Source organism: Symphodus melops (assembly GCF_947650265.1).
Source record: "Symphodus melops genome assembly, chromosome: 2".
NCBI classification, from domain to species: Eukaryota; Metazoa; Chordata; class Actinopteri; order Labriformes; family Labridae; genus Symphodus; species Symphodus melops.
The window spans coordinates 22,862,132-23,006,310 of record NC_136692.1 but is presented as its reverse complement, the minus strand read 5'-3'; the positions used below and the strand labels follow the sequence as shown (position 1 = coordinate 23,006,310).

At 40.0% G+C, this 144,179-nt stretch overlaps 3 protein-coding genes across 7 annotated transcripts; 1 reads left to right on the top strand and 2 right to left on the bottom strand.

The window, feature by feature from the left end:
- Positions 1-48,033: 48,033 nt before the first annotated feature.
- LOC306820129 (uncharacterized protein) lies at positions 48,034-54,931 on the top strand. 4 transcript variants are annotated; one of them, XR_013778641.1, is made up of 6 exons: positions 48,034-48,324; positions 49,382-49,464; positions 49,571-49,625; positions 52,550-52,700; positions 52,885-52,977; positions 53,630-54,931. XR_013778641.1 is itself a non-coding variant. In XM_079337839.1 (5 exons), the coding sequence occupies exons 2-5, from the start codon at positions 51,404-51,406 to the stop codon at positions 53,711-53,713; spliced, it is 1,389 nt and encodes a 462-aa protein (XP_079193965.1). In that variant the 5' UTR covers positions 50,805-51,269; positions 51,387-51,403; the 3' UTR covers positions 53,714-54,931. The 4 variants fall into 4 exon arrangements, 3 of the variants coding, with proteins under 3 accessions (XP_079193965.1, XP_079193966.1, XP_079193967.1); XM_079337839.1 differs by lacking the exons at positions 48,034-48,324; positions 49,382-49,464; positions 49,571-49,625 and adding exons at positions 50,805-51,269; positions 51,387-52,459 and having other exon boundaries at positions 52,545-52,700; XM_079337840.1 differs by lacking the exons at positions 48,034-48,324; positions 49,382-49,464; positions 49,571-49,625 and adding exons at positions 50,805-51,275; positions 51,394-52,459 and having other exon boundaries at positions 52,545-52,700.
- A 23,100-nt stretch (positions 54,932-78,031) lies between these two features.
- On the bottom strand, positions 78,032-88,499 carry LOC306820062 (uncharacterized protein). The gene is made up of 4 exons (XM_079337716.1): positions 88,297-88,499; positions 87,950-88,045; positions 86,833-86,935; positions 78,032-79,226 (listed from the first exon to the last, which is right to left on the bottom strand). The coding sequence occupies exons 1-4, from the start codon at positions 88,399-88,401 to the stop codon at positions 79,006-79,008; spliced, it is 525 nt and encodes a 174-aa protein (XP_079193842.1). The 5' UTR covers positions 88,402-88,499; the 3' UTR covers positions 78,032-79,005.
- Positions 88,500-100,806: 12,307 nt separating this feature from the next.
- LOC306820126 (uncharacterized protein) lies at positions 100,807-105,836 on the bottom strand. Of its 2 annotated transcripts, XM_079337835.1 has the most exons (6): positions 105,786-105,836; positions 102,947-103,983; positions 102,204-102,359; positions 101,699-101,791; positions 101,364-101,465; positions 100,807-101,262 (listed from the first exon to the last, which is right to left on the bottom strand). In XM_079337835.1, the coding sequence occupies exons 2-6, from the start codon at positions 103,970-103,972 to the stop codon at positions 101,251-101,253; spliced, it is 1,389 nt and encodes a 462-aa protein (XP_079193961.1). In that variant the 5' UTR covers positions 103,973-103,983; positions 105,786-105,836; the 3' UTR covers positions 100,807-101,250. The 2 variants fall into 2 exon arrangements, with proteins under 2 accessions (XP_079193961.1, XP_079193960.1); XM_079337834.1 differs by having other exon boundaries at positions 100,807-101,465.
- Positions 105,837-144,179: the final 38,343 nt, after the last annotated feature.

Genomic DNA, 144,179 nt, shown 5'->3' with positions numbered 1-144,179 from the left:
ATTAAGCAACCTTTTTAATTAGACAGTTTCTATACATCATCAAAATCATCATTGCTTTCATACATCAACTGCTTGGGCATCATCAGCTTGTCACTTTCTGCCCGATGTTTGCAGAAGAAGTGCCATAGCAGTTGAGGGATTGCCTTGATGTAGATCCGCTCGGGTGAATAAAGGCTAACAACATTCCTTCTGTCCCATCTGTATTATCCAAAAGCATCTACAGAGCATTGACAATATCTTCATCTGCTTTGAGGTAGACCTGCAGCCAGGTTGCCTTGCCTATGCAGGAGAACCTTCCTGTGTTGTCGACCCCAGTGAATGCATGGAAGGCTGGCAAAGCATTTGCTCTTTTTTACCTAGAGCTCACCACAGTGGTTCAATCTACACAACACCAGAAGCAACAGAAATGGATGTGTTCTTCAACATGTGATCATAATTTGCTGTGGCTAGCACTAAAACAGCTGTGAGAGTGCAACTAGAGATAAACAACGACAAGGAAAATGACACCAACATCTACTACATCCCAATGAGCAGGTTCGTCTCCCATGACAAGACTAAGTGATCTGACTGAATATTATTACATATCTTGCAGCCAAAATGGTCATTGCCGAGGAAATTATCAAGACTTGACTTCACACAACAAGACTCTTTAGACTAAGACAGCTCAAAGTTTATACATCAGATGAATACTGCAGAGATAGATAGATAGATAGATAGATAGATAGATAGATAGATAGATAGATAGATAGATAGATAGATAGATAGATAGATAGATAGATAGATAGATAGATAGATAGATAGATAGATAGATAGATAGATAGATACTTTATTGATCCCGAGGGAAATTCAGGAGACATGATTTAGCATCGTACTTGTGGTTCAGTGTCATGCTCCAACATAAATGCCAGACACTTCCAAAGGCTCTGCATATATTCAAAAGATTTTATCATTATCAGGGTCGTGCCGCATTGACCCACGTAGAATTATCTGTGACATCAAGCAGCCTGGAGTAAACAAAAAGTTCTCCCAAACATCCTGCAGATATCAGGAAGAGCTGCTGACTCTCTTCAAGCTGTTGTTGGTGTCTAGACAAAGCTGAACTGGATTAGGTCTGACTGACATTAGCAACAATTAACACTACACATTAACTAAGTGTAATGGCGTTGACCGTACACATTCTCTAATTCAGCAAAGTGGACAAGTAGGACTGCCATGTTGTAGAATATACCTATCTGCAGGTCCATCAGAGGGCCTATCTCTCTTTTTCTTTCCCCCTCCTTTGGATTCACACTCCCTTCGAACACATTCCAGAGTTAACGACTCTGACGCCAAACTGAACTCATTGGGGGGTTGCCAGACGCAGAGAGAACATCTTCAAAGAACTTGAATACGCATCTTCTGATCAGAAACCGGTGAATAACACCTCTGAGTTGACCTTACAGGACAAAGGTCGGTCATTTGCTCTTCAGGCATCCTCTGGAATGTGCCTAATGGATTTTATGACCACAGCTGCCGATTAAAGACAAGGACATTTCTAGGTTTTGTTTGTACACTAACGAATGTTCATTTGAATTTTCAGGTGGATAAACTTTCTCAAGACATTGAGACTAACATTTTCATCCAATCAGAATCCAAGTCCGACCACGTATCGCGAAGATATAATTAAATCAAATTGACCCATGTGATCTTGTTAAAAATTTCATGGAGTACTACTGCCCCCCAGAGGTTGAAACATAGAAGGTACCTTAAGTATGTCGCATGGCTTATTCTGCCAGAACAATTAACATTGCATTCTTTGATAATCATTAGAAATTATGTATCCAAATGTTATTCTTTGTTTTATATTCTAAAAATTCCATCTATGTATGTCATTTGTCGTTCCGTTTTAATATGTGTGTTAGAGAACAAACTGACGTTCCACGTAAAAGATGGGACTCAATAATAGTTCATTTTTAGTTTTTATTAAAAGGTCCTTACAATGCATTGTTATCTCAGTATAAGAGTTTGATTACATTTTGAGTATGGTGTAGTGCGATACGTTTTAAATAAGATTACTCTTTATTCATCAGAAAAAGTCAAGCCGGAACCACCCCGTTCAAACGCTACGTCATCAAAAGGGCCGTTAACAATCGGGTCTCCTTAAAACGTTGGCGCAACCAATTTTGCTCTCTCTTTTGTTCCCTGTTGATCTCTTATTCCTGTACTTCGTGTTATTCCACTCGTCAAAGACGGAACTTTAACTTTTTTTTGCGCGCTAATTTTTCAGCTTTCCTTTGTTTCAACTTTGTATTTTTATGAACCGACGTTTCTGCTTCAAGTCTTCAATATAATCAGCGGCACCATTTTGAGCCTTGAGAAACCCTGTCTAGGTTCGTGCATGCGCATTTTCATCATTTTTTGGAATTATCCCTTCTTCACTATTGACTTAACTGAATTGGCCATTCCAGTTAGCAGGAAGTTAACGATCGTTCAGCAACAGGAATACTTTGGGATAAAAGTCAGAGCTCTCCGGGAGGCCGTGGACATTCAGGACGCGACTTAATTGCACCGTGGACTCGAATCCGACCCGAATTGTCACAGCAGTTTAGGACCGCTGAAAGAGGACGAGTCTCCAGAACACGTCCATTAATCTTCGGAACCCCGGGTGGATTCTTGATTCTACGATCACAGTAAGACGCATTTTAACAGCTGGTGTCACACATGTGCAAGAAAGGGGTTTGTGTCATATAGTGTCCTTTTAAACTTCCCAGAGTTCAGTTTATCCTCTCTTTAAAATAAAGTTTTTCATCGTTCATCCATCCTTTTTGTTCCAAAATAAATTAACCCGTTTATCAGACAAACGTTAAACCACAATACCATACTCAAGTCGTCATACTATCATTTATCATTTCTGGTGTTCACCTTCATCGAGTATATTAGTCACTGTATTTTGGTTCCACGTCATAACGCATTTCCTTTCATGTCATTATCCTGTTATTGTTCATTTTTCTTCATTAAATTTTACACATAAATTCAGAAGCGTGTTTGTAATGATTACTGGTTGTCGATCGGTCCAGAATTCATAATTCAGATATGAGATTGATTTAATTCATAATTAATAACTTTATCAAAATGTCCTAATTAATAACTTTATTAATTCCCGTAATTAACATAGTTGTTCCTGGTTAGCCAGGTGGTGCCCGTTTCCCTTACGAGGTGTGTTAATAATCATTTAACATTAATTTTCTACATTTTCCGCAACAGCCAGGAGAATTCAAGTCCTGGATATACCAGTATGGCATCCTGCCACAGATCCTTTGGCCATTGCTGGTTTACGATGTACCCATAACATCAGTAGAGATGGTGCGGTGATGAGCGGTGCAGCTCTGTACGGGAGGAATAACATTCTGCAACTTCTTTTTAACAGTGTTTAAGGTCTCCCAAAGATCCCAATGTCTCAGCAGCTGGCATCGAAATCTGCACTGGCAGAAAATGGAGTGCCATTCAGGAGTTGGAGACTGCAGAGGCAAGGCTAAGGCACAAGGCAGTGGTGGGGGCTGTTGCAAGGGGAAGATCAGGGGAAGATCAGATGTGGGAACTTAGAGTGTAGAGTGAGTGCAGTAGAGTGAAGACTGCTTGTCCAGGAAGAAGTAAGGGCATCAGTGGATGAGACAAGATCTAGCAGGATGGCAAGCATGAGGCAACAGGGAGCGTAGATGAGATGGGAGGATACACTGCCTTGCCCGCTCTGCTCGGGGAGAGGGACAAACAACTAGCCCCACTGCCTTGTCCAAGCCATTTATGACATCCTCCTGAGCCCAGCAAACCTCCAGCTGTGGGGCAAGGCTGATACACTGTCTTGCCCGCTCTGCTCGGGGAGAGGGACAAACAACTAGCCCCACTGCCGCTGGGTTTGAGAGGGTCACAAAGGAGAACAGCCATCAGGACTGCAACGGAAGCAGCAGAGAAAGCCTCCAGGTGGCTATGGATAAAAAGGGGGGATTCCTGTCCTAATGCTGCTGGGACGCAAGTCAGGGCTTGGTCAACCTCAGTTGCCTGGGCGAGGGTATATGATGTTGCGAGACCCGAAACACCCAATGAACTCTGGAAACATCACTGATGATGCATCCCAGCACATCCATAGGATGTATCTTTTATCTCAGTCATTACAGAAATTGTATGACAATTATCACCCTTGTCTTTGAAGAAAACAACCAGGAAGAAGTAGACAGACTGCTGATTCACCAGTATGTAATGGCTTTACAGTGAAACAATGATGATGCACAGTTGGTGTTGTACTCACCAGATACAGATGTTGTGTATCTGGTGTGTTAGTCACAGCAAATTATGATCTCATGTTGAAGAACATGTCCATTTCTCTGGCTTCTGGTGTTGTGTAGATTGAACCCCTGGCGTAAGCTATAGGCAAAAAAAAAACAAAAGAAAAATTTGGATGGAAGGCTTTGCCAGCCTTCCATGCATTCACTAGGGTCGACAACACAGGAAGGTTCTCCTGCATAGGCAAGACAACCTGGCTGTAGGTCTACCTCAAAGCAGATGAAGATATTATCAATGCTCTGTAGATGCTTTTGGATGAAGCAGATGTGACAGAAGGAATGCTGTTAGCCCTAAAATCCTTTATATGTGCAGTTCTACATCAAGGCAATCCCTCAACTGCTATGGCACTTTTGCAAACTGCTCAAAAGTGTCAAGCTTCCTCCAAAACTTGGAGCTCTGAAGCAGCACATTTTGAGAGTCCATTTTCAAACAAGAGTATGGGCACAGAAAACCATTACTCTGCAGGATCCACAGCTGGATCCTATTCAAAACTGATATTTAAACACTCAGATGGCATGCTGAAACTAGTGACCACAGAGGTCCTCCAAGCCCCTGAAAATGTGGGTTTAGCTGTTAAAATCAACATTCCAGCTTATTCAGAAGCTGAGATATTACAAATTTTTACGGCGGCCATTTTTTAAAATCCAAGATGGCCACCACATAGACATCTGGGCAAATGCAAACATTGATTTTCTGACTCCTTCTATCGTAACCTTTCCAAAAATGTAGTAGTTTAACAAATCCCCCCAAAAATCCCACAAAATGATATAGTGAACCTGACTATTAATTCAAATACAATAATAAGTTAATTAATAATATTAAGTAAACACAATGTAAATATACTTTGAATAAGTTAAATGGAAGCAATTCAAGTAAACTTTATGTGAAAAAATAAGTTATACCCTAGCTTTCAATCAAAGGCGGCTATGCACATGTGCAGGAGTAAAGGTAACATCGCAATGTATCCAAACGTTGAACATGAGGTTGGTCTTTCGCAAAATTTCAAAAATGTGGTTACAGGTGAGTGAAATCGTTTTCCATCTGATATGCTATTTTAGATGGCAAATGAATAAAGAATAAACTGGATTAAAGAATCTGGGATTTAATTTGGACTCGGATTACTTAAGAAGACACAACCAATATTATTTCTCTCAACACCAGCTCAGAGCAAATCTTACTTTTGAAGACTTTCCCAATATCCTTCATGGATCTCGCACAGGTACTCGTTCTCTTTACTAGATCAATAAGCCCTTTTCAGCAAGTCCATTAGCCACCGTAGTAAACCAGATAGGAGATCGAGTCTGGAGTTTAAGGTGAGAATTCTGGATGATGACTGATTTTGCTCATGTCATCTTCAGCGTCCCGAGTGAATCAAAACAAAAATAAATTATTTTGAAAGTCTTTGAAAGTTCAATTTCCTTCTTAGATTAATCTCATGGCCATCTCGATTTTAATCCAGATATGGAAATTGTAGTTCAAACACGTGGTGAGCCAAATCAATCAATCAATCAATCAATCTTTATTTGTATAGCGTCAATTCATAACAGGCGTTATCTCGAGACACTTTACAAAAGCCGGTAAAGGACCTTACTGTTTGTCTGCTAATATTACAAGAGCCCAGCTTAATCCGTCATAGCGTGGCAAGAAAAAACTTCCTTTTAACAGGCAGAAATCTCTAGCAGACCCGGGCAAAGAAAAGTTTGAAAGGCCTGGCTTGTGCAAGAAAAGATTAAAATCCAAAGATGTATGCATAATAGTTGCAGATTAAAATCAATTCAGTAGGAATCGTTCCTACGGTTCAAAATCTTAAAAAATAAAGGAAACTTTTGCCTTGCAGGAAAAGTTAAAAATTAGACGAAGACAAGTGTCCGTCTTCAAGATAAAATTGCAGCAGGGGATCTAACTGCTGGGCTTGGCTAGACTCAATGGAAACGGAGTCAGGCCCTTTAAGAGCTAAACAGCTCAACAAGCAACAAGCACTCAAAAGCACACAAGCCAGCAAGCATGGCATCGCTTCCGTTCAGGGTTTTTATCAGGGCAAGAAAAGGGGGAGTTTCAGGCCCTCCTCCTGAACGTACAGGCATTGTATTAACTTAAAAAGTTTAGATTCCTCACTAAAGTTTAAGAATAAAGACTGAACATATATAAATGAACATACATTCATTTTGGTATTAGTTGTCTTCAGATTCACATCAATGTAGGTTACATCATGTATTTTAGGCCACATTTCTTATCAGGTTTAAAGGAGTGGTTACCGTTGGTAGATAAATTTCGTCCTAAAGTTTGGAAAAACAATCAGGATTGATATAAGAAAAACCTTTAACAAAGCAGAATAATCACATGTGAAGAAACTTAGTGTCTTTAAATAAGGTCTCCTGTAACTAAATAACACAACATATGATTATGAGGGTACAAAAGACATCATCACACAGCTTGCACACCCAACGATGTTTGTCCACTTGATGGCAATGTTGGTCCACGTCCAATTCCTATTAAAATTGACTTAACGCATAGTTTCTTTATTAAACATCGGATTTTCATCTGGAAAGAATCATGTCAATACCTTCAAGGTGACATTTTTGAATATCTATATGAAAAGATGCATCTGAGTTTCTTTAATAGAGATTTCAACATTGGAGTTTCTCAAATTCCTGGCAAGTAACTCTGAGTACTCTTAAATACTTCCAGATGGCAAGTTGACCCGATGAGAGGTCACTCTAGTTTTATGGCTTCATGGCATCAGTTGGAGGGGAAAAGTTTAGTCTTGGTTTCCTTTAAACAGTTAGACAAACAACAGCCATGGCTTAAATCTTAGACATGTACACTTACTCAAACATACACATTTATCATATAGACAGATAATGGTTTAACTATTCTGTTTTCCGGGAAGTCCTAAAGACATCAAAAGGTTTTAGGTGGAATTCTTGAACTTTTAAACTGTCATAAAGAGAGACAGAGTCAGTCTGTTCGGATCATAACGTATTTGGTTGCTTCTTTGAAGAGAGGTTGATGATGTCCAGAGTTCTGAAGGGAGAGCTTTCTGACATCTGTTTTTCAGCTTTAAAAGGTAGATTTAATGTTCTTCAACATTAACTGGAAGATCCGGTTAATCATGGAATTCCAGAGGATGCAGAATATCGCTACATGGATGACTTTGAGGTGTGTAATCCCATAGGCACATCCAGAAAGACCCATAAACTTTGTGGTGTGTACTGGATTTTAAATAATTTACCACCTGGATCTCACTCGGCTCTATCTTCAATTTATTTGGCAGTATTGTACAAGAGTACTGATGTAAAGTTGTGGTGTATATGAACACATTTTAGAGCCCGTTTTACAATATTTGATAATATTAAAGAAATATGGTGGGTTTTTTTCAGGTGTTGGAGAGTTTGTGAAAGGCACAGTCCAGTCGGTCATTGCAGATAATTTAGGAGCACACGGGATAGCAGGCTTCATTGAAAGCTTTTCTGGCACCTACTTCTGCAGGTTTTGTACAGGTGAGCGATCATACATTCAGGATAAGTCTGTTCAGTCAGGACATTTTACATTAAGAACTAAAGACGTACATGACGCACATATTAGATTGGCAGAGGACAGCTCAACAATCTGTTGTGGAGTAAAAGGAGAGTGCATGTTTTCCAAGAATTTGTCTTATTTTTACGTCACTCGGGGATACGCTCCTGACATTGCACATGATTTGTTTGAGGGAATTGTCCCAGTTGAGCTTTCTCTCTGCATTGGAACTTTAATTTCTAAAAACTATCTATCTCTTGACAATCTAAACAAATTAATCTTGAACTTTCCCTTTAAGTGGGGGGATAAAACTAACAGACTGCATGTTAGCTCGCAATTTTGCAACTACGAAGACTATTGGAATAATAGTCTTTTCAAATGATTGAATATTTTGGGCCTTTAGTGGGGCAATGGACTATGAGATTTGATGCAAAGCATAGCTTTTTTAAGCAGGTTGCTCGTCATACAAATTATTTCAAGAATATACCACTTTTATCTACATACTACATACATACATATTGTTAATATTTTTAATTTATCTACATACTTCACACTACTACCTCATGGTGAAATACTCACAAGTGCCTTTGTCTGTCGACTGTCTGTCGTTTGTTATTTGTTGTCCAAATGTCTTTAGTTAAGTTATCTGTTTTATAGTATAGTTTCTTTTTTATTGCTAGTTTTTAGTGCTCTTCTTTTGCACTGCAGGTTTGCACTGGGGTTGGGGGGATTGCAATTTCATCTGTGCTGGATGTTTAACATGGAGCATATTTGACAATAAACAACCTTGAACCTTGAACCTTGAACTAACATTAGCTGTAAAGCATCAACAAATGATTGCCTACTATTTGAATGCTTCAAACCTTAAATCAATATTGGAAGTTGGAAATGTCACAACCCTTCCTGTTGATGTACTAAAAAAGGAAGTAGTGAAAAGCCTAAAGCAGAAATACCCCAACATAAATGAGGTGCATCTGGCCAGAAATGTTACCATGAAAGGAATCTCCTACAGAGTTGGCATGCTAGTTCCTTACGGCACAACTGGTGGTCTGCTTGAGTTTGCATAAATTCTTCAAATTTGCATTGTTAAAAACACTTTGAGCTTTGTAAGAATTATGTGCCTGGTATCATGAGTACTTCAGAGCTTATGAGTTGACCATATCGCCTAATAGAGAGGTGGCCCTGGTTGATGTGGAGGACCTAAACGATGCATATCCACTCTGTGACTACATGGTTGGCCAGAGACGTTTGGTTACCTTGAAAAGGCACATCATTGTTTAAGGTGGGTTTATAAATTGACTATCTTACTTATCTTTCACTGATCTTGAAACAATGCATATTGTGGTTTGTCAATCAAAAAGTTAAAATTTACCTTTGGAATTATTAACAAACATTTCTTTTTTTAGGTTTTGATTATTTAAAGAGTTAAAGAGACTTATAATTCAATGATTGAGAACACAGTTTTGAGAGAGGGTACTTTTTGGTCATACAATTAAGGCTTATTCACAATCCAGTGAATGTTATTAGGCTGAAATGTTTTGTAAGAAGAAATATTTGCACTCCTGAACAAATGTTTTTTTTAGTTAAAGAAAACTGGAGAAAAAAGGGGGTCCACGCTATGAGAACCACGCAACAATTTCAGTCAGTATATTAAAGAAATATATCTATTTGGTCAGTAGAATTACTTTTTTTAAAGACAGCCAATAACTATTAGTTTTAGGCAAATGCTTATCAATAGAATGCCCATATGTTGTGATTGTCTAGTCACCGTGGCGCCACACACACGACTGGGTCACATTATCATGTGCTGTAGTGAAATTAACACTTGTGTGATCAGCCTGTGATTTAAAATGTATCAAAATGATTTAATGTTCTTCCTGAAAGATATTACACTCTTTTTAATCAAGAGCCGATGTGTACCTTGCGTTCAAAGCGTTCCCTTTATCAATTTTAACACTTATATTTAACTTTAATTATTTGATTGGGTTGGTAGATCTCACAGGTTCTTTGAATCTAAAATGTTAACTGTTTACTCATAAACCACAACCTTTGTAGTCTCCTAAAGCTAAAATGTGTCCCATAGGCTTGCAGAATAAACCATGTAACAATGTATTCTTTTGGAGTGATCTGCTGTAAGACATCATTTAACTTGTGAAAAAAAGGTTATCTTCCTAAATGTTGTTTGTTTGTTTCTTTTTTGTATTTGTTGTAGAAGATTGACTCTTCTACAACAAATGTCCATCCCTGCTCACTTGAGAGTTGTTTTTGGTGGATGTGGCGGGGTTCTCTTCTGAAACACCCACAAAGTTTGAAAAAACACACACAGGCGTAGTCACAAACTGTGATTGGTGGATATATTTTTCACCGGCCTCCACGAGTGCACAATATTTACAAAAATATGTGAAAAATCCAAACCAAAAAAAATAGAAAACAATTATTTACAAGAAATATTTACAAAACAAAACTCCAACATGAGTATTGAGCGAGCAAACTATTTTCTCCTCAAGCTGTTACCTCCTCTGTAACTTGACTTCCACCGACCCGAAGGTCTCAAGCAGCCTTCTTTTTAAACAAAAAGCCCCTCCCACCGGGCATTATGATTTACATAATTTCTCTTAACACAGGCATTTTCCTACAAATGAATGGGGTTTTAACATGTACCTCCCTGTGGATGCCTCACCACTGACTTACCCTTTTTAAATGAACATTTTATTCATAAGACACTAACATTTCTGTCGATATATTTTAAAAACAAACATTTCACCAATCACGTGATTGTCATTGTGTAGCCGGGCTGGCCTTCGCTGCTCCGACTTCTCTACGTTGTGTCATGGAACACAGGGACCCGAGACTTTGTTGCCAAACAAAGTAGATTTTATTTCTGCACAAAACAAAGACATACAGCACAGCACTTTATGTTGTGGCTTCAACATACAGTATATGCCTCTCAGCGGGTCACACTCCGTCTGAGGATTTTTTTAATATCTTATCAACATATATATTTACAACAAAAAGAGAGCCCACATACCTGCACAAAACAAAGAAATACAGCACAGCACTTTATGTTGTGGCTTCAACATACAGTATATGCCTTTAAAAAGAAACAGAAAAACCAGACCACACAAAAAAACGTTATAAGATTAGCGTCTGCCCAACTAGCATGCACAACAAAGCTGTATTTCAAACAAAACTCTCTTAAATACCGAATTTTCAACGCTTTACTAAAAGGTCCACGAGCCCCACAGAACACAACAACAACAATTCAACGTTTTTGTTCCATACTTCAACTATATATTACCTCGAGGCACAAACAAACTCACCTCTCAGCGGGTCTCACTCCGTCTGAGGAGAGTGGCGCGAGAAAACAGGAAATGACGCCACAGAACAGACTACAAAAATAAAACAAGCTCAAAAATAAAATACAAAAACAGAATATACAATAAACACGTCACATGTATTAAAAAAATTTAAATAAAAGGATGGCTATTTTGGTAAGTTATATATACACATATATCATGTATATATTATATCAACAAAACATCTTAACATACCTGTTACAATTGCGCGACACGTCCTCCTGTTTACCTGGCGGAAATGTACCGCCTCTGTTTGATTAAGAACGAGACACAGTGGAGTGCATATCCAATGCCCTGAATGGTGAGTGCGCTGAAAGTTGATATAAATGTATGCACCCTTGGTCGCGCTATGGAACAAGAAGGGGAAGGAGGAAGATGATGTGTTTAATTGCGTGATAAGGAGCATTGGCAGAGGGGAGAGTTTGGTGCGCATGTGTTGTCAGTGTACGTGTCAGTGTGCATGTTGGTGTGTGCTCCTGCACTCAGTGACGGAGCCGCTCCGTCACAGTGGAGACAACGCAACAAAACTTATTCTCATGTCAGGGATACTATCGACTGTGTGTAACCCTGGTCTACAAAGCCTCATTAAATAAAAGCTTGTTAATAAGTACAGCCAATAAGAAATACATAGCAAGTGATAAATAGACAATAAATAGATTAACATGGGTTAAAAATCATTAAAATTGTCAGCAATGCTATATTCATGATATAATATTTAATTTAGGTTAAAAGGGTTAAAAACTTGTGAATTCATGTTGCTATTTTAATTTTATTTAAAATGGTTTAAAAATGTGTTTAGACTCTTATTTTGAAGAGTCGGTTGTTATGGTAGGCCATTAAGGTTTGCACCGGGAATTCTGAGCGAATATCGGAGTTGGATTGCATGTGCGAGATACAAGGTTGGAGAGCCACCCAGGGACCGCTTGAACTGTGCAACACACAGAAGTGAACGCCCTCTACTGGATGTTGCAAGATTTCACCAAAAACTGGTAGGATTGATCCATATCTCTCTGCAAAACTGCAGACGACTCTCTGAGACACCGGATTAACCATTAAGGACAATTCAAGGAATAGAGACATTTGTGATTTACAAGTTTCTTAAGTCTTTTGCTGAATTATTTTGTTTTTGTTAACCATACATGTTAATGCTGTAATGGTATTATGTGAAGTGTAAAGGTTTTGTTTGGTACAAACAACAAAGATTGAGAAATGGTTGAAACTTAAAAGGGAACTTAACCAAACTAAAGAACTGAGTTAACTCAAATAGATTGAAGGATAAAGCTTGAATTTAATACAAAATAACCTAGGTTGAAAATAATATCCTTTTAAGCCAACAATAGGTTTAAATCTAAAAAAGGATTGATAAACTAAATCACTTGAACAAAAGGGAAGAATATTTCATTTTTTTGATATTGAGAATCTTATGTCAACTGTATGTCAACTGTCTTTTCTGTCTTCAACTAAATATAACAAGCCGGCAATTTAACTTGTTTTCTGGTCTGTGGTTATTAATGCATTGTACATCAATCACTGCTCTAGTCGAACCTAATATTGCTCATAGCATACTGTAACTACTCCAGAAGAGTTACATGTGGTTACTTGTTGAGGACATAAAGACTTATTTTGGACTTACACAGCTGTTCAGGCTCCAATACAAGGATGCAGACTTTGGCAATGAATATGTTATGTCAACCAGTGAGATAAGAGACAGGGACACTTTGAAAGTCATTTATTTTTCCTGTGACGAAACTAGCCGCATCACTCCTGGGACACCACCTTGCAGTGCAAGCACACTGCTTCTCCCACTGCATCCCAGAGCTCCATAACCACAGCATTGACTTCTGCAAACCCTCAGCTCTCCATCCCTTGACCAGGACTGTGTTTCTTCTGACCATTCATTTGGCAGTGCAGACACTATCCTTTTGGATCCAGCTCCAGATTCTAGAACCTCTTCCAGTCACAACTCGACAAACACACTTCAAACTTTATCAAAGTCTTTAGCAACAAAGGGGGAGCAGCTGGACGAAAGATTCGACTCCTCATGGCCCCCACAGCTAAGGCATGCAAATCATACTTTAGATAATTATCCCTTGTAGCCCTCTTGATTATATTTTGGTCATTGACTTGTATTTTTCTGATTTCATTTTGGCTGTCATCAATCTTTGTTTGTTTAGTGCTTATTCATAAGTGTTATCTCAACCCCGCAGGTAAAAGACATTACTTTATTTAATATTAAAATGTGATTAATCCTTAGGCTATATATCAGCGATTGGAGTTCTAAAGAGTTTCTAAGCTGTTTTTCCAATTGGTAAAAATATGTTCCACTAGCTCTATTATTGCTTTTCCCATTAACTCCCCAAGAGGGCACCCTCATACAAATGCCCACTCCATTATAATAAATAGCTCCTGAGAGATGTATACATATGTTCAACTTGATTTTTGTGTGCATTTACTGATATTAAAGTGCATGCATGTGAATGTGTTTTTGCGTTTAACCCTTAGATGCACCTTTAAAATACTTACGCTAAGTACCCTTCGCACTAAAAAGTGTAAATAAAAACTCAAGCTTTAAAATTTTTATAACTTATAGGTTTTTTTTTTTTTTTTAATAATGTTATGAACCTGCATCAGTCCTAATCATACATATCAAATGTTAATAAATTTGGTTATTTTTTAACCCTTAAATTGCCATGTTTTTGTCATGACGCAACCCTATTTTATAGTCTAAAATTCTCAATAAATGATTAATTTTCAATATACTTCATGAAAACTTGATTATTTATGGCTTGATTATTGCAGCCTGGTATATGTGAAAGATTAGCAGCAACATTTATTTATATGCATTATTATTTTTTGTTCAGTGTCAAATACTCACACTATGTAACCTTAACCCTTACCACAGCAATTTAAGTTTTCCGTCTACATGATGGAATTCCGTCAAATTAAAATTACGAGACGGAACATTAATTTGCATAGACTGGTGTGATAGGCTGCCGAAATTCGCAAGCATTGCTTATGCGTGGCGTGTCGGCTCTTTGAAGTGAACGATAGGAGCCGGCTCGTCATTGGGAGCCAGATGGGAGCCGATTTGTTTTTTTCTTGTCTTTTTTTTTGTTAAAGCCGGATATCATTGGTGAAGATGTGCAGTTTTTTTATTTATTTATTTATTTGAACAGGGGCAGCGTACAATATACATTAACCTTAGAAAGGAGAGATGCATTGTACCAGGTTGTAGCACTTGTGCTAATTTCCACCTGCAGTCCCTGGGCAGGCTGTTGTTAACCTACAGAGTATGTACACTACAAAGGATTACATTGCATTTAAAACTATCACATACACACTAAAAACATAATGGATAAAAAGAGGTACTAACTTTCACATACAAACTAATTACATTACATTGTGGGAGCAGGCTTGTTTTAAAAGAAGCCATTTTTTGGCCTGGTGTGAAAAGGTGTTAAAATGTACACATGTGGTCAGCTCTGTTGGCAACTTATTCCACTCTCTGATGGCCACACTGGAGAAAGCTGAGCTGCCGAATGCTGTTTTACACTGAGGAATCCTACACTGGCCTCGAACCGTCGACCGAGTGGTTCGAGATGTGATTTCTGAGCTGAGTGAGATAAACCTTTTTAACGGAGGAGCTACCATACCATTAACTATCTTGAACAGCAGGCAAATATTTGAGTATATGATTATATTTTCAAAACTTAACAAACTATATTTTTTAAGGATATGACAGTGGTGATATAGCCGCGATTTCTTGTCATGGACCTTAAGAGAGCTTTTGTATAATGATTCCAGGGGCCTTAGTGCTGTTTTACATGCCTGTGACCAACTCGTAATACAGTAGCGAAAGTGCGGCAAAATCATCGCATTTAAATATAAATTAGAGGCATCTAGAGTGAGAGAGTTCCTAATATATCTAAAATTTGCCATGTTAAATTTCAATGTATTGGCTAACTTTTTAACATGTTTTTTGAAATTTAAGTTTGGGTCAAGAATGACTCCTAAATATTTAATTTGATCTACGTTTAAAATTTCCTGACCTTCAATTCTGACTTTTGGTTCAGTTTCACATCGTGAACGACGGTTTGTGAAAAACATAGAAACTGTTTTGTCAACATTCAAAGTTAAGTTAGAGTTTTTCAACCAAATGGAAATGTTTTTCATTTCTTCGGTTAACTTTTGGGCAACATCCTTCACAGTTTTACCATGAATATACACCACTGTGTCATCAGCGTACATTATCATTTTAGCATTAATACACACAGTTGGAAAATCATTAATATAAAGAGAAAACAGCAACGGCCCTAATATAGAGCCCTGCGGTACACCCATAGAGCCTGCTTGTAGGGGTGAAAATACATTGTTTACTGATACACACTGCTGCCTTGCACTGAGAAAAGACTGAAACCAATGTATTGTACTTGTGCTAATAGAGAAATGTCTTAACTTATTTATCAGTAATTCATGGTTTACTGTATCAAAGGCCTTACGCAAGTCAAGAAAGACCGCCCCTACAACTCCTCCACCATCCAGACTGGATTTGATGTCCTCTATTAAATAGCAGCAAGCAGTCTCCGTTGAGTATTGTTTTCTGAAACCAAACTGGAGAGGGTGTAATGCAGCATTGTCATCAAGATGTTCCACAAGCTGCGCTGCAACTACTTTTTCAAAGACTTTGGAGATTGCGTCTGTGTCCTCACTGAGCAGGGGGAGGGGCTATAAACACAGCAGACGAACAGGAGAGAGAGACAGAGACAGAGAGGTTGACACCTCTGTTATTTCCTCCTCGTATTTTTCTTTAAGTTTCGTTTAATTAAAACCGAAAGTAAACAAGGTTGCGAGTCTCGCGACGTGACTGCAGGTCTATTTTTAGAACGGCATTTAAATGAATCGGAGCAACGATGTAACATAGTTATTAAGAGGCAGCGTGTTATGGTCCTATGTTGTGTGGTATTTGTTTCTCCTCCTGTCTGTATGAGAGTGGGCGTGTCTGGGATAGGATGTGTCAGGTGGGCGGAGAAGGCGGCTGCTGACTGAAGGAAAGGAGTGGACAGTGATTGGAGGAGCTGCATAAAAGGCCGGGGCTTCATCCTGCTTGCTCTCTGCTCTTGCCATTTCCAACTCGGCCAGCCGAGTTGGAAAGTTGTAAATTTGAATGTGTTATGTTTCCTCTTAACACCAGCGTGAGAGAAGCCCTACTTTTGTTTAAAGATTTTTCTCCTGTTTTGTTTTAGTAGAAGTTAGGGGAAGTATTGTTTTTGATTTTCCAATATATTTTGATAGGTAAGGTTGAGGGTACCTTATGTTTTTGTTTGTTGTTTTAAATGGTACATTTTCTCTCCTTAAAAGAAAAATAAACAAGCTGTGGGTTAATTAAAGTGGCCTGGAATGCTGGTTCTTGTTGGGAGTGGGAAGAGTGGGGCCGCTTTTATGTTGTGTCCAGGTTCCCCTAGACCAGGGACATAACACAGCGTCAATCAAGTTATCATTTGTTGCAGCAAGAAAGGCAGGGGATGATCAGGCAAAGAAGAGAGGAGAACTTTTTATTTTGAACTTGATTTTTTTAGAAAGAGGATTTGGTGTAGTGTTCCTTCATTTTGAGACATTGTCACCATTTAGTGTCTGTGTTTAGGTGTTTGGTGACCAAAACTGTAATAAGCTAAGAGAATGAGAAACATTGAATGAGCCTATAGATGCAACACATAGACAATAAAGATGTAAATGTAGCCTGGGCTGAAGAATGAAAGGACATGAATCAGAATATTTGAAGTTCATGTTCAAGGCTGAACAGCATTTTATAATATTATTTGGATGTTTGGATGGATAAGTAATACTGTGATTAAACATGGTATTGTAATAATCATGACTCAGTATACTGAGGCTTTTCATTTTAAACATTTAACAGAGGATGAGACAGGAGGAGAGGAGAGAGAAAGAGCAGGAGAGGAACCAGTGAGATGAATGTGGTTTCAGGTCCAGGAAGCCCATTATAAGCCCAGGACCCAGTTGCATACAAAGACCAGGACCCAGTTACATACAAAGACCAGGACAAGGTTACATACAAAGACCAGGACCCAGTTACATACAAAGACCAGAGTCTCTCTATATCACTCAGTCAATCACCATATCCTTTACCAAACACTTAATATACAGTTAGAGATCACCTTAGTTGTTATTTATTGTGAGGCAGCAACACCACACACACAAATACTTCAGTTATAGTTTTATATATTTTATGATTGCAGCAACACATTCATACAAAAACACACTAAACAGTTTTGCCTAAAATAAATGTTTTTCGAATGTTGACCTCGATATTTCAAAAATCCTGGCCAGGGCCACTTATTTATTTGGGTTTTTTCCTCTCTCTCTCTTGTTTTTCCTCTTCAAGCTGCAACTCTGCAGAGTGTATAAATAAAAGTGTGTTTATATCATAAACATTTGATATAATGCATATTTCTACATTAGTAATTCATATTGTTCCTCGTTTTATATTATTGTTGGTAATAGATTAACTTAAGCACCAAAAAATCTGAAGGCCACTTGGGAGCTGAAAGAGCCGGCTCTTTTTGGTGAGCCGAGCCAAAAGAGCTGGTTCTCTAAAAAGAGCCGAATTCCCATCACAATTCCAGAGCCCCTGGGCCTGCCACTGCCTCCACTTCCAATAGAAAGTCAAGCCAAATGAAAGGAGGGTCAGGTGTAGCCATGCTTGAGACATTTGGCATTGTGGCTAAAAAGAAAAAGTAAACTGTCACTATAGCCATGTTTGCAGCTGTTTACTTTTCAGGTTTTCAGGTTACTTTTTGAGGTTCAAAGTCTTTTTTTGTGAGGTTTAAATGAAATGTGGACAATTATTTCTTAAATAAGCTTAGTAAAACCCTTGACAGTGAATTGATCCGTTCTGACCAACCTGAATTTTTTTTTTGTTTCTGTCACTGATGCTGAAGTTTAGGCAATTGGTTCTGTGAGCTGAAAGATCTCTAATAATCGTTCTGATTTATCGCATGTGTGCAGGTGCCTATGTGGCAGCCGCTTGCCGAATTTTTTTTCAGTTAAAACATTTTTTTTAACTTTAATCCCTGCCTTACCATATATGGTAAAAATGACATCATCAGGAAGGGACTCCCTCAGAGCACACACTTAAAGCCCCATGCTTCAAATTAAGGGGAGAAATTAGAAGATGTATGTTTTATACTTTATTTTCAAGCAGGATCAAAAATAGTGATTTGAATGGGTTTCAATGCGCACTTTTTAGTGTGAAGGGTGCTTAACGTGAGTATTTCATGCTCTGTTGTTTACAAAATGCTAAACATAGAAAATGCATGACAAAATTATAGAACACTCAAAAATGCACAACCTTGAATAAATCATCAACAATATGCATGAAAAAAGGATAAAATATGCAAGAAACAAAAAGTCAAAAACACTAAAAAGTGCAAAGGTGCGATAAAGGATTAAGCATGGGTACACTCGTAGACTTATATTATGACAGCTTTTTATCTGGTGGTGTTTGATACAAATTGGTCAGTAAAGTAGTAATTTATTAATTTGTTCAAAGTAATGACAATTTATTCAGAACATTTTATTGATAAAAACTTGGAGAAATTGATAACAAATTATTTCACAATTTGGTCGTAGTGATTGTTGGGGGCCAGCCTGGATGGCAAAGTTCAGGCTGGGTACTTTGGAGAACAACGACAAAAGACTCTTTATCCCAGCATGCCTTGCAGGTACTCCCAGAATGCTTTGCCACACCTAACACATAGGTGTGAAGTCTGGGAGGTATAAAGCCGGCCATGCCTCATTGTTCTTTCTCTTTCAAACGTCGTCTGGTGACGTCCGAGGATACCCCATCTGCTTCCTGTTTCACAACACGCTTCTCTTTGTTTAAAAGTTTTGGCGCGCAGCTAATCCAAAGGCCTTGAAGCATACCGACGTCCTAATTTCCGAGCTTAGATCATCCACCTGAACGCATCTCTAAGAAGAGCGTCTTATTTCTCCCGTATTGAAACGGTATTGAGAGAGACTGTAAGGATTACGTCTCGTTCCGTCCTTTAAAGAAAGGACACCAACGGAGATCACCTCGCTCGACGGAGGACACTACGGCCCTTTGCTCAACACCTTGGACGCACCGCCATCTCCAAACAACTGCAGAAAGGCCGTTCCAGGACCTCTTTTCTTCCTTTCATCAACCGTGGACAACACGGTTACAAGTGAGGCTTAGCTAGGTCTGGGCAGTTAGATATAGAGAGTGTGTTTAATAACCGAGTTATTATTGTGAAACGGTGATAATATTTGCTTGGTGTTTGACCACTGTGTCTTAGGTTTTACCAGAGTAAAACCTCTTTTGTTTGTTTCCTTTATTTGTGCCACTACGTCCCGTGTGTTTCCCTGTGAGCTTTCGCGTCATAACCGGGTAATAGACTTATTATCAGAAAGACTAGTGTGAACGCTGTCTGATACAAATCCGGCCACTGGCTTCTGTTAGTGAAGTAAACTATGCTCTGAGTTGTGGTGAGCTCTAGGCCGAGATTGAGCTTCCGAGGTGCGCTCGTTCCTCTCTCGCTTTACACACACACACACCTTTCGGCAGACGCACACACAGAGATCTGTGGCTTTCCAGACGCTGCTGAAACATGGATCACGTTCTGTGTCCGCCATCACGTGACCACACGTGGTCGCCGCCATTTTTGATCTGTCGCTGTCTGTCTCTGTCTGTCCCTCTCCCTCTCTCTCTCTCTCACTCTCACAGAAACACGCACACCCACACACACACACACACACACACACACACACACACATGTGCCACGCTTGTTTGTTTTGTTTGTTACCTGTAGTTTGGTTTATAATAGTTGTTTGTTTGATTGAGTTTCATTGATTTACTTGATGTTGCTTTGTTAAATAAATTCTATTATACTTTAAAAGTCGTTGTTTGTGATCACTGTGAATTTGCTTTGTGACTTAGGCTGGGTGAAAGGGCTTTGTGTTCGGATTTCACACCTTCAATTAAATACCGATTATTAAATTAGTATTTAATTAACTAATTTTGAGACTGATATTTTGTAATATTTTGGTTGTTCCCTGTTTACAGGGTGGTGCCCCAGGTTTATTAAACACAGTTTAATAACAATTATTGATTTAGATTAATAATTAAATAAACTTAATTATTAAATTTATTTTGACAATCAAATTTTACGTCATAAAACCCAACATAACCGTTGGTCAGGTATTCGCTCCTGAAAATCCCCAACATGATAAATTGAATGCCTTTAATAAAAACCTGACATCGAACATTGTTTTGGGTTATCATTGAACCATGTCAGACTGGGATAATAATGATAGCTGAATGTCATTACTTGTTAGTATATTGAAAATATTTGAACTTGTAAAAATAATATTATTGGTATACGATACAAAGTTACATTTTGATTCAATTAAGAAAGAAACAACCTTGTCATTTTAATCATGAAAGCAAGGACAGCTACAAACTTTCACCAGAAACATCGTGAACAAAATCTTTTTTGAGGACATCAACCTCAAGAGGGACGCAATCATTAAATGTCTGTGTGTATTTAAATGAGGACAGCAGCGTTCTCATCAAAGAGTACTTTGTTAGTAATTCAGATTGTGGTTAACCTGGAATCTTTTCTACTTGAATTATTTTTATACTCTATTTTATATCCATCTATTTTTTCCCCACATTTAGAATGTGAACACAGACCACCATGGGGGTTTTTGTGATTTACAAAGAAGGTGCGGACAAGGAAGACGAACCAGAGGATGTCCAAGTGGTGATCGAGGGTGTGGAACTGCTGAGCAATTCTGGAAGCATTTCCTTTGGCTTCATCATGCTCTTCGGCCTCATTTTTCCAGACAGGACAATGGCACTCACCAGGGAACTTTCAGGTACACTCTCACGTAAGCGCAGCACGTAAGGAGAGGTAGGCTATGAGCTTACGGGCTCACTGGGCTAAACGAAGCAGGCTTGAAGTAGCCTGTAGCTGTGAGTGGTGAGCTCGCGTAACAGTTATCTTGAATCCAGCCCCCAATGGTTTTGGTTTTCATTGACTTTTGACTAAGTTCATTAAGAGCTTGTGTACTTAAAGTGCACTGAATTTAGTATATTCCATGTCACTTTATCTTTGTGCTTAATTGCATACATTTACAGTGCAAATGTCTTGAATGTCAGCCTTGTGCATTGTTGTTGATAGGTTCACAACTCTAAAAAAATTTAGTATGTTTAGGTTTTATAACGAGAGAATAAAAGGAGGGTAGAGAGAGATTTACTACTTCATTGAAAAGTAATTTCTTCCTGGAGGACACACTCCCTGGAGTCTTTAAGTTTACACATTTCAAACTAGAGCAATTTGCTCCCAAACGAGTCTGGTCACAATCAAATGATTGCAGTTGTAGCCTCTAAACTTAGAATCATGTAAAGCTTCCTCCTTTTTGGAATTACCTTTTGAAAACTAGTGGAAGTAAATCAATCTTTCCAAAGATATTCATCAATCAATCAAATTTTATTTGTATAGCACCTTCCAGTACCAAATGGTGCACAAGGAGCTTTCCACGGTAAAAACACGAACAAAAGCAATACTACTTAAAACATCATTAAAACACAATGGTGACATGAAAGAGCAGCAGACACTGTTTCACTCTGTTCCGTTTAATATCTTAAACCATACAGAATGGACTATACAGCTTCTTTGCTGAACTTTATTAAACTTTGCATAACAAATACATATTACTGCAGCCTGCTCTAGCCCCCGGTGTCACACTCAAATCGGTCCCCCTAGGAACATGTGTTACAACTTTCCACTTGACACATCCTTTCTCTCTTTTTTTTCTTTTCACACACATTTGTTTTCTTTATAACCAAAATCAACTTTTCCTTTCCAGTGCTTCTTCCTACAGCATCAGTATGTAAACAAGAACATTTTCAGTAAACACATCCAAGTATTCCTGGGCTCCAAAATAAACTCTCTTTGGTCATACCGTAAATCATTTTCTCTCTGTTCTTTCTAGTAACACATTATCTCTTTTTTTTTTTTTTTTTTCAATGCAACCGCAGTCCGTAAACAACCATTATGCAACATCATATATAACCAGATCATGTACAATAGTCTTTCAGATATGCAGGTGGTCTAATCTGACGACCACATCTGGTAGTGGCATTATCACCTCGCTCTGCAGCCACTACAGTCTGTGTTTTGTTCATAGTCTCTGTACGCGAGGAGGAAGAAGGTGGGCTGTGGTTGTGCCTGAGATGGCAACGGTTTCTTCTCAGAACTCCACCAGACTCCAGCTTTACCTCGTATGATCTCGGGCTTACTGCTCTGAGCAGTTTTCCAGGTTCTGCCAGGCTCAAATGGTTGGACTCGTACACTGTCCCCTTCCTTGAGACAGTCCAAGTCTCTTGCTGTGCGGTTGTAGTATTTCTCCTGTCTTTGTCTGTGTTGGTAAGTCCTTGTTTGCTGTTCATCACTTCAGGCTCTAACAGTGACTCTTTTATAGGAAGAAGGGTCCGGGTGCTCCTACTCAAAAGTCTCTGTGCCGGACTTGTGTTGACACCTTGGCTTGGAGTATTCCGATGATCCAGTATAGCCAAGTATGGATCCTTTCCTGCAGCTGCGGCTTTCTGCATGAGCCGTTTTGCCGTTTTGACTGCAGACTCTGCCTTTCCATTGCTTTGTGGATATCCTGGAGAGGATGATGAAACTCCCATTTTTGACTAAATGCCTTAAACTCTTGTGACGAATACTGTGGTCCATTGTCCGAAATCAGTACATCTGGTATCCCCTGACGAGCGAAATGTGCTTTCAGCTTGTGGATCACAGTGGTGAACGCACACCCAGCATGCTCCCCTGACCATCGACGGTGCTGCAGTGGAGAGGGTGAGCAGCACCAAGTTCCTGGGTGTGCACATCTCTGAAGACCTGTCCTGGAGCCTGAACTCTGCATCACTGGCCAAAAAAGCTCACCAGCGCCTTTACTTCCTCCGCAAACTGAGGAGAGCGAGAGCCCCATCCTCCATCCTGCACACATTCTACAGAGGCACCATTGAGAGCATCATGTCCAGCTGCATCACTGTGTGGTACGGCGCCTGCACCGTGTCCTGCTGTAAGACTCTGCAGTTCATCGTGAGAGTAGCTGAGAAGATCATTGGTGTCTCTCTTCCCCCCCTTCTGGACATTTATAACTCACGTCTCACCCGCAAAGCCACCAGGATTGCAGGTGACCCCACCCACCCGTCCTACAGCCTCTTCAGCCTGCTGCCGTCTGGGAAGAGACTGCGGAGTCTCCGTGCTCGAACCAGCAGGCTCAAGAACAGTTTATTCCACCAGGCTGTCAGGAGACTCAACTCCCTCCCTGCCCTCCCCCCCTTTCGTCCACTCATCCCCTTTCCTGCCCCTGCCCCCATCCCCCCTCCGCCTCCTCCACCCTCTGCCCTCAGTTCTCTACCCTCCTTCATCCCTCTGCCCCCTCTGCCCTCCATCCCCATCACTACCCTCCTTCACCCCTCTGGGCCTGCTGCTTTCCTGGGGCGGAGTTTCTTCAGCTCCTTGCTCACCTGGTCTCTGGTGATGGTGGGGGGGAGGGGGGATGGATTGTCACTGGAGGTTGTATCTGTTCTGGTGGAGGTGTTGGGGGGAGTGAGAGCGGGGAGGGGGTGTGTGGAGGGGTGCTGGGGGGACAGGCACTCGCTGCAGCGACGGGGCTGTCGAACCTGTTGAAAAACAAGTTGAGCTGGTTTGCTCTCTCAGGGTCCTCGTCTTCTGCGTTGTTGTTTTTCTTTTTGCAGCCTGTGATGGTCTTCATGCCCTCCCAGACCTCTCTCATGTTATTCTTCTGCAGCTTCTGTTCTACCTTCCTTCTGTACTCCTCCTTTGCCTCTCGGAGTCTGACCTTGAGTTCCCCCTGCACCCGCTTCAGCTCTGCCTGGTCTCCCTCCTTGAATGCCCTTTTCTTCCTGTTAAGGATCTCCTTGACATCGCTGGTGATCCAGGGCTTGTTATTCGGGAAGCAGCGCACAGTTTTAGTGGGAACCACAACGTCCATACAGAAGTTCATGTAGTCAGTTGTGCAGTGTGTGACCCCCTCAATGTCATCGCCATGAGTCTCTTGTAGGGCACTCCAGTCAGTGGTCTCAAAGCAGTCTCTGAGCGCCTCCTCTGCCTCAGGAGACCACTTTCTGAAGGTGCGTGTAGTTATCGGTTGTCTCTGTATCATAGTTTTGTACTGTGGCTTTAGTAGGACCAGGTTGTGGTCGGACTTACCCAGAGGTGGTAACGGGGTGGCAGTGTAGGCGTCCTTCACGTTTGCATACAGGAGGTCTATTGTCCTGTTCTTCCTGGTGGGACAGCTTACAAACTGGTGAAAGTCCGGTAGTGTGGAGTTCAGAGTAACATGGTTAAAGTCCCCTGAGATGGCGATGAAAGCATCCGGGTGCAGCGTTTGTAATCTTGAGGTGGTCGCGTGGATGACGTCACACGCAGTTTCGGCGTGTGCCCGGGGAGGAATGTAAACACAGAGCACGATCGCGTGAGAAAATTCCCTCGGCATGTAGTAAGGACGGAGACCCACCGCCAGCAGCTCGATGTCTTTGCTGCACGTTGCCTCCTTCACAGTAACATGTCCATGGTGGCACCATCTGTTGTAAATAAACAGCGCGAGTCCTCCTCCTTTCCGTTTGCCGCTGCGTTTCGTGTCTCTGTCCGCTCTCACTGTAGTAAAGCCCGGTAGATCCACGTTAGCGTCCGGGGTGTTTTGAGTCAGCCAGGTTTCTGTGAGGCACATTAAACTGCACTCTCTAAATGTCCGGTTGTTCCTCACAAGAGCAGCCAGCTCGTCTGTCTTGTTGGTTAGACAGTTTACGTTCCCCATAACTATCACCGGAACCGAGGGCTTGTACTTCCATCGCTTAGCCGCGAGCTTAGCCCTTACCAGGGCCCCGGCTCTACAGCCTCTATACCGCCGCCTCAGCTCCTCTGGTATCGGGTGAACGATGCCGGCTTGTCCCGCTGACCGGAGCGAGAGCAGCGTTTCCCTTGAATAAGAGAGTTTTCCGCTGCTATTTCCACGAAGGCACGAAAAAGTATCCATAGGATACATAAAGTTATACACTGAAGGTGTACTATAAAGACTATATAGTATAGTACTATAAAAACTATAAAAGTAGAAGTTGGCACAGAGCCACAATAAACGAATAACATATCAGACAAGTACGACAGGGACGGAGCTACTGAAAGTGCGGCCACTCACGTCGGCGCACAGGTGAGAAGTGTAACAGTCTCTAGATCTGACTCTGTGTCTCCCTGATTACAGTCAGGTAAGTACGCTCTGCTCAGTGTCTGCTAACAGCCTATCTCTACCTGGCATGTAAGTTACATCAATGTCATATTTCTGCAGTCTGAGTAACATTCTCTGTAGTCTCTTTGGTGCACTAAGACGTGGCTTTCTCACTATGTTCTCAAGTGGTTTATGGTCACTCTGCACTGTCACCTTTCTACCGTAAGTATACTGGTGGAACTTTTCCATACCAAAAACAATGGCTAAACATTCCTTTTCTATTTGGGCCTAACCTCTATCTGTGGGAGTCAGTGCTCTGCTCGCGAAGGCTACAGGTTTACCTTTCTGAGTCAGAGCTGCACCTAGACCTGTCTCTGAAGCATCATATTGTAGCGTCAACTCCTCAGTCTGCTCATAGTATTTCAGTAATGGTGCGTCGGCTATTTTCGCTTTCAGTCTCTTAAAGGCTGTCTCGTGCACCTCAGTCCACTCCCATATATTGTCCTTGTGCGTAAGTTGTCTCAAAACTTCACAGTCATCTGAAAGGTGAGCACAAAACTTTGATAAGTAGTTCAGCATGCCTACAAGTCTCTGTACACCCTTAACGTCTGTGGGCCTGGCCAAATCTCTAATCGCCCGCACCTTCTCTGGGTCAATCTGAAGGCCCTCTGAAGTTAGTAAATGTCCAATGTAGGGAACAGACTGTCGTCTTAACTTAAACTTGTCTGCATTCAACTTAATGTCTACTTGCCTGCATCTCAGTAGAAAATGTCTTAAGTTCTCATTGTTGCTCTCATCTGCCTTTTCCTGTGTGTCTCCCTCACCTGTGATAAGAATATCATCTGCAATGACATACACTCCCTGCAAGCCCTCTAGCGCCTGCATCAGCTTTCTTTGAAAGACTTCTGGAGCTGGGCTTATACCCATTGGCATCCGGAGCCACCAGTACCGCCCAAACGGGGTTGCAAACGTGGTGAGATAGCTAGACTCCTTGTCCAGTTTGACATGCCAAAATCTATGTTTCACATCACAAACAGTGAACACCTTGGCCTTTGAGAGCTCCGGTAAAATGTCATCAATGGTGGGAAGAGGAAAATAACTCCTCTTCAGCGCTTTGTTCAGTGGTTTGGGGTCGATGCAGATCCTAGGCTTCCCATTTGGTTTAGTCACCGACACCATGCTGCTTATCCAGTCAGTACTGCGCTCAACTGGTGCAATGATGCCTTTTGTTACCAAGTCCTTTAGCTCTTCCTTGAGCGGTGCCATCATAGCAACAGGCACTCTGCTTTGGTAGTTTTACTGGTTGGACACTTTCGTCGACTTCAATCTTGTATTCTCCTTCTAGGCAGCCTACACCTGTAAAAATGTCTCCAAACTCAGTCATTATTTTGTCCATGTTTGTCAGCTCCTCACTTCTTACTTGTGTCTGCTCTGGACACTGCTTAGTCACTATGCTGTCTATGGCCAGGATGTTTTACTGTACTTCGATCAGCTTCATTCCCTCACTAGCCTTTCTCCCTAGTAAGGGGATCCTGTCATCCTGGTCCACTACTTGGAACTCTAGTCTGTACAGTTTGTCATTCCTTGGGTTTCTGAGCTTGACTTTACACTTACCTACTCTTGTTGTACATCACTAGTACTTTCTCTGTCTTTTCCAGTTGTGTGTCTGGATTCAGCAGATGCATAGGTAGCACATTACACATAGCACCACAGTCTATCTGGAAGTTGATCAACTTTCTATTCATCAACATACCTGCAAAGAGCCGTTGGCTTTTACTGTGTGCTTCTTTCACTTGGTATACTGTCTCTTGACTATCACGTATGTCCGTTATTGTCATGATGTCCTCACACGATCCTCTCGACTCTGAGACGTGTGTATTGGTCTGCTTTTGTTACTTTTCTCTTGTTTGGACTTGCATTTTGCAGCAAAGTGGTTCTCCTTTCCACATTTCTTACACTTCTTGCCGTAAGCTGGGCATTTGTGTTTATTCTTCTCATGTAGGTCGCCACAAAAGTTGCCGTTGATCTTGTCCTTCTTGTCTCTCCTTGGACCTCTTTTTATCGCATGTATTTCCTCTACTGTTTTCCCCTGAATCATTTCATTATTCTCTCTCAACAGTTCTGCTGCTCTGCACATTTGCATACATTTATCCAGTGTTAAGCTCTCTTCTCTTAACAGTCTGTCTCTCATAGCAGAGCTGTATGTGCCACATACAATGCGATCTGTTATTAATAAGTCTTTAATGTCACCAAAGTTGCATGTGCTGGCCAAAACTCTCAAATCTGTGACGTATCTGTCTATTTTCTCGTCTTGTGCTTGGTTTCTGACAAAAAACTTGTATCTCTCAACAGTCTCATTCAATTTTGGATTACAGTGTTCATCAAACAGCGCCATCATAGAACTCACTGTCCTCCTTGCTGTTGTCCTCCCGCTTTCCAGCGTGGTCAAAAGCTCCCTCCCTCTCTCTCTCTCCGAGAAGGTATTTAAATAGCTTCACTTTCGCCGTTTCTTCTGCATCGGGCATTGTGAGGTCGGTGTACAAAGTGAACTCCTCTTTCCAACTTTTCCATGTCTTCGCTAAGTTGGCAGAGTCCAAGATTAATGTCGGTGGCGGTCTCAAACCTTCCATCGCGAAGTCCGCCGTTCTCCGCTCCTCACTCTTTTGCTCCGTCATCGGCCAGTCACTCGCACGCGCTCCCGGGCTAGGCTAACAAGCTAGCGGCACTTTCTCCTCATGGCAAAACTCTTCACCTTGGCTATTAGAAGATTAAAAGCAAGACTACTAAAACATAATTAAAACACAACAGTAAAATGAAAATAAAAGTAAAAGAGCAACAGTCCAATTAGTGGCTATGTTTGAAATGCGAGCCTGAAAAAATGGGTTTTTAACTCGGACCTAAAAGTTGTGAGCTCGGTGGCGGATTGGATGTGAGCTGGGAGAGCGTTCCACAGTTTAGGGCCTAAAACAGCAAAAGACCGTGCATCTAAGTGGATATTCTGCCCCTGCGTGTGTGAGTGACTTTGTTACCCTGATACACAACTCGATAGATAGCTAACAGTTTTACAAAGTTTCTTTGTCCAGTCTTTAATAAAGAAAGCTCTGTAAAACTAAACAGACATCAAAACATAAGTTATTCATCTCATAATATGCTAAACAACCGAAAAGTCCGCTAGCTTGATGCTGACGTCTATGAGAATTTGAATAGGAATGCTACGGTGAGCATCGCGAATGTATCAGTTGTTGTTATCTCACGTTGTAACCTTTTTAAACATACTCAAAAGAAACAATGCAAGATCTGAATGCAAGAATGACGCTCACAGGCAAATGTTTCGGCCGTATGGCTAGAAGAAAATATGGAGACATTGTTGGCTTCTCTTGTTACATAACTTCCGTGAACTAAGTCACTTATGGCATCCCCAAAGGCACAAAATATATCAACACTTTTGACTAGATTTCTGTCAAACTGACGCTAAAACCATGAACATCACACCGTCTGTGTGTTTCTTCTTAATAATAAATACATTTGAAATCAATTCTTAACTTTAGTTTTCATTCTATTAATTTAGAGTTCTGGCACAAGTTTTGACAGGTATGATGTAATTTCCTGTCATGTTTGTAAATGTTACTGAACATTGAGAGCATTGCACAAGCTTGATTTGAAGAAAATCGTGTTAAAAATCGAAATCGCAATTTCTGCCAGAAAAATCGCAATTCAATCTTTTCCTAAAATCGTTCAGCCTTATTCTAAACATCCATTGCCAAAGCAGCTGCTCTGAGCTGTGGTAGCAGGGTCTCTGGTGCCTGTCGTGGTGGCAATCCCCAAACCCGGTGGTGGGCACTGACAGTAATGTAGGCCGCCAAGCTGAAGAAGGAGTCCTATCGGGCGTTGCTAGGACTCCTTAGCAGCTGACGGTACTGGCAGGCCAGGCGTTCCACAACCCGGGCAGTCATAGAGGCAAACCAACACTGTCTACAGTGGAGGTGGGGAGCTGCTGACCTCAACTGGGGATGTACAGTAGTAGGAGTCTGGTCCGTATTGCCGGTAGTAAGTCGGACCTGTTCCCAGTGCACGTTGGCCTCCGGCAGGGCTGCCCTTTGTCACCGGTTCTGTTCATTACTTTTATGGACAGCATTTCTAGGTGCAGCCAGGGTCCGGTTCGGGGATCACAGGATCTCGTCTCTGCTTTTTGCAGACGATGTGGTCTTGTTGGCTCCATCGAACTTGGACCTCCAGAGCGCACTGGGGCGGTTCGCTACCGGGTGTGAGGCAGCTGGGATGAAGATCAGCACCTCTAAATCTGAGGCCATGGTTCTCAACCGGAAAAAGGTGGCTTGCCCTCTTCGGGTCGGTGGGGAGTCCTTGCCCCAGGTGGAGGAGTTCAAGTATCTCTGGGTCTTGTTTATGGTTCTTGGTCGTTGTATCGGTCCGTCGTGGTGAAGGAGGAGCGAAGCCGAAAGGCGATGCTCTCGATTTACCAGTCAATCTTCGTTCCTACCCTTACCCCAGACACCTCCTCCAGCTCTTCCGGTGGGACCCCAAGGCGTTCCCAGGCCAGCCGAGAGACATAGTCTCTCCATGCGTGTCCTAGGCCGACCCCGAGGCCTCCTCCCGGGGAGGCATCCAGAACAGATGCCCGAACCACCTCAACTGACTCCTCTCGATGTGAATAAGTAGTGGCTCTACTCCGAGCTCCTCCCTGGTGACCGAGCTCCTCACCCTATCCCTAAGGGTGCACCCAGCCATCCTACGGAGGAAGCCCATTTCGGCCACTTGTATCCGCGATCTTGTTCTTTCGGTCATGACCCAAAGCTTATGACCATAGGTGAGGGAAGTCTGGGCGTCTCTGCTTAGACTGCTGCCCCCACAACCCGGCCCCGGATAAGCGGCAGAAATGGATGGATGGATAGTTGGTAAGGTTTATGTGAAAGAGCTAAAGTTTACATGAATTAATTAAATTAGTTGTTAAGGTTTATGTGAAAGATCAACAAAAGTTTATTTGAATTAATTACAATTAGTTAATAAGATTTATTTTAATGTTTATGTGAATTTAACTCAAATCAATCTGATTAAGTTACTTAATTCATTCAAGCTGTCACAATGTAATATTAAGCTTTAGACTTTAATGCAATGTTTGACCTTGAATTTATGTAATAAAAATGCATGGAAAATTTACATGTGATTTATTCACTTAAAGTGTATGTTTTGGGGTTAATTATTTTATGAGTGTACATGTGCTGTTCAGAGCAGTTTATTTAAAGATAAAAACTGAAATCAGCTGTGCAAATGCATGCTCCATTTTAAACTTATAAACATATATATCATAATTAGGCTAAATGCATGTAAAATATCTGCATGTTGGTTATCCCTTTTGCTTTTGTACACCTTGTAGGTTTCGGTATTATAGTTGTCGCGATACCATTTTTAAAAATCTATAATACTAGTAATAATCAAATTAAATCAATACCTGTTTTGATACGGTGGGGAAGGAAATTCTGGCTTTGTATCAGTGAAGAAGTTCACATTGCTCCTCCTTGGTCACATCATCTGGACTTCAGTTTCACAGCTTTGCCAACGACATCTAGCTCTACATTGCCACCAAAGCCATGCCTCCTTCAACCCACTCAGCCCTCACTGGCTGCATCACAGAAATAAATTGCTTCAAACCAACTTTCTCAACTCAACTGCGACAAATCAGAAGCCACCATCAACGGCTCCAAATCTGTCATTAAATCCCCCAACAACTTCTCCCTCACCATTGATGGCAACACAAAGCTCCCTTACCCACAGATCCGTAACATTGGTGCCATCTTCGACCAAACCCTCTTATTCAACAAACATCACCAGAACAGCCTTTTTTTTAATCTCCACAACATTGCCCGCGTTCACGATCTCTCTTTTTCTCAGCTGCCAAGACCCCCACCCATGAAATAATCACCTCCAGACTAGATTGCTGCAACAGTCTTTTCCACGGTTCACCATCAAATACACTGAAGAAACTTCAATATATCCAGAACTCCGCTGCTCGTCTCCTCACATACTCCCGCACCAGAAAACACATCACGACCGTCCTTCATAACCTACACTGGCTCCCCATCCCACAGTGAATCAACCTTCAAACTCCTCATCCTCACCTACAAATCCCTCCATAAACTAGCTCCCCCTACCTCTCTGAGGAGTTTTTTCCCCCTTTTCTACCATGGTTCTTTCCAGTACTATTAGACATAAAAATAAGATAACATTTTAAAGAATGCAATATTGGAAAGTGTTCAAGCATCGCAAATGTTTACAGCCTGAAACAGTATGACTTTAAGTTGGTTACAAAGCCATCTCGAAACTCCTTACAGTTTATTTCAACTATTGCAATGTGTATATAAATGAGATGGGAGATTTCCTGCTGCTCTGAATCTGCTCTGATACCAACAGCCATTTTGGCTGGTTTAGTTATATCGATGTTGCAGACTTCTAGTCTGAGGAAAAAAAGCATATTGGCTCAAAAAATCGCTTAAAGAATCCTTTTAACAGGTGCTTCTTGGTGTATATATCTTATTTTTGTGTTCCTTACCTATTTGTGTTTTTTTGGATTCAGCACCCACAGAGTAATGTGCGTGTCTTTTGGAGTTTTTCATGGAGATTTAACATTTACCACACACTTCTACTTCATGGCTGAGTTTCACTGTCTTGTTTTCAGTTCTCATAGACTGGCTGTCTTGAAAAATTAGATACACTTTATGAATTCTAATTTGATCTGCTCATTGGAAGGAAGCCTAATAGTATACCTCGCTACACATTCTGCATGGTTTAAATAAACACTCACAGACATATTTTGTCCATCTTTGCCGGAAGAGGGCTTTGTTAATAAATAAATGTGTCTAATGGAGGCCTGTCAAAAAATAAAGGCAGAAAGAGTTCAGAAATTGAAAAAACTAAAGTCCACCTCTGAGATCCAGCAGGGTATATTCAAACAATAACATTTCAAAACAAGATGTCACAAAAAAACAAGCCTTACAGTTTTGAATCAAACATAACCACAAAAATACCTTGAAACTCATGATCCAACCCACCCTGTTCAACTAGATTGAACGGCTGCCTGCAGACTCTCTGCAAAGGTCACTTCTAACAATGGCAGACCACTCTGAAAGGAGTCGCTCTAATTAATATCCAAATATGTTGCCGGCTCTGTAGGACTGCAGAAGTACTTGGTTTTGTCCGTCACACAAGAACCTGAATATTTAGCTCAAATTGCCACATCAGCTATTAAACGCTTTTTATAGTGTAGGTGATTTCAGACACTCTAATGTTGGACAAAAATGTGAAGTTACATGTCAGTCTTCTAAATCCAGAAAGGAAAAGAGCTAGCAATGCAAGTCCTGATAAATCTTTAAGAAAACTCCTTCCTAAACTGCTGTATCTCAATGATCTGTGAAAGCTCAAGCATTACAGGAGTTATAATGCTACACAAAAAGGTCATTAAGTATTTTGTTGTAATCACTTGCTTCACCGTGTCTCACTTATTACCACTTCAGTTAATGGTTTAGGGATTCCTAGAATAACTTTAACACTGCCAGATAAGAGACCTCAGTGCATTAAGCTACGACTTACAGAATCTCTGCTAAGTGAGCTTGATTTTAAAATATCAATAGCTCCCTGGCCAAAAACAACCCTTCGTCACCCATAACGAACCAAAACATCCAAATAAAGACAAAGGACAAGCAGACACAGTTACCACCACACATGTATTGCAGCCCATTAGGGATGATTGAGCAGCACAGCCTTTGTAGAGGTCTTTATCGTATTTTTTTGAAAAAAAAAAAAACCTCTTCCTACTACCATCTTTAAATAAAGCATGCAGGAAAAAGAATAATAGCTTAATGTTTAATAATCAAATCTAACTACCATTCTTGTGTCCAAAGTTGACTGTGGTATATTTTAGGGACTTTCTTTCAGATGCTGATGTCACATCACTTTGTTTGAACCTTTACAACCCCCCCCCCCCAAAAAAACAAAAAAAAACACAGTACATTAACTGAATGTTTTACTGTAATTTCAAATGAAAAACTAAATTAAACTGTTCTTTAGAAGTTTCAAATCCAGTGCATGTTTTCTCTCAAACCATCACAAAAATAATTGACGACAATGAATCTGATTACATTTGCATCAATTTACGTTCAATTAAGTTATTGTAAAATTTTGAACATTGATGCTCAATGCTAAAAAGTTGAGGAAATGGAAAAACACACAGTCAAGATTCCCACCAGGCTACTCATGTTTTCCGGTCAGTCATGAATTTATCTCGTAACTGTGACCAAAGACAATATATTACATTTCTTGGTGTTAAAAGATCTCTCTCTAGGATGGACAGAGTTATTGTGTCATATGTACAACTAAAGTCAATACAGGCATGGGAGAAGATCTTTTTACATTGTTCACTTCAGGCACCTTATGAAAATGGGGGTTTTGGGGATTTGGTCTTCGTCTGATGCCGATCCAGCATATTAGTAACAACACTGATAAGAGTGGTTCAGGAAGTAGATTATGGCCAACAGAGTGTTATTCAAAGCCATTATGATGTCACAGTGAAGTTCTACTCACTGAGGTAACAATATAATCCCAACAGCGTTTTATTAAATTACACAACTGTTACATTGTTTCACAATTATTTGGATTTTTCTTTTTTTTCTGATTCTTTCATGAGACAACAATGCCCTTGAACATTAATCTTTTATAATCATTGTTCATTTGTTTATATTTGAATCCAAATGGAAATGTGTGCTCAATTTGCAGATATTCCATCCAGGGTTTCTATCCTTAAACAAAATGAGTAAAGGCTGGTTCACACGGCAGGATTTTAAAATTGTCGGCCGATTTCCCAAACTTTAGAGACCACACATGGCGATAAATAATCGGAGGTTTTACAGTTTTGGTCGTACAGTGTGTGGTGTGCGGCCACACGGCAACAGCAACACACCACACACAAACCGATTTCACTCGCGAACGTCCCCCGATCAGACGGGAAATCTCGCAAAACCTCTCGAGATCAAACGTGATTCCAGAGTCAACAAACGGATGAAGAGGATGTTATAGGGATCGTTTGTGCTGTTTTTATGTGAAAAACACATTTTAAAAAGAGGCGTCAGTCAAAGGAGTGGAGACAACGGGAGCATGAACTGTACTTGCTACATGTTGATATGGAGGTGTGTAGTTGTTGTTTTGCTCCCGGTGTTTTCGCTACTACGTCACCTCGCTTTCTGATTGGCTATGCATCACATTCAACAGGCTCATGCTCGTTGAGAGATCGGGCCAAAACAATCCAACATGTTGAATATCCCCGATTTGAGATCGGAACGGTCCCGACATTCTTCCGACCTGACGAGAACGGTCTGAACACACCACACACGGCAGGATGATCGTATAAGATTATCTTATGACGATCGGGGCGTCCTTAAGATTATCGGAAGGGGAGAATCGGGGCCAAAATCGGCGTAATTATCCTGCCGTGTGAACCAGGCTTTAGGAAAACTACAATGACAACCTGTATATAAGCTGCCTTAAAACCATCCAAACCACAGCTGTTCCAAGAGCTAAAACAGAATTCAAATGTATTACATGAAGACAGGCAAAAAATGATCTTGTTATTTCCAGGTTGAACCTACTTTTAAATAGTTTGGCACTGATAAGTTATTAGTGAAATGCATAGACAAAGAAAATATCACGATAAGTCAAGCAATAAATGACAACTCTTGTGATAATGGTAGTTGAACATGGATCTGACTACAGTGTTTCCATTGTTATTTAACAATCTGACTCAACTCAACTCAACTTTATTTATAAAGCACTTTAAACAGCCGTAGCTGTGACAAAGTGCTGTACATACATGAAGAGCACAAAACATAAAACACAAGTAAAACACTAACAGGGTTAACACAATAAAACACTAAAACAAGAACAGTCTCATGCTGGGTTGAAAGCCAAAGAATAAAAATGTGTTTTAAGATGAGTTTTAAAAATGGACAGTGAGGGGGCGTGTCTTATGTGCAGTGTGAGATCGTTCCAGAGTTTGGGACCATGACTATGGGATGGATACTACCATCTCATCTACAGTATTTAACGTTTCATCCCCTGGCTGAGAACAGAGAACTAAAGACTATTATTTCTAACTGCTATTTCACAGCAAATGGACCTACTTTTAACAAGACTAATTGCATTAAAAAAAAACAACTGCCTCAGATAAATCATTAAGTCAAAACTGATTCAAATTTGACGTGCTGCACCATTCTTGGGGAGTAACATCCAAAAGATTAAATAAAGAAAACTGCACTCTATTTCTTCAATGTCATTCAAAAAGCAGGGGAAGGCAGATCAGGAAACCAGTGGACACAAAGGTGCTGAGGGCGACTTGCCCTGGCTTCTATGACTCTCAACACACTGGGTACAATAAAAATTAATAGTGCCTTTTTATTGGAGGCTAAGCTTAATAACCTTGATGACACAGCCAAACAAAATAACTCCTATTACCAGAACGAATGTTACACCATTCAATTCCGAGCAAAAAGGATGAAAAGTAAAAGAAATGTGGACTCCTCCTGACTGCTTAACCGCTTTCAACAGCCTAATAAAATGATTTTAGCCTTGCATTTCCAACCAAAGAAATGGGAAGATATAGATCGCAAACAGATCCTTGGTTCAGCAAATCCTAAAAAATTCAGTTCAAGAAAGTGTTTTTTCTCTAAGTGTCGATTTACATTCATGAATTTATCATGAAGCAAGCTGACCTGAATGCATTAGAACTTGCTGAACTGCTTACTAAGAAAGTATCAGTGATTCTCTTTTAACCTACACTTTTTGGTACACCATTTTCTCTTTCTCCTTTCATCCAGACAAAAAAAAGAAGTGATGAATTGTTTTGATCTCAGACAGCTCTGCAATCTAAGCCAATTGCAGTCTCGTGAAAATGCAGTCATTAAATGCTCATGGTGCACGGCTCCTGCCTGTTAAAGAATACAGTTGTCACTTAGAGTTCATGCACATATGTCTGGATCAAGTTTGTGTTTTTAATGTGAGAGGTGATTTAACCCCAATGAAGCCAGCTTGTTGGTGAAATGTTGCTTAAATATGAATAGGCTTTATTTTAATCTCAAAGAACTAATCTGCTATTAACTCAAAAATGTTCATCATGTCTACAATTATTAAGGTGTTTTTGTTTTTGCGTTTTTTTTTTCAGGCACACAGTATTAGAGTAAATGTAGCTCTTTACCTGACAGTTTCGCCGAATGTCTCTTGCCTTCTCCAGAGTGTCTCACTGACAGCGTATGATATGTCAGCCGGCAGATCTTGACAGCCAGCACCTGCGGCACGCCCAGCAGGGCTGTTAGATCCACCGGTCTGACCACGGCCACACCACAACGGCAGTGTCGTGGCCAGAAGCTGGAGCTTTCATATATAGTGTTCTGACCACTGAGAGTTTGTATATTGTTGGGTGTTCTGAAGCCCAGAGCAGGTACTGGTCATTGTGGGTGGGCTTCCTGTAAACAGTGATTTTAATGCTGCCGTTGTCATTGTGGTGAATATTGATGTCCAGAAATGCCAGGGTTCTATTGTGCTCCTTTTCATGCGTGAATTTGATATTTCCTGTGGTATTCAGGTGGTCGCAATAGGAGGTCCAGGAATAGTCTATTCGGCTGGCCACGACACCACCGTTTTGGCGTGGTCAGATCGGTGGATCTGACAGCCCTGCTGGGCGTACCTCAGGTGCCGGCTGTCAAGATCTGCCGGCTGACATGTCACATGCTGTCAGTGAGACACTCTGAAGAAGGCGAGAGACATTCGCCGAAACTGTCAGGTAAAGAGCTACATCGACTCTAATACTTTGTGTCTGAAAAAAGAAACACAAACGCCTTAATCTGCTATTGGTTTGTAGTGTGTGTTGTTTTTCTTCTGAACAACCCGGTATGCACTAAGAACTTAACAATTCAAGCTTATGTTTGGCTAGAGTAAAGCTGGGGAAGAATGTCTTGGACCGAAGGACACTGGCTTCCCTCAAGGCTGCATTCTTTCTCCTCTGCTCTTCTTCCTGTACAATAACAGCTGCACCTTAGTCACCAGTCTGTCAAGCTCCTCAAGTTCAAAAATGACACCACCCTCACTTGAGTCATCTCTGATGGGGATGAGTCTGCCTACAGGCGGGAGGCGGACCATCTAGTGACCTGGTGCAGCCATCCTCGTGGGGGGGGGGGGGGGGGGGGGTTGTTTGGGCAGGCCATCCTCACCAGTCCCAAGGAACCTAAGAGAGTTCAGGAGCTCCCAGAAAAAGGAGAGTTTAGAATATAAAGATAGTGACGAGCAGTAATAAGATATGAAAGCTGGGATGAGAGAAAGGAGAGAGAGATAAGAGATCCTGGTGCCAGTTCCCCCGGTTGTCTAGGCCTATAGCAGCATAACTATGAGCTGGTCCTAAGCCAGCCCTAACTATAAGATTGATCAAAAAGAAAAGTTTTAAGTCTATTCTTAAAAGTAGCTAATGTGTCTGCCTCCCAAACCCCTACTGGTAGACGATTCCAAAGGAAGGCCTGATAACTAAAGGCCTGATAACTAAAGGCTCTACCTCCCACAGTACTTTTAGAGACTATAGGCACCACGAGCAGGCCTGCATTCTGGGAACGTAATGTTCGGATAGTACGGTACAATTAACTCTTTAAGATACGATGGTGAATGACCGTTTAGAGCTTTGTAGGTGAGAAGAAGGATTTTAAATTCTATTCTAGATTTTATAGGGAGCCAATGGAGAGAAGCCAATACAGAAGTAATGTGGTCCCTTTTCCTAGTTCTAGTAAGAACACGAGCTGCAGCGTTTTGGACGAGTTGAAGGGTCTTTAGAGATTTACCATAGCACCCTGCTAAAATAGAATTACAGTAATCCAACCTGGAGGTAACAAATGCATGAACTAATTTTTCAGCATCATTTTGTGACAGGATCTGCCTGATCTTAGAGATATTACGAAGGTGAAAATAGGCTGTCCTTGAAATTTGTTGAATGTAGGAATCAAAGGACATATCCTGATCAAACAGAACTCCTAGGTTCCTAACAGTGGTACTAGAGGCTACGCTAATACTACTAAGGGCCGTCATATCCGCAGAGAAAGTCTCTCTAAGGTTCTTAGGTCCAATCACTATAACTTCAGTCTTGTCTGAGTTGAGCAGTAAGAAGTTTCTGGTCATCCAGGCCCTGATGTCCTTGAGGCAGGCTTCTAGTTTACGAAGCTGGTTGGTGTCTTCTGGCTTCATTGATATGTATAGCTGAGTATCGTCTGCATAGCAATGAAAGTTTATGGAGTGTTTTCTCATAATACTACCTAGAAGAAGCATATATAATGTAAAGAGAATCGGTCCAAGCACTGATCCTTGAGGCACTCCATGGCTAACTTTGGTGTGCATAGAGGACTCATCATGAACATACACAAACTGAGATCTGTCGGATTAATAGGATCTAAACCAACTTAAAGCAGTCCCTGTAACTCCAAGCAATTGTTCTAGTCTCTGTAACAGAATCTGATGGTCAATTGTGTCAAAAGCAGCACTAAGATCTAACAGGACAAGCACAGATAGAAGTCCCCTATCTGAGGCTAACAGAAGATCATTTGTTACTCTAACTAGTGCAGTCTCAGTGCTATGGTAAGCTCTAAATCCCGACTGGAACTCCTCCAACAGGCTGTTGTTGTGGAGAAAATCACACAACTGATTAGCTACCACTTTCTCTAAAATCTTAGAGATAAAAGGAAGGTTAGATACAGGTCTATAGTTAGCTAGAGTTCCTGAATCAAGAGTAGGCTTTTTAAGGAGCGGTTTAATTACAGCTACTTTAAATGACTGGGGTATGAAGGATAAAAGTTGCCATTTAATCCTTTTCCTAAATGTTATTAATAGAAATCTGACTCCTCTAAATAATTACCTTAAATCTCTGCGCATTCTTTTGATGGGATGAGAGGAATGACTGGAGGCGTCTCTTTCAGGTTAACAGAGTTTATTAACCCGATGAATCAAGAATAGAAGTTACAGAGTCTCTGGGTTCAACACTACGTGTCCTTGACAACAGACAGATACCTGGTCAGTTTGCGAAGTCTGAACCCCGACTATCTTTCCCTGAACCCTTTTATACATTAGACAGAGATTATCTAACCAAATTATGCATTTGAGAATGTGTAGTTTCCTTCCTCCGATTGGGCAGCTTTCCAAATTATGCGCCTCCTGATGTTTGGTTCCGCTTCTCTCATTGGTGCATCATACCTCCGAATCCTTTGTCCTTCTATAGGGGAAGACACATCCTGCCTGGCCTGTTTCTTATCACAGGAAGACATCTAGTCTAGTCATCATTTCCTTTTAAGCAACAAACCATTTAAGTGATTAACTATCAAGATCCACTGAACCTATCAATGTGGATGAGTGATTAACTATTCAGGGCCTTAAACTGAACCTATGTTTGATTTGGTGGTGAGCGATTCATTCAAACACATGTTGGAATGTGCACTCACTTCTGCAAGCCCTCTTCACAGAATACCTTTAACCTCTGAACTAAAATCTCAAACAATTAGATTAAAACACTTAGAGTAAAACATGATATAATAACTGATATAATATAAATGTGAACAACAATCATTCATACAATGGATATCTAATCATTCCTTTGTATTTGGTGATCAAACCTTTATTCAACACTACATTAATGTAGTAAACACTTTGATTATATGTAGAAAGAGGCCTATTATTCTAATAACTACATAACCTGCCAATAAAGATATATTGATCATATTTAGTATGGAGCTGCTAACTAGGGGAAAGACTTCCTTAAACGGCTTGGTTGGGATTGGATCTAAAAGAAATGTAGTTCTGAGAGGTTAATTGGAGAAAAACAGTCGAGGTTAGTATCAGAATTTGGAACCGTTTCTGCTGTATCCAAAATATAGGAGGAATCTGCACTAAGTAAAGGTAGTAGGTAAGATCATGGCCGACCCCTCTCACCCTGCACATGGACTGTGTGAGACTCTCCCCTCTGGTAAGAGGCTGTGGTCCATCAGGACCAAAACGTAACGCCACAAGAACAGTTTCTTCTCCTCAGCTGTCAGCCTCATAAACAATGTCCCTTTCTGCACCCTTTATACATTTTGTGATTTTTATTACTTTGTTTGAGAATTGAGAATCTTGTATAATTGGAAATTGCTTCTCATGTTTTATTTTTTCAAGTACTTGTTATTTTAGCCTTGTTTTTTCTTTTGCACCAATACATCAAGAGAAATTCCTGATATAAATATATAAATGCGATCTTCATTGAAATGTCTATTTTTGTAAAGGTGCTAAAATGTCCGTAGACATTGTTTCGTGTCACATTTGACCTGTATCAAACTTCAAGGAAAATGCACTGCAAAAATAGGAATTCAAACAATATGTATGTTATCTCTTGTCAGAAATATCCAATTGCAGATATTTTCAATCAGCTAACAAGTCCAGGAAATTATCATATACCAATGTGCTTATATGTATTCATATCCTTGCGAAATTATTTTCAATTATTTTCTACAATTAAGCTTAGGTGTTTCAGATACACCTACACTAAGGGATACAGGGTTGTTATACAACAATCCAGAGCACATTTTATTTGGGCTGATGAGGATTATGTCATTTTTTATAGTATTTCTATTTTCAACCCTGTTCAAATGTATTCATACCCTTGTCCTGTTAATCCTTACATTGTTATGCAACAACTGAAAGTCAAGTTGGTCGCCAGAAAGTTCCTTAGCCCTATTAATTATGGGGCATTGGTGAGACCACTGTCAGTTCATGGTCAAAGCCAAAATCTTCATCAAGCAGAAAGAACTGAGTGAGGACCTAAGATCACGTATTGTGAACATTATTTACTTAAATATGATCATGAATCTGTCAGTTTCCCTTCACTTCATCGCGTAAGGTAGAGAAGCTCTTCAGTGCGTCGTTATCCAATCCATTCCACTTTTTCATATAGAGACCGCCCACATCCAGTGAAAATCCAGTGTGTGTGTAAGATGAAGCACACACAGAGCGACTACAACACTCTCTAATCGAACAGCGCTAGGAGAAGGTCGTGAATGCAGAATGGATATAAGAAAGTTTTTCGAGGACTTCCGGTATATATATATATATATATATATATATGTACTGTTACTGTGCAAACCTGTTTGTTTTTGTCCTGTATTATAAAAAACAGACTGAAATGATGATTAATAGTAACTAATTTCTCAGTCTTTGTTAACTGTTTGTGAAATGTTGTGTTCGCGCGCTACGTTTGCTCACATCCTGTGCATCTCTTGGGGGCTAAGCCTCCCCTGTCCTTAAAACCTAGTGACGCCCCTGATAGTAACATTAAGACATTTAAGGCATTCCACAAAATGAAGAACCTTAAAAAACCTGGAAGGAAGCCCAAAGAGTCAGGCAGACTCGTGAGAAAAGTCTGCCACCATCAACCCATGTGTCACCACCAAGGAGATGTTGCAACATGTGGACATTGAACAGGGCAGGACTCAATGGACGCCAACCAAGAAGGAAGAATCCATTGCTAAAACCTAACCACACAAGATCACGTCTTGACTTTGCCAAAGGTCACCTGAATGAGGAAGAGGCCTTTTGGTTGTCGGTTTTATGGTCAGATGAGATAAAAATTGAGCTCTTTGGGCACAGAAATGTTGCTTATGTTAGACGAAAGAAGGGTGAAGCTTTCAAACCAAAGACCACAGTGCCAACTGTCAAGCATGGAAGAGGAAGCTTAATGCTGTGGGACTGTTTCTCAAGCCAAGCCAAAGCCTCGACCTCAACCCATTCGAAAATCTGTGGAGGCAACTCAAGGTGAAGGTCAAAGCAACAAAACCAACCAATTTGCATGACCTGGAGAGAATTTCAAAGCAGAAGTAGGCCAAAGTCCTAGTGGAAATATAGCGGAACCTAGTAGTAAACTGTAGAAGACATCTTCAATCTGTAGTTGAAAATAAGGCTATGCCATGGATTATTAAATAATGTTAGAAAAAGAGGTATGATTAGTTCTGTACATGACATTTTTTGCTAATTTGTTAAAGAAAGCTGAAATAAGAACCAACTTTGTCAGCAAGACGTGTTGTATTTGTGAAAGTAACCTTTTTATGTAATTAGTTGGAGAATAAATTAAATATGCAAACAAATACACAAGCAATAGCAAAACGATGCAAGGGATATGAATACTAATGGACACAACTGACCTGATATGCTTGTAATACATATACGTATCTGCAAGCAAAACTTACTTGTTGAGTGTATGGAAATTGAATTTACTGAGACACTCAACAGGTACTGTAAATATTCTTGCACCTTTCGAAGTTTTTTTTTATTTTTTATTACTTGCGGTGCAGGACATTTTATTTATTTTTTTTGCAGTTTTAGGAAATCTTGAAAATATACATGTCATGTCTGTGTGTATTTTTTTCATGGGACAGTGGTGACAGAGTTCAAGGGGGAAGTTGACACTGTCTGCATTCCCACCACATGTGCCCAGGTTCCCACATAGACAGAAACCGGTAGGTCGGTGAAGAGTCATGGGTGAATCTGAAAACAGTAAACGAGTAAAAGTAAAAGTGCACAGGAATGATCATATACAGTATGCGGCACAGAAGGAATACAGTCATACAGAGGTCAGAGGGTACACTGAAACAGTCGTGAGATCTGCAACTGCAAGCACAAACACTTGAAATGTGACAAAATAGATAAACATTAGAATCCATTAAGAAAGATTTTTCTTCAGCAACTGGATCCTTTGAATTTATATGAAACTTTAAAAACTCACATCTCACTAAAAGTTTTATTAAAGGTGTAGAACCTGAAAATGGGTTGTTTGGCTTCAGATTTCAGAAGGTAATTTTCTGCTTTCTGAGGTCTAACAATTGCTCTGCAGCTCTGCCCCCCTCAACTGTGCCTAACATCAATTCTCTACTAAACAGTAAAAAAACTAGCTTGCCCTTCACCTACTGGCAGGGCATCTCTACAAACAACACAAGTGTACGGCAACAAAAGCCATGAAAGGCGATTTGAAATGCATAAGTATTCTATCAAAGACCATGCTCTTTTATGTTTTCATTTTCACAAGTTGGGAATTGTATTGTAACCTTTGTCTAGCACAAGAATTCCCAAGGGAGCTATGACCTGATCTTTAAAATCATAGACTGTGAATTGAAAGTTCACATTACTGTACTTCATCAGTGACTTATGATTCGAAGACTTGAGGGTGGTATTTTGCTTTTGTGGTTTTCTGAAGTATAAGTGCCAATATTTGGAAGGAACTAAAGAGGAAAGAGGAGTTAGAAAATGTTAAGACATCAGCCAATTCTAGTGCTAGCTTCATTAGCATTGGGACATTCTTGGGACATAAAAAAAGGCTTTAAACAAAATGTTACACTAGACATTTTTTAGGGTCACTCATCACTTGTCAATGAAAAGGAAACCATACCTAAGTGTATAAGTCAATTAGTAAGGAAAATGTCAGCTGAGGTCAGAATATAATGATTAGCCTATATAATCATCCACAGAATTAGACCTCAATATGCAACAAGCCACGTGCTGATAGAATGAAAGTCGGTATAGAGCACTTTTGCATTGTCTTAGAAAGAATCGCTTAGAATCTCTTCATCTGTTTTTTCATTTCGTAGTAATGAAAAAAAACATCTATATACATATTATAAAGGTTATCAACACAGTGTAAAAATAGTGAGCAGAGCTTAAATGTAAAACACTAATCATTTGTCCTCCACTCTGATTCCCAACTCGATGACACAGCACGATCAACCAAAAGGGCACTGCTCCAGAGGTTTGTAAAGGAGACGGCCCTGAGCTGATTTCAGACCTATGTTCTCCCTTGGCAGAACGCCCCGCGATTGAATCCTGCTTGACACATTCTCAATAGGTTTGTCACCTTTTTCCTGTTCTCCTGAATATATATCAGAGCAGCTGGTGTCTCCAGAGAGACGTTGATCTATCCTTTCCACTCCAGCTCTCTGATACTGTCTTTAGGCTGAATGATACCACTTTTTCCATGACAGGTGGAAATGTTGAGGGATAGCTGTAAACCCTTCAGTTATGACTGAAGAAACAAGGTTTCTGATTTACCAAGGTCCCAAATAAAGAGTATTGAGTTGGGTTGGTGTGCGTTTTTGTGATCAACTGAATTGCGTGAATGATAACAAGTGCAAAGTCCTTGAGAAGTCGTTTTTATCATTCACACAATTCTGTTATTGAAATTAGCGAGTTGTGTCCACTGTAGCACGACATTCAGGAGCAACATTCAGGTCATTGTTATTTTTTGTATTGTCATTCCAAACATATTAACAAGTGTGGGGAAAAATGTGTTCTTTAATCCTTTTTACCGTGCTCATCTCCTACTAACTACAGCCTGTTGTGCTTAATACTGGGCACCTCTATTAGCACCTTCCTTTCAAAGTGGTTAAATACAGCCATCGTCACAATCATCACAATTTTTGTCAAGCCTTGTCAATCAAGGCTTGATGAATTGCAATGCATATACTAACTTAAATTATTGGCATTTTCTCCTCCTCGTATTTTGTACTTGTATTAGGGTAAAAACACCCCACATTGCATATTCATTTAAGCAAACACACAAAATGGGCAGTGTGCTATCTTGCTCATTTAAAAGAAGCAATCCTCACTGGGCACCATAAGGCCTTAAAATGTTGAAAAAAAGTGTAAACCTGAGAATCACAGATAGTGGATTATTCTGTAGAGCAATTTATTTCAACAAAAATGCAAACAAAAGTTTGACAAGCCAAAGGGGAGGATTTTTAGTTTCTAGCACTCAAGATGTTATCGTCCTGGCTGAAACCTATCTGCTACAGAAATAAATAGTTCAAGATTTACTTATTGTTTAATGTTGCACTTAGAAAATCAAGATAGAAAATTGTAGATAGTTATACTATCTACAACATAGGAGCATTTGGAGTTAGCTTTATAGGGAGGGTACAATCGTCCTGCTATGATAAAAGAACCTTTACATGGGTAGCAAGGTGAAAGATACTAAAAGAAGCTGACTGCGGTTATCAGTGAGCCAATGGCCTTTGACAAAACACGTTTAGGGATGATAAATATGGCTAATGAGGTCTTGCTAAGGAAATTACTCACCTTAAAGCCACTAACAGCCTTCACAAACGCTTGAGGTAGCCGATAACTCAGACAAAAAGGTGGGGGTTTCGGTTGTCGGAGATATTACACATGCTGTAAATTAATTAAATTGGCCTTTCAAAGGCTTACAGAATTGACAATTAAATGTATTAAATATCATGGTAGAATACTGAAAATGTCAGCTTTCTAGGCATCTTATGTATCATATTTAAAATTTAAAGAGGATTCCAGGGATTGTACAGTGGCTAGTGACATATTTTCCCAATACAGCTGCCAGCATTTTGCAAAGTTTAACTTAGAAAAAGTACAACTAGATCCAAAATACATCAATCAATCAATCAATCTGTATTTATATAGCGTCAATTCATAACAGGCGTTATCTCGAGACACTTTACAAAAGCAGGTAAAGGACCTTACAGGCATAGTACTTTTAGAGACTATAGGCACCACGAGCAGGCCTGCATTCTGGGAACGTAATGTTCTTGTCGGATTGTACGGTACAATTAACTCTTTAAGATAGGATGGTGCCTGACCGTTCAGAGCTTTGTAGGTGAGCAGAAGGATTTTAAATTCTATTCTAGATTTTATAGGGAGCCAATGGAGAGAAGCCAATACAGGAGTAATGTGGTCCCTTTTCCTAGTTCTAGTAAGAACACGAGCTGCAGCGTTTTGGACGAGTTGAAGGGTCTTTAGAGATTTACCATAGCACCCTGCTAAAATAGAATTACAGTAATCCAACCTGGAGGTAACAAATGCATGAACTAATTTTTCAGCGTCATTTTGTGACAGGATCTGCCTGATCTTAGAGATATTACGAAGGTGAAAATAAGCTGTCCTTGAAATTTGTTGAATGTATGAATCAAAGGACATATCCTGATCAAACAGAACTCCTAGGTTCCTAACAGTGGTACTAGAGGCTACGCTAATACTACTAAGGGCCGTCATATCGGCAGAGAAAGTCTCTCTAAGGTTCTTAGGTCCAATCACTATAACTTCAGTCTTGTCTGAGTTGAGCAGTAAGAAGTTTCTGGTCATCCAGGTCCTGATGTCCTTGAGGCAGGCTTCTAGTTTACGAAGCTGGTTGGTGTCTTCTGGCTTCATTGTTATGTAGAGCTGAGTATCGTCTGCATAGCAATGAAAGTTTATGGAGTGTTTTCTCATAATACTACCTAGAGGAAGCATATATAATGTAAATAGAATCGGACAAAGCACTGATCCTTGAGGCACTCCATGGCTAACTTTGGTGTACATAGAGGACTCATCATGAACATGCACAAACTGAGATCTGTCTGATAAACAGGATCTAAACCATCTTAAAGCAGTCCCTGTAACTCCAAGCAATTGTTCTAGTCTCTGTAACAGAATCTGATGGTCAATTGTGTCAAAAGCAGCACTAAGATCTAACAGGACAAGCACAGATAGAAGTCCCCTATCTGAGGCTAACAGAAGATCATTTGTTACTCTAACTAGTGCAGTCTCAGTGCTATGGTAAGCTCTAAATCCCAACTGGAACTCCTCAAACAAGCTGTTCTTGTGGAGAAAATCACACAACTGATTAGCTACCACTTTCTCTAAGATCTTGGAGATAAAAGGAAGGTTAGATAGGTCTATAGTTGGCTACAGTTCCTGAATCAAGAATAGGCTTTTTAAGGAGCGGTTTAATTACAGCTACTTTAAATGACTGGGGTACATAACCTGCCGCTAAAGATATATTGATCATATCTAGTATGGAGCTGCTAACTAGGGGAAAGACTTCCTTAAACAGCTTGGTTGGGATTGGATCTAAAGGACAGGTTGACAGTTTAGACGCAGAAATAATCGAATTTAGTTCTGAGAGGTTAATTGGAAAAAAACAGTCGAGGTTAGTATCAGAATTTGGAACCGTTTCTGCTGTATCCAAAATATAGGAGGAATCTGCACTAAGTAGAGGTAGTAGGTTGCTAATTTTGTCTCTAATGTTTAGAATGTTATCATTAAAAAAGCTCATGAAATCATTACTGCTAAGGGCTAAAGGAATAGATGGCTCAAATGAACTATGACTCTCTGTCAGCCTGCCCACAGTGCTGAAGAGGTATCTAGGATTGTTTTTATTTTCTTCAATAAGAGACGAGTAATAGGCAGTGCGGGCCTGCCGTAGAGCTTTCATATATCTATTATGACTATCTTGCCAAATTAAACGGGATTTTATCGTTTTGGTGGAGCGCCAAATTCTTTCAAATTTACGTGACGTTAGTTTTAGAGTTCGGGTTTCTAAATTGTACCATGGAGCTGATCTCTGTCGTTTGATTGCCTTCTGTTTTAGGGTGGCCATTGAATCCAGAGTAACTCTAAGTGAATCCACCGCATCTACACTCAAAAAACTGATTCAAGCCCTTCTTCGATGTGACACACTTAAGTATTGTTGAATTTATTAAAAAATATCGAGTTTTAAAATATAGACATATATATTTAGTCAGTGAAACATAAATTTTCTCATAATTGATCCTATGGGATTGATTTGATGTTGATCAACGCAAAATAAATGAGTTCAGAACTTGGAGCCGCCCTTTGCGCATGTGCATAATCTTCGCGGGCATAGCTCATTTGCATAACGTCTTTCGGCTGGATTGGACCGCATCAACAGGAATCGGAAAACCTGCAGCAGGTTGGAGCTCGGTCTTTGGTAAGTATTAATTTTTTTTATAACTCTAGTACTGTAGTCTGTACCGCTGGTGTATCCAGTGCTATATACCACAATTCGTGCAATGTTTGTGGGGGCGAACTTTACTTTTAAAGTCCGACTTTGTATGCTAGCTTGTTAACTTCCAACATGGCCGCTAGCTTAACAGTCCACACGTGAACACGGCAGTCTGAAAAACTGCACGATGATTGTGAGGTGAATGAACTTGCCCTCACTTATTATATTACATAAGTCTGGCCGGGATGAACGTGAGGACCAGCGTGAGCGGGGAAGATTATTGACTCGACAGTTGGAGATAAATGCATGCAATGTCTGCCCATGTAGTTTTACTTTATTCAATGTGTGTGCTTCCACTGGGTCCGCTGCGTTGCGTGTCAGCTCCGGCATTCCGGAGACTGCCCGTATGTGTGTTTGAATGTGTTTATAAGGATTATATAGTGCTTTATACCTCATACAGAGTATTATCTAGCGCTATCGCGAGTGACTCTGTTTTATTATCGCGAGAATTTGTTTGTCTCGGCACTCCAGACCGGCTGTACTCTCCGTGATGCGGAGGGAGACTGCAGCCGGCTGTTGAGGACGGTCAAAGATGCACGGAGCCTTGATGGACAGGAGCGGACACGCAATGTACACGGATCTGGTTGAAGTTCAGGCACCAGATCCTGTTGGTGTTGAGCTTGCCCTGTTTTGTTGAGCTCCATCATCTCCGCCGGTCTCTGCCTCTTTTACACCCTCTCTCCTTCAGTAAAGCTGTCGATTAAGCAGTAAATGTGGATTCTAGGTTATAGATGGTCAGTGAATGCATGCAGGAAGGTTAATATTGTTCCTGTGTTTGATATTTTAATAAAATGGCAGAATTTAAAATAATTTCATGTCTTGAACTTAGTTATTGAAACTTAATTGTTTGTCAAATAATGGGTAGCCTATTCTAAATGTTATCTTGTTTTATTGGTCAGAGCTTTAATTCAATTTCAACTTGTCTGCATTTCTGGGTATTCTGGTACTTGCACTCACAACTTAATGTTTTCATCTTTTGCAGATTGCTGATTTTTTTCAAGCTTCATGTGGCAGCCTCCTAATGTTAAGCGTTACCAAGCTTCTTGTGGCAGCCTCTTAGTGATTGTAAGTAATAGGTTATGTGTTTAATGCTGGTACAAGCTGATCTCTATCATTGTCATCCTTTTGATGTGATGTTATATATGCTAATTCTCCTTATTCTCTATTTCAGGATTATGAATGTGGCAGTGTAAAGAATGCAGTTTGGAACTATCTTGCAGGTATTTGTTGTTGCAGCATTTTAGGCAGACTCACGGGCATTTAAGGGGCAGTTATCGCTATCCATGTCCATATGCAGATTGCCCATGCAGTTTTAGTACATGGAGTAAGCTACTAAATCATACATACAAAGTTCATGGTAAACGGCAAACTCCCAAAACAGCAGAAGTAGCTACATTCAAGTGTCATGTGTGCACATGCAAAGACCTAACAACAGAAAGAGATTATTATCAACACATAAATCGACATCTGAGGCGTAATGAAACGGTTCCATGTATGTTTTTAGGTTGCTCATTTAAAACAAATGTATACAGTACATTTAACACACACAAAAACAGGAAACACAACCAACATTCATTGATTGATTTTAAAGCTAATGTTGTCAGCACAAGAGGTCAGTTGCGTGAGTCAGACAATTCTGAAGATGGGCCAATAGAGTCTGTCGATACAGATCATGAATTTGAAACACTTGGTTGTGATGATGCAACAGAATTGAACCTGCAAATATCTATTGAACAGAAAATTGCTTGCATTTTATTGAAGTTAGAAAATATTGTTCATATTCCAAAGTCAGTTATTGATGAGGTCCTTTCTGAATTTCACTACATATTAAGTACAGCATCTTGGCCTGTCACAAAAGCTTTAGTTTCGGATGTATTCCAGCATCATAAACTACAAGTTCAAGAGTCACTAACTGATGAGCTGTCCACTGTTCTATGCCAATCTAATCCATTGGGTGTAGCTATTGCAAAGGACGGTCCCCTTGCTACTGCATATAAACGTAAACAGTACTATACATCTCACTTCTCTGTTTTAGAGCCAGTTGAGTACATACTAGATGCCCAGAGGAAAAGAACGTTTCAATACGTTCCTATATTACAGTCTCTTCAACAATTGTTCACTCATAAAGGTGTTCTTGAGCATCTTGAAAATCAGAAAATACAAGACCAGACAGGCTTCCATGAGTACAGAACCGTAAGAGACGGTGAGTACTATAAACAAAATCTTTTTCTGTCTGGGGAAGGTTTTAGGATAGCAGTAAATCTATATGTTGATGATTTTGAGATTTGTAACCCACTTGGGACATCTCGTAGAAAACACAAACTCTGTGGCGTTACCACCAGGTTCCCATTCAACACTGACGTCAATATATTTAGCGGTTTTATGCAAATCTGATGATGTAAAACACCAGTTCATGCTTGCCTATCATGCACATTCCTCCAGGCTTAAGAAGTCATCCCTAGAGGTCACAGATGTCTCAATTATGCCCGTTGATGTCCTTAATGAGGGAGTAGTGTCTGCTCTGAAGAAGTTCCAACCAGATATAACTGAGGTTCATGTGGCAAAAAAAGTGTCCTGCAATGGTCTGCATTACAGTGAGGGGATGCTCATTGTACACGGATCTGTAGATGGACTGCCTAAATTTAATGAGATCCTGCAACTGTGCATTCTCAAGGAGAAACTGTGTTTTGTAGTTAAAGATCTATGTGCTTGGTATCGGGAGCATTATGGTGGATTTGAGCTGTCATCCCCACCCACTACAGAGGTTTCCCTTGTTGAGCTTGGTGACGTGGTAGATCCATATCCTCTTGTGGCGTACATGGTTGGGGGTTTGCGCATGGTAATGCTAAAAAGATTCATCATTGTGAAAGGTTAGTGTCTTTGTTAAACCTAAATGGTCTGAGCTCTAGATGCCTGGCTCTTGTACAAAAAATTTTTAAAATTTGAATCTTACACATAACTGTAATTCATTGCTTTCCTATTCCTAGATTAAAGGTGTTCCAACATGGCGAGCCCAGCTGTTCTGCGGATCATCTTTGGTGACGAGTCTGACTCTAGAAAACTAACCCTCGATTCTGGAATTCCATCAGCAGTGGAGGAACGATATTCGTTAGTTAAGACATTCTTTCAACTCAAAGAGGACTTCAGGTTGCAATATATGGATGCTGACTTCAACGAGTTTATTAACTTAACTTCAGTGTCTGAAATTAAAAACAAAAGCACGCTGAAAGTAGTATACATTCCAGTTTTTTCACCTGTGGAGCCCTGCATCACTCTTTATACAGTAGACTCATCTGGTGAGCACTCAAATACCACTTGCCCAGATCCTGAAACTGCTGCTTCGTCTATAGACTCATCCTGCAGTGATGATACACTGTTCACATCAACCCCACTGTCATCTCCAGAAACTCAGCCTTCAAAGTTGTCTCCCTGGCCCAAGGTGTTTGTGGTACCCAGATTCCCGTATGATGCAGAGTTTGAGCTACAGGACAAGAATAGAGAGTTTGAGACAAATGGAACATACTTTAACCCTGGCCCAAAGTTAAAAGGAGTCATTCTCGATGGCCTAGCCCAAGAAATGTTGAAATACACAAAATATCCAAAAGACTATCAGTGTGAAGAGGTAGCAGCAGCATTAACGAGAGCTCATCCTTGTTTGGGGCAGCTGGGATCCAAGACAGGATTTTGGGGATGGAAACAGTCACTGAAGTATAAAATGCAAAACTATCGAACAAAGCTGGGGCGACTCGGACATCCTGAAATTCGGGTGAACTCCTTCAAGTACAAGCGTGAAGGCCAAGGCAAAGCTGCAGCCAACATCAAGAAAACTAGAAAGGCTGAAGTTTACTACATACCACTGCACCCAAAAGGCGAAACCACAGAAAGCTTGGAAAGTGAGAGAATTGCTTTGTTGTCAGAAATAAAAAAGCATGACAATGAAGTGGTGATAAAAGCAAAAATGGAAAAAACCTTCTCCCACAGACGACGAGAGGTCGTTGAACAGAGGCCCATGATAGAGGAATTCAAAAACCGGTGGCCTGCCCTGTTCCAGCAGAGTGAAGTAAGTTAACTTGTAACTTGTATTGATATTTAACTGTATGCAAATGGAAAATTATTCTAAAGATTTAAAAATATATATTTTTCAGATTAGTGAGGAGTTCTTGCGGATCACAACAAAGCCACTGAAGTCAAAGTTTATGTCACAACTGGACCACTTTTCACTGAAGTTGATGCAGATCTTCAAAAGCAAAGGAGGAGTGAAGGGGCAACGAATCAAAGACGTTCTGGCAAAAATAGATTTGGTAAGTAGAAATAGTCGAACCGTTATATTTATTTACACACACACATATATATATATAGATATATATATGTGTGTGTTTGTTTATCTTGTTTTTTTTACACCCTCTAGTCAACTTGCCCCCCTCCCTGTGCCACTGGCACCAATGTTTAGCCAAATTCTGTTTTGATTTTTCATCCCTGCTTTAGTGTGACGACATTGACATCAGGAGGGAGTGCATCCTGAGAAGCCTTGTTATCTACCTCAATGAAGATCCAGACACTTTCTTCAAGGAATATCTGGTAAGTCAATAGTTCGTCTTACACAGTAGCATGAAATAGTGTTACAGATTCTTATTTACATATATTGTGGTCCTTTGAGCTCAACACACTACAACTTTTTGGCTTTTTGTAAACAACGTGGCTCTTTGAATTTTTATTTTTGTTTGAAATCACTGGTAGGTGCAAGAAAAGACAGAGTCAGAGTCTCCTTAGCTGGTAGTGGCAAATGGGCGGAGGCCCTGTGGAGTAAAACAGCTATTTCTGTCCCACAGGTCCATCTATAGGGATGTGGTTGCCTAAAGGATCATTTTGATCATGTTCATGGCTGCTTGCTGAAGTTATTTACTCGCCCAATTTCAAACATATTATTTTATATATATGTAAATATATATATTTATATATATATATATATGTATATATGTGTATATGTGTATATATATATATATGTATATGTATATGTGTGTATATATATATATATATATATGGTTAACTTTTCAATCACGTTTAACTCATGATACATACTTGATTGATTTGACAAGCAATGAGGACTTCAAAAAAATGCAAATTCATATATAACACATTACAGATGCATGCCACAAAACAGTTCATTTTCTGTTAGTTGTGTTCAGCATTTTACCTAATACAAGTGTTATGTTTTTGTGTTGTTGTTCAGGCCTCCGCCACTGAGGATGCAGAAAGGGACATTGCCCTCACGGTCATGGGGATATACATAATCCGTGGAGATGGCGAGAGGTAGCCAGAGGATGTGGGAGTTGTTATCGAAGGCATCAAAGTCCTGAGCAACGTGGACAGCGTCATCATGGGGGTCATAATGATGTTTGGGCTTATTTATGCCCTGGATCTAAGCTTTCCAGACAACCTCAAGTACACATTTGAGTTTTTCCAGAAGATCCTAATGAACCTGGATGGGCACAAGCTGAACACAAAGATACAGCAGCTGAAAATCAAGTTGTTTGCATGAGAGGTGAACACTTGTTGACAAAGTTCATCATCGGATCTTTATTTTTGGTTGTATTGTTCTTGCCTTCATTTTCACCCCATATAAAGACAATCTATGACCTACAACATTTTGGACTTGAGAATTGGACGCAGAATTGACTTAAGTTACAGGGAAGAAGAGGCTGTTTATTGAACTGCTGGAAGTACACGATCAACATGATATGCAGTCATGGGGAGTGGAGAGAGACTACGGGGGTTAAGACTGGATGAACAGTTTGCTCACTTTACCTCCACATTTTATCTCTGAGTGTGACTACCCTCCACACTCATCGCATCCATTGTCTCCTCCATCACTCATCTCAGAATAAATGGATGGATTTTTTTTTGAATAGCTAGTCCTGTTCTCATGTATCGTTTTTACTGGCTTACATTCAAAGGACATTTTCTACTAGCATCCCATTAATATCAGATTCCTGGTCTGTGAATGTTAATTTTCTTATTTATTTTAGTTTGTTGCCAATTTGATCCATGGGAATTTAGTTTTTGCCTTGTTTTCTTTTCTTTAACTCTAGTACATTAAGGCTAATGGCTACATTAGCACACTTGCGCAGGAATTCAAATGTGTTTTTGCAGTTTCCTTTGTGGCGCTGGGCGTTCATTTTACACCACTTTAAGCTATTTTGGAGAACCATTTCTTGTAAAGTTTGCCTTGAGTTATTTAAGAAAAGGTAAAACTGTTTCTTGGTGTTTTATAACTAAGACTGAGTTCTCTGTGCTTTGTCTCAAGTAAATTTGAGATCTTTGCTTATACAAAACTAAGTTCTTGGTCTGTGTTCTTGGTCTGTGTATGCAAATCTGACATCTTGGTCTTTATGTAAAATTGACTTCTTGATGTTTTGTTTTCACTCAAAATCAACATTTTGGTTTGTGTTTTGCAAGTAAATTTGACATCTTGTGGTGTTACATTCAAGATTGTTGAATTAAGGATTATTCTTCATTAAAAATACCAACCAGGTTTTGTCTGATGTGTTTTTATGGGATCAACAGGGATTTTTAGCTTGCTCATTTTCCAATCAAATTTGAGTTGGGCACATATAAATCAATTTAGCTTAGTAACCAAAATAATTTAATTTTAGCTGTATTTGTTAAAAATTAGTCTGACAAATGTAAATCAATTTGGCTTAGTTACTGCAATAATTTCATTTTGGCTTTATTTGCTAAATATTAGTTGGACTAACTCATATTTATTGTATTACGAGAATGTACTACTTTTGAGTTGGGGCAACATATATTTGTTGGATGGAAATCCTGCCCTCAATTTAATTGAGTTCATCCAATGGGTTATTTTTTTGAGTGTACAAACTGATCTAGCTGAGAGGGACTAAAGTGATTATAGGAGTTTTCAACTGGGTTAGAGGATGGTACTGAAACAAAGGCAGCTGAAATAGCTTCCTTAAATTTAGCTACAGCCTTATCATTTAAACTTCTAGAGAGCACTTTTTTATTAAGAGGAGTTAAGGTTGGTAAGAAGAAATCAACAGTTACTAGGAAATGGTCTGATATCAGAGAATTTTCCAGAAAAACCGACAAATTATTAATTTCAATACCATAGGCTAAAACAAGATCCAGGGTGTGGTTAAATTGATGAGTAGGTTTGTTTACACCCTGGGTGAAGCCAATAGAGTCCAATAGTGACATGAAAGCCGTGCTTAGACTGTCATTAACAACATCCACATGGATATTGAAATCACCTACAACAATTATTCTATCACTGCTAAGAACTATGTTTGATAGAAATTCTGCAAATTCAGATAGAAATTCTGAATATGGGCCAGGAGGGCGGTAAACTACAACAATTAGAACTGGCTGAAAAGTTCTAGAGACTGGATGTGAAAGACTGAGTGCCAGACTTTCAAAAGAGGTATAATTCAGCTTTGGTCGAGGATTGATTATAAGACCAGAATTAAAAATAGCTGCTACTCCACCACCTCGACCAGTGTCTCGAGCTATATGAGTATTCAAATGACTGGGAGGGGTGGATTCATTTAAACTAACATATTCATCCTGAGAAAGCCAGGTTTCAGTTAAGCAAAGTAAGTTAATATGATTCTCTGATATTAGATCATTTATTAGGAGAGATTTAGATGCTAGGGATCTAATGTTTAGTAGGCTAGATTTTTTTGCCAAATCGTATTTGTAGTTTTGATTTTGATTAAATTTTTATGATTTACGCCTTTTTTATAGAGGTTGGGATTGCTTATAATGACAGGTCTGGGGCGGAGAACAGACACAGTATAGTATAAGTAGGGTTACAGCTATAAGAAGATCTAACTGAGTTACAGATAGATTTACAGTCACAAGGACAGCTATAGTGGCAGGTAAACAGATCTAAAGGAAGCGCAGAGAAGTGTGTAAGACTGCAGCTCTGCATCCTGGTCTGAACTCTGATGAGTTGTCAGGGTTTGGGACTAATAAACTCTGCTACGTTTCTAGATAATGGAGCTGCACCAACCAGAGTAGGATGGATGCCATCTCTAGCTAGCAGACCAGGCTTTCCCCAAAAGGACTGCCAGTTATCTATGAAGCCCACATCGTTTGCTGGACACCACCTCGATAGCCAGTGGTTGAATGAAGACATGCGGCTAAACATGTCATCACTGGTCAAATTAGGGAGAGGACCAGAGAAAACTACGGAGTCCGACATCGTCTTAGCAAAACTACACACCGACTCCACATTAACTTTAGTAATTTCCGACTGGCGAAGTCGGGAGTCATTTGTGCCGACATGAATTACAATTTTATCAAATCTACGTTTAGCCTTTGTCAGCAGCTTTAAGTGAGCCATGATGTCGCCCGCTCTGGCCCCGGGTATACACCTAACTATGCCCGCTGACTTCGCTAACTTTACGTTTCTGACTATGGAGTCTCCAATTATCAGAGTTTTTGTCTCAGCGGGTGTGTTGCTGAGTGGGGAAAATGTGTTTGAAACGTGAAAAGGTTAGTGGGGAGCCGTGAGCCTCGTTTTGTGACTATGCCTCCCTCGGACAGTAACCCAGCCACTGCCTCCCGGCTGCTCAGGAGCTACCGGGGGAGATTTAACACTATGTCGGCCCGCACCGGCTACAGAAGGCTGGCTAACTACTGCTGCGTAAGATGACTGTGACTCTGACTCAAAGGTGCGGAGCCTGCTCTCTAACTCAGACACCCTCGCCTCCAGAGCTATAAATAAACTACATTTAATACAGATACCTTTATCAGTAAAGGAGGACGAGGAGTAACTAGACATCTGGCACACAGGACAAGAGAGAGCAGGAGAGGGAGAGGCAGGGAGAGGCAGGGAGAGAAGCCATCGTAGGAGAAGCTAACTGCTAAGTTAGCCTGAGAGTACGTAGTTTAACGCAAACAAAAGATCTATAGATAACTCGCAAGGGTGCTTGGTGATTATTTCGATTGTCAAAGTGTGCAGTGATTTAGAGACAAATGTAAGAAAATACACAGGATAAACAATTTAGCTTTAGCTCTATCGATCGGTATGGTAGTAGCGAAACACAACAGGAAGTGATGCAATATGCTCACCCGTAGTACGTCAGGACGTCAGCAGCTCTTAATTTTCCTCTCAAATTCAAGAAGGACAAGAACAGGGACAATAATTCATTTGTAAAAAAAATTTCTTTTTTCAGTCCTGCAGGGGAACCAAAGGAAGAGGAGAGACTAAAGCACAGTGCTGCCTTCAGCTGCAAGTTGCCTTCCAGCTGTCAAGATGTTGGTAAAACACACTAGAATTTGTATTGGGATATTAGGTAGTGTACAGACACACCTCCATTGTCCTTAGCAGGGACACTAGAGTCATTACTGCTTCTGAAAAAAACTAAATGTGGGACTGTTGGCTTCTCAGTGGACCTGCAGTGTGTAGGTGGTAACATATCCTGTATTGGCGCTGTGCTTCCCAGCTTGTACAGCTGTGTATGAGGCCTCAATTGAAAGGGGAGAAGAGGACTCCCTTGCTGACATGGCAGTACACACATTGTGCAATTAATAGGGTATCTTCAGGCGATCAAAATGTAGGGAGAGTTGGAGCGCCTTGTCAGACTAGACAGGTGTTTGGGTTCATGGCCCACCTGCCTTCAGACAGTTAATACTAATAATGTCAGCTGCCCGACCCTTAAAACTGTAATAATGTGTGTGAATAAAAAACACCCACACATCTCAAGTCACTCTTCAGTTAACCCCTGGAGGGGCAGTAATACACTTATGACCTTTATCAGCCTCCATACAGCAGGCGGTGCAACAACAAATTCAATAAATAGACAGTCCAAATCACTTGTTTGAGCACTGAATATTCAGGTTTTAATAGCAGCAAGCATGCAGTGTAAGTGCGTCAGTACACTTGAAATTGTTTAAGATATGAGGCTTGACATTACATGTTACCTGGAAACAAGGTTGATAATTATTAACATAATTGCTCCCTTTCCTGTTATTTAGCACTCAGTTCTTCATTTTATGTGCTTGAAAAATGCACTGTGTATGTGTCTCATATACATTACCATGACTCAGTTGTCAGTGCTAATCAAATAATTATTTTAATTAACTCTAGCTTGACTCCTCCTTTTCATTCTACTGTAGAGACCTTTTAAGTGCATTGATGATAGTCTGTAAGCACTCTGCTTCAGGTGGCTGCTTCCCTCTTCAAGGAAACCTGGGCTATCATTTATTAACAGTGTGTAGGCATGGATCTGTGTGTAATTAGTTCTTAAGAACATTTCCATGTAGAGGGTAATAGACACAACATGTTTATTGTTGCTATGGAAACACCAGATGTTAAATCAAAGGAAACGACATATGGAAGCACCAGCTACCGTACACATATCCATTTCAAATTAATGTAATATCACAGAAATAAAAAGCCTAAATTAGAACAGGTTTTGTCCCATATCAAGTGTTGGTGTAGACTAAGGTAAGCAAACTGTGACAGCTTTTTGCTACTACAGTAGTTACACATTGGCTCGGCTTAGCTCATGATGAAGTTTTTTTTTTGAACAATATTTTTATTGATTTTCAGGAACAACATAACACGCACCATACAGATTGTTCAGTGGAGTGCAAGCTAGTCTTTCTGCGTATACACACAAAAGAGTAAATAACAGAAAAATAAATAAATAAATAAAATAAATATATAAATAATAAAAAATATAAAATAAAAAAAAAGTCATCACACCCAACAGCCATGCACCTAAATATAACCATTTATCAAGTTTCTCAGGGGTCATATATGTCCTCATTAGCCACTTGAGTTGCAGTAGTTTCATTCGGGTATTAATGGTTTGTGATTGAGCTTTTAGACAAGCTGTCGCCCACTCAGTTTCTTCAATATCTTCCTTAATATCTAGGCTCCATGCCCTCCTTTTATCATGACTAGACTCCTTGTTGTATGAGACAAGAGCTGTATATATTATAGATATTTGCCGTTTCCCATGCATGTGTTTTAACACAATATCCTCAAGGTGGGACAGCGGTGGCTCGCATATAGCCTGGTGGTGCTTTGACGAGATGAAGTGCTTCAATTGTAAGTATTTAAAGAGGTGTTTTTGGGGCAGTGAGTATTTAAAACATATATATATGTTAGTAAGGTGCCCTGAACATACAAGTCTCCAATTTTTTGCACCCCCCTGTCGGCCCAAATCCGAAAGCCACCATCTGCCCTGCCAGGAATAAACCGTGCATTACCCCAAATGGGTGAGAATTGAGAGATGGGGGGTGTGTCACCAATATTTCTATGGGCTTTAAACCATATATCAATAGAGTTTTTAAGGAAAGGATTTTTTGTTGTTTTCTTTAAGATTTTAAAATCTGCTGAATATAGGTATAGCTTTAATGGCAGCTTAGATATTGATGCCTGTTCAATAGAAACCCATGCTGGAGGGGATTGTGTCACAAAATAAAACATGGTACTGCGTAGCTGAGCGGCCCAGTAATACCACTTTAAACTGGGCATTTGTAAACCGCCCCTATCATATGGCAAATACAATAAGCTGAGTCTGAGTCTAGATTTTCAGTTGTTCCAGATGAATCTACAAAATACACTATTCATTTCTTTAAAAAAGGATTTTGGCAGTGGTAGGGGGAGCGATTGAAACAGGTATAAAATTTTTGGCAAGATATACATTTTAATTAAGTTGATCAGGCCGATGATTGATATTGGCATTGTTGTCCATTTTTCAAGCGAATTTCGTACCTCTCTCATCAATGGGTCATAGTTTGCTTCAACAATTGTGTTAATTTGGGGAGTAATCCTAAATAGGTAAAGCCCTCCCTCGCATTAGAAAAGGGTGTACTTATAACTGGATTCATACTTTCGTCTTTGTTTAAAAAAAGTATAGAAGATTATGCATTATTAATACAATATCCAGAAAACTGACCAAATTTATTAATTAAATGTAATAGTGTCTGGACACTGTTTGATAGGTTTGACAAAAAAAAGGATTATGTCATCTGCATATAATGATGTCTTATGTTCTCCAATAGTTATACCTGACAAATTGGTCTCAGCTCTAATGGACATGGCTAAAGGCTCAATGGCCAAAATGAACAGTAGTGAGGAAAGGGGGCAGCCCTGACGGGTTGACCTCTCCAACACTATCGGGCTTGATAAATTGTTGTTCATCATTACACGTGCTGTAGGGTTGGTATACAGTAATTCTATCCATTTCTGAAAATTTCCCCCAAGTCCATATCTTGGTCGTGTGGTACACTCAAAAAGTGTAACCACATTTGATATTATTTCAAAAGTAATTGTTTTGATGCCACTTAATATTATTTTAATACTATTTGTGTACTTAGCAAAAGTAGTCCTGTGTAAATAATATGGTAGAGGAGCGGAACCTTCGGCGCTACGTGATTGCAGCTCCCCGGTTGCATAGTGGGGATCAACTTCCTGTTTCCTTTCATATGCGATCTGGAGAAAGACAAGAGTGCTGTGTTGTTTCCTACTCTTACACTCTACATGTATTTTACAGGTTAGTACTCGGTTTAAAACAACTGTGAATGAGAGCCCTAAGCTTTGTATTACTTCTAAGTTACTCGGTTACTATGTTTTGATTAGTTGTGTAACTTTTGATGTAAGTTTTGTTGAAGATTGTTTAGCCGCGGCTAGTAATGGCGGTAAAAGCCGAGCCGCATCGCCACGGTAGTCTCGCGTTATTTGGCGCAATTCTCGCGATAGTTAACTCGCGCCTGAAGTGTGTGCATTAGAGCAGAGATTAATGCATTAGGCAGGTATTTCATATGTAAATAGCTTCCTATTGATTTTGTATGACTCCTGATGTGACTTGATGAATGTTTATTAGCCACTGAATGCTGCACTAGTTCAGAACATTTAGATTGTAAAGTTTGTACCAGATTGTCAATGTTATTTGTTGTACTTGAGAAATATGGAAATGCCATATGAGTTCATAGAAATTAATTAATATTTCTAAGTGCTAAGTCCAATTCTAATTAAGCTAGATTTACTCAGCTAGACGTACAGAAGAGTAACTGAGTTTTGCACTATTTACATAGAAGCCTATAGCACATTAAAGCTGCAGTATGTGTTATTTTCTGGTATTACAAAGAGTCATCTGAAAGTGTAATAAGCAGTAATTACATATAGTTTTGGGTAACAAAAGATGAACGAATACAGAATTGCACTTTATTTTGACTTAATCAGTCATTGTTTGCACTGGACATTGAAAGCATTGAAATGTATTGTAAATGAGTTTCAAAGAGAATACATATGCGATCTGGAGAAAGACAAGAGTGCTGTGTTGTTTCCTACTCTTACACTCTACATGTATTTTACAGTTTGCAGACATTCTCTTTGTTAACGCGGTCACCGTGCCAGCCGGGGCCCGTAACAGTAGCAAATAACAAGTAAGGCCACTCGATTCTATCGAACGCTTGTTTAGCATCTAGAGATAACAACGCTGTATCCCTGGTATTATTTTGGGAATTAATTATGTTGAGGACCCTTCTGATGTTATGAAAGCCATGACGACTCTGTACAAATCCATTCTGATCGCTATGTACCTGAGTTGATACTTTTAATGGCCTGCAGTAGCTCTTCCGTTGTTATGTTTTTATCCAGGTCCTCTTTAACCTCCTCTGTGACTGTATTAAACTGAAGATGATTAAGAAAGGTATCTCTATAAGCGGGAGTAGGGGAGCATTCCGACCTGTACAATGATTGATAAAATTCCTTAAATGCATTATTAATATCTTGAGGATCGTTCAGCATCTCTCCTGGTTGCGTAGTTATGCCATTAATTGCCCTTTCAGATTTTATTTTTTTTATTCTCCAAACTAACAAATTGCCAGCCTTTTATCCCTGATCGTAAAAGGCCTGGTTCAACCACAGTAAACTTTTTGCTGTTTTATCAGATGTTAATTTATTGTATTCCGTTCTTAAGGCTAGTAACCGTTTTTGTTTTTCAGGGTCATCTTTGTTATTTATATCTATTTCCAAATATTTTATTTGTTTCTCTAATTTATTAATTTTTGCTTTTTGTTTCTTGTTTTGAGTGCTTGTGAAACTAATAATCTCCCCTCTAATATATGCCTTGAAGGCTTCCCATCTAATACATGCGTCAGTTTGGTTAGTATTAATCTGAAAGTAAATATCAATCTTTTCTTCTACATATTTAACAAATTCCGGGTTTTGGAGCCATCTCACTTGCATACGCCAATAAGGGGGAGACTGCTGAAGCTTCTCCATATGTACAGACATGGAAATGGGGGAATGATCTCTAATGACTATACAGTCATACCAACAATTCTGAATTTTAGATACCAGTTCTTGTGACATTAAAAAGTAATCAATGCGAGATCTGGATTTATTTATCCCTCAGTAGCATGAATATTCTAATTTATCTGGGTTAAGTTTTCTCCAGATTTCTGCTAAATCTAAATCTGTGATATATTGTAAAATTGTTTTTCTGGATTGTTTTTTATGGGGGTCAGATTTCGGAGAGCGGTCTACCAGCGGGTTTAAAGTGCAATTGAAATCTCCACCAATAACATTTAGGCCATTCAATGAGGACAGGGTCAGAAAGAAATCTTCAAAAAATGTTTAATTGTCCTCATTAGGACCATATATGCTGATCAAATTCAGTGCGAGGGACAGGATCCTACCCTGGGCGATTACAAACCTTCCTTGGGGGTCCCTAATAGTATTAGTATGTTGGAAAGGGATTGTTTTGTGGATGAGAATCAATACCCCCGAGCGTAATTGTTGTATGTAGCGTGTATGACTTGACCCGGCTACCTACGGTGTACTTTTTTAATTTCAGTGTCCATAAGATGAATTTCCTGAAGGAAAATTATTTTAGAGTGCAGGTTTTATGTCTGTTCATAACCTGCTTCAATTTAGTTCACTTATTAAGTCCCCTGACATTCCAGTTTGTAAATCTTAAATCAGATAGATTTGAACCTTCCATGTTGCTTTGTGCATGTTATTTTGAGATCGATGACCATGTTGAGTGTGACAAAAAATAAAGGAGTAGAAAAAATCAAAATAATAAGAACTGAACCAGACATAAAAACACTTAACCATTGAAAAACCCGCCCCCCTTCCCTTATTTAAACTGAACGGTATAAGGGCAAATACCAATCCACACTAATGAGGAGTAGTTTTACTGTAGGCACATCTCTCAAACAGCCCAAGTGCCCCGCCCCCCCAACTCTGCATCCCAAACTGAAACATCAAACACTTAAAGTCCTAGACTAACAGATATAAAGCATAGTAATATTAACGCTTCTTGATTTAACAACCTCAGTAACAAATAGAACAAGTATACAGGTCCACACCAGGTTCATAGAATAAGGTGTCCACCAAATATGGTAGTAGCATCTCTGCATATAATCAAAATAAATTATAAAGTGCACAGGTATATAAATGTATCATAGGAAGACCTATATCAAACTAATACACCTGTGTTATTGTCCATATCAGACCTGCTGTGATTACCTGCACTTCTGGCCATTTAGAGGTTTAGGAGTTCATGAGGAAGTCCTCAGCTTCTTCTGGTGTTGAGAAAATAATTATTTTCCCATTGTGTAGAGCCCTCATCCTGCAAGGGCGTAGGGTGAATCCCCGAAAAGATCCAGCTTCGATGAACTTTTTCCATACTGCGTTGAATGTGCTCCTTGCCTTCATGGTTTCCGCTGATAAATCTTGAGCAAAGAAGATCCTGTGACCATCATGAGTGAGCGAGCGTTGTTTGGATGAGTTGAAGACAAACTCACGGTCTTGAAATCGTAGGAAACGAATGATTACAGCTCTGCTCTGGTCTGGCATTGGTCTTGCCAGGGTGCGGTGTGCTCTTTCCAAGGTGAACAACCTGCCAGCGTTTTTTTCAGCATTTTCGGGGAGCCCTACCAGTCTTAAATTTTTTCTCCGGGCACGATTTTCTAGGTCCTCCGTTTTAGACTCCATATAAGCGAGGCGGCAGACTGCTCCGTTTTCACACTCTCCAAGTCATCTTCAGTAACCCCTATGCGGCCTTCGGCTTCCGTTAGCCGCCTAGCGTTAGCGGTAATATCTTGTTGAAGGGCGGCAGTAGCTCAGGGCGGCAGTAGCTCAGTCTGTAGGGACTTGGGTTGGGAACCGGAGGGTCGCCGGTTGATAGTACGAATTTCTGTTGATACGTTCAGTTTGGATATATCTTGTAGAGAAAACTTTGCTGTGAGCAGACCATGATCTATTTAGAGAAGACATGACCATATTGGGAGAGACACACGAGGTATCATGAAAGTATAAGGTTTTGCCTCAGTAGACAGTTCAATGTTAAAGTGTTCCTCAAATATAGGAATGACATTTAAAGAGTAAAGGTCATGTGTTTCTTCATACCATGTACAGAAGTATCTAAAGTGGGAAGGAATTTGTGGCATCTGTTGTACTGTATATAAGGGCTCTACCTCCAATCAATAAACGTCTATTCCTCAGCCTGCACAACGTCTCAGTGTATCTGTCAGAATAGAACCACGGCCGTAATTATGCTGCATTAGTATTTTCCAGTCTGTTGATAGATTCAGCTTTAGGGACAATTATATTATTCAACCCATCAGTGGCGTCTACGAACAGATTGACGGAGACTTCAAGCCCAGGTGAGTGGTTGATTTTCTTAACTACTTTGCTGGGTGAGAAGTGTAAATCTCTGTCAATAAAGAATCTGTTTGCGGCTGTTTCTATCAATTTTAATTGGAAAAATAGATATTATACTTGAATTTACTTTAAAGTGCTATAATTCCTGGACTATATGGATCATAAAATCGTTCTATGTTGTTCTATGTTGTTGTATTGTTCTTTGTTTTATGTGATATACTAATAACTCAATAGAAGACTTTCTACTATGACAGAGTTTTTCTTTGGGTTATAAACCATCGTTGTTTGTGAAAATAGGCGGGTGGAAGCCTGGAGGCGAATAGACGCCTGAGTCAAAGCGAATCATAAAACGTTGATGCAGACATATGGTAAGACTTCAACACGAAACAAAATAAATAAATAAAAAAAAAAAAAATAATAATAATAATAAAAAATAAATAAATAAATAAAATAAATAAATAAATAAATTAAAAAAAAATAAATAAATCTTAAGACATTGATGCAGAAATATGGTAAGACTTCAATGTAGATGGCAAGACGTCAATGCAGACATATGGTAAGACATTCGACGCGAAAAATACAAAGTACTGAATGAACCAAAAATGACTGAATAGGCCTGATTTGTTGTTTGTTGTTCGTTGATTTATGTTGTTGTCTTGTTTTACATATTGTGTCTAAAAAAGTCTCGAGCAATCAATTTTATGATCATAACATCCAGGGAACAAAATTTAGATTTCAAAAAATAAATAAATAAATAAATAAATTTCCAAACAAAATTATTACAGACTGTATTTATTTTGCAGCATATAGAGTGTGCATGCCTGTTTGTTGTTTAGTACATGTCAAAATAAATATAAACATTTTAATATCTTAATTCCTTTTGAAATGTTACATTGTTTAATACACTTAACTAACTACTAATGAGTAACATACTAAAATTGCTTTAGATAAGATATAACCTGTACAAACTATTTCTCTTGACAACTTTTTCATCAAATTTGTGAAACATCTAATATATTAGACCATGGGGAATCAAAATAGTAAAACTTCAACAAATAATTCACCCAGTATCAAATATAAAACTATGCTTGATTTACCCAGAACAGAACGTAAAGCTATGAAAGCCTTGTTAAAAGCCAATCCCAACTTAACTCTGTTACCTGACAAACCTGTCAAAAATATGACCCCGAGGGAATGGATTCAGAGCAAAATAGGTTTTTACTATGTAGAACCTTTTTTAAGCACGTTGGCTTCATGGACTGATAATCGTTATCCCATAGAAGGAAGTTTTGAAAAACACAAACTCGATCTGGTACGTGGTTATTTGATTGACAATACTTCTGTTTGTGATCCGATGTGGGATAAAGAATACATGCTGTCTGTATTCAGAGCATGGGAGTTGATGAGTTCTCAGTGGCCTGGCAACGTTAAAATTAATGACAAGGGGAAACGTAGAACCAACAAACACGCTGACTTTACGATGGTTCAAGCTGGTGTCAATGACATACAAGATTCCTGCTCTGATGTTACAGAGGGACAACATTCCAAGAAGTTAACACATGCAGTATCACATGCACCTCACATAGCTTTTGCAGCCGGACAGTCTGACGACGATGACATTTGTGAGTGGCTGATAGCTCGATCAGTGATGACTGACAGAGACTTGGGGAAGAATCCCTGTACTAGTAATGTGACTCCTACAATCGTGTTTCCATTCAAGCAGACAGTATCCAGTGAAGAAAAAGCCTGGAGAATGACTTGCATTATTTTGTGGTTAAAGAATGGTCGAAAGGTTTTTGAATCTATAGAGAGACGGAATGCTGGTAACACATCACTCATTGTTAAGGAACAAATGGCCTACACCTCTGAATGTATGAGGAGCGAATTTAAAAAGATTTTCTCCTTGTTGAAAACAGGACATGACATTAATCCTGTCGCAAAGAAGCTGTTTTGCGATTTTGATGCTATAATTGCAAGGTTTCAAGATGATCAAAAGGAAAGGATTGATCTTCATAAACCACTTGATTCAAAACTTCTGCATGGAATTTTATCTACAATTTCTGACAGTGACGTCAAAGAAGCTTATGTCAAACTTAAGCAATTGATTGATGAAGACAAGATGACTGAACAGGTCAGAATGGGTACTGGAAATGACGAATCAACTAGTTCTATTGGTAACACAAACATTACTGCTCCACTTGTTGTATTCGACGACAAAGTCATTAATAAACCTTTAACTCTCGCTGATATCTCTAGAATCACACAAGATGCACCACCGCCATTAAGTAATCCAAAGGGATTTATTAATTGGTGGAGCTCCTTGTTGACACATGGTTCAATGTCTGGGAAAGATCTTCGCTACATTCTCTGTACTTTGATGCCTAATATTAAAGTGGAAACGTTGATGGATGAATGTGATTCATTGAGTTATGATTATGATGGTCCTGTGGCTGGCGAAGTGGACTTGGAAGGAAAGTTTCCTTGGTTAACTAGAAAACATAAAGAAACTCACATTCAACAACTGACTGACTTTTTGCAAAAAAATGCAGCCCAAGATAGAGATGTGACACAAATCTTAAACTGTAAACGTCAACCTAATGAACACATGTCTGACTATGCATCCAGATTCCAAAAATGCTGGAAGGAACAAGCTAAACTTGACATTTCTGATAAAGATGATCCCTTCTTTACTTCAATGTTTCTGAATGGTATTGGTGATCAATCTGCATACACTCTGAAATTGTCTGCACCGAATGTGTATTCCTTGAGTCCAACTGAGCTGTTGAAGAAAATCAGAGAATTGGATGCTATTGGACTGTTCACTCCCGTTAACCCTGGTATGCTGAATTTTCAGATTCCTGTGACGGACACACGTTTAATGGCATGCCAGAACTTCCCTCAGAGAGGTAGAGGTATTTATAGAGACTACAACTTCTCACAGACCAGGCCGCCCTACAGGCCGGGCGCGTATCAGATTTCTCAGAGAGGGAGAGGATTCAACAGACGAGGAAGGTTCAGGAATACATCAGATGTTTGTTCATTCTGTTATCAGAAAGGTCATTGGGCAAGGGAATGCCATTTGAAGTGGCAAAGAAACGATCGACCTACAGGGAGATTTTATACTCCACCAGCAATCACAATGCCTCGACAAGATGCAAATGACTCTTATCAAACAGGTCAACCAAGTTTTGGTGCCAATCCACAGTTGAATAGAGAGGGACAAACGAATAGGACGGGTGACATGATATGGCGAAAATGACTCGACCAGTCTTGGGACGTTAATGATAACATTAAAATTATAATCAATGTTCCACAATTTCAGATTTCTAACACCCCTTCTGAGTTACCACAATTAAGCTTGTATGTTTCAGGTAAAAAGGTTCCTTTTTTGGTTGATACTGGAGCGACGCTATCTTGTTTAAACAAGAAAGATTTGATTTGTCCTATAACTTCAAAAACCGTTCAATCTGTAGGTATAACAGGGGTCCCACAAACTGAGCCATTGTCTATACCATTACAGATAGAATTGGATGACATACAACTCCAACACTCATTTATTGTAAGCTCCACTGTTCCTGTGTCCTTATTAGGTCGGGATCTGTTGAGCAAACTCAATGCTACCATTGTATGTTCAGATGATGGTGTTGAAATTCATATACCAACACACAGAGCATATCAACTATTTTCTGACATTGTTCATGATTCATATCATGCGACCTCTGTCTTGATAAATGTTGATTTTATCAACGAGCTGTTCACAATGAAAGGACTGAAACAATTAGCGTCGTGTCAAGCAGCAGTAGCAGCTCATATCCTGAAAATGAAGCCTGTTGATCAACCCTTTTCTGACTCAAAGATCGATCAAACACACATGAATGAGGTTCCACAATGCTTTTATGTTTCACCACATGGTCTTTTGTTGTTGTGGCGAAATATTTTTGGTATTGTTGAATTCTTCGTGTGTGCTATTCAAAACAACTTCCCCGACCTTGTCTATTTGCTGAATTCATGTTACCAACATCTTAATGAACTTCCAGACAATGAAGACCGAAATAAAGATTATATTATTTGGTCGTATGGAGATAACCCCACACATTTCTTCATAAAGACTCTATCTAATATAATCAAGCCACAAATTCAACTGGTTGACAAAGACATTTTGCTAAAACCTCCTTCAATATTGGCCTCTGTTCCATCTGAATTATGGGCATTGCATGCTAATCATGTTGGACTTTTGGATGTTCAGCCATACGAAGCTCACATTAACTATTCTAAATATCCAGTTTATGTGAAACAATATCCTTTGTCAAAAGAAAAAGAAGACGGCATCCGACCAGTTATCGAGAGCCTATTACAACAAGGAGTGATTGTCAAGAGGCGTTCACAAAATAATACACCTATAAATCCAATTTTGAAACCTGGTACTAATAAATATCGGTTTACACAGGATTTGAGGAAAATTAATGAAGCTGTCTTTCCAATGGCACCTGTTGTTCCTGATACGAATGCTATTTTGGCTGCGCTTCCAGCAGACTCAAAATGGTACACGGTTGTGGACCTTTGTTCTGCATACTTCTCGATTCCTGTACATGAAAATACACAAGACTTATTTGCATTTACTTATAAGGGTGAACAGTATGTATGGCTGAGGTTACCCATGGGTTTTATCGACTCAGCTTCTGTTTATTCGGCTGCAGTGAATGCACATTTGTCTCAATTGATTTTACCTGGTCCATCTTCGTTATTGTGTTATTGTGACGACATCATGATTGCGTCTCCTACTGACTCAGATTGCATACAAGATTCTTTAGCACTTTTGACACACCTTGCCTTAGGGGGACATCGAGCATCGCTTGCTAAACTTCAGTTTTGTCAACCAATGGTCAATTACTTGGGTTATGTTTTGAAGGATGGATGTCGATATCTATCTCCTGATAGGATCAAAACGATCATGGACATTACAAAACCACAGACGAAATCAGAAATGTTGTCATTTCTGGGGTTAGTTAATTATTGCCGAGCATGGCTTGCTGAGTACGCTACATACAATAAAGGACGCCCCTGAAAAAGTACAGTGGTCTGACGACATGAAACATGCCTTTCGGCATATAAAATTTCTTCTTTGTAGTGCACCGGCACTCGGTCTTCCAGACTATAACTTGCCATTTCATTTGTATGTTGCAGAAGATGGCCAAATTGTTTCAGCAGTCTTGGCACAGTCGCACGGTGGTGGCATGAGACCAGTGGCATATTACTCCAAATCGTTACCAGTAATAATACAAGGCATGGTCCCATGTTTAAGAGCCGTGGCAGCTGCTGCCATAATGGTTGAGAAAGCACAAACAATAGTTCTGGGTCATCCAATGACTTTACACACATCTCATACAGTAGATATTATTCTGCGCAACATCACCACGCAACACATGACGAGTCAAAGACGAAGTAATTACGAACATGTCTTGACAGGTACACAGAATTTGACTTTGTCCACTACAACGTGTACGAATCCAGCTCTTCATTTAAAATCATTGTTACATGCTGTTCAGCCTGAGGACAGTGATTATGTACATGACTGTATGGACTTAATCAATTCTACATCAAGCATTCGAGCAGATATATCGACTGCCATCACTATCTGCCCAAGCAGCGGAATTGGTCGCACTAACTAGAGCATGTATATTAGCTGAAGGTAATTCAGTTACTATTTATACTGACTCTAAATATGCATTTTCGGCAGCTCATGACTTCAGCAAAATATGGGCCAACAGAGGCTTCATAACTAATGCGGGTAAACCAATTCTGAATTGCAACTTAATAAAGGACTTATTGTCAGCCTTAATGCTGCCAGAACACATTGCTATTGTCAAATGTGCTGGGCATTCCAAAGGTGATTCTGATATAGCTAAAGGTAATAATTTAGCTGATCATCACGCAAAAGATGCGGCAATGAATGCTTCACTCCCACCTTGGCTGAATACTGAGATGACTATTACAACAATTTCTGATCCACCTTTCACTGTTACAGACTTAATATCGTTCCAAACTCAGGCTACAGAGTCTGAAGTACAGTCTTGGAAGGATAAAGGCTGTTATACGGATGGTGATGGATTGTGGAAAGATTTACGTCAACGAATTGTTTTACCAAAACTGGCTTATGACACTCTCATTGCCTATGTACATGGAATAAATCATGTTAATTATAAAGCTATAACAGATTATGTTTCCAGACTATTTTATGCAAAGGGAATAGGACAGCATGCCAGAGCATATACTCAAAGATGCTTGATTTGTGCCAGATGTAATCCACATGTTATCCCACCGAAACGACAACACTTACTTAAACCAGAGGGACCCTTTCAACACTTGCAAATAGATTTTACACACCTCCCAAAAGCTAAAGGATTTGCATACCTTTTAGTTATAGTGGATCGATTTTCAAAATGGCCTGAAGCCTTTCCTACAAGGAAAGAAAATGCGCAGACAGTGGTTAAGTGTTTGATGGAACATGTTATTCCGAGGTTTGGAATTCCTTATGGTATTGACTCTGATAATGGCACACCATTTACCTCTAGGGTGACTAAACTACTGGCATTAGCATTAGGCATCAAATGGACTTTTCACATACCATATTCTCCACAAAGTTCAGGACAAGTTGAACGAACTAATCGCACAATAAAGGACAAATTGATTAAGTATGGTCCATGTCTTATATTAACATCAATCACGACAAATGACTTGGGTTGATGCATTGCCTTTAACTTTGTTATCTATTCGATCCATGCCTAACAAAACTACTGGATTGTCTCCGCATGAAGTCCTAATGGGACGACCATTTCCTTTGGGTGTGATAATGCACGAAAAACCAGCTTTTGATCTGACACAATTACAAGAAATGCAACAGACATATGTTAAACATCTGTTTTCCTTTGTTTCCGAGTACTCCAGACAAGTGACTGATGCTTTGCCCTCACCTCCTGATACCCCCATCCATGATTTCCAACCGGGTGACTACGTCCTAGTTCGCAGCTTAAAACCAAAAGAAGGCGAGCCACGCTTTGGACCGCCCACTCAAGTACTCCTTGTTACAAGAACGGCACTCAAAGTAAAAGGTCAACCGCAATGGATTCACGCGTCCAGGGTCAAGGCAGCCCCGCAGACAACACCGGGAGCTGTGACATTGGAGACTGTGAACCCATCCACTTCGCAAGACGTGATAGCTACCAGCTACGTCATGGACAAGGGAAGTACAAACTGATGCAGAGATTCAAATATTTTAGGAAAAATCTTGTTCAAAATCTTACTATGGTATGTGGGGCAATATTCTGTTATTTGTTTCTCTTTTCTCTTCTGGACTCACCCGCACTTGTGCGTGAGCGTAAGGAACGCAACCTTGCTCAGGAACCATACATTGACATGGGCGAATTGAATCATAGACCTGTCAGCCTCCTGGACATGCAGTGTTTCTATCTTCCACTATCAGTAAATGCGTCACAACCTTTCTACATCGATAATGTTACCTTTGTGGAATTGACTGATGTAACCGATGTTCGTACAGTCTACCGCTCGGTGACAGACGAAGACGTGATCGCTTTGGCCTATCGTCCAATGGGGGATCTTCCGGAGAGAGCGACGACCCGATATTGTAATGATTTCTGGGCGAAACTTACTCCGAATTTTTTTGTCCAATATGATAAAAAAGCCTACTCCGAGTTTCAACCGGTCGTGATCAAGGCTACTCAACTAATACCTCCTTTAGTGTGTGTTAAACCCATCGCATTTCAACCCCAACATCACATGGGCTTTACGCGGAACTGTGCTGTCAATCTTTATGTGTACAGCTTGTGGCCCCTTCCGGCTATTGACCGCGTCGTTTGGCTTTGTGGGGAGAAATTGTATACATATATTCCTGCACATTGGCAGGGCAGTTGTGCACCGTATTGGATTCCGGATAATACTAAATTCAATCCATGGGCTATAGAACATCCGACCTTACTGCCTGCAGTTTGGCCGACCCCACAATCTGGTGATGCTAAACGTCAAGTAGTAGTCAAGGAAACTAATGTTGATCATGTGTATCGAGATCTTGATATGACTTTGACTAATAATCATCCTTTCGCTTCCAACTTATGGTATCGGTCCATGGAAAGTAAGGTTCGGAAACTGACTCAGAAATCTTGCTACGCGTGTTCACTTATACCACAATCAACACAAGAATTGTTTCCTACAGTGGCAACACCTCTTGTGGGTCAGGACGGTCTTCCATCTCTGTGTATATTAGCCTATCAGTATGTGATTCAGACACATCCTAATGTTGGCCTACTGTCACAGTGGCCTTTCTCGGGCAGGCCTATAATACGTCCGGACGATTTTCACATAGGCAAGACGAACGATTTAGTGCATAAAGTTGGTGGCGTCTTTCACAAGTTGACTCAATATGTGATTTATTCTAAACTCTCGATTAACCATAAAGATAAGACTAATACTTCAGAAATGCACGCTACAATTTTACATGTACCGGTGGACTATCCATCTTTGATGGGTTGCCCGTACTTTTACAAAAACCATATTGTACGTGTTCCCATTGACTTATCAACTGAATCCACCAGATTGTCGGGAACAGTGAACTCCTCTGCTGTTTTTGACATCTGCCTCTTTGGACAGACATTTGATCAGCACGAACAACGTTCAATGGGTTTTCTACAAAAGGAACAATGTCATTCTGTAATCGATCATGTCGGGGACTACGTTCAACTTTCCTCTTTGGGCACTTCAATTGTGCCTGGTTTTTATTGGTGTTGCGGACGAAACATATGGACTAGCCTCCCTCCGAAATTTAGGGGACGGTGTGGTTTGTGTGTGTTAAATGACTTGGTTTACTTGGTAGAACCTGTGGAATATTTACCGACGCACAAACATAACCATAGATTGCGACGAGATCTGACAACTGTACCAGGGTATGTACATCTTCAAAATACGGATCCGGTAGATTTAGCGAAACGTTATTATGACTTGGACCCCGATTTCCAGATCTTCACACACTCGCAATTGGTTTTCAAGACTATTTTTTGGAACACTGAACTTCAATATTCTAACCATTACCTCATTGCACTCACGCGACACGATTTGGCTTTGGTTGCTAATGAAACGCTCAAGGGCCTTCAAGCGTTGGGAAGTGAGGTCGCTTTAATTCGCCAATTTGTGATTGACAACAGAAAAGCACTGGACGCCATCACTGCAGCACAAGGTGGTGTATGTGCTATTGTTGGTGAAGGCTGTTGCACCTATCTTCCATCCGAATCTGAGGGTCTTGGCAATTTGACAAACGCCATTAACAATATTCGACGAATTCAGGAAGGTATTGTTAAAGTGAATCGTGATGTGCAATTCAATGGAGGTTATGACAATTTGAAACCTCTAGAGGATTTCTTTGATTTATTTAAGAAAAGTCCATTGACTGCTTGGGTTCTGAGCATTGCGGTTCCCCTCTTTGCCATGGTGATGATAGCTTCCATCATTGTGTGTTGTTGTTTTCCTATTTTTCGTGCATTGATTCTCAAATCTGTCAACTCAGTTACTAATTTAACTATGTTTCAGCATCCTGTTAGGAACGTGTCCTTCTACTGTCCTCCAGGGGTTGTGACAGGGGATCATGCATCATGCAGTCCAGAATCGACCTCTTCTGCAGATTCTGGTTCCATTTCCTACATCAATAATGTGGACTGACTGTGTGATGATGATGATGCTCTGCGCCTTACACCCTTATATCATTGACATAAGTTTATTAAGGGATTCTAATGACCCCAGACAGTGGAAGGGATTCCACGTCCCTTTGCCATGGGGATACACGTGCTGCATTTCCTATTGTAGGTGACACAACTTTTCTCCTGTTTATGAATAGACAGGGAGGTTAGTATTGTTGTTCTTTTTGCGCGATAGGTAAGATTTTTTATTTCTAGTTAACATGGGTTTTTGTTTGTTATTTTGGATTTGGGGCCGTGTCTTCCATGTCAAAGAAGGATGTAGTCATTTGAGTTTGCAGATATGTTTTTGTTTTAAATAATATCATGTGACATAAAAGAAAAAAAAAGAAAAAAAGAAAAGAAAGAGAGGGATGTGATATGAATAAGTATTAGATTTTGGTTTCATTTTGTGTTATGTTTTTATTTTATTTACTCTTGTTTATTCATTTTCTGTTTTAGATGTACTGTGTACTCACCATAAGAAAAAGAGATAGCAGAACACGGATTGGGTTTCTCCCTAGAAATAAGCAATTGAATAAAATATAGGGTTTTCCCACCGGTTCTGTTTAGTCAAATAGTACTCAGGAGTTCTTTTCATCCTAATTTCTTTCTTTGCACTAAAACATCTTGCAAATTTAAGTAAAGAGATAAGGTTTTGGTCTCCTGTAAGCAAGTTTATGGTCTATGAGTTGTATCTGTAATTTTCAACCACTCTTCTAACATTTTTATGTTATTTGGGTCAAGATAGAATAATTTTGATCTCTTATAGATATAAGACATGGACCATACTCTTGTAGAAGGTGATGGTGAGCGCCTGTTTTAGGAAAACCAAGATTTGGTTCCCCTAAAGAAAAACCTGTTACATAAAAAAAAGGGGGAACTGATAGTACGAATTTCTGTTGATACGTTCAGTTTGGATACATCTTGTAGAGAAAACTTTGCTGTGAGCAGACCATGATCTATTTAGAGAAGACATGACCATATTGGGAGAGACACACGAGGTATCATGAAAGTATAAGGTTTTGCCTCAGTAGACAGTTCAATGTTAAAGTGTTCCTCAAATATAGGAATGACATTTAAAGAGTAAAGGTCATGTGTTTCTTCATACCATGTACAGAAGTATCTAAAGTGGGAAGGAATTTGTGGCATCTGTTGTACTGTATATAAGGGCTCTACCTCCAATCAATAAACGTCTATTCCTCAGCCTGCACAACGTCTCAGTGTATCTGTCAGAATAGAACCACGGCCGTGATTATGCTGCATTAGTATTTTCCAGTCTGTTGATAGATTCAGCTTTAGGGACAATTATATTATTCAACCCATCACCGGTTCAAGTCCCGGCACGGACCAAGTCCGGAAACTGGTCTGGTAGCTGGAGAGGTGCCAGTCCACCTCCTGAGCACTGCCGAGGTGCCCCTGAGCAAGGCACCGAACCCCAAAAATCGCTCTGGGGCGCTCTCTGTGGGCAGCCCCCTCACTCTGAGACCTCTCCATTAATGCAGAGTGAAAACCGAATTTCCCCTCGCGGGATTAATAAAGTATATAAAAAATAAAAAAAAAGATCCATAAAACTTTTTTGCACGGCGTTGACCGAGCCATTCATCTCAGTTATGCGTCTCTCCACATTGTCAAGTTTTGTCCCAAAACCATCAAGAGTACTTATCTTGGTATTGATCGCGATGATAGTCGTACGTAGTGACTGCAGCTCACTTAGCACCGTAGCTAAGTCGATCCGCGAGCTGCTCTCATCGTTAGCATTATCGGCTGCCGCAGTAGTTGTAGTTTTGGGTCTCTGAGAGCCACGAGATCTGGAGCTGCTCTCACAGTCTTTAAGCGTTGTTTGTTTAGACATCTTGTAGAGCTAGTTAGAAGCGTTAATAACAAGGACTTTGTAAACTTTTTTTTTTTTTTTTTTAAAGGTTTGTTTTTGGCCTTTATGCCTTTATTGATAGGACAGTGGATAGAGTCGGAAACAGGGAGAGAGTGGGGAGAGACATGCGGGAAAGTGGCCACAGGCCGGACACGAACCCGGGCCGCCCGCGCGAGGAGCAAAGCCTCGCAACATGGTGCGCGCGCGCTGCCGCTGCGCTATCGGCGCCACCAGACTTTGTAAACTTTTAACAGAGTTGCAGGGAGCACCCACACCAAGCTGCCATCTTGGTCCGCGGCTCCACAGCGCCCCCAGCGCATGATGAAGTTTAAGCGAAACCAACACGGACACTAACTAAACATAGAATACACACTTCTCAACATTTTGTACAGTCCACCATCAACCTTAACCACTTGCCAGAATCTGTGTTTTTTGGCCAGGTGAAAGACCTTCAGTTGTCTCCAGTCTTTGAGTTGAAGACAATGTTGGAATAGCTTTACCCTGAAAACAGAGCAGAAGCCAGAAAATAAAAGCTTTTAATATCCAGACATGTCAGCACCTGGTGAAGTAATTGAGTAACTGGTCTTGAGCAACAGTTCTGTCAAAGCTGCAGCGATATTTCACAGTTCAGGGCAGCACAAATCATTTTAATTGCCCCTCAAAGCTTCTAGTTTAATCTCATAAAAGTGGTGAAAATCATTGAAGGTTTTCTAAAGGAAATTATACATCTTTATGAATGTGTTCTTCTTTTATATAACGACACAAAAATAACTTTACCAGGCACCAAGTATACATTCGTATATGAGGAGCCCCTTAAATGACTCTTAAAAAGACAAGAACTACGATAACCCCAAAAACATGGCTTCGAACTTCTTTTTAGAGACCAAGATTATATAAAACCTGATGGAAAATGATTGAGCTTATTAAATACAGGTTATTAATTATTTATGACATTAGGATTTGATTAATTAATTCAAGACTGTGATATTTTGTTTTTTTCCCCCTGCACTGAAAAAAATGTTCAGTTGAATGAACTTAATTTTATTAATTTTAGCAGTTGCACGAAACAAATTTGTCTAAATCCAGATGTATTTTTTAAGTTCATTCAACTCAATGTTTTAATGTATTTCAGATAAATTAAATATGTAGTTTTAGCTCAATTAGTTTAAGCTTTTCCAACTCAAATGTCCAACTAAAATTATGTTCAGTGAACTAAAATAAATTATGTTCCCTTAACTACTTTTAATAATTTGTTTTTGTAGATTCAGGTCAATTAAATTATTTAATTTAAACATAATAAAATTTAATTCAATCTACTTAAAAATGTTAAGAATATTGTCTTTACTTTGATTCAATAAAGCAAGCCAAATGTAATCAATTATTTTGTATTTATTACATGAAATGTATATGCATCAACATTTCCACATTAACCAGCCATTGCAGGCACACTGAATTAAATGCTCACTGCATGAACATACAATGCAGCACATAACCTTTTGAATATATAAAAAAGAAAGTATCAGTTTTCATACCAAACATGAACTTAGACCACAATGGAGGACAGTAGACACTATATTGTGATTCTGTCATGACCCAAAAATGCCACAAAAAGAGCAATAAGTAAGCATAACTAAGTATAAATAAAATTTAAAAAAAAGCTGGATTAACACAAAAAAAAAGAGACAAAAGAAATTCTAAATTGACCAGACTGTATAGTCTCACTCAAATATAAATGAACGACAACAAGCTTCTACTTAGTTTCTTCAGTGTAATAAAAGAACAGGCTCCTTTGTTCTTTTCTTCCGGTCTCTTTTGAGCTGTTTGCAATCCTCCAATACAGGACATAATGCATCTTTAATAACAAAATTAACAATCCGGGTGTGTGGCTGTCCAACAGAAAGGGTTTTCTTTGATCTGTTCCTCTGAAATGAACATGCTCTTACTGATTTAGTTGTTTCTAAACTGAAACATATTCTGGATATGTATAAGTGAACGTTCCCTTAATGGGGGTCAACACCAAACTTTTTAAACAGATGCTAGGACTAGTTTGCAAATGTTCTCATGGGCATATTTGTGTTTAACATCATGTTCAACATTTAGATGTATTGGACCTCAACATGTGTTATTTCACAACCAAATTAAAAGACAGTCCTGCAATATTTGTTGTTAACATTGAACATTATAAGAGGATCCTGTCCTCTCACATCCGAATAACAGTCCAGGAATATTTATTTTTAACATCCAACATTTAGCGATGCATTTGACTTCAGAGTGAATGTTCTCTTGACCCCCCGACCCAAAAAACATGTACTGTGCATTACATGTAGAGTGTGGCTTTAGCACTCCTACAGTCCTCCAGCAATCATTTTGTTCCGTAGTCCAAGAACTCTGGGTGACAGCTTTCCCCTTTCCATCTGCATCAGTACCTTCTGGATGAACTCGTAGTAGTATCTTAGCTCTTTTGGGTAAGTCATGTTTAGAGCATAAATGACTCCAAGCATCATTGCGCAGGCTTGAGCTTCAGATCCAATGTTGTCTAGAAGAATTTCTCCCTCAATATCGCTCCCTCCAGGAAATACACCGGACCATTGGTTCACAACTGATGGATTTATTCTTCGTTTGCTTTCACCTTCAATCCACTTGTGTTGGCTTAAATCCACCTTCAAACTCGTTGGCTGCATACTCCTTGGAGAGAAAGAATCGAACGAAAATGATAACAAAAATCTTGCTTCTTAAAGAAAAGGTTTAGTTGCTTAATAAACAAAAAACAACAGAGACCCATCTCATATACCGGTACTCTCCTCATGCTTTCAGTGTGTGTCACACACTTTTTGTTCCCCCCCCGCAACAGGTGTAACGTACTTATTTCCTACTTACAATAAATTAAATATTTCAAATAACATTTAAATAAAAACAAACAATATGACATAAATTATATTTATGGCAGTTAAACTCCCACCAAATCACAACCCTTGTGATTTCACTTCACAGCTTTACTTTGCAATGAACATAAAAAGAAACATAATCATGGAACCATAACATTCATTCTGCTTCAAGCAGTAGAACAGTTTTCTGTACTGGCCTATCAAGATAGACTGAACTACTGATACGTTTTCCCTGGCTGTTTAAGGTCCTGTCACTCATCAACAGCTTCAACTTTCTGACTCTACCATCAGAACTGGGATAAACTTCTACAACTCTTGCTAATTTCCACTGGTTTCGCGGAGAACCATCATCTTGTAGAATGACAATGTCATTAACCTTTGCTTCTCTCTTATCTTTTTGCCACACTTGGCGTTGTTGGAGATTAAGGAGATACTCTTTCTTCCACCTTGTCCAAAACTCGTTCGCCAAAAACTGAACCTGACGCCATCGTTTATGGAGGTACAAATCCTGACTCACAAACTGACCAGGAGGAGGCAGTACTATACTGGACTTCATCATAAGAATATGATTTGGTGTGAGTGGCTCAAGACTTGTGGGATCATTTAAATGCTCTAAAGTCAAAGGTTTACTATTTATAATAGCCATAACTTCATACAAAAATGTCCTAAGTGACGCACTGTCAAGTCTCTTAGCAGACTGATCTAGAATCGCTGTTAGCACGCTTCTGATTGTTCTTATTTGTCTTTCCCATATGCCTCCCATGTGGCTGGAAGATGGGACATTCATTATGAACTCACAACCGAGTTCTTTCATCTGTTCTTGATTCAGATCCTTCATTGCTTTCATGAACTCTCCCTTTGCACCTACAAAGTTAGTGCCTTGATCACACCTCAACTGTCTTACATTTCCTCGTATTGCAATGAATGCACGCAATGCATTGAGAAAAGCATCTGTGGTGAGGTCATCTAACATTTCAAGGTGTACTGCCCTGGAACAGAGACATGTGAAAAGAAGACCATACTTCTTCAGCTCCTTTCTGGCTTCCTTCGCATAAAACGGTCCAAAACAGTCTATGCCACAATATGTGAATGGAGGTGTCGTTTCCATCCTCTCTTCAGGCAAATCAGACATTTTTGGGTCTTGCGTGTTCCTTCTGTACTTTCTGCATGTTGTGCACTTATAGATGTGTGAAGCTACAGCACTGCTGCATCCAATGACCCATATTCCGTTGGAACGCAACTCATTTGCAGTTAGCCCTCTTCCTTGATGATGAACCTTCTCGTGGAAATGCCTTATGAGTAAGGATGACACATGGCTTGACCTTGGCACAACAGCAGGATGCTTGACATGTGGGTGAAGGGCAGATCGTGTCAAACGTCCTCCAACCCTGAGCACCCCGTGCTCATCTACAAATGGACTTAGTTTGTGTAGCTTGTTTGCCTTGTCTTTATGGTTTATTTCTTTGTGTTGCTCTATACTCTTGATTTCTTTGACGAATGCTTCCCTTTGAACCAACTTGATTATGAAAAGCTCCGCTTCCTGCCTTTCATCGATACTTGTAGCCTCGCCTGTTTTAGGTTTGAGACCTTTGATTTGCTTAGCATGACGTTTGAGACAAGCAATTGCCTTGACAGCTCTTTTCCAATCAGAAAACTTTTCTATACGGTCCAGCAACGTCCTTTCTTCCTTTGCTCTTGTGTTGAGCACTTGAACCTTTCGAAGCTCTGGATCATCGTCGACTACTTCTCCCACCATAACATCTCCAATGGGTAAGTCCCTTTTCCAAAGAAAGTCTGGGCCTGTGAACCAGTTTGAAGTGACAAGCTGTTCTGCCATTAGACCTCTTGAGGAATGGTCTGCAGGATTATCTTGAGACTGTACAAAATGCCATTGTTTAGGATCTGTAGTGGACTTGATTCTTTGGATCCTGTTAGCTACAAACACATGAAACCGTCTGGCTTCATTGTTTATATACCCAAGTACGACCTTTGAATCTGTCCAAAAGTGTTCTTGAATATCGTCTATTTCAAGCTCATTTCTGAGCATAACACTTGTCTTTGCTGCTACCACTGCTGCAGATAATTCAAGTCGTGGTATTGTAGTCACTTTGCTAGGGGCAACATGTGCCTTCCCGAGAACTAGTGAGCAATGGATTTCTCCCTTTGGGTTGGTTGCTCTGAGGTAAGTACATGTGCCATAACCTGTGATGCTAGCATCTGAGAAGTGGTGGAGCTCATACTGCTTGACGTCTCCAAAGTTTGATGGAATGTAGCATCTTTTGATACTGATGTTAGACAAATTTTGGAGATCTTGCAGCCACAATTCCCATTGTGCTCTCAGTTCTTCCGGCAGTGGCTCATCCCACTGAACTTTGTCTCGACATAGTTGTTGTAAGATCTGCTTTCCACGGAGGATGAAAGGTGCTACAAACCCCAATGGGTCGTAAATGGAAGCTACTGTGGATAGCACTCCTCTTCTTGTCAGTGGATGCTCTTTAATAATAACTCTAAACTGAAAGTTATCAGAAGACACACACCACTTAACACCAAGAGCTCTTTCCACGAGCGGCTCTCTTAAGGCCATATCCAGGTCCTTGACACTTTCAGTGCATTCTTCTTTTGGTATTGATTTCAACACCTCTTTACTGTTGGAAATGAACTTGTGTAGTCTGAGCTTTCCTGAACTACAAAGCTCCCTTGCTTGTTTGATGAGCTGAATTGCTTCAGCATCAGATGTTACACTCACCAGTCCATCGTCAACATAGAAATTCCTTTGGATGAATGCAACTGTTTTTTCATCAAACTGATCTTGACCTTCAGTGGCTAGATGTTTAAGACCAAAATTGGAACACCCGGGAGAGGAGGCTGCACCAAAGAGATGGACTTTCATCCGAAAAACTGACGGAGGAGACTCTAGATCACCATTCTCCCACCATAAGAACCTCAGGTAGTCCTGGTCTTCAGGCCTGACATGGAACTGATGAAACATACGTTCCACATCGCACATGACAGCGATTGGACCCTTACGAAACCTACAAAGCACTCCCACCAAGGTGTTTGTGAGCTCTGGTCCAGTCAGAAGGTGATCATTTAATGAAGTGTCCTCGAATTTCGCAGAACAGTCGAACACAACCCTTATCTTCCCAGGCTTTTGAGGGTGGTATACCCCATGATGTGGAATATACCAGACTGGTTGATTGTTCAGTTCTTCTGCTGGTACCCTTTCTGCATCACCACGAGCGATAACATCATTCATAAAGTTCACGTAGTCTTCACAATAACTTTTGTCTCTCTTAAACTTTCGTTCTAAGCTCTTTAAACGCTGGACAGCACATAATCTATTGTTGGGTAGATTTGGTCGGCCTTGTTTAAAAGGTAAAGGCATTTCATAATGCCCATCTTCCTTGTGTCTGATTCCTTCTTTCAACTTAGTCAAGAAGTGAAGATCTTCCTGAGAAACAGGTGACTCATCTACAACCTTCTCACAGAAATCAGATTCTAATGCTTTGATTATGTCATCTGGAGCAATCGTTTCTCTAATCTGAGTCTTGCAAACATAATGAACTTCACCTCTGAGCTTCACTGCTGGTTTGAGCTCAGGTGTCACTTGTTTAACAATGATGCGATGACTTACACCAACTGTATCACCATATTGTTCACATGGGTGGCCATAACTTACTATGCTCCAACCTAGGTCAGTTTTCTGAGCAAAGGGTTGGCTTTCTTCCCCACACACAACTTCCCATGGCATTAGAGCCTGTGGGCAATTATACCCGATCAACAGACCAATTTCACACTCCTTTAGTGGAGCAATGTGCTCTGCAAGATGCTCCAAGTGAGGCCATGCTTGAGCAGTCTCTGGGGTTGGGATATGATCTCGATTAGCAGGAATGAATTCCCGAGTGTAAACTGTTGGCACTGTGATCTTCTTAGAGGAAGACAGTCCTCTTATTTGGAGGCCATTGATTCTGTTACAGGCTATGACTGTTCCCTTTGATGACATTGTAGACAGTTTTAGTTTCACTTGTTCTGTGTTTGTGTCTAGTGTATCTGCTACTTCTTCAAGAATGAATGAAGAGTTACTTTGCGAATCTAGCAGAGCATAGACAAGAAACTCTTTGCTTGGCTCACTTGGTGATGACACATAGACAGGTACAATTGCTGAAGTCTGTGTACCGCTGCCTTCTTGCACAACTCTGTTGGACATGATTTCTTTGATGTCCTCTTGTGGTTGAGCTGACGATGTCTTTTCTTTACTGTGACTTACTTCTTTAGATTTTTCTCTCTTTGGTTCTTGTTTTGAGCGATCTTCGTGTAGACATGTTGGATGACGTTTTGAGCAGGTGTTGCAGACCATCCGGTTTCTACAGCTCTTGGAATGATGACCTGGACTCAAACAACCAAAACACAGCTTCTCAGTTTGAATGAACTTAACTCGGTCAGTAATTGGTCGTTCCATAAATTTCCAACACTTCTGCAAGGCGTGTCCTGTTTTCTTACAGAACACGCATGTGTCTACACTTCTTTCACTAGTGTTTGTTGTGAAGATCTTGACCCCTGCAGTTTGATTCTTTGAGACTGTTACGTGTTGAAGCTTGCCCTTTGCCTTATCAGGTTCACCTTGTCTTAATGCATTATAAGACGTTATAGGGTTGCACGCAATGCTAGCTTCCATTGTTAGGAATGTCACAAAATAACTAAAGCTTGGGAACCTTCGGTGTTCCAGTTGGTACTGTGTGGCTTTTCGATTCCATCTGGTACTTAGCCAATCAGGTAGTTTGGCTGTGAGTCTCTGATTCTCAATCCCATCATTAAGAACATCAAGATCAAGAATTTGAGACATAGCAGATTCACAACTGCGCAAAAAGTCCACAAATCTCCTTAGATCAGAACTTTCTCTGGCAGCTATTTTTGGCCAGGCATGTAGTCTGTCTCTGAGAGCCTTGGCTATCATGAAGGGCTCCCCATATCGTTCATTGAGAAGGTCCCATGCTGCATTGTAGGAGTCTTTTGAACCAATCAGAAAGTAGCCTTCTAAAGCTTCCTTAACTGCTCCTCCAACATATTTCTGTAGGAAGAAGATTTTCTCTGCAGTTGGTATATTCTTCCTCTCAATTAGTGTCTGAAAGGATGACTTCCAATGACTGAACTTCAGTGGATCTCCACTAAATATGGTAGGTTCTGGGATAGGTAACCTATTTGCTGATATAGCCTCAGCCAACACTCTCACAAGCTCTCTTGTATCATCTTGATGCACACTTCTTGGAGTCACAACCGTGTCTGATTGTTGGTACTGATTTAACGGTTTTACCTGATTGTATGCTTGCACAACTGAATCAGAATTTTGTTGTTTAATTCCTTGTTCTGGATAGAACTCATTATCATCATAGATTTTAAGCCTCGCTCTGGCTGCATTCAGCCTTTTAAGCTCTTCCAAGCGCTCAACTTCTCTTTTCAAGTTTTCCACAGACTCTCTTCTTACAGCATTCTCTTCTTGCTGTTTCCTTGAAAGAGCAGCTTCTCGATTCTCCCTTTCTATCTTACGCTGAGCCTCTTCCTTTTCTTCTTGAAGACGACGAGTTATTGCAGCTACTTCTTGATCTGCAGCTATTAGCCTTTCCTCTGCTTCAAGTTTTTTCAGTTTTTCTCTGCAGCTCTCTTGCTCAGCCATGACTTGCAGTACAGCCCGTGTAGCTGCGTATTCTGCAGCTGCTTCTTGTCTTTGGACTGAGGTCGCATTAGAGCAGATAGAACTAGGTTTAAGGAGGTTAGAGACTGTAGGTAAAACACTAGAGCATGAAGATGCAAATACTGAGCTGTTATTAGGCCAAATCAGATTTTCTGTGATCCCTTGAATTTGACATTGAGTGTTCTGTACAACAATCTTTGTGATCGATATAGAATTGTCCAGCTTGCGTCGCATCTCTTGAGGTGGGATATCAATCCCTCTGTATTCATCGTACACTATATTCAGTTCGGACAGTTCTCTTTCAATAGTATTGATGTGTTCTTGTAGGATGTCGCTAGGATCCTGTCTTATCGCAGATTTTTTAGCTACCTTAGTCAGAGCCTTCCAGCGTTCATAAATGCTGTCAAAGCGCAGCTGTAGTCCCTTCATTTTTTCATCATGAAAGTCTTTCCCTTTTTCTGTTAATGTGCGAGCTCTTTCACTTCTGCGTAACTCAGGCTGCTCTACCTGTACATTGTAAGGCTCTTCTATCTGTTCTGTAGGTGCTGTCCCTTGACACTCTTCATTAGATTGTGACATTTTACATTACCTATGAACCTTTCACCCTTAAGCACAGTAGTAAACAAAGAACCCTTTTGCAAATGTGAATGAACTAAACTTATTACTGAGCTAAACTAGATCAGTTCACTGTGTTTCAAAGTCAAACCTTCAAATACCATTAAACTTGAAAATATTTCTTGAAAATATTTTACCATTAGCAGTCCTTGTGACAATATCTCAAACTTAGAATGAATGGAATGGATAAACATTTCCAAATACCAAAATGTAAATAAAGTTCTTCCTTTTATGAAGAAATTAATTACCTTCCTTAGAACTTAAATCAATAGAAATAAATCAATGCTTTAACATTTCTTATTAAACACTGATATTGTTAGGCTTCACACAGTCCCTTAAGGTTTTTTCAATCCTTGTGTCACTCTTCAGAACATGCACTATGATGTCTGACTTATGGACGTCTTCATGAAAAAACTGATGAACACATGTGTCCTTAACACTATACAGTGGCTTATCTGTTTCCCGTCTTGATGCGCCGTCGGGCACGAGCAGGGAACGTAGTGTCCGCGGTGGCTTGAGATGACTGTCGGGCACGAGCAGGGAACGTGGTGTCCGCGCAGGGTCGAGTTTGACTATCGCTCCCTCCAGGAAATACACCGGACCATTGGTTCACAACTGATGGATTTATTCTTCGTTTGCTTTCACCTTCAATCCACTTGTGTTGGCTTAAATCCACCTTCAAACTCGTTGGCTGCATACTCCTTGGAGAGAAAGAATCGAACGAAAATGATAACAAAAATCTTGCTTCTTAAAGAAAAGGTTTAGTTGCTTAATAAACAAAAAACAACAGAGACCCATCTCATATTACCGGTACTCTCCTCATGCTTTCAGTGTGTGTCACACACTTTTTGTTCCCCCCCCGCAACAGGTGTAACGTACTTATTTCCTACTTACAATAAATTAAATATTTCAAATAACATTTAAATAAAAACAAACAATATGACATAAATTATATTTATGGCAGTTAAACTCAACATGAATACCAATGTCATCAAAATGTCTCGGCCGTCCTCCCTCCTTGTTGATGACATAAATGCCCATAGGAGATTTCTTTATGTCTTTCAGGATGTCATCTCCTCCGATGTCCTGTAAATTTTGAGAAAAAGTAAACAAAAGAAAACATTTATTATGACTGGGCATAAATAAAAGGCTTTACATTTGTCAGGAAAAGTTTCTCTTTGATTTAACTATTGCGCAGTTGGCCTTATGTTACCTATATTAGGTTGTGCTTTTACCTTTATTGTCAGTGACCCACACAAAGCATAATATAAATAGATTTATTTGTTTCCTATACACTGCTATTTAGTTGTGGTATAGTATCTTACCCAAAAGATGGCGCTATTATCTGACTGAGGCTTTGGCACATACATGCCGTTATTACTGCCAGTGAAGCCGCCTCCCCTTATACAATTACTGCGTTAGGCTGACTTCACACCAGTGAGCAAGATCGGTAACTAAACTTGGCAAAAATGTAGTAGAAAGAGCGAAACAGCTGAACAGAAACTGCATGTTTCCTACACTGCCCTGAAACAGTGTAATTCTGTAAAACAGACTGAAATATTTTCTTTAATGTCATTGTAAGGTTATGACGAACCTTCAAAAAAAAAAAACTTGAAGCATAGGAAATGGTCAAAAGTAAGGATTTTCACATACACATGCTTCCAACCTAACATAGGTGTATATACTTACTACTACGAATAATGATAACACTAAAGTTCAATGGGATGAGCCATTTTTTTTAAATTAAATCAAATTAATTTCCTTGGTTTACTTTTAGCAAACAGGTATAGCCAAGTATGCGGTCTAATCTTTATTTACTGCGCAGTTGCTGCTTTAAGTTTGTTGAACACACATCTGGCACTGGTCCCTCAGAGATTAAATTCTGTTGTTCAGCTCTGTGCCTTTAGCTACAGCTGCCACTGTCGTGCTGTTGACGTTTAATGTAGTTGAGATAATAGTTATATATAATAATATAATATTATATAATATATATTATATAATATATATTATATTATAGCTATAATATAATATAATAATAGCTAAAAGACATGTGAGGACACAAGACAGACATGACAGGCAAATGCAAAAACAATGCCTCACCATATACTCCTTTATCAGATGAGCATCATCTTCTCCAAGGTATATGCAAAGTCCCTTGAGGACTGCTCCTCTTCTCAGATTGATGTCACTTGTCTCCTGAATGAAAAGATTAGGCTGAAATTATTAAAATTCTTCTTGATGCATCTATACCTCCAGATAATGTACAGTGTACACGTTACATATTCACAACCCATGTTGGCTTAAAAAAATAAATACATGTGACTTGAAAAATGTACTAGGAATGCCCCCTTTTTTCAGATTCTGTCAGATGAAAGGCCACGTCACCTCCCTTTCATCCTTTAGTGTATAAGACTATTGATATTCCAAAATTGTGTTCACATATTTACCTCTTGCAAGACTTCCAGATGTTGGGCAAGTTTCTGGCCAACCTGAGCTCCCTTTTTCTGAAAAACAGATTTCAGCTGGGGTAGGTGCTTATCCAACTGGGCCATAAATGTTGTTTCGAGAGGTAATGTTGTTATTCTCTGGAATTCAGCATTTAACTGTAAAACAAAAAATGAAGATAGGACAAACAGCAATGTTGTCTTCAGTTATCAGTGAGTTGGATCTAGGAAAATTCTCCAAGAAGGAACACTACGTTATTTTAGTATGCACACAGTAAGCTTTTTGGAGCATTTTACTGTATTATTCAAGTAAAAGTAATGAGCAAACTCTATAGATTTTGTAAGGCAAGGTTATTTATATAGCACATTTCAACAACAAGGCAATTCAAAGTGCTTTTTCTACCAAAGGTTAAACGTTTGTAAGCAGACAAACTAAAAATATTCTATACATGTAGAAGGCTACTTAAAATATGTACAGTACTTCAGTACTTAATTATTTTACCCTCTCAGCCAGGAAAAGCAAAATAGTAAGTTAATGTGAGCTTGATGAGCTGACATAACATGTGAAGGCTGTCGCCAAACGGGTCCGTTTATAACGTGATTTATAGTGTTAGCGTTACTAGCCTGTTGTGATGCTCTCATAACGTTGCGGGGGATTACCCCCCCTCCCCTCCTCACCCCCGTAATACAACCTGACTTAACTTGCTCCGGTTTATCATTTGTGCCTATTTCATTTAGGTTGAGGTAGTCGCGTGTCGAAGCTTCCAAACAGGAGGACAGGTCCAGACAAACTTCCAGACAGGATCATGACAGTACACGTTAATGTTCTCTACCAAAATAAAAGCACCGAGACATTACGAGCTAACTTTATGAATACCCCATCGAAATGCAACAGAAACGCAATGTTCGCACATTTCTAACAAATATTACACATACGTTTTTGCTGAAAGTAATTTATTTATTTTTTCTCTTTTCAGATAGTAAATGGCTACATCCTGTATGTGCGTTTCTTCTAAATGACCACATGATATCGCTGAATTAACTATTTGTGAGGGAGCAAATCAACCTCATAAAAGGAATTACTTAATAAAGTTTTGTTTCTAGAAATACCAAAGTGGACGGCATAATTTTAATATCGCTAAACAGTAAGGAGTAACTCAATAACCGGGCAGGCTTAAAATTCAAACTAGTGGGAAACATAATTGCTAAGCCTATAATCTTATTTAGCTGCGTAAATGAAAAACAATTAAAATAAGACAAACGCCAACCTTTAGTGAGCCATTAATTTGATACTGACATTAAACTAATGGAGTTTTTTGACCTATGTTAGTTTAGAGAAGAGTTGCTAACATGCGCCGTGTACAGCCAAAGCTAGCTGCTATAACCTTGACAATGTTAATATAAATAATAATTGTGTTTAGGAATTACTTTTTACAGACACTTTTTTAAATTAGAGATATAACCATAAGCAACAATAATTATAAACTGCTTACTTACCGAGAAATGAGAAAACTCTGGTGCTGAAAATTAAATTCCTCGTGGTGGAGAAAGTCCCTGCCAGAAGATAGTAAAATGGCGGTATTTTCTTACACATGCGCAGACAGGGCAGTATGCAGGCCTTTTGATTGTACACAATATTTTTAGGTTACCTGTACACAATTAAAATCAACTCATTTGAAACAGGGACAGTACATTTTGAATGTATTAAAAAAAGATAAGTAGGATTTAATTTGATGATTAAATTGATTAAAACAAGCAAGATAAATTTATGAAAGAAATACTAGGGGTCAAAATCAGTTTTTTCAGTGTGATTTCAGAGTGGTGCCCAATTCTAATTCTAACTCAGTTAAATAAAAAAATACATCAATAATTAAGTATGGATAATTATTAATATTAATTTTGATAACCACATTTTGACTATCCAAAATCCAAGATCACTGTTGCCTGGTTATTAGCTCTGCAAAACACAAATAAAAAACAAATAAATAAATAAATAAAAATAATAATCCTTTATTAATCCCAAGGAGAAATGTGTTAGACACAGTTGCTCTGAAAACACAACATATATGTAGGAAGTATAGAAATGTGTTTACATTATAATAGTAATAGTAATAAAAATACATTTTAATGATAAGTGATTTTCAAAAACTCAAAGACACTACATTGGTTTTAAAAAATAAACAGACAATGCAACATCACACATATATTGAAAAGACAACATCAAGGTACAGCTACGGATACACAGAGCCTACATGACAATCATACATTAAAAACTTGTTTTAAAAGGTGAGTTTTGATCAGTGATTTAACGGTAGAAGGGTCAGTGCAGTGTTGAATATGTCTGCAGAGTGAGTTCCAAAGGGCAGGGGCAGCTATGTAGAAGGCTGTATTTTTTAAAATAACACAGAAATAATAGAATTAGCAATAAGTAACAAGTGATATTAAGAAAAACAATAAAAATAACGTAAAAATAAGCAATACATAAATTGCAGGGAATATTTTTAAATATTATTACACTGCTGTGTTAAACAGTATAAGTATTGTACAGTTTATGGCTCAATATGAATATGTTGTTGACGGCTTTTGGTGCAGATTACAGAGAGCAACACAATACACATAACAAGTCGAGGAGTCCAGGAAAAATGTAGCAGACAACAGAGGAATGATAGAGTCTGAAAGCCACAGGTAGGAATGAGTCTTGCACTTTAAGTGCTCCAAGTTGCCAGCAAGTCGTGGCTGAGTGTGAGACATTGTCCAAGACGCGAACAACTTTGACAGCATCCACCTGTCTGACACTGCCGTCAGGGAGTCCAACTCCATCCACACAGCATCCCTGGCCCTGCAAATCAGTTCATTAAGTCTGTTGGAGTCCGCTACCCTCAGCACATAACAACAAACAAGCACAGGAACCTGACTTTCGGTCAGAGCTGATCTTCAGAGTCTTCATGATGTGGGATGTCAGTGCCACCAGTCTGTAGTCCTTGGCATTGCTGGGCGTGACGTCTTTGGTTCAGGAATTGTTTGAAGACTCAGGCTCAAGTTAAAGACGTGATGATTTCAATGTTGTTTCCATATCAATGGAGTGACGTTGATACAACATCAGATATCCATACTATACTTAGTACTCCAGAGAGCTGGAGGGCACACGTGTTAGGCACCTTGGGGCTGACGCCTTCAGATCTCTCTCTCTCTAATATAATCAGAAGTGAAGGACATAGTGGGGTTGGCAGGAGAGAGGGTGGATTAGTTGTCTGCTGAGAGAAGGCTGTAAGACTGGGAAGCAGAGTGGTGGTGAGTGGTAGCGGAGGTGGTGGGACCCCCTCCCACCACCTCCGCTACCACTAACCACCACTCTGCTTCCCAGGAAGCCAATGGATGGGGGATGTGAATAAACCTAAGCTGAGGAGACGTAGGCTGTGATGAGGAGGCAGTTGAGTGGCTGGTGGCTGCAGGCTGAGAGCAGAGACATGGAGGTGGGGGATAGGGAATGTTGGATAAAAGTTGGCTGTTTAATCCTTTTCCTAAATGTTGTAAATAGAAATCTGACACCTTTAAATAATTACCTTGAATCTCTTTGCACATTTTTTTGATGGGATGAGAGGAATGACTGGAAGCGTCTATTCCAGGTTAACATAGTTTATTAATCCGATGAATCAAGAATACAAGTTACAGAGTCTCTGGGTTCAACACTACGTGTCCCTGACTACAGACAGATACCCGGTCAGTTTGTGAAATCTGAGCCCCGACTAGCTTTCCATGAACCCTTTTATACACTAGACAGAGAATATCTAACCAAATAATGCATTCCAGAATGTGTGGTTTCCTTCCTCCAATTGGGGTAGCTATGCGTTTCCTGATGTTTGGTTCCGCTTCTCTCATTGATTGGTGCATCATACTCCTGAATCCTTTCTCCAATCTGTAGGGGAAGACACTTCCTGCCTAGCCTGTTTCTTATCATAACCTGACATCTAGTCTAGTAACTAATTCCTTTTAAGCAGAAAACCATTTAATTAACTATCAAGGCTCATTAAACCTATACCTGGTATGATAAGCAAAAATCATTCAAACTGTTGATATCAAACCATTTCTTTGGACTGGGTGATGAAACCTTATCTGATTTGTTCAACAACACTTTATTGCAGTGAACACATTGAATATAAGCAGAAAGAGGCTTATTATTCTATCAGAAACTTGTCAGACCTATTAAAGAATAGATTTAGCTTGTTGGGCCTGTTCACACTGTCATTTACACCTCTGTTGTTGGTCATCCTTAAGCCTGTGATGTTCCTCATGCCACTCCAAACCTCCCTCATGTTGTTCTGTGAGATTTTATGCTCCAGCTTCCTTCTTGGCCTCTCTGATTTTCACTTTCAGGGCCCCCTCTGTATCACCTTCTCCTGATTATCATCTCAAAAAGACATGGTGAACATTTCTTCATTTTGCACAAAAGCACATTATCATTTAATATATAATTCCCACACATGCCGAAAGGATCGGACAGGATCCATGCAAACTATGTTCTCTGTGCTCAACATCAAATAAAGGTATAGGCTCATAACATTTATTTACTTATTTTCTGTGATGGAATCCTTGCCATTATTCTGTTATGAACATTTATTGGACACTGAACAGCCTGTTTCAGTATGTGGACTGACAGTGATACTTAATGTATAATCATTTTTATAAATTAACCTGTTTGTGCTTCTTCACACAGTATATTTGTGTATTAGACAGAACATGCATTGGAGCGTGAAGAGCTTGTGGGTTGCTATCGCAGCCCCAAATCTTGTCAAAAGATTAATTTGAATGTATAAGCAAATAAAATAATATTAAACTCTAAAGTAGGGTAGTAAGGTATATATAGAGCCACAGACTTGGGGTGAAATGACAAACATTTAAAAAAACGTGCAGCATATTCAAAAACATTACACGTTCAAAAGCAAATACAAACTCGAAACAAATTTAACGGCCAAAATGCGCTCCAAAGACACAAAAGCACTGAAAAAAGGTACAACCACTGCATTAACATCAAACACGCAGCAAGTACAAAGACAAAACAATTCAAAAACACACACATATTCAGAAAACAACTGCATATATAAAAACACTGCAAGTACAGCCTTTAACAGAAGCACTCCAGGCGTGTAGCTTGGTGAAGATGTTGATTTTCAGAAGCAAGTAAGAGAGGCAGATAGTGTGACGAAGTGGGAGACATACTCGCTACTTGTCCCTTCAATCTTTATTTAATATCAAATCATATGATTCTTTACAGTTGTGTACTTTACTTTTCTGCTCGTGTAACATTTCAGCACTTACTATCGTGGTCACACAGTGTTGATTTAGTTGAGTCATTTTTATTCAGTTTAAAAAAATTGCAATATATCATTTCTTCTTTGATATCTGTACTTTTGTTGTTCTGTTGTCCAGTTCTCTATGTGGTCCTATGCAATTAAAGGGGATGGGCCAGCACTTCCTGGGTATTTACAGGCTTATAGGCAATACAGAAAGATGTGCATATGCCTAAGGTCTCTGACCTAGAGGTGCTCCCAAACAACCAAATTCCAGATGTGCACTCTGTTTTTGGTCATTTGATTTCATTGTACATTTAGGTAAATTCTTCTGTTTTATCGACACACTTAACCGTTTTATCCATTGAATGTAACAGCCTCTGTTTTTTTTTTTTTCATTTCCGTATAGTGAATTGGTTCCTCAATAACGTGTTTTAACCAAGCTACACAAGGAAATGACATTCAGAAAACACAGTTCCCCAGAACTAGAAATGTTACCGTTTCTATTCTGGGCTACATTCATAACGGTAAACAATAAATGACAAAAATGCAACATCAGTCCACCACTAAAATGTATTCCCAAGAGCACATAAAACATAATACTCCAATGGATGAAAAAGTAGTCAATTTAATATAAAATACTGTAGAATTTTTGGAATGTCTTGTTTAAAATTGTTCACCAAATCTTCTGATTTTTTTTAAACCAGAAGTGACCATATTCATAAAGTTGGTTGCATTGAAATAGTAGCTTACCTCGATTTTACTCGTTACTGTTGCAGCAACATTTTACCCACATGAAATTATAACAAGCTTTTATTATCTTTTTCTGAACCGAAGCTTAAAAAAGAACATCATGGTCTCTGGAAAAGGACTTTAAAGTAGCAAAAGAGAAAATCATGTGATGAATGACTTCCACACAACTCTTTCCCTTAGAGAATCACGTGTCTAACTAGCTTAGTAACGTAGTCTTAACAAGCAGTCCACTTCATATTAAAGGCCCTGCTTTATTTTACAGAAACAGACAATACTCGTCCAACTGTTGTTGACTTCAGAGCAACCACTGATGTCAATTCTTACTTTTTCTTTTCCTCTTCTTCTCCAATTCAGAGTCGTTTTTGCCCTTTTGTCCCCTACGGCCCTCTGCAGAGCTCATTTATGAAGTCTGAAAATATCTGCCAACTCAGTTTCCCCACCAACCTTTCCCTAAAATAGCTGTGGAGGCAAGCGTGGAGGGCCCTCATTTCATTGTGCAGCAACATAACCAGGTCATGTCTGCTCTCTTTTAAAGAACAGACAAATTAGAACCATGGGGTGGTTGTGTACAATAAGCCTTGTCAAGCGCATGGGCAACATTTGACTATGGAAAGTTGTCCTATAATGATTCCTGTCATTATAGTGAAGGCCGAGAGGGTAGAGATAACATGGAAATATTAGGAAAGACCAACATGGACATAGAAAAATGAAATTATTAAAGCTGGGAGAGCAAATAAAAGTAATTTAGATGGAGAACAAAACCAAGGGGTCCCCTTTACTTCAAACTGCAGATACTGCGAACATTGTGATAATCCAAGCTCTAAGACTTTTCTCTTTAGATTTATTGTACGATATGATCAGCAACGTCACAGTGAATTTACTGGTTTTTAGGCATTCATCCTTCTTAAACCTCTCAGAGTAGCCTCCATGTATTTGTAGCTCATTCAGCCCATCCTTAGAATTCATAAACTGCTTAATATTCCAGCACAATTTTAACATCGTACTTCAAATTTTCTGCATTGAAATTGTCTAGAAGAGGCACAAAAATCGCACCCAGGCTCCTTACAGTAATTCACAAGCCTGAATGGGTCCTTTATTCATACCAGGCTGTCACTAGACGTGAGCAGGGCTACAAAGCATAAAACTAGAACTCCAGCAAGTCAAAGAAAGTTGTATTCCACATCAATAATTGCCATCTCCAGTCATTGTCACCTGAGTTTGCCCCTGCATGCAGGGAGTCACCTAGCAGGCTTCTGGCCATGGTTTAGTTAAGTTTTGGTGAAGCTGTTTGCATTCTTTTTTTGCTAAATTGTCATTTAGCTCAAGTGTTGAAAGCATTAAAGCACAAGCCAGAGCCTATGGGGCCAATCACAATCGCTGTACCATAGTGGTTTTCAGATCACAAATCCCACGGTTCTGATCACAGATTTTTGATTACAGATTGGATCAACCAATACAAAAAGGCATTCATAAAATGACGTAGTCTCTGCTCTGCTAGACATCACTCAAACGATGGTGTTATGGAGTACAGTCAGCTGTAAACTACAGATTGTTGTCACACGCAGACACCGGCTGTTACCTACAGTATATAACAGTGAATAGAAAAAGACCAAGCAGTGTTTCAAACAAAGTACCAGTACACAATTAATGAAATATCAACATTACTACCTGTTACTGTGCAAAAATCTGTAAAATTATATTAAATTAACTCTGCTGCCTTTTCACTAAGCCTCTGCACAGGGATTTATTATACACTGTGGAAGTCGAAGGAACGAGCCGAGAGAATGAGATTCCGGAGCCGGTGAGTTTATTCTCAGACTTCCATCAAAACAATAACAACATTCACCCGGAAGTGCTACCCCTTATATCCGCTTTCCTCTGGCCTATCTGCCAATCCCATCTGGTGATGAGCACCCCTAGTGGACAGCCACAACACCATATTTGGGGCGGCAGTAGCTCAGTCTGTAGGGACTTGGGTTGGGAACCGGAGGGTCGCCGGTTCAAGTCCCGGCACGGACCAAGTCCGGAAACTGGTCTGGTAACTGGAGAGGTGCCAGTCCATTTCCTGAGCACTGTCGAGGTGCCCCTGAGCAAGGCACCGAACCCCAAAACTGCTCTGGAGCGCTCGCTGTGGGCAGCCCCCTCACTCTGAGACCTCTCCATTAATGCATGTCACTAGAACCCTGTTTGTGCATGAGTGTGTATCTCGGCCTATGTGTGTGTTAGACAGAGTGTAAAAAAAAAAACGAATTTCCCCTCGTGGGATTAATAAAGTGTAAATTATTATAAATTATTATTATTATTATTTATAAGTTTTCCATCAATCCGGAGATCACATGCAACTCAAACTGTTGGTGATCCATTTCACCACTACTGTATCCCCTGGAAAGACAGTTACCAGCCTTAGCTTCTTAGTCACTTCTCACGAAATTGTCTCAACCAAATGCATAGAGTGTGTGTGGTTTGTGTAGATGAGCGGATTAGATTCATTCAAACTCATTATGCCACTTTGTTGTTTGTTTCCTGCAGTCTCTGTAATCACCTTCCTTGACATCATCAGTCTGTGCAATTACATGTTGTACTACTTCAGTAGTCAGAACAAAAAAAAAAAAACTTTTCCACAATGTCAAGTGTCTCGGTCTGAGTCTTCTCAAGACTCTTATTACTGACAGAGTTCTTGTATGCAATGCTTTTACAACTTCTGTATGCTGAGATACACTTGACATCATTCTTCGTGCAGCTCCATAACAAGCCCTGATGTCAACGAAGATGTCCATATGTTCATCAGTGTCTCCTGCAAAACATGTTAAATAGAGCCGATTTCACATGGTGCCCGATAGCAGAAACCACAGCATAACCAGTGAAGATGTTATAAGTTAGATGCTAGATGATAGCATAGTAAAATGATCAAATGAGCCCTTTACAGTGGTTAAGAGGATTGGTGCTTGAGCTGTGGAGTACCAGTATAACAAGCACTTCTGCAACTTCTGGTTGCACCTGAAAATATAACAAGATAGTGTATGTGTCTTGAACTGTCCACAAAAAAATCAATTTACACCTTTAACAACAGTTATTTAACAAAGCTAATACACCCATCATCTGAGTCGATCGCTCTAAGACTTAAATAACACTCCCAGGATAGATGGAATGTACTACTTTAATCCAAGTACAGGACTTTGATTAAAGCCTTTTGTAAATAAATTTACTATTGTTAAATGATCTTTTAGTCTGTTTTTAATCTAAAACGTCTTTGATTCAGCCTGACGTGCATTGCATGAGAGGATCGGAGGAGAGGAGAAGCTGTATATATTCAAATTACTAAAACCTTCTTTGACAGAAGATGAGTTATAGTTTATATTCTTAAACAATATGAAACATTTACTTTGATTAAAGAAACGTAAATATCTTCTTCTTTCTCTAAATAAGCCAGAGAAGAGCGCAGAGAGAGAGGACTTAGAAAGTCAAACTGTCAGGTGTGGTTGCACGTGTGGCGACATACACTTAATAATATTCAGCTATGAGGGGTGAATCCATTCTAAATACATGCACTGCAGTCTATCGCCTGCCTGCCTGCCTGATTTGCGCTAAACTGACCTCATTAAAGTAGTCAGGGGTAATGTCAGGTGTGGCGGGACTGAAGCTACTGTGGTCAGACGAGCTTCACTATCTAGCAGCATCTACATGACATGTAAACGCGCTCCGATGTGCAGGCATATACACGCGTGTAACTTGCATGAGTTTTGAATATTATTAAGTGCGAAGCGGTATGTCGCCACACCTGACACTACACCTGACAGTTTAACTTTCTAAGTCCTTTCTCTCTCTGCGCTCTTCTCTGGCTTACTCAGTGAATATCCTGTCAATAAACAGAATATTAACCGTTTCTTTATTCAAAGTAAATGTTTAATATTGAACTGAATATTTTATCTATGTGTGACTAATATATTTGTCATGCAGGTGTGGCGCAGGTGTGCATATTCTTTAAAGTGTGGCGTAGCTGTGGTGTCTGCAAACGCGTTAACACGTTAACGTGTTAAGGCGCATCATGCACACATGCAACACGACTTGTGCATTGTGTCCGTGTGACCATTCAAAGTCTATGGAAAGTGTAGGTGTAGTGTCAGACGTTGGTCAGATCGCAGGCGTCTTTGCAAGCGCAGGGTACATGTTGGTATGACTGGAGTGCATGAATTTGGAATGGATTCACCCCTCATAGAGGCATTCCCAAGCCAGCCGAGAGACATAGTCTCTCCAGCGTGTCCTGGGTCGACCTTGAGACCTCCTCCCAGAAGGACATGCCCGAAACACCTCCCTAGGGAGGCGTCCAGGGGGCATCCGGAACAGATCCCCAAACCACCTCAACGGACTCCTCTCGATGTGAAGGAGAAGCGGCTTTACTCTGAGCTCCTCCCTGGTGACTGGGCTCCTCACCCTATCTCTAAGGGTGCGCCCAGCCACCCTACGGAGGAAGCCCATTTCGGCCGCTTGTATCCGGGATCTCGTTCTTTCGGTCATGACCCAAAGCTCATGACCATAGGTGAGGGTAGGAACGAAGATTGACCGGTGGGAGTCAGGTATTCTCGTGTCAAAATGATTAATCTCGTACAGTACAGTAGAAACTTTTATAGAGGACATTATTATTGGAGGACGTTAATGTGAATGTAACAGACCTGTTTAGTTTACCAGATTAGCCCTCATATGTCCCCAACTAAAATTAAGTACAACTCATCTACACAGTCTAGTGAAAGGATCTTATTTTTGTCAATTAAGATAAGAACAAATTAGAAACATATATTCAACAATATGTTGACACAAATACTTAATTATAAGCTCTACCCACCAAAACAAAGGGCAGGATGTCAGAGTCTTTCCACACAGCAATCACAACTCTTTAAATATTTGTCTGCATAATATTGAATGGCACTTTAACACAAGAGAGCAAAGCTGCAACACTATTTACAGGTCTTTCAGTGTGCAGAATTCAGTTCTATGTATTTGTCAATCAAATAGAGGTTAACTCATTTGTTGCTTACTCATGCTCTTTAAAGCTGTTTACAAATACATACAACTGTGTCTTAAACCTTGTTTGTTTCTTCAACACATTATTTTAGTGTTGTATTAAATTAGATCTAACATGCTGAGTGTTTAAGTACAAGTGAGATTGTTGTGCTAACTGAGCGTGTTAGACTCAAGTTCCAGACAACCTGTCAGGGCAAATAGCGGTGATGCTAAACAGACTTTGACAGCACTTTTCTTGTCTTTTAGAATACTAAAAGCTATTTTTTACACTATGAATGTCATATTCACCATTTTAGCACACTATTGCTACACTCAAAAAAATAAGTTGTTGGCTGAACATAATAAAATTATGGAAAGGTTTTCCACCCAAGTAAAATGCTTTCAATTTGCGAGAAACAATTGTGTCGAGTGCCCTAAATGTAAATATGTTGGGTCAACATGATGTAATTGCGTTACTATTACTTAATTACCAGGGTTCAGTGACACTAGATTTGTAAGGGTAAATGTAACCTAGTGACGTAATTTTCTTGGGTAATTTAAACTTGAATGATATAATTATGAGTTACTTAATTTAATAAGGTAGTTACAACTACTTTTAAAAATAGTACAGTTACATGAATTAAGTGTGCTGATCCAACAAAACAAAGTTAAGTTAAAAACCTTTACGCTAAGGGGTTAACTTTTAATCATATGAAAATTAATATAGTAATTATTCAGACATATAATCATCAATTTACACATGTTAACCTATATACCCCCAGCTGGTGTTAAGCTTGGAAAAGAAAAACACAAAGCAAACTGGATTTGTATCAGAAACGGCAAAACTGACTTTACTGCTTGAAAACATGTTGCTGTGAAAATACAAGCAAACAGCCAAAAACGTCAATGTCCAACAGTTTGTCTTGTTTTTTTAACAGACATGACAATGCACAGACTGGCAAGTAGAAATTGTAACTGCTGAGTTATTAAATTGCAGCACGCTGTCGAGACTGCCCCCAGTTAACATCTGATATTCATCAACATACAAAATGAAGAAAAATGTGTTTAACTGACATGAATACATTTATAAGACTAGACTCTTGGATTCTGACAAGCCATACAATTTCAAATGGCTTTTGAGAAATCAGTCTGCAACAGGGGGTACCTACCCCGGTCCTCGAGGGCCACTATCCACCATGTTTTAGATGTTTCCCTCTTCCAACACACCTGATTCAAATGATCAGGATCGTTATCAGGCTTCTGCAGAGCTTGATGATGAGCTGATCATTTGAATCAGGTGTGTTGGAAGAGGGACACATCTAAAACATGAAGTTTAGTGGCCCTCGAGGACCAGGGTAGGCACCCCTGCTATACACATACAGATTTTAAGTGTAAACCATTTAACAATTTAAACAACATTAAACATCTGCATTTAGAATTTTCTGATTACCAAAAAAAACCCCAAAAAAAACAAATCAAAGCTGGTTACAAAGTTAGATACAGAATATGGTCCTGATAACTGAATGCAAAGAAAAATGTTTGACAAACTGAAAAATCATCATCATGCATCCTTAAATTTTAAGTGTCAAAGTAGTTTTGTTTTGAAAAGAACACTTGTTTTTACCTTATCTTTTTTTTAAAGAAACATTTCAAAACATCATATTTTCTAACCCCAAAATAGCAACAGTTGGAAGTATTAAAACATATCAACACAGCTCGTTTGCTTTTTTAAAAGCAAATACTCAAACTGAGTACTGCTTCAAATGCCTTCCCATAACAGTAACCCCCACCTGTAGTTTACTTTATTGAGCATGTCTAACGCGCAAGTCGAGTTTTCAGTGCTTGATTTTTTTTTGACAGTCTGTTTTCATCAAGCTCCATGATGATTTTCTGCAAAGCTTCGAAGGTGTATCTCAGCTCAGGAGGGTAGCTGAGGTTAAGAGCGTATGCAAGAGCAAACAACATCACGATGGCAAGTGGAACATTTCCCAACTCATCCAGGACTTGCACACCTTCCAGAACAATACCTACATTTTCAGGATCATCATCTGGCTCTGCACCTTCTTTACGAATCACAAAGATTCCAAACGTCGTCTCCATCATTGCGGCTTCACTCCTTTCACCATCTGTGTTCTTCAGAAACAGGGCGTGCACAGAGTATATATATTAAGATATGTTATTCCAGTCCTATTTTTTACTCGCATATAAATGTAAAAATGTATCACATATACTTCGAGTAAAACAGCTATGATTTATTCAATTTTATGTCAAAAATTCTATAATTACTTTGTCTATATGTAAGTACATAACTGGTTTGTTTATAGATGTAAGAATAAGAACAGGAAAATAAAAACTAAGTTACATACCACGTATTCCTTCACAAGGTTCTCAGGCTCTTCATTCAGGTACACACACAGGGCTTTGATGATGCACTCTCTCCTGACATCAATGGCGTCGGTCTGAGTATGTAAGCCAGACAAGAACAACGATAAGGAAAAACCATTTTAATTAACAGGTGGAGAAGATTTCACAAACATAATGCAACTCTTGATTTACATTTTTTTATGATATGTGAACTTACAATAGCCACGGGTGCATCAGTTTTATGTCCAAGCAAGACATTTAATCATAGAAATGTCAAATAAACGCATGTGGTCCCAGGAAACAGTAACTACAACACTAACGTCAGTGGACAATGTCTAACCTGCCCAAGGTTCATATTTTATCAGATCCTTCTTCAATAAAGTACTTCACCCCCTCTCCATCTAGTCTTATTTCTCTCCGTCCCTCTTGTTTTTACTCTTTAAATTTCCAGCATGAAATTTTAAATATTAAAGCTGTACAGGGTTGACAGTTTTTTTTTCATCATACCTGAGTGATGGGTATCATAATGCTCTTGATCTTTCTTCCTTGAACTCCGCCTTTCTGGCCAAACACCCTCATCAGGTTTGCAGAGTGACCATCCAGCTCTGAGAAGAACTTTGGCAGCAAACTGATGGTTGTAATCCTCTTGAATTCAGCAGTAAGCTTAAATGAAAAACAAGGGTACACAAAAGCAAGTTTGACTATCATAGCACTGAAATGATCAACTAGTTGAATTGTCATCTTTCATCAAAACATTGAATCAGCTTATGAGTTACTTCAATGGCTTGCCCATATTTTGTTTGGCTGATATAAATCACACTGTACACACTGTGTTTCCCTTACATAGGCGTAGCCGTGGCGGTGCGCCTCGGCTGAAATTCGACCGCCACGCCTACAAAATGCCGAGAATGATTTTCTTTTCACGGGGACATCGTTAATATTTCAATTTAACCTGTGCTGCCGCTTCCCTAAGAAGCGGCGGGAGCCAGAGCCGTCGCAACGGGGTAGGCAACTGCCTAGGGCCCCGAGGGACGGCTGATATTGCTCCATATCAGTGACAGTATCAGTACTGTCTCAACTGGTGAAGATCATGGGGGGGTGGGGGGGCTTGCCTATTAGAGCCGCTCGTTCGGTACCACCACGGCTGAAACAATTTCTAGGGGAAACACTGGTACATATTAACACTGGTACATATTAAAAGACTAATATTCCAATCAAAGTAAATAAGTGCTGTACATTTATTCACCTACCTCGCGTACACAGAAGAGAGCTGGCCATCTGGTTTTGAAATCAGCAATTAAGGGTGCATCACGAGTAACTTCTTGCCTTCTGTGTGCAAAGGTCTTCCCCATCATTGCTGCCACTGTGCCCTCATTGTTCCTTTTCTTTACTTCCAAAAGCAGGGTCTCTCTCATCTTTTCAAGTGTCTCTGTGGATTCACCAGATGGGTAGGATGGGCAGTAATTCACTTCAGCTCTTCTGGGCTTCTTCACACCATAAGCAGGGCTGCATTTGTCTGCAGGTTTATTTGTCAAGGAATTTAGTTCAACCTCTGGGCATCCAACCCGCTTGAGCTTCCTTCTGTAGTTAGCAAGCTTGTACTTCAAGCTCACCTTCCATCCACCATATCCAGTGGCAGAGCCTGGTTCTTTCAAACATGGATGGGATGATACAAGGGCTTCGGCAACCTCTTCAAACTCATTGTCTGAGGGGTACACTTTGTAATGAACAATCGCTTCAGCTAAACTGTCAAGAATAGCAGTTTTAAGTCTAATGTCAGGATTCAATAAAGTTCCGCTCTCTTTGAATGCAGCATTGGCCTTTTCCAGCTGCAGCTCACAATCATATGGGAATCGGGGCACAAGAAAAACAACAGGCCATCCAGAGGATCTTGAAGAGGTGGACTCAGGAGAGGACAAAATGTCTGTGTCACACAAGCTACCGGATGAAAGTGATGACTCATTACTAGAACATGATGTTGCAGGAGTGGAGCAGGGTGCAAGAGGTAGGGAGCCACCAGACAGGGTAGCAGCAGCTGAATCAAAGACGAGTTTTAAGGTACTTCTGTCCTGGATCTCTGACACTGAAGTCAAGTTGGTAAATTCATTGCCAAACTCAGCATCCATATATTGCAGCCTGAAGTGGGCTTCTACTCCGCATTGCCTCTTTATGTGCTGAACCAGTTCATCAACAGTCTCTGGAATCCCATCTTGCAGGTTAAGTCTCTGAGAATTGTTTTCCCCGAGGATAATTCTGAGCTTCACTGGAGCCGCCATTTCACAACAACCTGTGAATAAACACAACAAAACATATATACATATAAAGCTAAGAGTCTCATTTAATTGGAAAACTACAGGGTGCAACAAATTGATCAAAATATCTTGGTTAAAAATAAACAAAATACTGCAGGGATACAAGACACTGTAAGGTTACTTTTTACAAAGTCATTACCCTCTAGTTCAGTGGTTCTCAACTGGTGGGTCGGGACCCAAAAGTGGGCCGCAAAGCCATTTTTAGAGGGTCTCAGAAGCAAAAAGTAGTGGTCTAAAGTCTTTTACTCTAAAGGACGCGTTTCTTCTGACTCAGTTTCAACAGCAGGATATTTAGTGGTGGTGACACCAGTAGTTGTCCACTATTAACCTCTAGATGTGGCTCTGCCAGCTTAGTGGAGACATTTATGCTAAAACGTGCCAAAAATAAACCAACATGTGCTCAGAATCTGTCGGTCACGACCGTTATTAATAGAGACATAGTGGGTCCTGAGGCTGGACCAGTTGAGAACCATTGGTCTTGTTCATGATATTACCAGTTTAATACTGTATCAATTTCCAGGCTAGTTTAAGCATTTTGATTAATCTATAACTCATGAAATCATTACAGCTTTTTTTTTTTAATTCCACGAGAGTGTGACAGTCCAATTAACATGAAATTATAAATCAGAATGTCATCATACCTTATACATGTACGTGTCTTTTTAATGTCACCATTCTGAGACATCCAACAAAGTAGTCTGCCAGAGGGTAGTCATCTGCTAGGTCACAAAGCTCAATCAGATCTATGTCTTTGGTTGGACATGCTGTGAGCTCAAAGGCTCTGTGATGCTCACTATACCACCCACAAAGTCTCTTAGTCTCCTGAATAACAAAAATATGAACTATCTGTCCAAAGTCAGGAAGTCCACTTGTAGACCCATGAGCTATAATCATGCCCTTTTTGAAACTTACACCTTTGGTTGACACAGATCTTGTTATGTGTAACTCTCTTATACCAGGAAATTTTTGTTCAATATTCTGAACAATTTCTTTTTTTAAAACATCAACAGGAACTGTTGAGATATTTGTCATCTCAAGAACAGGCTTTTCAAACCTAGATGCTCTCATGTGGTAAGAAATCATGAGCTGATGCTTAAAAGCTAGCGAGAGGGGCACGTTTTTGAAGCAGTTTGAGTGTCGAATGACATGCTTAAAAAAACTGTGCTTAGCCTCGAATCGCATTGTCCAGAGACCAACAAGAGGACCAAACTTCCTGATGAGTGCAGGATAGCAAGTACATTCTTAGCAAGGGAGCTACAAATGTAAAAACAATAATTAAAGTGTATAACTGATGTTTGTATTGTTTTTGACGGACAAATACGTAGGACTCGATATTTTCTTGTGTTTGTTGAACGACATCCGGCAATAGCCATGAGCGCTACACCGGGCTACATGCTAATCCTCATGCGCTAACGGTGCTTACACTAATGGTAGCAAACGTTCGCTCCTCGTCTACAAAGCGAACGACATCAGACTGTGAAGAGCTTCGCAGCGAAAGAAACTGTCGTATTTACACTCTCAAAGAAACCTGGCTGCACCACGAGTACTGTGGTCCAGCTCGAGTAACTAATGCTAATGCTACCCGCGCTAACAGAGAAACTCCGCAAATTCGTCGACGCTAGCTTGCATTAAGCTAGGGTGCTTAATGCACCCTAATAAAACACTCGGTAACGACAAAAAACATCCAAAATGCAAAAGATGACAATAACTAACTGTTGATAACATTTTTGCACCCGTATTGTTTTCTGTTCGATGGATGATAAAGGATTAAACTTACCTTCTCCCTCACATGCTGTTCCCTCTCAAAATGTCAGCTCCTCTTTGCCAGGGACACGCCTTTAACCTTGGCCTTTGGTTGATATAAAACAATGAGGGGCATGTCTAATTAGGGATTTGCACATTACTGCCCCCGTCTGGTCTGGAGTTGTAAGCAGACGTGATTTGCAATCTTAACCCATTAGAATTATGTTGTGTTAACATAAATGAGTCTAGTAAATTTTAAGTTGCTGCATGTTATGCTAAAACTACATGATTTAAAAGTGTTCAACCACAAAGCATGATTTTATATAGTAGAAGCTACGTGTTAGACTTACATGGCTGTAACAGACACCCATGTTGGTTTTTTTGAGTGTATAGGCTGATTTGTAAAGTACCCATACATAAGTAGTCCATTTCCTATGTGATAGTACGAATTTCTGTTGATACGTTCAGTTTGGATACATCTTGTAGAGAAGACTTTGCTGTTAGCAGACTATGATCTATTCAGAGAAGCTATGACCATATTTGAAGAAGAAACACGATATATGAGGTATCATGAAAGTATAAGGTTCTGCCTCAGTAGACAGTTCAATGTTGAAGTGTTCCTCAGATATAGGTCTGACATGTGAAGAGTAAAGGTCATGTGTTTCTTCATACCATGTACAGAAGTATCTAAAGTGGGAAGGAATTTGTGACATCTGTTGAACAGTATATAAGGGCTCTGCAACGACTAATAAAGTTGTCTATTTTCTCAGCCTACACAGCGTCTCAGTGTATCTGTCAGAATAGAACCACGGCTGTGACATGCTGCATGAGTACAATCCAGTCTGTTGATAGATTCAGCTTTAGGGACAGTTATATTATTCAACCCATCACTATGCATTCATACCATGCTGTCAATGACACTTCAGTGTTTTTAATACTTTGACTTTTGGCTGCAGGAGCTAGGGATTGAACCCCAAATTCCATTTAGAAGAACACTGACTCATTAAAAAAAGATGGCTGGTTTAAACTTGTTTTACTTCAAACATGGCAACAGTAAACAAAGGCGGCTTCAAGATAGCATAGTAAACCTTCTCAATCCTTGCATTTTATCACTTTAGGCTATAAAGAATAAGTCAACATTGGCACGACTTCACCCATTGGTTGTGAACTGCTACTCTGAACTTTTGAATTCTATAGTTTTACTGCTGGCAGCATGTTAGTTTACTGTGGCCAGAAGTGAGCAAAATTGGACAAGAGGGCTGGTTCAATCAGCAATAATGTTTTTTTTTACAAGCATAAACGTTGGTTTGTATAGTTACTGCAGTCTGGCTCTATGAAGCAGTAGAAGTTGGAAACTGACAAATACTGAACCCAGAGGTTAAAAAAAAGTCCTTCCAAGATTTTTTTTTTTTTTTTTTTACAGTCGACTGCTTCAAGCTGAACAAAAAAAACATCCTCAAGGGAGAGATACTATCTTATGCAGTGTCCCAGCATACCTTCATATTCCCTCTGAGCACTTGAACCGAATAGAGTAAAACCCATCCTGCAGCAGTCTGTGAGACCTCAGTGTGTGACTTTTGGATTAAATAAAATATTTTCCCTCAGAGACTACCACAGGATACCATAATGCAATAGTCATGACAAAATTTCACCAATTATACCATACATTATTTAAGGAAAAATTGTATTGGTGATATTTATAAGGAAGCATATACTGTCAAAACGTATTGTACACCAAGTTAATAGCTATACTTTTTTCCCCCATGTATCAATGGTGCCTGGTGAAGTTATGAGATAAAACATTAATTGTATATAGACAGGTAAAATGTTGCCTACCATGCCTCACTGCTAACTCTTTGATCTGCTTGAAATTTCGTGTCTGCAGATGAAAATAACTACATGTTTTATGCGTGCAACACTGCTACTTTCTCGGTTAGACATTGCCGTGTACAGAGTTTTAATCCCTTAGATATAATCCCACAAATGTAGCACTGGAGCACGATGTGTTTTTGGTTCACATTACTTGAACTAACAAAAATCTAATTAGCAGCCGTGAATCACTGTGTCCCCTCAAAGAGAGGAGCAGTCCTACATAAACCAAAAGCACCTTTTTACACCACTGAAATAATGAAAACATTATTCCAAACAAACCCCATCAACTTTAAGACTTGATGCATTTTCTTTTGTTTTTGTTTTTACCTCCTGTTCTAGAATTTCATTTATTATCCCAAAAAAAAAATGTTTGCATACAAAATTCAACTTGAAAGTTTGAATTTATATAATTTGCTGCACAAAACAAATTGAAGTGTCCATGCTTAATCCATGTTTAATGCTAATTTTTTGACGTATACAGTAAAAGCAAACGTGGTACGAACCATCTCGGTAAAACAAATTCATTTGATTATTTAGCACAGCTGTCAGCTTCAGTGAAGAGCATGTCAGGTTGAAATGTCAAACTGATCTATAGAATGTGTACGCAACCGGGAGACAGACCAGGACATCAGGAGATGTGGAGGAGGCCATAGGAGGGCAACAACCCAGCAGCAGGACCGCTACCTCTGCCTTTGTGCAAGGAGGAACAGTAGGAGTGCTGCCAGGGCCCTGCAAAATGACCTCCAGCAGGCCACAAATGTGCATGTGTATGCTCAAACGGTCAGAAACAGACTCCATGAGGGTGTTACGAGGGCCCGACGTCCACAGGTGGGGGTTGTGCTTGCAGCCCAACAATGTGCAAGACATTTGGTAGAGAACACTTTTTGTTCTCTGGCATGTTTGTGTGATTTTGTTGTCAGCACTTTCAACTATGTAAAGACCAAAGTATTTAATAAGAATCCTTCACTTGTTCAGATCTAGACTGTGTTATTTTAGCGTTCCCTTTATTTTTTTGAGCAATGCACACAGTGGTTATGAAAAGTATTTAGACCCCTTTCAATTTTTCACTTTGTTTCATTGCAGTCATTTGCTAAAATCAAAAAAGTTCATTTTATTTCTCATTAATGAACACTCAGCAGCCTAGCTTGACAGAAAAAAAAGAAATGTAGAAATCTTTTTATTAAAAAAGAAAAGAAAAACTGAAATATCACATGGTCATACGTATTCAGACCATTTGTTGTGACACTCATACTTAACTCACAAGCTGTCCATTTCTTCTGATCCTCCTTGAGATGGTTCTTCATTGTAGTCCAGCTGTGTTTAATAAAACTGATTGGACTTGATTAGGAAAGGCACACACCTACAAGACCTTACAGCTCACAGTGCATGTCAAAGCAAATGACTGAATGAATCATGAGGTCGAAGGAAATGTCCAAGGAGCTCAGAGACGGAATTGTAGCAAGGCACAGATCTGGCCAAGGTTACTAATAATTTCTGTAGCACTCAAGGTTCCTAAGAGCACAGTGGCCTCCATAATCCTTAAATGGAAGAAGCTCCAGAGAAGCAGTAGGGAGAAAGTTCCACAAAGTCAACTTTCACTGCAGCCCTCAAGCTGTGAAAGCCTGCATAGAGTTTGCCAAAAAACACAAGAAGGACTTCCAGACTATGACAAAAAACATTTTTTGTTCTGGTGACACCAAGATTGAACTTTTTCACAATAAGCGATATGAATGGAGAAAACCAGGCACTGCTTATCACCTGCCCAATACAATCCCAACTGTGAAACATGGTGGTGGCAGCATCATGCTATGGGGGTGTTTTTCAGCTGCAGGGCCAGGACAACTGGTTGCAATTGAAGGAAAGATGAATGCGGCCAAGAACTTCTTCACACACCCAAAAGTTTCCCAACCATAACATTGAATTGCTGCCACCTAGTGGACCAGCGGACAACTTGTTTTTTCTTACACTTGCACAGTTATTACAGCAGATGACATCCTTCTATACATAACTCGCCCTCAAATAACTATTCCAATGCTTCTTGACAAAAACACTCTCTTCAGGACCTTCTCTAGTTACCGGGTCAATTGGACCAAAAGTGTTCTAATGTCACTCTATCGTAACGACTGGAATCACCTGGAAAATCTCCCATTCAATGTTTCTTTGGAAAAATTCACCTATTTGGGAATTGCCGTAACAAAGGAATACTCTTCTCTCTTCCAAGCAAACTTTCTCCTTCTAATAGAGATTACGGTCCAAATTGTCATTTTGGGTCATTTTAATAGGGAGAATTAATGTTGTGAAGATGATTTTTCTCCCACAGTTGAATTTATTTCAAAACCTTCCAGTTTTCCTCAAAAAATCTTTCTTTAAAAGCTTGGACTCATTGATACTTCCCTTTCTCTGGGAACACAAAACCTACAGAATAGGTAAAAACATCTCTGTAAACCAAAGCTTGAAGGTGGATTAGCACTCCCAAAATTCATGCTCTATCATTGGGCCTCAGTCATAAAAACGTGTTACGAGATATCTCTTATCGGACTAGGCCCAACAAAAGAAACCCGCTGGAGTCTTCGAGTCTGTTCACAAACACCATCTGTTCTGACTCAAATCAACATTTACGACTCTCTACCCCTGTTTTCCGACACGGCAATCTGTCACAGATGCTCACCACTTTCCATCTTAAAGAACCTTCTCACCTTGTGGATTTTAAAGGACAACATCATCAAAGACTCTAATACACAACCCCTGGCTGAACCCTGGCTGGAACCAGTTCCTCCTTTTGGGTTATAAATTTAAATGACTTTAAGATAACACCTTCACCTGATTTACATGACCCCCTCTAACCCACAGGAATTCCTAACTTTTGGTTGAACCCAATAAAATGAAAGGGACCAGATGTTTTCATGATTCAAATGTATATCAACTAACATGTATTTTCCATTTTTTAGGTCGAGAATCTTTCTACACACATGTTTATAAACGTCCTCGTCCAAACCGTATTCAAAACGGGTAATCTACTGTAAAGTTACAAAAGAATCATGTTAAATGTACAATCTCCCTGCTGCAACTCAAGGATTCTCATGGACCGCTACCGCCATCTAGCGGTTCCTTTAAGTCAATGCCTTAGTCAATAAACGGTACCTTAATCGTGTTCGTTTAAATGTTGCATTCAGGATTAATACTATGTTCCTTTTCAGTTTAATGTCTCTATATGTTGTCTCATTGTTTATTGAAACTATCAATGGAAGTTGGCGAACTCTACATATGTCACAATTCAATGATAGTCCGTGTTTGGATTCATTTTAAAGGTTATAACGATACATTGTTATTTTGATCCAAAAATAGTAGTAACGCTCCAGTATGGTGTAGTGTTAAAACGGCTAATTCAGATTTCATTAACTTCTAACGAAGTACGAGTTTTTGTTTTTGACTCGTCCCTCCCCTAAAACTCGCGTCAGCGGAGGGGCGTGTATCATCTTAGGTGCTTTTTAAACTGAAACGCGCACGTCACTCACCCCTTCTTTTGTATTCCCTGCTCTCTTACCTGTTGGATCCTTCACGTATTTTTCCTTGTTTTATACTCCGTCGGAACTTTGTAGCCAGGACGGAACTTTGAAAACAGCATTTTTCTTCTGTTTTCTAACTTTAATTTTTCGAGTTATCGTTTTTCTTTTAAGGACTTGAACGCTTCCAGTTTTTCCTCAATATTCACCAGCTAAGAAACATTCTATCGATGCTCGGGAAAGAGCAATTTAATAGAATTGTTTTTATCTATTTTTGGACATTTTCCTGTTTTTCAAAAAGTGTACGATAGTTATCGTCAAACTTTGGACAATATCCTGAGTTCCGTGGGACAGAGCGGACGCGCCGGCACATTTCTGAAGACCCGTTAACAACAGAACACGACCAGAATTATTGCGGTAATTCAGGACTGCAGTGATCGGAGACGGAACTTCCAATACCCGTTTCCTTACTCCAGTACCAACTCGGCGAGTTCGTTGGGCCTGCAACAAGTAAGACGCTCTACAGCTTGTTGTCAATACAGAGAAATGCGTGTCATGCGTGCTCACTATTAAGTCCCACTCTCACTTCAGCTTAATATAATTCCAACTCCCCTTTTTCTCTCTTTTTGCCGTTCAATAATTCTTCCGAATTTAATCAATAATCTGGTTAGACAGACGTTAAACACTGTGCCATGCTGGATTAGTTAAAATAGCATTTGTAATCTCTGGGTGTTCTGCATATCTGACGCATTGGGTATCGTTCCGTTATTCTGTTTTCTTTGTTCATTATTATTCATTAAAGTAATCACGTATAAAATTCAGAAGTGTGTTGTATTGATTATTGGTGGTTGAACGTTTCGTGTAACTCATGAATTAGAATTTGAGACTGATTTAAAAATTTTAATAAATACATACATTTATCGATTTTCATAACTAATAATTTATTGATTTCATAATCAATAAGTTTTGTTCCTGGTGAGCCAGGTGGTGCCCTTCTTCTTACGAGGTGTGTTAATCTATTTAACACTTTAAAATTAATGATTATTTTCCACAACAAACGTTTACCTTTTGGTTAGATAAATCGGTACCATCGTCTGACTGGCTAAAGTTGGAGAGGGAAAAAAATAACACAAGGCATTGTCTCATCCAATATGAAATCATACACAGACTCCACTACTCGAAAGAAAAACTACAAAAAATATACCCGGAGGTATAGCCTAAATGTGATGGATGCCATTCTGCTGTGGTTTTGTTCTGTGTCCAAAGCTTAATTCTTTCTGGATTGATATCTCAAAAATTATGCCTGAGGTCATAAACACTTCATTTAAACCAAATCCTCTGCTCATCATTCTGGGAACATCTCTGACCTCAAGAGTACTAAGTGCAACACAGCATCACTTCCTATCTTGTCTCTTCACAGCAAAAAAACAAAACAAATTCTTACTTTGTGGAAAAGTGCAACTGTACCTACCTCAAAGATGTAGTTAGGAATGCTTACTAACACTCTAAACTTGGAAAGGATAAGATATGCTCTGAAGAACAGAGTTCAACAATTCAATAAAACCTGGGAACCCCTGGTATCATATCTTGCATCTAATGGCCGAATACAATAATGCTTGTCCTATAGCACACACTGTACAGCAACTGAGATAGCTGAAGAGTGAAGGTCTCTTACAGGCGGTGGGGTAGGGGTTGGGTGGGCAATTTTTATTATCATTATTATTAGTATTTAGGGACCGAAGCACTGACCAGTGCGAAGGACCCTATTGTTCTTCAAATGATTATTAGGGACCGAAGCACTGACCAGTGCGAAGGACCCTATTGTAATCCTTACACCGCTTGCGGTTTTAATTTTATTTTATTTTTTTTCTTTCTTCCGCCTCTTTGGAGCCATTTTTGACGGCTTGAACGTGAATGAAAACTCATCAAAATCTCCAACGTCATCGGGTCTGGTGAAAAATTTGATATTTTCATCATTTCGTAAAAAAAATTCGCAAAATGACTCAGTGGCGCCCCCTTCAAATTTTCAAAAGGGCCTCCCCATTGACGTTTTTTCATCGTACGTGCACGAAAATTTTTAGGCACATTCAGCATGCGAGAACTCACATAAAATCCTCTTACACCCATAGTGAAAACCAAACAGGAAGTCCGCCATATTTTTTTTCAATGGCGAAAATTCGCGTTTCACAGGTTAGCTATTTGAACGAACTCCTCCAAAAGCAATTATCCGATTGACACAATGACAATGTCAGTGTGTTCTCGACATGTTGAAGATCTCTCGTTGTGCTCCGCACGTTATTTCCTCAAAGGGCGTGGTCATACGCACGCGTTGTTCGTCACAAAGAGGAAGTAGTTTGTAACGGGCCTTAATATAATCATACACTCATCAAACATCATACACATGATCCCAGTGGAAAACTAAAAATACACATCCTGCCATAAAAATTGGGCGTGGCTAAATGACTCAGTGGCGCCCCCTTGAAATTTTCAAAAAGGCCTCCCCATTGAGGTTTTTTTGTCCTACATACACAAATTTTTTTATGCTCATTGGGCATGTCAGGACCTACATAAAATCCTCTTACACCCATAGACATAACCAAACAGGAAGTCCGCCATATTTTTTTGAATGCAACAAAAATGGCCACAATTCGCGTTTCACAGGTTACCTATTAGAACGAACTCCTACAACAGCGTTTATCCGATCATCGTAAACTCAGTGTCAGTGTATTCTACACATGTTGAAGATCTCTCGTTGTGCTCCGCACGTTATTTCGTTTAAGGGCGTGGCCATGGCGTACCATCAAACATTCATGTCTCGGGGCACCCCTATTTTACCTTTCTGAAAGGCCTCCCCATAGACGTTTTTTTCTTTTACATGCATGACAATCTTTTTGTACATTCATAATGTCAGGACCTACAATAAATCCTCTTACACCCATAGTCAATACTAAACAGGAAGTCCGCCGATTCCGATTCCGATTGACACAAGGTGAATGTCGGTGTGTTGGAGACATGTTGAAGATCTCTCGTTGTGCTCTGCACGTTATTTCCTCAAAGGGTGTGGTCATACGGACGTGATGTTCGTCACAAACAGGAAGTAGTTTGTTACAGTGATTAATATAGGCGTAGAGTCACCAAACGTCACACACATGATCCCTGTAGAAAAATTAAACTACTCATGTGGGCATAATAAGTGGTCGTGGCTAAATGACTCAGTGGCGCCCCCTTGAAATTTTCAAAAAGGCCTCCCCATTGAGGTTTCTTTGTCCTACATGCATGACATTTTTTATGCTTATTGGGCATGTCAGGACCTACATAAAATCCTCTTACACCCATAGTCAAAACTTCACAGGAAGTCCACCATAATTTTCTTTAATGCAAGAAAAACGGCCGAAATTCCTTTTTCACAGGTTAGCTATTTGAACGAACTCCTACAACAGCATTTGTCTGATCATTGTAAACTCTGTGTCAGTGTGTTCTAGACATGTTGAAGATCTCTCGTTGTGCTCCGCACGTTATTTCGTTAAAGGGCGTGGCAACTGCATACCATCAAACTTTCATGCCTAGGCACTGACCAGTGCGAAGGACCCTATTGTAATCCTTACGATTACTTTTAGGGACCGAAGCACTGACCAGTGCGAAGGACCCTATTGTTCTTCAAATGATTTTATTTTATTTTTTTCTCCGGTCCGTCTCTTTGACGCCCTTTTTCACTGCCTGAACGTGAATGAAAACTCATGAAAATCTCCAACATCATCGGGTCTGGCGAAAAATGTGATATTCTCGTCATTTCAAAAAACATTTTCGCAAGATGACTCAGTGGCGCCCCCTTCAAATTTTCAAAAGGGCCTCCCCATTGACGTTTTTTCGTCTTACGTGCATGAAAATTTTTATACACATTAAGCATGCGAGATCTCACATAAAATCCTCTTACGCCCATAGTCAAAACCAAACAGGAAGTCCGCCATATTTTTTTTTCAATGGCAAAAATTCGCGTTTCACAGGTTAGCTATTTGAACGAACTCCTCCAAAAGCGTTTATCCCATTGACACAATGAGAATGTCAGTGTGTTCTCGACATGTTGAAGATCTCCCGTTGTGCTCTGCACGTTATTTCCTCAAAGGGCGTGGTCATACGGACGCGTTGTTCGTCACAAACAGGAAGTAGTTTGTTACGGGCCTCAATATAGTCATACATTCATCAAACATCATACACATGATCCCAGTGGAAAAATAAAACTAGACATGTTGGCATAAAAAGTGGGCGTGGCTAATTTACTCAGTGGCGCCCCCTTGAAATTTTCAAAAAGGCCTCCCCATTGAGGTTTTTTTGTCCTACATACACGAATTTTTTTATGCTTATTGGGCATGTGAGGACCTACATAAAATCCTCTTACACCTATAGTCATAACCAAACAGGAAGTCCGCCATATTTTCTTGAATGCAACAAAAATGGCCAAAATTCACGTTTCACAGGTTAGCTATTTGAACGAACTCCTACAACAGCGTTTATCCGATCATTGTAAACTCAGTGTCAGTGTATTCTAGACATGTTGAAGATCTCTCGTTGTGCTCCGCACGTTATTTCGTTTAAGGGCGTGGCTATGGCGTACCATCAACCATTGATGTCTCGGCGCACCCCTATTTTACCTTTCTGAAAGGTCTCCCCATAGAGGTTTTTTTCTTTGACATGCATGACAATTTTTTTGTACATTCATAATGTCAGGACCTACAATAAATCCTCTTACACCCATAGTCAAAACTAAAAAGGAAATCCGCCATATTTTTTTTTAATGGCGTAAATTCTCGTTTTAAAGGTTACCTATTTGAACGAACTCCTATAAAAGCGTTTATCTGATTGACAAAAAGTCAGTGTTTGTGTGGTCTTGACATGTTGAAGATCTCTCGTTGTGCTCCGCACGTTATTTCGTCAAAGGGCGTGGTCATACGGACTTGATGTTCGTCACAAACAGGAAGTAGTTTGTTACAGTGTTTAATATAGGCGTAGAGTCATCAAACATAACACACATGATCCCAGTAGAAAAATTTAACTTGTCATCTTGTTATAATATGTGGGCGTGGCTAAATGACTCAGTGGCGCCCCCATGAAATTTTAAAAATGGCCTCCCCATAGGGGTTTCTTTGTCCTACATATATGAATTTTTTTATGCTCATTGGGCATGTCAGGAGCTACATAAAAGCCTCTTACACCCATGGTCAGAACCCAACAGGAAGTCCGCCATATTCTTTTTGAATGGCTCAAATTCGCGGTTCACAGGTTAGCTATCTGAACGAACTCCTCCAAAAGCGTTTATCCGATCATTGCAAACTCAATCTTAGTGTGTTCTCGACATGTTGAAGATCTCTCGTTGTGCTCTGCACGTTATTTCCTCAAAGGGCGTGGTCATACGGACACGTTGTTCGTCACAAAAAGGAAGTAGTTTGTTACGGGCCTTAATATAGTCATACATTCACCAAACATCCTACACATGATCCCAGTGGAAAAATAAAACTACACATGTTGGTATAAAAAGTGGGCGTGGCTACATGACTCAGTGGCGCCCCCTTGAAATATTCCAAAATGCCTCCCCATTGACGTTTTTTTGTCCTACATGCATGATAATTTTTGTGCACATTGGGTATGTCAGGAGCTACATAAAATCCTCTTACACCCATAGACATAACCAAACAGGAAGTCCGCCATATTTTTTTCAATGCAATAAAAATGGCTAAAATTCCTTTTTCACAGGTTAGCTATTTGAACCAACTCCTACAACAGCGTTTATCCGATCATCATGAACTCAGTGTCAGTGTGTTCTGGATATGTTGAAGATCTTTCGTTGTGCTCCGCACGTTATTTCGTCAAAGGGTGTGGCCACGGCGTACCATCAAACTTTGATGTATCGGCGCACTCTAATTTTTTAACCTTCGATGACTGTAAGGCCTGCTGCTTGGGCACTTGTCGCGGCTGCACTCCCGCGGTCGCACTCTCGCGGTCGCGACACGCGCCGACATGCGCGGGGTGCTTCGGTCCCTTCATCACCGCTTGCGGTTTTAATTTAATTTTATTTTTTTCTTTCTTCCGCCTCTTTGGAGCCATTTTTGACGGCTTGAACGTGAATGAAAACTCATCAAAATCTCCAACGTCATCGGGTCTGGTGAAAAATTTGATATTTTCATCATTTCGTAAAAAAAATTCGCAAAATGACTCAGTGGCGCCCCCTTCAAATTTTCAAAAGGGCCTCCCCATTGACGTTTTTTCATCGTACGTGCACGAAAATTTTTAGGCGCATTCAGCATGCGAGAACTCACATAAAATCCTCTTACACCCATGGTCAAAACCCAACAGGAAGTCCGCCATATTTTTTTTGAATGGCTGAAATTCGCGGTTTACAGGTTAGCTATCTGAACGAACTCCTACAAACGTGTTTATCCGATTGACACAAGGTGAATGTCGGTGTGTTGGAGACATGTTGAAGATCTCTCGTTGTGCTCTGCACGTTATTTCCTCAAAGGGTGTGGTCATACGGACGTGATGTTCGTCACAAACAGGAAGTAGTTTGTTACAGTGATTAATATAGGCGTAGAGTCACCAAACGTCACACACATGCTCCCTGTAGAAAGATTAAACTACTCATGTGGGCATAATAAGTGGTCGTGGCTAAATGACTCAGTGGCGCCCCCTTGAAATTTTCAAAAAGGCCTCCCCATTGAGGTTTCTTTGTCCTACATGCATGACATTTTTTATGCTTATTGGGCATGTCAGGACCTACATAAAATCCTCTTACACCCATAGTCAAAACTTCACAGGAAGTCCACCATAATTTTTTTTAATGCAAGAAAAACGGCCGAAATTCCTTTTTCACAGGTTAGCTATTTGAACGAACTCCTACAACAGCATTTATCTGATCATTGTAAACTCTGTGTCAGTGTATTCTAGACATGTTGAAGATCTCTCGTTGTGCTCCGCACGTTATTTCGTTAAAGGGCGTGGCAACTGCATACCATCAAACTTTCATGCCTAGGCACTGACCAGTGCGAAGGACCCTATTGTAATCCTTACGATTATTTTTAGGGACCGAAGCACTGACCAGTGCGAAGGACCCTATTGTTCTTCAAATGATTTTTTTTTTTTCTTTTTTTTTTTTTTATCTTTCTTCCGCCTCTTTGGAGCCATTTTTGACGGCTTGAACGTGAATGAAAACTCATCAAAATCTCCAACATCATCGGGTCTGGTGAAAAATTTGATATTCTCGTCATTTCGTAAATTTTTTTCCCAAGATGACTCAGTGGCGCCCCCTCCAAATTTTCAAAAGGGCCTCCCCATTGACGTTTTTTCATCGTACGTGCATGAAAATTTTTATACACATTCAGCATGCGAGATCTCACATAAAATCCTCTTACGCCCATAGTGAAAGCCAAACAGGAAGTCCGCCATATTTTTTTTCAGTGGCGTAAACTAGCGTTTCACAGGTTAGCTATTTGAACGAACTCCTCCAAAAGCGTTTATCCGATGGACGCAAATTAAGTATCTGCTTGTTCTTGACATGTTGAAGATCTCTCGTTGTGCTCCGCACGTTATTTCGTCAAAGGGCGTGGTCTTACGGATGCGTTGTTCGTCACAAACAGGAAATAGTTTGTTTCGGGCCTTAATATAGTCATACATTCATCAAACATCACACACATGATCCCAGTGGAAAAATAAAGCTAGACATGCTGGCATAAAAAGTGGGCGTGGCTAAATGACTCAGTGGCGCCCCCTTGAAATTTTCAAAAAGCCCTCCCCATTGAGGTTTTATGGTCCTGCGAGCATGAATTTTTTTATGCTCATTGGGCATGTCCGGTCCTACATAAAATCCTCTGACACCTATAGTCATAACCAATCAGGAAGTCCGCCATATTTTTTTGAATGCAACAAAAATGGTCGAAATTCACGTTTCACAGGTTAGCTATTTGAACGAACTCCTACAACAGCGTTTATCCGATCATCGTAAACTCAGTGTCAGTGTATTCTAGACATGTTGAAGATCTCTCGTTGTGCTCCGCACGTTATTTCGTTTAAGGGCGTGGCCATGGCGTACCATCAAACATTGATGTCTCGGCGCACCCCTATTTTACCTTTCTGAAAGGCCTCCCCATATAGGTTTTTTTCTTTGACATGCATGACAATTTTTTTGTACATTCATAATGTCAGTAACTACAATAAATCCTCTTACACCCATAGTCAATACTAAACAGGAAGTCCGCCATATTTTTTTTTAATGGCGAAAATTCGCGTTTCACAGGTTAGCTATGTGAACGAACTCCTCCAAAAGCGTTTATCCGATTGACACAATGAGAATGTCAGTGTGTTCTCGACATGTTGAAGATCTCTCGTTGTGCTCTGCACGTTATTTCCTCAAAGGGCGTGGTCATACGGACACGTTGTTCGTCACAAACAGGAAGTAGTTTGTAACGGGCCTTAATATAGTCATACATTCATCAAACATCACACACATGGTCCCAGTGGAAAAATAAAACTAGACATCTTGGCATGAAAAGTGGGCGTGGTTAAATGACTCAGTGGCGCCCCCTTGAAATTTTCAACAAGGCCTCCCCATAGAGTTTCTTTTGGCCTACGTGCATGACATTTTTTATGCTCATTGGGCATGTCAGGAGCTACATAAAAGCCTCTTATGCCCATAGTCATAACCGAACAGGAAGTCCGCCATATTTTTTTTAATGCAAGAAAAATGGCTGAAATTCCTTTATCACAGGTTAGCTATTTGATCGAACTCCTACAACAGCGTTTATCCGATCATCGTAAACTCAGTGTCAGTGTGTTCTGGACATGTTGAAGATCTCTCGTTGTGCTCTGCACGTTATTTCGTCAAAGGGCGTGGCCACGGCGTACCATCAAACTTTGATGTCTCGGCGCACTCCAATTTTTTAACCTTCAATGACTGTAAGGCCTGCTGCTTGGCCACTTGTCGCGGCTGCACTCCCGCCGTCGCACTCTCGCGGTCGCGACACGCGCCGACATGCGCGGGGTGCTTCGGTCCCTTCATCACCGCTTGCGGTTTTAATTTTTATTTATTTTTTTTCGGACCCTATTGTTCTTCAAATGATTATTAGGGACCGAAGCACTGACCAGTGCGAAGGACCCTATTGTAACCCAAATGAATATTTTTATTAGGGACCGAAGCACTGACCAGTGCGAAGGACCCTATTGTTTTTCTAATGATTATTTTTGTCGTTTTCTTTTTTCTTCCTCCTCTTTGGAGCCACTCTTGACGGCTTGAACGTGAATGAAAACTCATCAAAATCTCCAACATCATCGGGTCTGGCGAAAAATTTGATATTCTCGTCATTTCGTAATTTTTTCTCGCAAGATGACTCAGTGGCGCCCCCTTCAAATTTTCAAAAGGGCCTCCCCATTGACGTTTTTTCGTCGTACGTGCATTACAAATTTTATACACATTAAGCATGCGAGATCTCACATAAAATCCTCTTACGCCCATAGTCAAAGCCAAACAGGAAGTCCGCCATATTTTTCTTCAATGGCGAAAACTCGCGTTTCACAGGTTAGCTATTTGAACGAACTCCTCCAAAAGCAATTATCCGATTGACACAATGAGAATGTCAGTGTGTTCGCGACATGTTGAAGATCTCTCGTTGTGCTCTGCACGTTATTTCCTCTTGCGCCATTTTTTCTTTCAATGTCAAAAATTCACGTTTCACAGGTTAGCTATTTCAATTAACTCCTATAAAATTGTTTATCTGATTGACAAAAAGTCAGTGTCTGTGTGATCTTGACATGTTGTAAATCTCTCGTTTTGCTCCGCACATTATTTTCTCAAAGGGCGTGGTCATACAGACGTGATGTTCGTCACAAACAGGAAGTAGTTTGTTACAGTGCTTAATATAGGCGTAGAGTCATCAAACATAACACGTGATCCCAGTAGAAAAATTAAACTCGTCATGTTGTTATAATAAGTGGGTGTGGCTAAATGACTGACTGGTGCCCCCATGAAATTTTCAAAAAGGCTTCCCTCTTGAGGTTTTTTTGTCCGACATGCATGATAATTTTTATGCACATTGGGCATGTCAGGAGCTACACAAAATCCTCTTACATCCATCGTCATAACCAAAGAAGAAGTCCGCCATATTTGTTTTTGATTCGTTCAAATTCACGTTTGACAGGTTAGCTATTTGAACGAACTCCTCCAAAAGCGTTTATCCGATCATCGTAAAGTCAATGTCAGTCTGTTCTAGACATGTTGAAGATCTCTTGTTGTGCAATGCACGTTATTTCGTTAAAGGGCGTGGTTATATGGACGATGGGTTGTTTGTCACAAACAGGAAGTAGTTTTTTATGGGGCTTAATATAGTCATACATTCATCAAACATCACACACGTGATCCCAGTGGAAAAATTAATCTTGTCATGTTGGTAGAAAAAGTGGGCGTGCTTAAATGACTAAGTGGCGGCCCCTTGAAATTTTCAAAAAGTTCACTCCATTGAGGTTTTTCTCCTACATGCATGACAATTTTTTATGCACATTAAGCAGGTAAGGTCTCATATAATATCCTCTTACCAATCATGACATGCAATCATTTTGGTAAGAGGGGTTAATAATGCTCTGAAACCATCAAAATTAGAGTTGTTTCATTTCAAAAAGTTTTCATTTCTAGTGTATTATTTGAAAAACATCCTTAAGTCTTTGTCAGTGTGTTTTAATCGTGATTCAAAGATTATAAGCTACCTTCACTATTATGCTCATGAGTGGTAGTTTATTTTCGTGCCACATTTACTGTTGAGTATGACTCTGGAATGTCTGTATGTCTTTACTGAGACTCCAAGTGTGTTTGCTGAATGAACAAGTCTGCATTTAAATATTCTTTGATCCTCCTTAAAATCATCACATGATAATAATTACATTGCATTCTATTATGTTTATTTAAACTTTTGCATTATTATACATTTCAACACACACTAGAAACAATCATTCTATTACACGCCAAAAACAACAATTTTTACATTACATGATAACAACAACAGCAACAATTCATTACATATAAAACAACAATAATTTCTTACATGATAAAAACAACAGTAACAATTCATTACATATAAGACAACAAGAATTTATTACATGATATAAATAACAGGAACAATTCATTACATGATAAAAACAACAGCAACAATTCATTACATATAAGACAACAAGAATTTATTACATTATATAAATAACAGGAACAATTCATTACATGATAAAAACAACAGCAACAATTCATTACATATAAGACAACAAGAATTTATTACATGATATAAATAACAGGAACAATTCATTACATGATAAAAACAACAGCAACAATTCATTACATATAAGACAACAAGAATTTATTACATGATATAAATAACAGGAACAATTCATTACATGATAAAAACAACAGCAACAATTCATTACATATAAGACAACAAGAATTTATTACATGATATAAATAACAGGAACAATTCATTACATGATAAAAACAACAGCAACAATTCATTACATGTAAGACAACAACAATTTATTACATTATATAAATAACAGGAACAATTCATTACATGATAAAAACAGCAACAATTCATTACATGAAAACACTTCTTTATTACAAGTTAACGACACTACATTAAATAGTTATTATTATATTACAAATAACAATTCATTAAATGCTACAATCAACACCACTTCTTTTAAAGCCACAACCACCATGTTGTTACAAAACTTATGACTATCTTAAAACCTACCAACAACAATTCATGAAATGCTAAGATCAACGCCAAGTCATTACATACATGAGTACTTAACTAATCTCTGTCAACATTTGGGAGAGATGTTCTTTTGAAGGAACATACGATCCCCTCATGATCACTAAAATAAGTTGGCCACACGACTGACTGTACCTGGTACTGTGTTGTTTTCACATACACGTGGTCAATAAGTGTGCCTCTCTCAGTAGTGGGTTGTGTCACTAGCTGCACATACCCCCTTTCTGCAACAAAATTCAAGATGGAAGTGGACTTTAAAATGTCATCATTAAAATCTCCCATGACAGCAATTGTGTTACTTAAGGGCTCAAGGCTATCAAGCAACTTGCCGAGATTCTCCTTAAACAAGGACATGGGGTAAGACGGTGGTCGATAAATGACTGCAACTACTATGTCCAGACTGATGTACTTGTATACCAAGCACTCTACATTCAACTGTGGCAATTTGATTAAGTTTTTTGCCACATTGTCTGCACTAAACATGCCAACACCACCACGTTGTTGGGCTTGCAAGGCTGTTAAAACAGGATTATTACTATTGTACGATAAACTTCGTGGACAAATAGACAAACTGTAACCATCAATCTTTATCGTTTCTGAAGACACATCAGGCATCCATGTCTCTGTAACAGCAATGCAGTTAAACTGCAAATTCTGTGTACAAGCCACCAAATCCTGGAAGTGCAGAGACAAATTCTGAACATTCATCAAAAACACATTGAAAGTCTGTGTGTCGGTGTGCTGTGTGTCATCAACAACTAAAAATGGGGGCATACTCTCAATGGCGTCCTTAATGTTCTCTTTACAATATATTTTTTCTCTGAAATCCTCAATAACTAACCCTGACAAACTCCTCACACGGCTTAAGGCCACGTACGCCTGACCAGCTGTAAAAATCTTCTTCAGTGATACAGCAGCATTGTCCACAGTAAGACCTTGCACCTTATGGACTGTACAAGCCCAAGCAAGTTTAAGTGGAAATTGCCTTCGCATTCCACCCTTCCTGGTCACATTTTCTTCTTCTGGGTCAATACCTGTTGAATCCATCAAATTAACAGACGCACTAGTAGACTGTTTCCTCCTCATAGCTCCAACCTCAACATCATCAAACTTAACATAGACTTTCTGAGGAAACTTATTTTCACCATTAGTCACAATGTGGGTTACAGTACCACACACCCCATTAACAAGACCATCGAGAACATCCACATTCTTAATCAGCATCACACGGGCACCTATCCCCAAGGGAAGTGTTTCCTCTAAAGATGTGTTAGAGGTTTTGCTGTGATGTCCATTTAAAAGTTCCAACTTTCCCGTTTTCTTGCTGTTCATAAAATCCTGTGCCTCTATCACTATATATTCAGGACAAATCCTGAATACATGCTCAAGGTTGTGCTCATTTACTTGACTATTTGTTGGAAAGATGTGTAAAGCTGAGCTGACTTCACCAGTTTCACATTGCTTCAGTGTCTGAATATCACTGTGCAGCATTGGGGTGTCCTTGGACCGTGTTCTGAGTCGATTCAACAACTCAGCAAACACAGCATCTTTTTGTCTGACTATTGTTGTTAATTCTACAACCTTAAACAGACTAGACCACAAGTTCACCCCGTCATCATCTACATAAAGTGCTTTCCCTTTCACCGGAGGCAACTGGAAAACATCTCCTACTGCAATAACACTAATGTTGCCAAATGGGGAAAAGTCCCCAGTCTGTTTAATTTGCCTCAACCTGCCATGGATATAAGTGAGCAGCCTATGATCAACCATAGAGATCTCATCAATGATCAATATCTGAAGATCACTATACTTGGCACGCAAGGAATTACCGTAAATTCCGGACTATAAGCCGCTACTTTTTTCTCACACTTCGAGCACTGCGGCTTCTACTCCGGTGCGGCTAATGCATGGATTTTTTATGGGGGACAATGAGCTTCTGCCGCAAAAACATTTGACTTCGTCACGTCGGATCTTAATATCAGTCATTTTGCGCTTCATGCACGCACCCTCATCATGGAAAACACACGGAGAAATACATATGATGCAGCTTTCAAGTTAAAGGCGATCGACCTGGCTGTCAAAGAAGCTAACAGAGCTGCTGCACGTTAAGATGACACTGACAGCGACAACAGAGACTGAGGAAGTGAGTAATGAAGTCATTCTGAGGCAGTGAATGGATGGACTTTTTCTTGTGAAATATATTACGGTCATCTTTTTCATCAGCCGTGTTACAGACACCGTCGGCTAGGCTTCGTATTGTAACGGTTCATGTTGTAAAGTCAGTAGTTGATAATGTGTTCATAATTCCGATTATGTGGAGAGTCAGTGAATGCACCAGCGAGAACGTGTTGAGTGGCTGTATGAGAGAACGCTGGGTGAGAGAGTTGGATTGTTACGGCAAGTTACGTGTGTTGCTCTCTGCTGTAAACGGCGTGGTCACGGCCGACAGTGATCGGGTTAAGTAAAAGTTATTATTTGAACGCTCTCGTCGTCCTTTAACGTCCGTACGGACGCTACAGTATTTGCGGATGTTACCGGTAGCCTACGTCTGTGTAAATAGCTCTTGTTATAGCGTGGACACCTGCGGCTTATAATCAAGTGCGGCTTATATATGTACAAATACATTTATTTACTTATTTTTAGCCGGTGCGGCTTATATCCAGGTGCGCTCAATAGTACGGAATTTACGGTAACCTTTTCCTCACCCAAAGGAGTGTACGGTAAGCGTACATCCATTCCAATAGACAAAGTGCTATGAATAGTTGTTGCATGCAAATTGTATGCAGCAATCCCTGTAGGAGCAGTCAACAAAACACAAGTGTTGTCAGGATGATGACAAGCTGTTGACAATAATCTCGTGGCCTCATATTGAATAGCCTTGATTAAATGGCTCTTTCCTGTACCAGCACCCCCTGTGATAAACACATGCAAAGGATCTGGCTTGTTACCTCTAATTTTTTCTAAACACCACTGACGGATCTGATTGAACACAGACAGCTGCTTTTCATTCAGAGACCTAATTAAAGACAAGCCATCAGTTCTGGACATCACATTCTTCCTTTTCTCCAAATGAGAAACGTCTTTACTGCTAACCGCTAAATCTGGTATAATCTCTACTTCTTCTTCCTCATCATGTTTGTTGATTATCCGTTCTTGCTGACACTGTAAGCGCTCTGCTTCCAGCTCTGGACACAGCTGAGCCCAAGCATCTTCAAAAACGCCGTCAGTGCCAACTTGATTTTGAATATCATCCAACTCATCAGCATCCATTTCAAACCTTTTCCTATTCTGATCAACAACTGACTTGACTGAATGTCTTGAGCCATCACTAAAACAAATCTGACCATTCTTGTGAAACTGCTCATATGTCTCACAGTGTGGGGGTTTCAGATGCACGTCAAGGCGGTAAGGAAGAAACAACTGCATACTGCTCTGATAAAATAATTCTGGATTTCTTGTTTCAGAAAAGCGTGCGTACCTTACAATGGCAGGTTGTGTTCGTGTTCGTTTTAGGATAAAACCACAGTTGTTCTGAAGTTGTATTCGGTTTTTGGATTTCTCATTAGGGACCGAAGCACTGACCAGTGCGAAGGACCCTATTGTTTTCCTTACGATTATTAGGGACCGAAGCACTGACCAGTGCGAAGGACCCTATTGAAACCCAAATGATTAGGGACCGAAGCACTGACCAGTGCGAAGGACCCTATTGTAACCCTAATGATTATTAGGGACCGAAGCACTGAACAGTGTGAAGGACCCTATTGTAACCCAAATGATTATTAGGGACCGAAGCACTGACCAGTGCGAAGGACCCTATTGTAACCCAAATGATTATTAGGGACCGAAGCACTGACCAGTGCGAAGGACCCTATTGTAATCCTTACGATTATTTTTTATTTTATTTTTTTTCTTTCTTCCGCCTCTTTGGAGCCATTTTTGACGGCTTGAACGTGAATGAAAACTCATCAAAATCTCCAACGTCATCGGGTCTGGTGAAAAATTTGATATTTTCATCATTTCGTAAAAAAAATTCGCAAAATGACTCAGTGGCGCCCCCTTCAAATTTTCAAAAGGGCCTCCCCATTGACGTTTTTTCATCGTACGTGCACGAAAATTTTTAGGCACATTCAGCATGCGAGAACTCACATAAAATCCTCTTACACCCATAGTGAAAACCAAACAGGAAGTCCGCCATATTTTTTTTCAATGGCGAAAATTCGCGTTTCACAGGTTAGCTATTTGAACGAACTCCTCCAAAAGCAATTATCCGATTGACACAATGACAATGTCAGTGTGTTCTCGACATGTTGAAGATCTCTCGTTGTGCTCCGCACGTTATTTCCTCAAAGGGCGTGGTCATACGCACGCGTTGTTCGTCACAAAGAGGAAGTAGTTTGTAACGGGCCTTAATATAATCATACACTCATCAAACATCATACACATGATCCCAGTGGAAAACTAAAACTACACATCCTGCCATAAAAATTGGGCGTGGCTAAATGACTCAGTGGCGCCCCCTTGAAATTTTCAAAAAGGCCTCCCCATTGAGGTTTTTTTGTCCTACATACACAAATTTTTTTATGCTCATTGGGCATGTCAGGACCTACATAAAATCCTCTTACACCCATAGACATAACCAAACAGGAAGTCCGCCATATTTTTTTGAATGCAACAAAAATGGCCACAATTCGCGTTTCACAGGTTACCTATTAGAACGAACTCCTACAACAGCGTTTATCCGATCATCGTAAACTCAGTGTCAGTGTATTCTACACATGTTGAAGATCTCTCGTTGTGCTCCGCACGTTATTTCGTTTAAGGGCGTGGCCATGGCGTACCATCAAACATTGATGTCTCGGGGCACCCCTATTTTACCTTTCTGAAAGGCCTCCCCATAGACGTTTTTTTCTTTTACATGCATGACAATTTTTTTGTACATTCATAATGTCAGGACCTACAATAAATCCTCTTACACCCATAGTCAATACTAAACAGGAAGTCCGCCATATTTTTTTTTAATGGCGAAAATTCGCGTTTCACAGGTTAGCTATTTGAACGAACTCCTCCAAAAGCAATTATCCGATTGACACGATGACAATGTCAGTGTGATCTTGACATGTTGAAGATCTCTCGTTGTGCTCTGCACGTTATTTCGTTAAAGGACGTGGTCGTACATACGCGTTGTTTGTCACAAACAGGAAGTAGTTTGTTACAGTGCTTAATAAAGGTGTAGAGTCACCAAACATCAGACACATGATCCCTGGGGAAAAGTTAAACTTGTCATGTTGTTATAGTAAGTGGGCGTGGCTAAATGACTCAGTGGCGCCCCCATGAAATCTTAAAAATGGCCTCCCCATAGAGGTTTCTTTGTCCTACATGCATGAGATTTTTTATGCTCATTGGGCATGACAGGCGCTACATAAAATCCTCTTACACCCATGGTCAAAACCCAACAGGAAGTCCTCCATATTTTTTTTGAATGGCTAAAATTCGCGGTTTACAGGTTAGCTATCTGAACGAACTCCTCCAAAAGCGTTTATCCGATCATCGCAAACTCAATCTTAGTGTGTTCTAGACATGTTGAAGATCTCTCGTTGTGCTCTGCACGTTATTTCGTCAAGGGGCGTGGCCACGGCGTACCATCAAACTGTGATGTCTCGGCGCACTCCAATTTTTTAACCTTCGATGACTGTAAGGCCTGCTGTTGGCTGCACTCCCACGGTCGTACTCTCGCGGTCGCGACACGCGCCGACATGTGTGGGGTGCTTCGGTCCCTTCATCACCGCTTGCGGTTTTAATTTTTCTTTTTTTTTTTCTTCCGTCTCTTTGGAGCCACTTTTGACGGCTTGAACGTGAATGAAAACTCATCAAAATCTGCAATGTCATCGGGTCTGGCGAAAAATTTGATATTTTTGCCATTTCGTAAAAAAAATATGCAAAATGACTCAGTGGCGCCCCCTTCAAATTTTCAAAAGGGCCTCCCCATTGAGGTTTTTTCATCGTACGTGCACGACAATTTTTGTGCACATTAAGCATGCGAGATCTCACATAAAATCCTCTTACACCCATAGTCAAAACCAAACAGGAAGTCCGCCATATTTTCTTTCAATGGCGAAAATTCGTGTTTCACAGGTTAGCTATTTGAACGAACTCCTCCAAAAGCAATTATCCGATTGACACAATGAGAATGTCAGTGTGTTCTCGACATGTTGAAGATCTCTCGTTGTGCTCTGCACGTTATTTCCTCAAAGGGCGTGGTCGTACGGACGCGTTGTTCGTCACAAACAGGAAGTAGTTTATTATGGGCCTTAATATAGTCATATATTCATCAAACATCACACACATGATCCCAGTAGAAACATAAAACTAGACATGTTGGTATAAAAACTGGGCGTGGCTACATGACTCAGTGGCGCCCCCTTGAAATATTCCAAAATGCCTCCCCATTGACGTTTTTTTGTCCTACATGCATGATAATTTTTGTGCACATTGGGCATGTCAGGAGCTACGTAAAATCCTCTTACACCCATAGTCAAAACCAAACAGGAAGTCCGCCATATTTTTTTCAATGCAATAAAAATGGCCGAAATTCCTTTTTCACAGGTTAGCTATTTGAACGAACTCCTAAAACAGCGTTTATCCGATCATCGTAAACTCAATGTCAGTGTATTCTAGACATGTTGAAGATCTCTCGTTGTGCTCCGCACGTTATTTCGTTTAAGGGCGTGGCCATGGCGTACCATCAAACATTGATGTCTCCGCCCACCCATATTTTACCTTTCTGAAAGACCTCCCCATAGAGGTTTTATTCTCTGACATGCATGACAATTTTTTTGTATCTTAATAATGTCAGGAACTACAATAAATCCTCTTACACCCATAGTCAAAACCCAACAGGAAGTCCGCCATATTTATTTTGAATGGCTGAAATTTGCGGTTTACAGGTTAGCTATTTGAACGAACTCCTCCAAAAGCAATTATCCAATGGACACAATGAGAATGTCAGTGTGTTCTCGACATGTTGAAGATCTCTCGTTGTGCTCTGCACGTTATTTCCTTAAAAGGCGTGGTCTTACGGATGCGTTGTTCGTCACAAACAGGAAGTAATTTGTTTCGGGCCTTAATATAGTCATACATTCATCAAACATCACACACATGATCCCAGTGGAAAAATGAAACTAGACATCTTGGCACAAAAAGTGGGCGTGGCTAAATGACTCAGTGGCGCCCCCTTGAAATTTTCAAAAAGGCCTCCCCATTAAGGTTTTTTTGTCCTACATACACAATTTTTTTTATGGTCATTGGGCATGTCAGGACCTACATAAAATCCTCTTACACCCATGGTCAAAACCCAACAGGAAGTCCGCCATATTTTTTTTCAATGGCTAAAATTCCTTTTTCACAGGTTAGCTATTTGAACGAACTCCTCCAAAAGCAATTATCCGATTGACACAATGAGAATGTCAGTGTGTTCTCGACCTGTTGAAGATCTCTCGTTGTGCTCTGCACGTTATTTCCTCAAAGGGCGTGGTCATACGGACGCGTTGTTCGTCACAAACAGGAAGTAGTTTGTTATGGGCCTTAATGTAGGCGTAGAGTCACCAAACATCATACACATGATCCCAGTTGAAAAATTAAACTACACATTTTGGTATAAAAAGTGGGCGTGGCTAAATGACTCAGTGGCGCCCTCTTGAAATTTTAAAAAACTCCTCCCTATTGAGGTTTTTTTGACCGACGTGCATGAATTTTTTTATGCTCATTGGGCATGTCAGGACCTACATAAAAGCCTCTTACACCAATGGTCATACCCTAACAGGAAGTCTGCCATATTTTTTTGAATGCAAGACAAATGGCTGAAATTCCTTTTTTACAGGTTACCTATTTGAACGAACTCCTCCAAAAGCGTTTATCCGATCATCGTACACTCAATCTTAGTGTGTTCTGGACATGTTGAAGATCTCTCGTTGTGCTCTGCACGTTATTTCGTCAAAGGGCGCGGCCGCGGCGCACCATCAAACTTTGATGTCTCGGCTCGCTCCAATTTTTTAACCTTCGATGACTGTAAGGCCTGCTGCTTGGCTACGTGTCGCGGCTTCATGCCCGCGGTAGCACTCTCGCGGTCGCAACACACGCCGACATGCGCGGGGTGCTTCGGTCCCTTCATCACCGCTTGCGGTTTTAATTTTTCTTCTTTTTTTTTTGTTCCGCCTCTTTGGAGCCACTTTTGACGGCTTGAACGTGAATGAAAACTCATCAAAATCTCCAACATCATCGGGTCTGGCGAAAAATTTGATATTCTCGTCATTTCATAAAAAAAATTCGCAAAATGACTCAGTGGCGCCCTCTTCAAATTTTCAAAAGGGCCTCCCCATTGACGTTTTTTCGTCGTACGTGCATGAAAATTTTTATACACATTAAGCATGCGAGATGTCACATAAAATCCTCTTATGCCCATAGTGAAAGCCAAACAGGAAGTCCGGCATATTTTTTTTCAGTGGCGAAAACTCGCGTTTCACAGGTTAGCTATTTGAACGAACTCCTCCAAAAGCAATTATCCGATTGACACAATGAGAATGTCAGTGTGTTCTCGACATGTTGAAGATCTCTCGTTGTGCTCTGCACGTTATTTCCTCAAAGGGTGTGGTCATACGGACGCGTTGTTCGTCACAAACAGGAAGTAGTTTGTTATGGGCCTTAATATAGTCATACATTCATCAAATATCACACACATGATCCCAGTGGAAAAATAAAACTAGACATGTTGGCATAAAAAGTGGGCGTGGCTAAATGACTCAGTGGCGCCCCCATGAAATTTTAAAAATGGCCTCCCCATAGAGGTTTCTTTGTCCTACATGCATGAGATTTTTTATGCTCATTGGGCATGTCAGGAGCTACATAAAATCCTCTTACACCCATGGTCAAAACCCAACAGGAAGTCCGCCATATTTTTTTTGAATGGCTGAAATTCGCGGTTTACAGGTTAGCTATCTGAATGAACTCCTCCAAAAGCGTTTATCCGGTCATCGCAAACTCAATCTTAGTGTGTTCTAGACATGCTGAAGAACTCTCGTTGTGCTCTGCACGTTATTCCGTTAAAGGGCGTGGCCACGGCGTACCATCAAACATTGATGTCTCGGCTCACCCCATTTTTTTACCTTCGATGACTGTAAGGCCTGCTGCTTGGCCACGTGTCGCGGCTTCACGCCCGAGGTAGCACTCTCGCGGTCGCGACACACGCCGACATGCGCGGGGTGCTTCGGTCCCTTCATCACCGCTTGCGGTTTTAATTTTTTTTGTTCCGCCTCTTTGGAGCCATTTTTGACAGCTTGAACGTGAATGAAAACTCATCAAAATCTCCAACGTCATCAGGTCTGGCGAAAAATTTGATATTTTTGTCCTTTCGTAAAAAAAATTCGCAAAATGACTCAGTGGCGCCCCCTTCAAATTTTCAAAAGGGCCTCCGCATTGAGGTTTTTTCATCGTACGTGCACAACATTTTTTAGCCACATTCAGCATGCGAGATGTCACATAAAATCCTCTTACACCCATAGTCAAAACCAAACAGGAAGTCCGCCATATTTTTCTTCAATGGCGAAAATTCGCGTTTCACAGGTTAGCTATTTGAACGAACTCCTCCAAAAGCAATTATCCGATTGACACAATGAGAATGTCAGTGTGTTCTCGACATGTTGAAGATCTCTCGTTGTACTCTGCACGTTATTTCCTCAAAAGGCGTGGTCATACGGACGCGTTGTTCGTCACAAACAGGAAGTAGTTTGTTATGGGCCTTAATATAGTCATACACTCACCAAACATCAGACACATGCTCCCAGTGGAAAAGTAAAGCTAGACATGCTGGCATAAAAAGTGGGCGTGGCTAAATGACTCAGTGGCGCCCCCTTGAAATTTTCGAAAAGGCCTCCCTATAGAGGTTTTTTTGTCCTACATACACACATTTTTTTATGGTCATTGGGCATGTCAGGAGCTACATAAAATCCTCTTAAACCTATCGTCATAACCAAACAGGAAGTCCGCCATATTTTTTTGAATGCAACAAAAATGGCCGAAATTCACGTTTTACAGGTTAGCTATTTGAACGAACTCCTCCAACAGCGTTTATCCGATCATCGTAAACTCAGTGTCAGTGTATTCTAGACATGTTGAAGATCTCTCGTTGTGCTCCGCACGTTATTTCGTTTAAGGGCGTGGCCATGGTGTACCATCAAACATTGATGTCTCGGCTCACCCCTATTTTTCCTTTCTGAAAGGCCTCCCCATAGAGGTTTTTTTCTCTGACATGCATGACAATTTTTTTGTATGTTAATAGTGTCAGGAACTACAATAAATCCTCTTGCACACATAGTCAAAACTAAACAGGAAGTCCGCCATATTTTTTTTTAATGGCGAAAATTCTCATTTTAAAGGTTACCTATTTGAACGAACTCCTATAAAAGTGTTTATCCGATTGACAAAAAGTCAGTGTCTGTGTGATCTTGACATGTTGAAGATCTCTCGTTGTGCTCTGCACGTTATTTCGTTAAAGGGCGTGGTCGTACGTAAGCGTTGTTCCTCATAAACAGGAAGTAGTTTGTTATAGTACTTAATATAGGCGTAGAGTCATCAAACATAACACGCATGATCCCAGCAGAAAAAATAAACTTGTCATGCTGTTTTAATAAGTGGGCGTGGCTACATGACTCAGTGGCGCCCCCATGAATTCTTAAAAATGGCCTCCCCATAAAGCTTTCTTTGTCCTACATATATGAAATGTTTCATTGGGCATGTCAGGAGCTACATAAAATCCTCTTACACCAATGGTCAAAACCCAACAGGAAGTCCGCCATATTTTTTTTGAATGGCTGAAATTCACGTTTCACAGGTTAGCTATCTGAACGAACTCCTCCAAAAGCGTTTATCCAATCATCGCGAACTCAATCTTAGTGTGTTCCAGACATGTTGAAGATCTCTCGTTGTGCTCCGCACGTTGTTTTGTCAAAGGGCGTGGCCCCGGCGTACCATCAAACTTTGATGTCATCTGTGAGTTTATAGTCCTTCTTTTAGCATTGTCCTGTGTTGGATTTAATTATTTCTGATAAAATTTACACAGCTTCAAAAAACAATTTTTTGTTTTCTTGAATACGTTTTTGCAAAACTAGACTATTCCAAAATTGTATAGGAACGTTTGAAGCACAAATCTGAGATTCATCAATATATTCTTACAACAAAATTTAGAACCTCCTCTGACCATGCCTATGTACAAATAATTGGCCAGCTTTCTGGTAAAATATTAACATACACTCTGTTAACTAAATGCATGACATGTTAAATTACATCCAGTAAAAATTTGTATTTATATAAATGTAGTTTTCTATTTTTGAAAAGATAAGAATAAAAATGTGAATTAACGAATGCATGTATTATATAATCATGAAATGTTTATCTTTTCATCATATAATCTCATGGTTCATTGTCGACCACTCCCACTAATACTGCCATGAAATATCGCATCTGTTACCAAAACCAGCTAATCGGAGCCTATTTTAGAGCATGAAGAGAGCATATTACATGAATGTTATTTACGTCTCAGAAAGTGTAAAGATCCAGCCATGCTGAATGATATTGCAGCTAATGCCTTCAGAAGAGATCGCATCAGATAGTCACAACATGTTGGAAGAGTGTGAGGACTGACTGATCAGCTGATTCCGACTGCCAATGCACGTACGACTCCTGCAACCATGTAATTCATGTAGTTCATATCTAAGCCCCCATACACACCGCTCTTTTTTTTCCTTTTGGGTCGATCTACAAAAAAACTTCTGCCTGTCTTCGATGTGCTCCCACCTCCTTGCTCGTCCTGATACACCAATTGGATTTCTGATATGGAAAAATACGGGCACGGTAGTATGCAGATTGCAGGCTGCGGGCACACGCCTGACGATTTTGAAGGATTCTGATTCACTAACATAAGCAGGGCGGTAAGAACCAAATTGGCTGTTACACCCGTTTCATAAATATGAGTACAGAGTAAGAACATCTCTACGCACAAATTAGTGAATTGAGGCCCATTATATCTACACCATCCTTAGATAAATCTCTCTGATGTTACAAAGGTCATCGGATTAGTTAATGGCCACTGTCACTTTAGCTAATGGAGTGGATTAAAATGAAGGCAAACCTTCTCATTGATAATTGATCGCGTGGTCATTAGGGGGGATGTAAGTTAGAATCATGCGCCGGCATCCAAACCTGCATGATTCTACTTCCAATGCCTGCTATTTGTCCCATGAGAGGACACACTCAGACAGCTCATCTAAATAAACCGAGTGTGACTCAGACCATTTGATGAACTCTTAATGTGTACCTGGGTGCTGTTTTGTCTTTCCTAAAGTGTGCCCCAGTCAAGCGAGCTGCAATTGCACCAATGGTTCAAGTAGCCCTGTGTCGGAGCACAGACTCGTCACACTGCTGCCATTGATAATTGGACTTAAGGTTTTTTCCTATTATGTTCTTGTCCAACAGCAATCCAACACTTTGCCATCTGTTTGTGTTAATGTTAATCATATCTATTCTCCTCCATTATTGTTCCAGATGGCTTCTATAATTGCATTGTTTCTACTGCAGATGTTTTATGGAACCGTTGCAGAGCACAGCCAGCTCTGGGTTGATAAAGCACTGAAACGGTTAATGGGAAAATAACCATTTTCACAGGCAGGTTCCAAGTTTTTGTCACTAGTCACACAAACAGTGTAATTGTCACTAATTGCTCAGGGCAATCATTGGATGACTCTAGGCCATATTAGCATAGCACCACAAGAAAACAGAGGAGGAATCCAAATTTAGATTGTGGCAGTGGCTGCATCTACTGTGGTATGGGGGAAGAAATGGATCTCTTGGCAATCTGGATTGTAGAGAGAGCTCCAAATGTACATTATGCAGGGAATTCTCATTATTTTGGATGGTGGGAGAGAGTATGTACTACTGCGGCAGCAATAGCAGGAACAATAGCAGCAGGAGTTTCAGTTCCAGGCATTAAGTTCTTGCAGAGGTCCTCTTGCTGGCCTGTTTGTTTTACAATATATCAAGAGGCTGGAAATATTCGAAGCATACTAAATGACACGTTTCACTCTTATAGAGGCAGTAGCACTTCAATAGTTGCCGTACTTTGTAACAGATTCCCATTAATTTGAGGAGTCACATAACCTTTAAGGCTTATGAGTGAAATACGAGAAAGTGGCTGTATAGACTGCAAGAAGCTGAACCACAGCCTATTTCCCCATATCGCCTATGTGAGCACAACATCACTGATTTAATCTGAGTTTGACAAATGCTGCTGACTAGAAGAGGACAGCTCTGGCATCCTCCATAGCAATTTTCAAAACGGCCTCATTTTAATGCGCCATTGTCTGCATGGCAATAATGCCAGCAATGAACTGGAATCACATTATCCTGCAGATACCTGAGCATCAGCTGCTGCGTTCCAGACGCTGCCAAGGGAAATGAGGGTCACCCAGACTCCCCTCTGTCTCTGATTCATCTACACAAATGAGCCAAAGGTCAGATCATGATTCCAGCTCATCAGCTGAGCTCCCCAACCAGCCAATCAGGAGGAAAATTATTTTAGGAAAAGGTGAGAAACAAGTGATGCACAGTATGGAGAATATCAATTACTGCTTTTAAAATAACCAATTAATATTCATAATTTGCAATCAACAGTAATTTATTCATTTTGTTGTGTGCTGCATATGTGAAGTGGGCTTCTTTTAGGGAGTAAAAATACCTCCCTAAAAGCTATATAGCTCTAAATACTTGATGAGACTCACAATTAATCAGTCGAAGTTAAGTGATTACTGCGAAGAAGAGAATAAAGACAGCTTCATACTCCCGCTTCTCAGGAGCCGTGCTGTTTCCTGCAAAAGTTTGAAATCAGCACATTTCTCTTCTTACTACTCATTATTTAATGACAATGAAACTGGTTAATATTGTCCAATCCAAGAAGTCACACAATGCTAATATCGCAGTGTTAGTTATCTCATTTCCTTTGTGCTCTCTGAATCTTTTTAATTAAATAATGTATAATTCACAACCTTACAGACCCACATGTTTGCATAAGGCACAACTGCTGTGGTAGGCATTATGCTACATACAAAGGCGGGTATAGATAGCCATGCAGCAGATACAGTTCTCATGTAATGACGCTGCTAATGTCTGCAGGTTGAATGAAGCTGACAGTGAGAAGGCTGTTAGCCCTCTGTGCTTGTCGCGCAATGTCCTCTCATAAGGCCAGACATTACTGCTTACAATATTCAGAGAACAAACAGCTGTGTTAAATGTATAGCAAGAGAAACTGTGCTTCTGAGTGAGACAACTTCTTTGCTAAATTAAGAGTATAAGAAAAGTCCAAAGATTCAGAAATGTATTCATGGTATCACGGTAAGTTAACAGCAAAAAAAATACTTAACCACAAAGTTTAAATCAGTTTGATAGGAATGTCTTGTCCACTCCATCCACTTTTCTTAAAGTTGTTTAAATCCTTAATTTTCCTCTTAAAAGTTTACCCTGATCAATTTAGGATCAAACTTTTTGTCCACTGTGAATGATATTAACTGATGCTACTCCGCAAAGGAACATTTTTCCTGCCTGTTATTATCCATTATATTTAGATTCAAATCAAATTTGGGCCTTTTGCCTTTATTGGATAGGACAGCTGAAGAGACACAGGGAATCAGGGAAGGAGGGATTCGGGGACGTCATGAGGCTGAGGTCAGACCCAGACCCTCTGCAACGAGAGCTACTGCCATCTGCACAGGGGGGCAGAGACCTAACTGTCCCCCTTGAGACAAATTACACTTAAAAAATAGGTCTGTTTGTGAATATATGGACACAATTTTACTAATATTTGTGTTATCAAGTAAGTAAGAACTAATGTTGAAAAACTTCGCAACGTAGGCATCACTCACTTAATCCAATATGCAGCAAACGAAACACATTATCTACACCCACATGTCAGTCTCCTCTTCACCAGCAGACAAAGCAGTCTGCTCTCAGACTTCCAGACAATATCACACAACAAGGCAGGATGTTGCATGCAAAAAAGCACACCCATCATCCAGTGGATAATGGTCAGGAGAGGCTTTCATAAGGTCCAGTGAAACATGAAGCGATCAGAGTGCCGAGGAAGGACAGGAAAAAGAAGTGATGCAATGAGGAGCTGAATTTCTGGATTTCTCTGATCAAAGCTTATGAAATGGAGAATTGATCATAGTTGGCATAATCAAAGCCTTAGGGAATGTTTATTTTCACAGAAAGTTAGATGCATATATACAGAAAAAGTGAGCAAGTAACCTTGTTTAAAAATTGTCTTTTAAACAAATTTTCCTTTAGTTGGCTCATGAGTTTAACTCGTTTAGTTCTCTCTCTTTTTAGCTTAAGATTGCAAGCTGTTTTGACCCTCTTTTGGAGCTGTTAACACGTTAAAAAACAAATTTGAATTCATTCTCTGGATTTGTAGAGAGAAACTTACATTGTCACATTCTATTTCTTCTGTATGTTGTCCCCTGCGCTAAGTGAAGCTACTGATGGCACAACAAGGCCTGCAGGCTTTAATTCTTAAAAGCAAATGCTAATGCTGCATTCATGTGCTGCTTGGGTGGTACAAGTTTTCGAGATAGGATGTCGTTCTTTTGATTCAGTGTTCATGTGATTTCAGTTCAGAAAGTTGGAATGTTTTAACAGCAGCACAAAAAAGTATTGTTATCAGTTAAATTTAAATCACAAAAGTTCTATTAAACAAAAACGTATCCCATTCATACACTGCTGACTCAGTGCATGAAGCAAATTGTCTTGAAGTATTTTGCCAAGGACACGTCGGACATGTTGCCACGGGAACTGAGGATTAAACCCACATCCTTCTGGTTCAGAGATAACCGACACCACTCACTAAGCCACAGCTGCCCTCCAAAATCCCTTGGTTTTATAGGGTAAGGTGAATGGTGTGTTTTATTGAGTCAATGTGTGGGATAACTATACGGTGGTGCATAGAACACAAAATCTCAAATAGATGAGCAGCATCCTAACTAGTTCTCACTCTTGTTCCTCTTATCTTTTTTTTCTGAACACTTTACAAGACAGACTGTATATTGAATTTCCATAAGTGACAGATTGTGGCAATAACAGATCCATAAATGACAATAACTGCAATAATTTGGTTATACATACACTAAGATAAAATATATTTCAGTGTTTCTTTTCTCTTAGGCTATGTTATCCTTTTCTCCCTTAAAAAGAGTTTTTTTTTCTTCACCTCTGTGGGTTTCCTTTTTTAGGGACCGAAGCACTGACCAGTGCGAAGGACCCTATTGTAACCCAAATGATTATTAGGGACCAAAGCACTGACCAGTGCGAAGGACCCTATTGTTTTCCTTACGATTATTAGGGACCGAAGCACTGACCAGTGCGAAGGACCCTATTGTTTTTCAAATGATTTTTTTTTTTTTTCTCCGGTCGGTCTCTTTGACGCCCTTTTTCACTGCCTGAACATGAATGAAAACTCACCAAAATCTCCAACGTCATCGGGTCTGGCGAAAAATTTGATATTCTCGTCATTTCGTAAAAAAAATGCGCAAAATGACTCAGTGGCGCCCCCTTCAAATTTTCAAAAGGGCCTCCCCATAGAGGTTTTTTCATCGTACGTGCACGACAATTTTTAGACACATTAAGCATGCGAGATCTCACATAAAATTCTCTTACACCCATAGTCAAAACCATACAGGTAGTCCGCCATATTTGTTTTCATTGGCGAAAATTCGCGTTTCACAGGTTAGCTATTTGAACGAACTCCTCCAAAAGCAATTATCCGATTGACACAATGAGAATGTCAGTGTGTTCTCGACATGTTGAAGATCTCTCGTTGTGCTCTGCACGTTATTTCCTCAAAGGGCGTGGTCATACGGACGCGTTGTTCGTCACAAACAGGAAGTAGTTTGTTACGGGCCTTAATATAGTCATACATTCATCAAACATCACACACATGATCCCAGTGGAAAAATAAAAGTACACAAGTTGGTATAAAAAGTGGGCGTGGCTAAATGACTCAGTGGCGCCCCCTTGACATTTTCAAAAAGCCCTCCCTATTGAGGTTTTATGGTCCTACGAGCATGAATTTTTTTATGCTTATTGGGCATGTCCGGTCCTACATAAAATCCTCTTACACCTATAGTCATAACCAATCAGGAAGTCCGCCATATTTTTTTGAATGCAAAAAAAATGGCCGAAATTCATGTGTCACAGGTTACCTATTTGAACGAACTCCTCCTAAAACGTTTATCCCATTGACACAATGAGAATGTCAGTGTGTTCTTGACATGTTGAAGATCTCTCGTTGTGCTCCGCACGTTATTTCGTTCAAGGGCGTGGCCATGGCGTACCATCAAACATTGATGTCTCGGCTCACCCCTATTTTTCCTTTCTGAAAGGCCTCCCCATAGAGGTTGATTTCTCTGACATGCATGACAATTTTTTCGTATGTTCATAGAGTCAGGAACTACAATAAATCCTCTTGCACACATAGTCAAAACTAAACAGGAAGTCCGCCATATTTTTTTTTAATGGTGAAAATTCGCATTTTAAAGGTTACCTATTTGAACGAACTCCTATAAAAGCGTTTATCCGATTGACAAAAACTCAGTGTCTGTGTGATCTTGACATGTTGAAGATCTCTCGTTGTGCTCCGCACGTTATTTCGTTAAAGGGCGTGGTCGTACGTACGAGTTGTTCCTCACAAACAGGAAGTAGTTTGTTATAGTGCTTAATATAGGCGTAGAGTCATCAAACATAACACACATGATCCCTGTAGAAAAATTAAACTTGTCATGTTGTTTTAATAAGTGGGCGTGGCTAAATGACTCAGTGGCGCCCCCATGAAATTTTAAAAATGGCCTCCCCATAGAGGTTTCTTTGTCCTACATGCATGAAATTTTTTATGCTCATTAGGCATGTCAGGATCTACATAAAATCCTCTTACACCCATGGTCAAAACCCAACAGGAAGTCCGCCATATTTTTTTTGAATGGCTGAAATTCATGGTTCACAGTTTAGCTATCTGAACGAACTCCTCCAAAAGCGTTCATCCGATCATCGTAAACTCATTGTCAGTGTATTCTAGACATGTTGAAGATCTCTCGTTGTGCTCCACACGTTATTTCGTCAAAGGGCGTGGTCGCGGCGTACCATCAAACTTTGATGTCTCGGCACACTCCAATTTTTTAACCTCCGATGACTGTAAGGCCTGCTGCTTGGCCTTGTGTCGCGGCTGCACTCCCGCGGTCGCACTCTCGTGGTCGCGACACGCGCCGACATGCGCGGGGTGCTTCGGTCCCTTCATCACCGCTTGCGGTTTTAATTTTCTTCTTCTTTTTAGGGACCGAAGCACTGACCAGTGCGAAGGACCCTATTGTAACCCTAATGATTATTAGGGACCGAAGCACTGACCAGTGCGAAGGACCCTATTGTTTTTCAAATGAATATTATTTATTTTTATTTTTTTTCCTTCCGCCACTTCGGAGCCACTTTTGACGGCTTGAACGTGAATGAAAACTCATCAAAATCTCCAACATCATCGGGTCTGGCGAAGAATTTGATATTTTTGCAGATTCGTAATAAAAATTCGCAAAATGACTCAGTGGCGCCCCCTTCAAATTTTCAAAAGGGCCTCCCCATTGAGGTTTTTTCATCGTAGGTGCACGACAATTTTTAGGCACATTAAGCATGTGAGATCTCACATAAAATCCTCTTACACACATAGTGAAAACCAAACAGGAAGTCGGCCATATTTTTTTTCAATGGCGAAAATTCGCGTTTCACAGGTTAGCTATTTGAACGAACTCCTCCAAAAGCGTTTATCCCATTGACACAATGAGAATGTCAGTGTGTTCTCGACATGTTGAAGATCTCTCGTTGTGAATGAAATGAATGAAAACTGAATCTCTCAAAAGGGCCTCCCCATTGAGGTTTTTTCATCGTACGTGCACGACAATTTTTATGCACATTAAGCATGCGAGATCTCACATAAAATCCTCTTACACCCATAGTCAAAACCAAACAGGAAGTCCGCCATATTTCTTTTCAATAGCGAAAATTCGCGTTTCACAGGTTAGCTATTTGAACGAACTCCTCCAAAAGCATTTATCCCATTGATACAATGAGAATGTCAGTGTGTTCTCGACATGTTGAAGATCTCTCGTTGTGCTCTGCACGTTATTTCCTCAAAGGGCGTGGTCATACGGACGCGTTGTTCGTCACAAACAGGAAGTAGTTTGTTACGGGCCTTAATATAGTCATACATTCATCAAACATCATACACATGATCCCAGTGGAAAAATAAAACTAGACATGTTGGCATAAAAAGTGGACGTGGATAATTTTCTCAGTGGCGCCCCCTTGAAATTTTCAAAAAGGCCTCCCCATTGAGGTTTTTTTGTCCTACATACACCATTTTTTTTATGCTCATTAAGCATGTCAGGACCTACATAAAATCCTCTTACACCTATAGTCATAACCAAACAGGAAGTCCGCCATATTTTTTTGAATGCAACAAAAATGGCCGAAATTCAAGTTTCACAGGTTAGCTATTTGAACGAACTCCTACAACAGCGTTTATCCGATCATCATAAACTCAGTGTCAGTGTATTCTAGACATGTTGAAGATCTCTCGTTGTGCTACGCACATTATTTCGTTTAAGGGCGTGGCCATGGCGTACCATCAAACATTGATGTCTCCGCGCACCCCTATTTTTCCATTCTGAAAGGCCTCCCCATAGAGGTTTTTTTCTCTGACATGCATGACAATTTTTTCGTATGTTAATAATGTCAGGACCTACAATAAATCCTCTTACACACATAGTCAAAACTAAACAGGGAGTCCCCCATATTTATTTTCAATGGCGAAAATTCGCGTTTCACAGGTTACCTATTTGAACGAACTCCTACAAAAGCCTTTATCCGATTGACACAACGTCAAGGTCTGTGTGTTCTAGACATGTTGAAGATCTCTCGTTGTGCTCTGCACGTTATTTCCTCAAAGGTCGTGGTCATACGGACGCGTTGTACGTCACAAACAGGAAGTAGTTTGTTATGGGTCTTAATATAGGTGTAGAGTCACCAAACATCAGACACATGATCCCTTTAGAAAAATTAAACTTGTCATTTTGTTATGATAAGTGGGCGTGGCTAAATGACTCAGTGGCGCCCCCATGAAATCTTAAAAATGGCCTCCCCATAGAGGTTTCTTTGTTCTACATGCATGGGATTTTTTATGCTCATTGGGCATGTCAGGTGCTACATAAAATCCTCTTACACCCATGGTCAAAACCCAACAGGAAGTCCACCATATTTTTTTTTGAATGGCTGAAATTCACGTTTCACAGGTTAGCTATCTGAACGAACTCCTCCAAAAGCGTTTATCCGATCATCACAAACTCAATCTTAGTGTGTTCTAGACATGTTGTAGATCTCTCGTTGTGCTCTGCACGTTATTTCCTCAAAGGGCGTGGTCATACAGACGCGTTGTTCGTCACAAACAGGAAGTAGTTTGTAACGGGCCTTAATATAGTCATACATTCATCAAACATCATACACAAGATCCCAGTGGAAAAATAAAACTAGACATGTTGGCATAAAAAGTGGGCGTGGCTAATTTACTCAGTGGCGCCCCCTTGAAATTTTCAAAAAGGCCTCCCCATTGAGGTTTTTTTGTCCTACATACACGAATTTTTTTATGCTCATTGGGCATGTCAGGACCTACATAAAATCCTCTTACACCTATAGTCATAACCAAACAGGAAGTCCGCCATATTTTTTTGATTGCAACAAAAATGGCCGAAATTCCTTTTTCACAGGTTAGCTATTTGAACGAACTCCTCCAACAGCGTTTATCCGATCATCGCAAGCTTAGTTTCAGTGCATTCTAGACATGTTGAAGATCTCTCGTTGTGCTCCGCACGTTATTTCGTTTAAGGGCGTGGCCATGGCGTACCATCAAACATTGATGTCTCGGCACACCCATATTTTACCTTTCTGAAAGGCCTCCCCATAGAGGTTTTTTTCTTTTACATGCATGACAATCTTTTTGCAGGTTCATAATGTCAGGACCTACATAAAATCCTCTCACGCCCATAGTCAAAGCCAAACAGGAAGTCCGCCATATTTTTTTTCAATTGCGAAAATTCGCGTTTCACAGGTTAGCTATTTGAACGAACTCCTCCA

Coding starts and splice junctions, on each gene's coding strand:
- LOC306820129 (XM_079337839.1), top strand. CDS start 51,404: ATGGCGAGCCCAGCTGTTCTGCGGATCATCTTTGGTGACGAGTCTGAC. Junction 52,701..52,884: donor TTCTGGCAAAAATAGATTTG/GTAAGTAGAAAT, acceptor TCCCTGCTTTAG/TGTGACGACATTGACATCAG. Junction 52,978..53,629: donor CTTTCTTCAAGGAATATCTG/GTAAGTCAATAG, acceptor GTTGTTGTTCAG/GCCTCCGCCACTGAGGATGC.
- LOC306820062 (XM_079337716.1), bottom strand. CDS start 88,401: ATGGCCCAGTTGGATAAGCACCTACCCCAGCTGAAATCTGTTTTTCAG. Junction 88,046..88,296: donor ATCTGGAAGTCTTGCAAGAG/GTAAATATGTGA, acceptor CTTTTCATTCAG/GAGACAAGTGACATCAATCT. Junction 79,227..86,832: donor GAGACATTTTGATGACATTG/GTATTCATGTTG, acceptor TATTTCCTGGAG/GGAGCGATATTGAGGGAGAA.
- LOC306820126 (XM_079337834.1), bottom strand. CDS start 103,972: ATGGCGGCTCCAGTGAAGCTCAGAATTATCCTCGGGGAAAACAATTCT. Junction 102,360..102,946: donor CTCTCTTCTGTGTACGCGAG/GTAGGTGAATAA, acceptor TTTTCATTTAAG/CTTACTGCTGAATTCAAGAG. Junction 101,792..102,203: donor TTATGATACCCATCACTCAG/GTATGATGAAAA, acceptor TTACATACTCAG/ACCGACGCCATTGATGTCAG.